Source organism: Hypanus sabinus, chromosome 32 (genome assembly GCF_030144855.1).
Source record: "Hypanus sabinus isolate sHypSab1 chromosome 32, sHypSab1.hap1, whole genome shotgun sequence".
In the NCBI taxonomy this organism is placed as follows: Eukaryota; Metazoa; Chordata; class Chondrichthyes; order Myliobatiformes; family Dasyatidae; genus Hypanus; species Hypanus sabinus.
Window position 1 is genome coordinate 774,166 of NC_082737.1, and position 133,335 is coordinate 907,500.

The 133,335-nt window shown below is 54.3% G+C and overlaps 4 protein-coding genes across 7 annotated transcripts in view; 3 read left to right on the plus strand and 1 right to left on the minus strand.

Moving 5' to 3' along the window:
- Positions 1–18,660, plus strand: part of p3h3 (prolyl 3-hydroxylase 3) — a 52,555-nt gene extending 33,895 nt beyond the window's left edge. For 2 of the 3 annotated variants that reach the window (XM_059955504.1, XM_059955502.1), the window contains 7 exons: positions 1–36; positions 289–363; positions 8,082–8,232; positions 12,083–12,185; positions 16,195–16,270; positions 16,942–17,082; positions 17,684–18,660. The exon at positions 1–36 is cut by the window's left edge and continues 92 nt beyond it. In XM_059955504.1, coding sequence (XP_059811487.1) covers positions 1–36; positions 289–363; positions 8,082–8,232; positions 12,083–12,185; positions 16,195–16,270; positions 16,942–17,082; positions 17,684–17,845 — 744 coding nt within the window. In that variant the 3' untranslated portion in view covers positions 17,846–18,660. Of the gene's footprint in view, positions 37–288; positions 364–8,081; positions 8,233–11,746; positions 12,045–12,082; positions 12,186–16,194; positions 16,271–16,941; positions 17,083–17,683 lie in introns of those variants that run through there. The other variant, XM_059955505.1, reaches the window with a different exon arrangement.
- Positions 18,661–36,606: 17,946 nt separating this feature from the next.
- Positions 36,607–55,693, plus strand: LOC132384383 (guanine nucleotide-binding protein G(I)/G(S)/G(T) subunit beta-3-like). The gene is made up of 9 exons (XM_059955486.1): positions 36,607–36,953; positions 38,048–38,086; positions 38,416–38,522; positions 39,046–39,109; positions 43,305–43,467; positions 46,971–47,037; positions 47,929–48,130; positions 52,368–52,584; positions 55,567–55,693. The coding sequence occupies exons 1-9, from the start codon at positions 36,897–36,899 to the stop codon at positions 55,671–55,673; spliced, it is 1,023 nt and encodes a 340-aa protein (XP_059811469.1). The 5' UTR covers positions 36,607–36,896; the 3' UTR covers positions 55,674–55,693.
- A 4,769-nt stretch (positions 55,694–60,462) lies between these two features.
- cdca3 (cell division cycle associated 3) lies at positions 60,463–78,249 on the minus strand. The gene is made up of 6 exons (XM_059955487.1): positions 78,139–78,249; positions 77,113–77,246; positions 66,990–67,134; positions 64,153–64,389; positions 61,618–61,748; positions 60,463–60,867 (listed from the first exon to the last, which is right to left on the minus strand). The coding sequence occupies exons 2-6, from the start codon at positions 77,230–77,232 to the stop codon at positions 60,727–60,729; spliced, it is 774 nt and encodes a 257-aa protein (XP_059811470.1). The 5' UTR covers positions 77,233–77,246; positions 78,139–78,249; the 3' UTR covers positions 60,463–60,726.
- A 5,707-nt stretch (positions 78,250–83,956) lies between these two features.
- Positions 83,957–119,113, plus strand: usp5 (ubiquitin specific peptidase 5 (isopeptidase T)). Of its 2 annotated transcripts, none has more exons than XM_059955506.1 (19): positions 83,957–84,115; positions 89,518–89,643; positions 91,477–91,543; positions 97,176–97,309; positions 99,553–99,698; positions 100,224–100,408; positions 100,980–101,074; positions 101,395–101,588; positions 102,202–102,273; positions 102,379–102,595; positions 107,293–107,446; positions 108,178–108,352; positions 108,587–108,675; positions 109,375–109,569; positions 114,759–114,902; positions 115,531–115,676; positions 116,159–116,312; positions 117,245–117,329; positions 118,893–119,113. In XM_059955506.1, exons 1-19 carry the CDS (start codon positions 84,008–84,010, stop codon positions 118,984–118,986), a joined length of 2,580 nt encoding a protein of 859 aa, XP_059811489.1. In that variant the 5' UTR covers positions 83,957–84,007; the 3' UTR covers positions 118,987–119,113. The 2 variants fall into 2 exon arrangements, with proteins under 2 accessions (XP_059811489.1, XP_059811490.1); XM_059955507.1 differs by having other exon boundaries at positions 109,375–109,500; positions 118,893–119,111.
- Positions 119,114–133,335: the final 14,222 nt, after the last annotated feature.

Sequence of the window (133,335 nt, forward strand, 5' to 3'; positions counted from 1 at the left end):
CACGCGGACTGCGTCCGCCTCCGGCGGCTGGCCAACGTAAGTCCCAGACCGGGAGGGGGGGGGGAGGGAGGAGAGAGGGGGATTGAAGGAGCGATTGGAGGAGGGATGGGGATGGTTGGGGAAGGAGGGGGGTGAACAGGTGGGAGGAGAGGGAGAGCAGAGGGGTAAGGGAGGGATGAGAGGAGGCAGAACAGGGGGAGGTATCAGCGACGAGGGGAGGGGTGGAGGGTTGAAGGGAGGGAGGCAACTCTGACGAGCTAACCCCGCTCCTCCCTCCTGTCCCCACAGACTGCGGAGGAACTGACCCAGACGCAGGGAGACAAGCCTCAGAGGCGAGGGCTGGCGGTCCTGGAGGCGATGAAGGTGAAGGGGGAGGAAAGGCACGGTGAGGGGGATCGGGCCAGGGCGTCCAGCCCGCCCGGTAACAGGGGGATCGGGCCAGGGCGTCCAGCCCGCCCGGTAACAGGGGGATCGGGCCAGGGCGTCCAGCCCGCCCGGTAACAGGGGGATCGGGCCAGGGCGTCCAGCCCACCCGGCAAGAGGGGGATCGGGCCAGGGCGCCCAGCCCGCCCGGCAAGAGGGGGATCGGGCCAGGGCGCCCAGCCCGCCCGGCAAGAGGGGGATCGGGCCAGGGCGTCCAGCCCGCCCGGCAAGAGGGGGATCGGGCCAGGGCGCCCAGCCCGCCCGGCAAGAGGGGGATCGGGCCAGGGCGCCCAGCCCGCCCGGCAAGAGGGGGATCGGGCCAGGGCGCCCAGCCCGCCCGGCAAGAGGGGGATCGGGCCAGGGCGCCCAGCCCGCCCGGCAAGAGGGGGATCGGGCCAGGGCGTCCAGCCCGCCCGGCAAGAGGAGGATCGGGCCAGGGCGCCCAGCCCGCCCGGCAAGAGGGGGATCGGGCCAGGGCGTCCAGCCCGCCCGGCAAGAGGGGGATCGGGCCAGGGCGTCCAGCCCGCCCGGCAAGAGGGGGATCGGGCCAGGGCGTCCAGCCCGCCCGGCAAGAGGGGGATCGGGCCAGGGCGTCCAGCCCGCCCGGCAAGAGGGGGATCGGGCCAGGGCGTCCAGCCCGCCCGGCAAGAGGGGGATCGGGCCAGGGCGTCCAGCCCGCCCGGCAAGAGGGGGATCGGGCCAGGGCGTCCAGCTCGCCCGGCAAGAGGGGGATCGGGCCAGGGCGCCCAGCCCGCCCGGCAAGAGGGGGATCTGGCCAGGGCGTCCAGCCCGCCCGGCAAGAGGGGGATCTGGCCAGGGCGTCCAGCCCGCCCGGCAAGAGGGGGATCTGGCCAGGGCGCCCAGCTCGCCCGGCAAGAGGGGGATCGGGCCAGGGCGCCCAGCCCGCCCGGCAAGAGGGGGATCGGGCCAGGGCGTCCAGCCGGCCCGGCAAGAGGGGGATTGGGCCAGGGCGTCCAGCCCGCCCGGCAAGAGGGGGATCGGGCCAGGGCGTCCAGCCCGCCCGGTAACAGGGGGATCGGGCCAGGGCGTCCAGCCCGCCCGGTAACAGGGGGATCGGGCCAGGGCGTCCCACTCGCCCGGCAAGAGGGGGATCGGGCCAGGGCGTCCAGCCCGCCCGGTAACAGGGGGATCGGGCCAGGGCGCCCAGCCCGCCCGGCAAGAAGGGGATCGGGCCAGGGCGTCCCACTCGCCCGGTAAGAGGGGGATCGGGCCAGGGCGTCCAGCCCGCCCGGCAAGAGGGGGATCGGGCCAGGGCGCCCAGCCCGCCCGGTAACAGGGGGATCGGGCCAGGGCGTCCAGCCCGCCCGGTAACAGGGGGATCGGGCCAGGGCGTCCAGCCTGCCCGGTAACAGGGGGATCGGGCCAGGGCGTCCCACTCGCCCGGCAAGAGGGGGATCGGGCCAGGGCGTCCAGCTCGCCCGGCAAGAGGGGGATCGGGCCAGGGCGTCCAGCCCGCCTGGCAAGAGGGGGATCGGGCCAGGGTGTCCAGCCCGCCTGGCAAGAGGGGGATCGGGCCAGGGCGTCCCACTCGCCCGGTAAGAGGGGGATCGGGCAGGGCGTCCAGCTCGCCCGGCAAGATGGGGATCGGGCCAGGGCGTCCAGCTCGCCCGGCAAGAGGGTGGGGACACACACAGCAGTACAGCTCAGCAAACAGGCCCTTTGCCCACAACGCTGTACTTTTCTTTGTCAATTGTTTTATTGTATCTTTCCAAGACGGATACGTAATGGTCATAATAGCACAAAGGGAGTGGGATGACACTGTTGGCAATTAACACATGTAAGTAGAAACACCAATATAATTGACCTCCCAAACTCCTAATATGGACGTGATACAAAGAAATAAAAAGTTGGAAAAAAACCCCAAACTGAGAAATCAAAAACAAAGTAAACTAAACTAAGCAGAACTAAAAACTAAACTAAGCAAAGCTGGGCTATTCCGTTATATCGGATAAAATCATTAATGTCGTCAACTCCACTCCTCTACTCAAATTAAAAAATGATATAAAGAATTTGGAAAAGGTCAAATTACACTCTATGAAAGTATTGGATAAAAGGCCTCCAAGTTTCTTTAAATTTAACTGAGATCAAAGGTACCACTTCTAATTTTTTCTAAGTTTAAACAGGACACAGTTTGGGAAAACCATTGAGATGTGGTTGGAGGATTAATCTCTTTCCAGTTCAATAAAATTTCTATTTGTGCTAAACACACGTTGATTCAATTTAAGGTGGTACATATGTCTAAAGGTAAATTAGCTTGTTTTCACTCTCTTATAAGTCCGATCTGTGATAGACGTCATTCTGGGGCAGCCTCTCTAACTCATATGTTTTGGTCTTGTCCTCTTTTGGGAAAATGTTGGAAAAATATTTTTGATACATTCTCTACAGTTTTACACGTTGATTTACAACCTCACCCTATCACTGCAATTTTTGGCTTAGCAATGATTGATCTGCCCTCTTCCGCTCGGCGGATGATTGCATTTGCTACTTTAACGGCTGGAAGATCTATTTTGTTGAGTTGGAAAGGGATGAATCCTCCACAATGTTATACTGAGACAGTTAAGCTAGCAATTAAACACCCGACTGAACTAATCCCCTCTGCGTCCACAATATCCCTATCCCTCCACTCTCTGTACATTCAAGCACCTGTCTTGGTCTGTTACGTATCCCGTAACTGGGTCACTTACCAGCAAAGATAGAGAGGTCCGTTGAAGTCTGTTGATACTATTTTTAACAGTATTTATTGATAAAAATACACAAAATAATATCAATGCAAATATACAGATAATATACGTCGTCAATACTAAATCTAAAAGTGCGGGTATAATAATAATCAATAAGAAATAGCTCTATCGTTGTCTAGGGGATAATGTATTGTCCGATGGAAATATAAAAGTCACTTTAGTTCATGCAGGCTGCAGCCTTTTGGGGACCGCTGGGTTTGCAATGGTTGGAGAGAGAGAGAGATTTGGAGAAAAACTTGCTGGCTTTCCTTTTATGATTTAGTCCCGTTGGTGCGGCCGTTCACTTGTGGCCTCTCCTTTAGCTAAAGCTGTTCTTCCGTGGTGAGGCCGCCAATCCCAGGCGGGGGAAGGACGCACACGAGCCCCCACCGGCTTCGCTATTAAACGTTGTCACGGGATTTCTAGTGTTTCTCTATTGTGCCTAAAGGGGTTGTTGCCCAGACCCTCTTTTATCCTCTCTCACGGGGTCTCAGATGTCAATCAGGTTGGGGTGATGCAATCCCTCAACCAGTCCACTCTGGTCATCCCCTGAGGGGTTTCAATGAATAGTACAGTACTCAATACACAATTCCGTCTCCAAGATACAATAGCCGTTATCAGTGGTTTTGTTTCGCTGAGGCCAGGACACATTCCAAACCTTGTGGATTCTCTCTCATGTCCTGGGTCCCAGACCGGAATTAAATCTTGCGATTCTCAAAAAGGAGGGGGCGACTTTGTACCCTTCGGCCCCTCAGAGTTGCGGCACATTCGTAACAGGACTCCGTGATCGTATCTGCTTCCACTGGGTTCCAGGCACCTACCCCTCTCTCTCTGGAGAAACTTGCCCCTGTCCACCTGCCCCCGCTCATCTAAGTGTGTGCCCTCTGGTTTTAGGCAGTTTGACCCTGGTTAAAAAGAAAAGGCTGCCTCTTGTAATCTTGTCAACCTCTATCTGATCTCCCCTCAGCCTCCGATGCTCCAGAGAAAACAACCCAAGTTTATCCTGCCTCTCGTGATAGCACATGCCCTCTAAACCAGACAGTATCCTGGTAAACCTCTTCTGCACTCTCTCCGAAGCCTCAACATCCTTCCGATAGTGGGGTGACCAGAATGTCTGCAATGCCCCAGATGTGGCCTCACCAGGGTTATACAAAGTTGCAACACAACCTCTTGACTTTTGACCTCAATGCCTCGACTAACAACATCAGCATCCATAAGCCTTCTTAACCACCTTATTGAACTCATTCTGGTATGTGACATTTCAACCCTGGGAAGGAGATACTCTCTGTCCACTCTATCTCTGCCTCTCAGATGTTATAAACCTCTATCTGATCTTCCCTCAGCCTCCGATGCTCCAGAGAAATTTACCCAAGTTTATCCTGCCTCTCGTGATAGCACATGCCCTCTAAACCAGACAGTATCCTGGTAAACCTCTTCTGCACCCTCTCCAAATACCCCACGTCCTTCCAGTAATGGGGCAAACTGAACTGAAGGAAGGGTAAGATGAAGGGACACATACCAATCCTCACAGAGGGATCAGAAGTGAAGAGAGTGAGCAGCTTTAAGTTCCTGGGTGTCAAAATCTCTGAGTCAAAAACCTGGTCCCAATATATAGATGTAGTTATAAAGAAGGTAAGACAGAGGCTATACTTCATTAGGAGTTTGAAAGCATGTCAACAAATATGCTCAAAAGCTTCTATAGATGTACCACAGAGAGCATGATCAATCTCCAGGGTGCCCCTGTACATTCTCCCCGTGAGCTCAGGGTGCTACGGTCCCTTCCAGAGATGTGCAGGTCAGTCAGCGACCTGGTGTAGCTGCCTCGTTACCCGGCAGAGTCTCTAACGATATTTCCCGTTCCTGGATGTCAGGATCTCCGGGGACCCAACCTGGTCCCAACACATCGATGCAGCTACAAAGACCATAATACACAGGAGCAGACGTAGGCCATTCAGCCCATCGAGACTGAGGGGTGATCATAACGATAGACAGTTTAAAAGATATGTCTGTATATCGGGGTGGAGATGCGTCTCTACCGAAGGAGGTGTAAGGTGCTCCTTCCCTCCGCTAGCCTGCAGACCACCCTCGGGCAAAGTGTAGCATCTGCTTCGTCCCCGATCAGGGTGACGGGAAACCATGGGAGCAGGTGACGGATGTTTGTACGAGCAGCCGGTGCAGATCACGAGTCTTGGCGCCAGGCAGACAATCCCTGAGGAGTATTGATAATGGCTGGGGTCACCTATCTTGTAAAGACACTGCACAGAAAGATGATGACAAACCAGTCCTGTAGAAAGGTTTGCCAAAAGCCATCATGCCCACGTCGTAATGGCATGGTGCAGAATGCTGACGTCACGGGACGTGGCACATAGTGATGATGTCACAGGCCCCCAGCGATGGTGACAGGATACCGTATATGGTAGGGTGTGTAAGCTAGTCAATGGCGTCACGGGGGTGATTGCACTCGCTCTGTTTCCCAGAGTCGGGGAGACGAGAGCCAGAGGGCACGGGTTTAGGGTGAGGGGAGCGATTTAACAGGACCTCAGGGACAACTCTCCCACCCAATACACAGTCCTGCGCAAAAGTCTCGGGCACACACACAGACACCAGGCAAGGGCATTTGATTGCAAACAATCGCTTTACTAATCATCACAAAATGTCTCTCTGCTGCTTCCCGCTCCCTCCCCTCTCCCTTCCCTTTGTCCCAATCATGGTTCCCGTCTCCCTGCCCCCTTCCCACCCTAAGTCCACAATAGAGACCCATGTCAGAAATGGGTTTGCCATCACTCATATATGTCACGATTTGTTGGGTTTTTTTGGCAGCAGTACGGTGCAGTACATAGAATTACGACAGTATGGTGCAAAGGTCTCGGGCGCCCTGCTATACGTCAGACTGTTGCACAGTTCTGTATGGAAAGAGCTGTCAGAGGAAGTGGCTGAGTCAGGTGCAATGACAGGCAGCTACACAAATGGCAAAGGTTTCAAGGAATATGGGCCAGGCACGGATGGGGACGTGGGTTGGCATGGACAGGTTGGGCCGAAGGGCCTGCGTCTGTGCCGTACAACATGGCAGAACACAGAGGGAGGTTCGGGAGGGGTCGGCGGGGGATCTGAACTCTGGCCACACGCCCCTCACTTCCTGTCCTGTGCCCGCAGCTGTCCCGGGAGGGGATCTGAACTCTGGCCACACGCCCCTCACTTCCTGTCCTGTGCCCGTAGCTGTCCCGGGAGGGGATCTGAACTCTGGCCACACGCCCCTCACTTCCTGTCCTGTGCCCGTAGCTGTCCCGGGAGGGGATCTGAACTCTGGCCACACGCCCCTCACTTCCTGTCCTGTGCCCGCAGCTGTCCCGGGAGGGGATCTGAACTCTGGCCACACGCCCCTGACTTCCTGTCCTGTGCCCGCAGCTGTCCCGGGAGGGGATCTGAACTCTGGCCACACGCCCCTCACTTCCTGTCCTGTGCCCGCAGCTGTCCCGGGAGGGGATCTGAACTCTGGCCACACGCCCCTGACTTCCTGTCCTGTGCCCGCAGCTGTCCCGGGAGGGGATCTGAACTCTGGCCACACGCCCCTCACTTCCTGTCCTGTGCCCGCAGCTGTCCCGGGAGGGGATCTGAACTCTGGCCACACGCCCCTCACTTCCTGTCCTGTGCCCACAGCTGTCCCGGGAGGGGATCTGAACTCTGGCCACACGCCCCTCACTTCCTGTCCTGTGCCCGCAGCTGTCCCGGGAGGGGATCTGAACTCTGGCCACACGCCCCTCACTTCCTGTCCTGTGCCCGCAGCTGTCCCGGGAGAGGATCTGAACTCTGGCCACACGCCCCTGACTTCCTGTCCTGTGCCCGCAGCTGTCCCGGGAGGGGATCTGAACTCTGGCCACACGCCCCTGACTTCCTGTCCTGTGCCCGCAGCTGTCCCGGGAGAGGATCTGAACTCTGGCCACATGCCCCTGACTTCCTGTCCTGTGCCCGCAGCTGTCCCGGGAGGGGATCTGAACTCTGGCCACACGCCCCTCACTTCCTGTCCTGTGCCCACAGCTGTCCCGGGAGGGGATCTGAACTCTGGCCACACGCCCCTCACTTCCTGTCCTGTGCCCGCAGCTGTCCCGGGAGAGGATCTGAACTCTGGCCACACGCTCCTCACTTCCTGTCCTGTGCCCGCAGCTGTCCCGGGTGAGGATCTGAACTCTGGCCACACGCTCCTCACTTCCTGTCCTGTGCCCGCAGCTGTCCCGGGAGGGGATCTGAACTCTGGCCACACGCCCCTCACTTCCTGTCCTATGCCCACAGCTGTCCCGGGAGGGGATCTGAACTCTGGCCACACGCCCCTCACTTCCTGTCCTGTGCCCACAGCTGTCCCGGGAGAGGATCTGAACTCTGGCCACACGCCCCTCACTTCCTGTCCTGTGCCCGCAGCTGTCCCGGGAGAGGATCTGAACTCTGGCCACACGCCCCTCACTTCCTGTCCTGTGCCCACAGCTGTCCCGGGAGGGGATCTGAACTCTGGCCACACGCCCCTCACTTCCTGTCCTGTGCCCGCAGCTGTCCCGGGAGGGGATCTGAACTCTGGCCACACGCCCCTCACTTCCTGTCCTGTGCCCGCAGCTGTCCCGGGAGGGGATCTGAACTCTGGCCACACGCCCCTCACTTCCTGTCCTGTGCCCGCAGCTGTCCCGGGAGGGGATCTGAACTCTGGCCACACGCCCCTCACTTCCTGTCCTGTGCCCGCAGCTGTCCCGGGAGAGGATCTGAACTCTGGCCACACGCCCCTCACTTCCTGTCCTGTGCCCGCAGCTGTCCCGGGAGGGGATCTGAACTCTGGCCACACGCCCCTCACTTCCTGTCCTGTGCCCACAGCTGTCCCGGGAGGGGATCTGAACTCTGGCCACACGCCCCTCACTTCCTGTCCTGTGCCCGCAGCTGTCCCGGGAGGGGAAGGTGGACCAGGAGGAGGCTCGTCTCTACATGCAGGTGACAGAGAGAGTCAGCTTGATCCTTGACCACTACTTCCAGCCCAGTGGCGCCCTGTACCTCTCCTTTACCCACCTGGCCTGCCACTCGTCCTCCCAAGGTGAGTGAGACGTCTGGGGTTGTTGGATATGGTGTATCGAGATACAGTGACAATCTTGTATATCGTTCACACAGATCACATCATTACACAGTGTATTGAGGTGGAACAAGGTCAAACAATAACAGAATTGGAATTGGTTTATTATTGTTGACGTGTACCGAGATACAGTGACAATCTTGTATAACGTTCACACAGATCACATCATTACACAGTGTATTGAGGTGGAACAAGGTCAAACAATAACAGAATTGGAATTGGTTTATTGTTGTTGACGTGCACCGAGATAGGACGGTGCATCAGTGAGGGTCGAGGCAGACGTTCCTGAGGAAGCAGGGGTGCTGGAGCAGGACTGCGCTGGATCCACTGCACCCTGGCACGGTTGATGGGGGCAGGAGCCTGCTCCATGCCCTCCTTTTGGAAGCCAGTGGTCAGCTCCTTTGATCGCCCGACACTGGCGAGAAGGCTGTTGTCATGGCAACCTATTGCGGCCCGTGATGGTATGGTGCCGCCTGTAACCCTGTGGGCATATCGAGAGCCGATTCTGGCCAGGAAGCCGCTGAGCTGAGCGCACAGGAGAGTTGGGGGCCGGGGGCATGGTCTCGCGGGGCATTGGCGTTCAGAATAACCCTGCTGCTGCGTGACTGTGCTCTGTTAGTGGCCCAAGGATGCAGTTGCCCGGGGAGGTGTCTTCCCACTTCCAGGGTCAGGAGTTTGCACTCGAGGTCTCCTTGGGAATTACAGCATCAAAGACAGAGCTGTAGTCAATGGTCTGACGGAGTCTTCACAGCCCAGGGAGTTGGCATCCCCCAAAGGCCTACTTCGGTTGCAGGCGACTTGCAGAGGTTGTCTGGGGGATGCAAGGAACATTTAACCCGAGCAACTCTGGGGGGGCTCAGCAGGCCAGGCAGCATCGACGGGAAAGAGTGAAAGGTTGACGTTTCCGGCCCTGACCCTTCATCAGGGCACAGAAACGGACCTTTGCTATCAAAGTCTACGTGCAGACTGCAATGGGTCCTCCTGCAGGCGGCCACGGAACAAAGAACGACCTCGGCACCCATTTGTCAGGGAAGTCAGCTTGCCAAGGAACTTCAATTAAAGTTGGTCACGAGTAAATTGGACATGGATCTCGAGGTGGCCGGAGAGGATCTGTATTCGTCACTAATGGTGCGGTCCTCCAGGGAGCGATAGTCACAGCCCTCTTTATACACGCACACAGATAGTCAATTACATCAGTCAAGAGTTTAAGAGACGTCAATCCTGTGCGACTTATCAATTCCCACAAAAATGCCAGTGACGGCCTCTCCTGCCCACAACACACAGACAGTTCGTCAGAACATCCTTTAAACCAAGATAGATGATTGCAAGAGGGCTGAGAACCCAGGCTGAATGGTGAGTCTTTATTCACGGCACAAAGAAGGTCCGTGAAACCCTTCGACCCAGTAAGTCATTGAAGGACTGAAGTATGATTTGCTTCATATGTTTTTGGCACCAGACAGATGAAGGAAAACCTTACACACTGTTTAATTGTCAGACACTTGGCAGCCCACAGGGCCCTCCCTGTGATTTACCGTCTGCATCTTGTTTACACTGCTGTGTTGTGCAGTGAGATCAGCACGAGGCACATTGCCAGTGAAAGGAAGGTGATGTTTCAACCCTATATTCAGAATTTTCTGCCACAATTAAGTCATGTTACTTTATGGTGTAAAGGAGTAGGTTAAAGGGCAGTAGCACAGTCTTGTGTTTACAGCAGGAGAGGTAGAGGGCTGTACCATGATTCTTTGTTGATTCAGGCATTAAGCAATATAGTCACACAATTCTCTTGTCTCGCAAAGGAATTTACCCCACAGAGTCGGGCAAAATCCTCCAGGCCATTCGCGGAAACGTCATAATCCCAGACGCACGGAGTAAAGGAACAAGCTGGGAAAACAGCACAAAGCGAGTGAACATGGAATGTCAGAGGTCAAACCGTTAACCGGTCACTTTCGTTCGATGCAGGCCGCGGGGGTCACTCTTCGCCGAAGCGCCCCAGTCCACATCGATTGCCCCCGTCAAAGCGCACGAATCAGCAAAAACAGAACGAGAGTAGCCAGAATCCAGGAGCGGAAGCAACGTGAACCTCAAAGTCCCCCAGACTCACCGACCAACCCTGGCAGCCTGGTTCCCAAGGCTCCCCAGCACCCTCCTCGGACAGCAGCTGGCAAGAGTGCGAGGAGGAGCGGGCAAAAGCACCCGACTGCCCACCGCTCCTGTCTGCCGTCGATTTCAACCATGTCCAATGCCTCCGTTGGAGAGGGGCAACGGAGCCGATCGCGGGCTAGAAGCCAAACACTTCAAACCTCGCTAGCTCCCTCGGAGACAGCGAAGTGGTCGATCGGGCCAGAAGCACACCACTGGGATGTAAGCCACAGGTTCCGATCGCACGCAGCCCAGTGGCCGGCATAGCAGAGGAACTGGTTTTGTGAACTGTCTGCGGGACGTCGCTGCTGGCCTGTGCTGGCGCCCTCTGGTGGCCAGTGAAAGCCACGGCGCGCATCGGAGTTCCTGATGTCGGACCCACAGAGCGGCGGGGGGGGGGGGGGGGGGGGGTGGTCCTCCGAAAGCAGGCGGGGACTTTGATCTCAACGAAGCAAATGTCTCGGCCAGGGGTCCCACAGTTTCTTCTATGATGGCAGAATATAGTATCAATAGTAAGACTCTCGGCAGTGTGTTCTCTTTCTCTCTATCTACCTGTTCCCCTCTCTTTACCTATCTCACACCCTATCTGTATGTCTCTCTGCCTCTACCATTCTCTATTTCTCACTACATCTCTATTTCCCTCTCTCTCCTCCTCCCTTGAAACCCTCTCCACCCCCCCCCACCCCCCGAACACCAGTCTGATTCCAGATTCAGGTTTATTTATCTCGGGACGTACAGTGAACTGCGTTGTTTGTGTTAATGAACCATGCACCCGAGGGTGTGCTTGGGGGGGGGGGGGTGCAGCCCGTGAGTGTCAAGCCACAATCGTGCACCGACAGAGCCTGCCTGCCCTGCCCGTCTAACCCATGATCCAACTCACAGAAAGAATTCCCCCCCCCACCCTGCAAAGCCCCTTACCCTCAAACCTTTCTGCAGTCTGATATCTGTGCAATCATTTACCCTGTCCCTGTCCGGGCCTCCCTCTCTCACCTTCGCAGAATCTTACAGCTGTCGACTCGTGTCAGTCCCCAAAACTGGTTCCACTGTGACCGATTCTTCCCCTTTGCTTCTTCGGAACGGTCTGCATTCCCGACCAACCCCAACTCGTCTGGCAGATCACGTCGCTTGCTTTGGGGTAGGCCAAGGAGGACTCCCGACATGACTCCTGACAAAATTTAACTCTTTCCTTGCTGCCCTTCCTGTTCCCCTGTCTGAATATTCGATGGTGACACTGACGCTCCTCCAGAGTGTCCCTTGAGGCCAGCTGCCTGACCCCCCCCCCGCCGCACCCCACCACCGAGGTCTGATGACACTGAACGTCTTTCCTCCTGACCCTCAGGTAGCCAGACAGACGTCCCGCCTCTGTCCCGCACCCCACCACCGAGGTCTGATGACACTGAACGTCTTTCCTCCTGACCCTCAGGTAGCCAGACAGACGTCCCGCCTCTGTCCCGCACCCCACCACCGAGGTCTGATGACACTGAACGTCTTTCCTCCTGACCCTCAGGTAGCCAGACAGACGTCCCGCCTCTGTCCCGCACCCCACCACCGAGGTCTGATGCCACTGAACGTCTTTCCTCCTGACCCTCAGGTAGCCAGACAGACGTCCCGCCTCTGTCCCGCACCCCACCACCGAGGTCTGATGCCACTGAACGTCTTTCCTCCTGACCCTCAGGTAGCCAGACAGACGTCCCGCCTCTGTCCCGGGATTGCCTGGAGGATCCCGAGAGCAGCGGCTGCAGCAAGCAGGGCTCGGCGGAGGGAGCTCGCAACTTCAGGTAGAGCACGTTCTGTGGTGACAATCTTGTCTTGTACATCGTTCACACAGATCACATCATTACACAGTGTATTGAGGCAGAACAAGGTCAAACAATAACAGAATTGGAATTGGTTTATTATTGTTGACGTGTACCGAGATACAGTGACAATCTTGTCTTGTATATCGTTCACACAGATCACATCATTACACAGTGTATTGAGGCAGAACAAGGTCAAACAATAACAGAATTGGAATTGGTTTATTATTGTGGACGTGTACCGAGATACAGTGACAATCTTGTCCTGTATATCGTTCACACAGATCACATCATTACACAGTGTATTGAGGCAGAACAAGGTCAAACAATAACAGAATTGGAATTGGTTTCTTATTGTTGACGTGTACCGAGATACAGTGACAATCTTGTATATCGTTCACACAGATCACATCATTACACAGTGTATTGAGGCAGAACAAGGTCAAACAATAACAGAATTGGATTTGGTTTATTATTGTTGACGTGTACTGAGATACAGTGACAATCTTGTATATCGTTCACACAGATCACATCATTACACAGTGTATTGAGGCAGAACAAGGTCAAACAATAACAGAATTGGAATTGGTTTATTATTGTTGACGTGTACCGAGATACAGTGACAATCTTGTATATCGTTCACACAGATCACATCATTACACAGTGTATTGAGGTGGAACAAGGTCAAACAGTAACAGAATTGGAATTGGTTTCTTATTGTTGACGTGTACCGAGATACAGTGACAATCTTGTCTTGTATATCGTTCACACAGATCACATCATTACACAGTGTATTGAGGTGGAACAAGGTCAAACAATAACAGAATTGGAATTGGTTTCTTATTGTTGACGTGTACTGAGATACAGTGACAATCTTGTATATCGTTCACGCAGATCACATCATTACACAGTGTATTGAGGCAGAACAAGGTCAAACAATAACAGAATTGGAATTGGTTTATTATTGTTGACGTGTACCGAGATACAGTGACAATCTTGTCTTGTATATCGTTCACACAGATCACATCATTACACAGTGTATTGAGGTGAACAAGGTCAAACAACAACAGAATGCAGAATAGAGTGTCACAGCCACAGAGAAAGTGCAGAGCAGGCAGACAAGGAGGTGGAAGATCGTAACGAGGTAGATTGTGAGGTCAGGAGTCCATCTTGTTCCACAAGGGTTGTTCAGTGGTCTTATAACACTGGGGGAAGAGGCTGTGCTTTCAGGCTGTTGTATCTTCTGTCCGATTAGAGGGGAAATCGAAGATTGCCAGGGTTGGGATCTTTGGTTCCGCTGCTTGCTTTACCGAGGCAGCAGGAAGAGTCGATGGAGGGGAAGCTGGTTTTTCCGCGACGAGCCGAGCTGTGCCCGCAGCTCGCTGTGTTTTCTCGTGGTCAGGGGAGGAGAAGCTGTGCCAAGCCGCAGCAGGTCTGCGCAAGATGCTTTCTACGGTGCACCCATCTAAAAGGACAATCGGAGAGGGTCTGCAGCCCCTCGAGGAGGCAGAGCCTCCTTGCCCCAGGCTGGACCAGTACGAAGCTCTCGACCGCTGCACCACTGATGCAGACAGGACGCTGTGAGCTGCCCTCCCCTTCCCCCAAATCGAGCTCGGGCTGAGCTGACCCACATCCACATGCCCTACTCTCAGAAACAGGCCCTTCAGCCCATTGATACTACCCACTCCGGTCGAGCTGCACGAGGACCACAGTCCTCCCTACCCCTCCTGTCCAGTCGCACGGAAATCGAGCTGGCAGCACGTCCCGCACGCTTGAGACCCTCCAAGGGAAGAAGTTTTCCCTCGCCTTCCCCTTAACCAGTTTCCCCCCCCCCCCCCTCACCCTTAACCTCTGGTCGTAGGCCCACCCAAGCTCAGTGGGGAGAAAGCTGCTTGTGTTTACCCCGTCTGGTAGGAGGCAGCCGCCGGTCCAGGAGGATCGTGGGTTCACGCCTCTGGTGGACTGTGTCCTCTCCGGGGCACAACCCTGGGTGGGAAGGTTTGAAGAACCGGCTGTTGCCCCTGCAGTGGGCTCCCCCTCTCCACGTCACTGATGCATTCCACATCGATACAGCCTGGCACCAGTGTTGCCACAGAGGTTGCCAGAGTGAAGTTGTAAACGACATCAAACTGCTATAGGGACCCCGGCTCCGGATTTCTTCCACAGGGTTTACTCCCGAAGCCGTTCCCATAGATGGGCGAGCATGGCCGCAAGGCAGCAGAGATCGAAAATCAGAGTTTTCCTCCTCCTAGACGGGCTGCCGTCCAAGGCTGACAAGCCCCACCAGCCCGGAGTGACTGGTTTTGGGGCACCTGCGGTCTGTCAGTAAAAACAGTTCCGCCGGGCCTAGTAGCGCAGCCACACGTGACGGCCGGGAGTTGCACTTGGTTGTCAGAGGCTGCTAGAGACACTCGCTATTTGGAGAACTTGATAGTTAGTGGGAGCTTGTCCCCTCTACCAATCCCCAGGCTATGACAACCTTGGGAACCTACCCGATCTGTGTCCCTTTTAATTTTGTGTACCTCTGCCAAATTTCCACCTCGATCTTCTACATTCCAAGGAATAGGCGGGGTGGGTCAAAAGGGTGTTTGGCAGGCTGGCCTTCATCAGTCAGCCCAGTTGAGTGCAGGAACTGGCACCTCACTTTGCATTTGGGGAAAGGCAGAGAGGGGTGTGGGACATCCCCGGGGAATGTCAGGGCCCTGGGGAGCCTGTTTCCCTGCAGAACAGCCAAGACGGTGGGCCTTGGGTGATGAATTTCACAGCATCCCCCCAGGACTGGGTGGGCGTCCTCTGGGACCTCTGCTTTCCTCCCACGTTCCGAGGACGCACGGGCTAGAGTTAGCGAGCCGCGGCCCAGCTACACCAGCGATGTTCGCTGGCTGTGAAGCCAATTTCCGTCTCCGCAGGAGCTGGTTTGTCGTGTTGCCCCTGTAGGGGGCGCCGGCGAGGCGCGGAGCGCAGTACTAATCTGCATCTTTGCAAGTGTTGGTTTGTCATGTTGCCCCTGTAGGGGGCGCCGGCGAGGCGCGGAGCGCAGTACTAATCTGCATCTTTGCAAGTGTTGGTTTGTCATGTTGCCCCTGTAGGGGGCGCCGGCGAGGCGCGGAGCGCAGTACTAATCTGCATCTTTGCAAGTGTTGGTTTGTCATGTTGCCCCTGTAGGGGGCGCCGGCGAGGCGCGGAGCGCAGTACTAATCTGCATCTTTGCAAGTGTTGGTTTGTCATGTTGCCCCTGTAGGGGGCGCCGGCGAGGCGCGGAGCGCAGTACTAATCTGCATCTTTGCAAGTGTTGGTTTGTCATGTTGCCCCTGTAGGGGGCGCCGGCGAGGAGCGGAGCGCAGTTCCGAGAAAGGGCAGGAGGAGGGTCACCAGGAGGGGCAGGAGGAGGGCAGATGGTTGAGCTGAGAGGAAGATTTTGGAGGGTGCGGAAAGGAATCAGTCTCTGGTGCGGAGAGAGGCCAACAGCCGGAAGGCGCTGTCATAGGGGATGGTGGAATTACCGAAACCCCACCCCTCCACCCCGTTTCAGGGGCTGGGAATCTGCTTCCCTCTGCTGTTCTTCAAAGTGTGCCCGCCAGGCTCAGGGTTGTGTGTGGTGACGTGTACATATTCTGATGGTAAATTTTACTTTGAACTTCCCTGTCAACATCCCGACAGTTTTAACCAACACGCCTACACCAACCCCTACCCTCATCGTTCCCCGGACCCTCGCCGATCCCCCTCCCCTCACCGAACGCCCTCTCCTTCGCCAACCTCCCCCTGACCAATTACCACATCCATCAACTCCCCCTCATCAAACCCCCTCCTCATTATCATCCCCCTCCCTCTCATCAAATTCCCTGTCCCTCAGTCACCTCAGCAAGTCAATCCCCTTTGACCCCTGGCCCGCTCTCCCCGCCGATACCCCTTCACCCCTCTCAATCTTGCCATCCAACGCCCAGCATCTCCGCCCTCCCTGCTCCGTTTGATACTCTCCCTCCTCCCACAGCGTGCACCTCTACCTCAATGAGGAGTTCGAAGGAGGGGAGTTCATCTTGACAGAGCCCAAGACGCGGAGTATCATGGTGAGTGTGCTGGGACGGTGTGGAGGGAGTGTGTGATGGGATGATGTGGAGGGAGATTCACTCTGTGTCTGACCCCGGGAGTGTGTGATGGGACGGTGTGGAGGGAGATTCACTCTGTGTCTGACCCTGGGAGTGTGTGATGGGATGGTGTGGAGGGAGATTCACTCTGTGTCTGACCCTGGGAGTGTGTGGTGGGACGGTGTGGAGGGAGATTCACTCTGTGTCTGACCCCGGGAGTGTGTGGTGGGACGGTGTGGAGTGAGATTCACTCTGTGTCTGACCCTGGGAGTGTGTGATGTGACGGTGTGGAGGGAGATTCACTCTGTGTCTGACCCTGGGAGTGTGTGATGGGACGGTGTGGAGGGAGATTCACTCTGTGTCTGACCCCAGGAGTGTGTGATGGGACGGTGTGGAGGGAGATTCATTCTGTGTCTGACCACGGGAGTGTGTGATGGGACGGTGTGGAGGGAGATTCACTCTGTGTCTGACCCCGGGAGTGTGTGATGGGACGGTGTGGAGGGAGCTTCACTCTGTGTCTGACCCCGGGAGTGTGTGATGGGATGGTGTGGAGGGAGATTCACTGTGTGTCTGACCCCGGGAGTGTGTGGTGGGACGGTGTTCCAGTCTGTGTGCGCTGGGGAACAGTCTCTCAGTTTCGTCTGCCTCCTTAGGCCGAGGTATCCCCAAGGTGTGGGCGTCTGTTGACCTTCCGGTGGGGAGACGGGACATCCCACCGGGTGTCTCAAGTCAGGGGGGGTCAGCGCTGTGTCCTCTCGCTCTGGTTCAGCTCTGTCCGGAAGCATCGCATCAAGGTGAGGGATTGTTTGGCTTCGCAAACCCCTTCTGCCCCCCCCATCTGTTGGTCTTGGTTGTTTGCCCCTGCACTGTCTGCCCCTCTAACTATCCAGCCTGCCCCTGCTTTCCTCCATCAATGTCTCGCCACCCTGCCCAACCCTCCTTCCTCCATCTGCCCTGCACTTTGATTTGCCCTATTCCCCATCACCTTCCCCCTCTATCCCTAACTCCCTGTCCACCGCTGATCCCTCTCACTCTCTCTCTCACTCTCTCTCTCTCTCTCACTCTCACTCTCACTCTCTCTCTCTCTCTCATTCTCTCATTCTCTCATTCTCTCATTCTCTCACTCTCTCACTCTCTCACTCTCTCACTCTCTCACTCTCTCACTCTCTCACTCTCTCACTCTCTCTCTCTCACACTCTCTCTCTCACTCTCTCACTCTCTCTCTCTCTCTCTCACTCTCTCTCTCTCTCTCTCTCTCTCACTCTCTCCCTCACTCACTCACTCTCACTCCCTCTCTGTCGCTGTCTCTCTCTGTCACACTCTCTCTCTCTCTCTCTCTCTCTCTGTCACTCTCACTCTGTCACTCTCTCTCTGTCTCTCTCTCTCTCATTTCAGAAGCTCGAACGGGCTCAGGCTGAGATCCTCCCCGTTAAGGCCGCCAGTGTCCAGCGATCAGACAGCCCAGAGACGGGGTCTTTGAGGAACGAGACCCAGCGGCGTGGGCGGACCGCAAGGGAGTCGAGCAGGAGGCCTGTATCTCGGAGGGACGAGCTTTGAGGGGGGTGGGTGATGGTGATGGTTGAGGGGTCTGCAGGGGTTGGTGGTGGTGAGGGTGTTTGTGTGTTCTGTGTGGGACAGGGGCACCCCAGGCCTCTTGGAAAGGAGGAACGGAGGCAGGGGGCAGGGACAGAGGGCATAGGCACAGAGGGGTGCAAACCTTTCACACTCCACCCCTGCCACAGGTGGGGTGAAGGGGAGGGAGGGATTGGGGAAGGAGGGGGAGGGGAGTGAATTGGGGAGAGGGGGCAGAGAAAGAGAGGGGCAGAGGATGGGGAGAGCAGGGGGGTTCTGAGGGATTGAGGAGAAGGGAGAAGAGGAATGGGGAGAGAGGGAAGAGCAGAGAGAGAGTGGAAAGGGGAGAGATGGGAAGGGGTGAGAGTGGTTGGGTCGAGAGATGGGGCAGATATAGTAGGAGGGAGAGAAGGGGAAGAGGGGGCAGGACAAAGGGAGGAGATGGTGAGGAGTGAGAAGGGGAGAGAGGAGGAGGGGTAAGAGGGGAAGTGAGGGAAGGGGGCAGATGGGGAAAGCAGAGGGGAAACAAGAGGGAGTGGGTGAAATCAGAGAGAGAGTGGGAATGTTGTCTGCCCCGGAGACCCTGAGAAAAACAATCCACGCCTACACAGACCCGTCTCCCCCATCGCCCACACCCCGGCACCAGTCGGCTGGACTGACAGGGATGGGGAGGGGATGGGAGACACACAGCAAGGAGAGGACAGACCCTCCCCCAACCCGGGGACCAGGGCATCTCTGTGATATACTGAATGGAGGGTGAACTGCTCCCCGGATTATTAAACACCAGGTTACCAAAGTGACTCTGTGTCTCTCTCTGATGCACAATTGATACCCCCACCAACCCGTCTCCCTCTGTCACCTCCTGTTCCACACCCCCTCCACCTACATACCCTCCCTCTGCCTCCCTCCATTCCCCTTCCACTCCCCCACACACTCTCCCTTGCCTGTCACCGATGTACGTCTCTCTGTGTCCGTGGGCACGCTGCCCGCCACACCACCGCCCCTCGTGCTGTGCAGTGTCTCACCCTCTCCATCTGCCATCACTCTGCTCTGGATTTGCGTCCATTAGGGAATTAGTCACGTAACCCGGCTCAGCGGGATTATCCACGGCCTGGGCCATTAACGGAATTACCACAGCCGGGCTGGGTGGTGGAGGTTCAGGGAGCCAGAGACGGGGGTCCAGTGGAGGGAGGGTGGAGGAGCAGAGAGAGAGAGAGAGAGAGAGAGAGAGAGAAAGCAAGAAGGTGGTGGAGTGGGGGTTGCAGAGAGAGAGGAAATAACGCAGAGATGGATGGGGGGAGGAGGAAATGAAAAGCGGTAAACCAGAGAGAGGAGAAAAGGAGAGAAAGGACAAGGAATGAGAAGGGATATCCCACCCACCTCCTCTTCTCTCTCCCTCCCATCCCACTTCTCCCATTCTGTTCCCATACCCACCCCTCTTCCCAATCTCTTTTTCCCTACCTTTCTCTCTCTCTCTCGCTCCCTCCCTCCTTCCTGTTTCTTTTTCGTTTAGAGGAACAAATTTGTCGGGAGATCACAGACACTTGCAAGAAACATGAGGTTGTGATAGCTGGTGCTTTTAACTTTCCACATATTGACTGGGAACCGTAAAACGACTGGATGGGGTCGAGTTTGTCAAATGTGCTCAGGAAAGTTTCCTTCATCAGTACATAGAAGTCCCAATAAATGAGTGTGCGATATTTGATCTGCTCTCCGGGAATGAGACGGGGGAGGTGACCGAAGTTTGTGTGGGGGAACACTTTGCATCAGCTGATCACAATTCCATTAGTTTCAAAGCAACTATGCAAAAAGCTGGGTCTGGTCCGCGGAATGGGATTCTGGGTTGGAGAAAGGCCAGTTTTGCTGGCCTCGGAAAGGATCTGGCGAGTGTGGACCGGGACAGGCTGTTTCCTGGCAAAGGTGTGCTTGGTAAGTGGGAGGCCTTCAAAGGGGAAATTTTGAGAGCGCCAAACTTGTCAGAGTGAAATGTGCAGGTGGGACCCTTGGTTTGCAAGAGGTATTGAGACCCTGGTTAGGAAGAAAAGGAGGTAGGAATGAATGAGGTGCTTGTGGAGTATGGGGAATGCATGAGAACCCTTGAGTAAGAAATCAGGAGGGCTAAAAGAAGGCAGGAGTTTGCCCTGGTGGACAAGGTGCAGGAGAATCCTAAACGATTCTACAGATAGGTTCAGAGCAAAAGGATTGCCAGGGGCAAAACTGGTCCCCTGGAAGATCGGAGTGGTAATCTGTGTGTGGAGCCAAAAGAGGTGGGGAGATCTTACATGTCCTGTTTCCGTCTGTTTTTGCTCAGGAGACGGATACCCAGTCTTTGGAAGTGGGGCAAAACAGCATCATGGACCCTGTACAGACTACAGAGGAGGAGGGGTTTGCTGCCTGGAGGGCAAATTAGGGTGGATAAATCCCCGGGGCCTGACGGGGTGTTCCCTCGGACTCTGTGGGAGGCTGGAGCCCGAGCAGAGCTATGCAAATCACCCTTAGCAACAGGAGAGGTATGAGAGGACTGGAGTTGAGCTAATATTGCTCCGTTATTTAAGAAAGGCTCTAAACATAGGCCAGTGAGCCTGACAACAGCTGTGGGAAGGTTATTGGGAGGTATTCTGAGGGACTGGATATCTGAGTATTTGGACAGACAGTGACTGATAGTCAGCATGGCTTCGTGCTTGGTAGGTCACGTCTACCCAACTTCATGGAGTTTTTTCAGGAGGTTACTAGGAAAGTTGATGAAGGCAAGGCAGTGGATGTTACCCACATGAACTTTAGCATTTGGCAATGTCCCGTATGGGAGGTTTGTCGAGAAGGTCCAGTCGCTCTGCATTCAAGATGATGTAGCAAATTGGATGAGCCATTGAGTTTGTGGGAGAGCCAGAGAGTGGCAGTGGCTGGTCGCCTGTGACGAGCGAGTGGAGTGCCGGGGATCGGTGCTGAGTGTTTGTCATCTTTATCAACCATCTAGATGATAATGCGGTTAACTGGATCAGCAAATTTATGGATGACTCCACGATTGGGGGTGCAGTGGGCAGTGAGGAAGGCTATCGTGGCTTGCAGAGGAATCTGATCCAGTCGGGAAAAGGGGCTGAAAGATGGCCGATGGGATTTGATGCGGACAAGTGTGAGGTGTAGGACTGACCAGGGTAGGCACGCACTGAACGGTCGGGCTCTGAGGAGTGCCGTAGACCAAAGGGATCGGGGAATGCAGGTCCATAATTTGTTGAAAGTGGCATCCCAGGTAGATGGGGTCGTAAAGAAAGCTTTTGGCACATTGGCCTTCGTAAATCAAAGAAGTGAGCACAGGAGATGGGATGTTGTATTGAGGTTGTATAAGATGACGGTGAGGCCCAGTTTGTATTGTGTGCAGATTTGGTCACCCACCTACAGGAAAGATGTAGACAAGGTTGAAAGAGTGCAGAGAAAATTTACAAAATGTTGCCGGGTCTGGAGGACCCGAGTTAGAAAGAAAGATTGAATGAGTTAGGACGTTTTTCCTTAGAAATGTCGAAGATTGAGAGGAGATTTGATATAGGAATGCACAATTAGGAGGGGTATCAATATGGTAAATGCAAGCCGGCTTTTCCTGCTGAGGTTGGGCGGGATGACAGCCAGAGGTCATGGGTTAAGGGTGAAAGGCAAAAAGTTTAAGGGGAACATGAGGGGAAACGTCTTCGCTCAGAGGGTGGTGAGAGTGTGGAGCGAGCTGCCAGCACAAGTGGTGGCACGCGAGCTCAATTTTGATGTTTAAAAAAGATTGGATGGTAAGTTTTAGCATGGACCAGATGGACTGAAGGGCCTATCCTGTGTATACATCCTTGTGACGTCTTGTCCCCCTCTCCCTCTCTCTCAGTCCCTTCTCCCTCCCCACCACCCTCACACTTCTACATGGATTCCAGTGAGGTGTTTGACAAAGTCCCTCATGGGAGTCAAATCCAGATCATTTAGATGCATGGGGTCGTCAAATTGGCTGTTCGGATTCAGAAATGGCTTGTGCATCGAAGATAGCGGTTGAAGGGACGCGTACAATCTGGGGGTCTGTAATTAGTGATGCTCTGCAGGGACCTGTGCTGGGATGTATATGAAAAAGCATGGATGAAAATGTAAATGGGTGTGTCCATACGTTTGTGGATGATACCAAGATTGGTGAAATTGTGGATAGTGTGGAAGACGTGCAGAGAATACAATGTGATATAGATCAGTTGCAGATATGGGCAGATGGAGCTTAACCCAGGTAAATGTGAGGTGTTGTACCTTGACAGGGAAAATGCAAGGAGACAGTTCGTTGTTAAGGGCAACATCATTAGCAGTGTTGCTGAGCCGAGAGATCTTTGGACTCAAGTTCACAGCTCCTTGAAAGTGGCTACACAGTTCAATAAGGTGGTTAAGAAGGCTTATGGAATGCTTACTCTTATTAGTCGAGGCATTGAGTTCCAAAGTCAAGAGGTTATGTTGCAACTTCATAAAACTCTGGTTGGGCCACATCTGGACTGTTGCAAACCGTTCTGGTCACATCACTACAGGACAGATGTTGAGGCTTTGGAGAGGGGACAGAAGAGGTTTGCCAGGATGCTCCCCGGTTCAGAGGGCATGCGCTGTATGTGATCTCTCTCTCACCCTGTGCGCACACATCCTCTCTGTCACCCTGTTCCCCCTCTCTCCCCCTCTCCTCTCCCCCCCTCTCTCCCCCCCTCTCCCCCCTCTCTCCCCCCTCTCTCCCCCCTCTCTCCCCCCTCTCTCCCCCCTCTCTCCCCCCCCCTCCCCCCCCCTCCCCCCTCTCTCCCCCCTCTCTCCCCCCCTCTCTCCCCCCCTCTCTTCCCCCCCTCTCATCTGCCTGCCCACTCCTTCATCGTTTCCAGAGACACAGATTATCCCAATGCTCTGGATTAGCCGGGATCAGTGGTTAAATGGGGATAACCCAAGGATTAGTCTTGTGATGGATGCAGAGAAGCCAGAATCAAGTGTCTCTGTCATCCCTTCCAGCACCTGCACCCCTCCCTGTTCAGTGTTTTCCCTGTCCCTCCCTTTCACCCTTCCCCGTTTCAGTGACCCACCCCGCTTCCGATCCACCCACCCCTCCAGATCTCTGACACCCTTCCTGTTTCTGTGACCCTCCTTCCCCCTTCCAGTTACACTCCTCTCTGTGTCTTTGACCCCTTCCTTCCCGAATGCCTCATCTCAAAGACCACTCCCTCCTCCAGCACTTACACCCTTCCTCATCTCTGTGACTCCTCACTCCCCTCTGTGTCATACAGCTCTCAATTATGCGCGCGCGCACACACACTCTCTCTCACACATGCGCGCGCACACACACTCTCTCACACATGCACGCGCACACACACTCTCTCACACATGCGCGCGCACACACTCTCACACATGCGCGCGCACACACACTCTCTCACACATGCGCGCGCACACACACTCTCTCACACATGCGCGCGCACACACACTCTCTCACACATGCGCGCGCACACACACACTCTCAAACATGCGCGCGCACACACACACTCTCTCACACATGCGCGCGCACACACACTTTCTCACACATGCGCGTGCACACACACCCTATCGCATACACCCTCTCACAGATACACACCCTGTCACACACAGACATACACAGACTGACACACATTCTCACACACTCTCCCTTACTCCCACGTACGTACACAGGTACACAAACACACAGTTACAGACATGCACACACACTCATACACAGTTACAGATGCAGATACACATATTCACACACACTTACCTACACAGTTACACTTGCTCACAGGTACAGACCCACACAGACACACAGTTACACACATTCACACAGTGACACTTACCTACACAGTGACACTTGCTCACCCACACACACACAGTTACACAGACACACAGTTACACACATTCACACACACTTACCTACACAGTGACACTTGCTCACCCACACACATACAGTTACACAGACATATAACTGATGCCCCGCACCACCCTCCCTCCCCACCGGAGCGCCGTGGCCGCCTTCACTCCCGCGCAGACGGGTGTCTCGAGCCCTGCCCCCGTGGAGGGACGATTAGGGTGGGTGACGAGTGCAGCACCTGCCCAGTGACGCTGTGATCCTGTGAGGGGATTAGAGGCCAGGGGAGCCGGGGGTAATCCCCACTGTCTGACAGACGGAGCAGTTCGCTGACGGGCCCCAGCCCGGAGCAGAGCCTGTACACTGCCCACCCGTCCGCTGGGCACAGGGATCCTCTGAGGCAGGAGACTCGGCTTGGATACACACAGGTCAGAGGCAGGGGTGGGGGGAGATGTTCCGTCCCAGCGTGCTCTACTGTCCCGTTCACCACCCTGAACCCACTCCCCTCCACCCCTCCCTCCTCACACTTCCACTCTTCTTCCCCTCCCTCCATTTTCCTCTTCCCTTTTCCCCTCTCCTTATCCCTCTCTCCACTGTCTCTCTCATATTGTCTCCCCTCTAACACTGAATCCTCCCCTCCTCCCTCCCTCTGTAGCCCCAACTTCTCCCCACCCTCCCCCTCTTCCCTCTCTTAATCCCCCCTCCCCATCACCTCCTTCCCTACCCCTTCCCAAATCACCAGTCAATAAGACATCAGAGCAGAATTAGGCCATCTGGCCCATTGAGTCTTTTCCAGCATTCAATCACGGTCGATCCCCTCTCCCCTCTCCTTTGCCCCACTCCCCGGAACCTTTGATGCCGTGTCCAATCGAGAACCTATGGAGCTCTGCCTTACAAACACCCAACGACCTGCTTCCACAGCTCCTCTCCCCACTACTGCCCAGTCCTCTCTTCCTCTTTCCCTTCCTGCTCCGGCCCCTCCACCTCCTTCCCACCTCCCACCTCCCACTGCCCCTCATCCCTCTCTTACACATTCTCTCCTCCATCCATTGCCCTCCTCCCCTTGCCTTTCCTCCTTTCTTCTCTCATCTACCACTGACCGTTTCTCCCCCTTCCCTCCTGCATTCCTAAATATAACCTCACTTCAACCCACCCCTCTCCTGCCACCCCACCTCCCTCTTTCTCTGAGTCAACACTCTCCCTACCCCCTCTCTGTAAAGCTTTCTTCCCCCCTCTGAGCACAAGTGAGGGGTGTGTGTGTGTGTTACACTGACGGGTGTGCCTGTGTGACACTGAGGAGCTCTGTGCGTGTGCACTGAGGCGCGTGCACGTTACACTGGGTCATGCGCATTACAGTCGAGGGGTTGGGGGGTGGTGTGCCACAGTGAGAGGCATGTGTGTTACCCTGAGGGGCGGGCGTGCATGTTACAATGAGGGATGTGTGTAACACTGAGGCGTGCGCGTTACTGTGATGCGCGTGCGCGTCTGTGCGCGTTATCGGGAGAGGCGCGTGCGTGCGTGCGTGTGATGGCAGTGTCGCTCAGCTCCTGACCGTCTGGCTGCTCACTGCCTTCATTCTTGCCTGCTGTTTGCGTCGGCTGCCTGACCGCAGGTTTGACAGTGAAATCACCGGCGCAGACACCTGCCCCAGCTGCTGGGGTGAGGAGGCTCTGCTCTGCTCGCTGGCTGCCGCCGGCCAGGGCGCTGAACACGTTGCAGTGTGGACAGAATCAGAAACGGGTTTTTTAACCGCTGACATCTGCTGCGAAATTTGGTTTGTGGCAGCAGTACAGCGCGAAACAGAACACAGCGCAGTGCAGGCCACTCGTCCCGCCAAGTGGAACCGACTCTAATATCAATTGAGCTACTCCCTCCTACATACCTCTCCATTTTCCATCACCCATGCGCCTGTCTAAGTGTTTCTTAAATGTCCCCAATGTCTCTGCCTCTACCCCCTCTCCCCGGGTAGGGTGTTGCATGCATCCCATCATTCTTTCTGAAAAGAAATTACCTCTGATGTCTGCCCCTATAATACATGCCTCCAATCACCTTAAAATTAGGATCCCTCATAGCAGCCATTTTTGCCCTGGGAAAAAGTCTCTGGCTGTTCACTCAATCTTTGCCACTTGCAATCTTGTACACCTCCATCACGTCACCTCTCATCCTGCTTCACTCCAAAGGGAAAAGTCCTCACTCACTCAGCCTCGCCTGACAAGACCTGCTCTCTAATCCAGACATAGTCCTGGTAAATCTATTCTGCATTCTCTCTAAAGCTTCCACATCCTCCCTACAACGAGGTGACTTGAGTCCCTGTATCCCCCCCCCCCCCAGGCTGAACATCGCAAGGGAGAGGGGGAGACATTGAGGAGAATGGAGGGGGGAGAGGGGAATGACTGGGGTGGAGGGAAGTGGGAAAGTGGAGAGGAGGGAGGGTGATGGGCAGAGAAAGGGGAGTGAGGAGGAGGGAGGACTCCACCACTCTCCACGTAAAGAACTTTACCGACAGAACCCCGAATGTATCTGTCTATACCACCACCCTTTGCAGGGTGTTCCACACACCCACCAGTCTCCACGTAAAGAACTTTACCTCTGACATCCACGTACCTATGAGTGTGTTACACACCCCGAATGTATCTGTCTATACCACCACCCTTTGCAGGGTGTTCCACACACCCACCACTCTCCACGTAAAGAACTTTACCTCTGTCATCCACCCTCTACTTTCCCCCAGTCACTTTAAAATTACACCCCTGCTATTAGTCACTTCTTTCCTGGGAAAAAGTTTGGCTGTCTGCTCGATCTATGCCTTGTACCATCTTGTACACCTCCATCACGTCACCTCTCATCGTTCTTCACTCCAAAGAGAAAAGTCCTCACTCACTCAACCTCTCCCCACAAGACCTGCTCTCTAATCCAGACATCGTCCTGGTGAATCTGTTCTGCACTCTCTCTGAAGCTTCCACATCCTACAAACGTTCATCTTGTTGTCAAAGTATGCATGTACACCACAACTCTGATCGTCCCCTTCTGCAGGTAGTCACGGAATAGAAAAAAAGGACATTAAACCCCTGCTTGCACGTAAAGGAAGGAGAAACAAAACTCACAAACCCTGCACAAAAGCAGACATGATGGCCCACACGGAAAAAGGCAGCCCCCTCCCTCGCAACAAAGCAGCGACAATAATACCCCTGTAGCTTCCTTTCCTGGGGCGGCACGGTAGGGTGGCGGTGAGCACGCTTTACAGTGCCAGCGACGCGGGTTCAATTCCCGCCGCTGCCCGTGAGGAGTTTGCACGTTCTCCTCCGGCTGCCGAGAACAATCACGGTCACGGAAGGAGCACACGCTCGCGTCTCGTCATACGACACGGCACACGACAAGCGGGCAAGTTAACTGTTGCTTTTTGGAAGTCGTGTCAAGTCGAGGCAGCGGTGAGAGCGCCGTGAAGACCATTTTGAGATATTTGCGACGCGATGCGAACATTTCCGCGATATCCTGTCTGTGACAAAGTCACAGGTACTGCCTGCTGCTGACATTCGTGATGGAAGGGAATGCTAAGTTTCAGTTCGAGCTTGGTGAAAATAAAGATGTAAATTCTTCTCCCATGCGAGTTCACGAGTTCCATGTAATTTCACAACCCACCGACACTGAGTTGGGGTTTCCCTTTTAGAGGCTGGTCTGACGTGATGATGCAATGAGGCAAAGCTCTTTTTACCGCGCTTTGTGTTGCCGTGTTTGTTGTAACGACCGAAGAGTTGTTCACGGGCTTTCTTAAACATAAAACGCCTCACGCCTCACGCCGTTTTATTTGCTAAAACCTACGAAGGGACCACCCCGCCCTCCGTTTACGAAACCCTGCTCCAAACCTTTCCTGTCCACGTACCTGTCCACTTGTCTTTCAAATAATCTTCATTCAAAAAATATTTACAAGAATGAACTATTCATTCAGGAACTCGTAGTCCATCATTTCAGTACAAAATAACGGATTACACCTGAACCCGGGGGTGGGGTGGGAGGAGGAACGATATCTTTGCGGGCGAGAGCTGCTGGGGAGGGTTTAAACTAATTTGGCAGAGGGATGGAATTGGAGTGTTGGGGCTGAGGACGGGGCAGCGGGTGTACAAGTCGATGGAAATGAAGTGAGTTTTATTATCAGAGTCACCACAAACAACCGTGAGATTCATTTTCCTGTGGGCATTCACAGCAAACCTATAGAATAGTAAACAGATTCAATGCAAGAATGCAGCGAGTTCTGCAAATGCGAATATGAATAAATAAGGAAATAGCAACATAAATAGTGCGTAAAGTGAGACCATTGGTCGTGGGACTGGGGGACATCGGCTCATTGCGCCGAGCGGTGGCTGTGGCCTGCTGCGATCACAGCGTGAAATTCGGTTCCGAGCGCTGTCCGGCTGCTTTTATTCAGACCATAAGATGCAGGAGCAGAAGTAGGCCGTTCGGCCCATCGAGTCCGCTCCGCCATTCGATCATGGGCTGATCTAATTCTTCCAGTCTTCCCCACTCCCCTGCCTTCGCCCCATGTCCTTTGATGCGCTGGCTAATCGAGAACCTATCTATCTCTGCCTTAAATGCACCCAATGAGTTGGCCTCCACAGCCGCTCGGGGCAACAAATTCCACAGACTTACCACCCTCTGACTGAAGTTCTAAAAGGACGTCCTTCAATCCTGAAGTCGTGCCCTTTTGTCCTAGAATCCCCTACCTTGAGAAATAACCTTGCCATATCTAATCTGTTTGGGCTTTTTAACAGTTTCTATGAGACCCCCCCCCCCCCATTCTCCTGAACGCCAGGGAATGCAGCCCAAGAACTGCCAGATGTTCCTCATACCATAAACCTTTCATTCTGGAATCATTCTTGTGAATCTTCTCTGAACCCTCTCCAATGTCAGTATATCCTTTCAGAAATAAGGAGCCGAAAACTGCACACAATACTCAAGTGTGATCTCATGAGCCCTTATAGAGCCCCAGTATCGCATCCCTGCTCTTATATTCTATAACTCTAGAAAGGAAAGCCAACATTGCATTCGCCTTCTTCACCACCGACTCAACCCGAACGTTAACCTTTAGGGTACCCTGCACAACGACTCCCAAGTCTATTTGCACCTCTGCATTTTGAATTCTTTCCCAATCTAGCTAATAGTCTGCCCGTATTATTTCTTCCCCCAAAGTGCATGACCATACACTTTCCAACATTGTATTTTATCTTCCACCTCTTTGCCCATTCCCCTAAACTATCTCTCTGTTTCCTCAACACTAGCCGCTCCTCCACCTATCTTTGTATCATCAGCAAATTTAGCCGCATATCCATTAATCCCATTGTCCAAATCATTGACATACATCGTAAAAAGCAGCGGTCCCGACACCGACCCCTGTGGAACTCCACTGGTAACCGACAGCCAGCCCGAATATGATCCCTTTATTCCCACTCTCTGTTTTCTGCCAATCAGCCAATTCTCCACATGCTCGTAACTCCCTTATAATTCCATTGACTCTTATCTTGCTAAGCAGGCTCATGTGTGGCACCATGTCAAAGGCCTTCTAAAAATCCAAGTACACCACGTCTACTGTATCTCCTTTGACTACTCTGCTTGCAATATCCTCGAAAATTGCAGTAGGTTAGTCAGGCAGGAATTTCTTTCAGGAAACCATGCTGGCTTTGACCTGTCTTGTCATGTGCCTCCAGGTACTCCGTAATCTCATCCTCAACAATCGATTCCAACAACTTCCCCACCACTAATGTCAGGCTTACAGGTCTATAGTTCCCTTTCTGCTGACTTCCACCCTTAGAAACAGCTGAGATTGAATGGGTCCCTTTGTTTCGTGGCTGCCAGTAAGGAAACGAATCTCGAGGTTGCATATTTTGATAATCAGTGCACTTTAACTTTGACATCTCAACAGATGAGTGCAGCTATCCCCTTTTGTTCAAGAGCCTGATGGTTGAGGGGTAGTAACTGTTCTTGAACCTGGTGTTGTGAGCCCTGAGGCTCTTGCACCTTCTTCCTGATGGCAGCAGTGAGAAGAGAGCACGGCCTGGGTGGTGAGGATCTCTGATGGTGGATTCTGATTTCCTGTGACGGCGATGCAGCATGTAGTGAGACTGCGAGGATGGACGGGCAGATGACGGGGCAAAATCGCAGTCACAGTGAGCAGAAGTGTCACATGGGGGGTAAAATCGAAAAGGATAATGAGTGCAGGCCGTGAAGGTGTTATATCTGAGTGCATGTTGCATATGGAATCAGGTCTTGTGGCACAGTTAGAGATTGGTAGATGAGCTGTGGGCATCGCTGAGGCGTGGCTCAAGGAACGTCATAGTTGGGAGATTAACATCCAAGGATACCCATTGTATCGAGAAGACAGGCAGGAAGGCAGCGGGGGTGGCGTGGATGGGTTGCTGAAGAGAATGCACTCAAATCATTAGAAAGAGGGGGCATAGGATCAGAAGATGTAGTTAGGAAAGTGCGAGGGTAAAAAGACCCCGATGGGAGTCATGAGCAGCCCTCCGAACAGCAGCTAGGATGTGGGATAGAACGTAGTGAGAGATAGAAAAGGCATGTGTAAAAGAGGGCAAAGCTGTGATAGCCATGGGGGCATCTCAGAGTGCCGGTGGGATTCGGACATTAAGGTTGGTGTTGAACCCCAAGAGGGGGAATTTGTGGAACGCCTTTGAGTGTTGTGTGTTGTATACCTCCATCAAATCTCCCCTCCATCTTCTATATCATTTTCCACTCTCACCTCTCTTTTACTTGATATTATAGAAATATACATAGAACACAGAAATCTACAGCACATTAGAGGCCCTTCGGCCCACAATGCTGTGCCAACCATGTAACCTACTGTAGAGACTGCCTGGAACTTCCCTACTGCACAGCCCTCTAAGCTCCGTGTACCTATCTTAAAAGACCTTATTGTATCCACCTCCACCTCCATTGCTGGCAGCCCATTCCATGCACCAACCACTCTCTGTGTGAAAAACTTACCCCTGACATCTCCTCTGTACCTACTCCCTGGCACCTTAAACCTGTGTCCTCTCGTGCTAGACATTTCAGCCCTGGGAAAAGGCCCCTGACTAGCCACACGATCAATGCCTCTCATTATCTTGTACACCTCTATCAGGTCACCTCACGTCCTCCGTCGCTCCAAGGAGAAAAGGCCGAGTTCACTCAACCTGTTCTCATAAGGTACCCCTCTGAAAGCCGTACACCTGCCCTGTCCCAATAACCTTTGGCACCCTTACTGATCATTAACCTATCACCCAAGTCTTTAAGTATACCCAGTGACGTGGCCTCCACAACCGTCTGGGGCAATGAATTCCACAGATGCACCACTATCTGGCTGAAGAAATTCCTCCTCGTCCCTATTCCGAAGAGATGAGAAGGAACTTCCCTTCTATTCTGAGACTTTGGCATCTGGTTCTAGACCCCCCCCCCACCTCCCCCAACGTAGGAAGCATCTTCTCCACGTCCGCCATGTCTCGGCCTTTCATTATTTGTTACTCGTCAATGAGATCCCACCGCAGTCCCCGCCCCATTTTTCTAAACTCCAGCACGTACAGACCCTGAACCATCAAACGCTCATCAGGCCTTAACCCTTTCATTCCTGGGATCGTTCTCGTGACCCTCCTCCAGTGCCAGCACATCCCTTCCGAGATAAGGGGCCCAAAACTGCACTGCAATGCTCCAAGTGCGATCTAACAAATGTGTGATAGAGCCTCAAGTACATCTAGTCACTGAATTACAGGAAGGATATTAATAAGGTTTACAAGGATGTTGCCGGGACTCGAGAAACTGAGTTACAGAGAAAGGTTGAATAGGTTAGGACTTTATTCCCTGGATTGTAGGAGAATGAGGGGGTGATTTGATAGAGGAGTATAAAATTATGACGGGAATAGATAGAATGAATGCAAGCAGGCTTTTTCCACTGAGGCTAGGGCAGGAAAAAAACAGAGGACATGGATTAAGGGTGAAGGGGGAAAAGTTTAAAGGGAACATTAGGGGGGGCTTCTTCACGCAGAGAGTGGTGGGAGTGTGGAATGAGCTGCCAGATGAAGTGGTAAACACGGGTTCACTTTTGACATTTGAGAAAAACTTGGACAGGTACATGGATGAGACGGGTTTGGAGGGATATGGCCCAGGTGCAGGTCAGTGGGACTAGGCAGAATAATGGTTCAGCACAGCCAAGAAGGGCCAAAAGGCCTGTTTCTGTGCTGTAATGTTCTATGGTTCTATGATAGTACTAGGGGCATCAATTTAAGGGCGAGTGGGGGTAAGTTCAAAGGAGATGTACAGGGCAAGTTCTTTTACACAGAGAATGCATGGTGGGGTGGTGGTGGAGGCAGACGTGATAGTGGTTTTCCTCTAACCAGAGGGTGGGGAATCTGTGGAATTGATTACAAGGTACTTATTTGCAAAGTTTGTAGGCAGTATGAAGATAGATGGAGGTACAGGTAGTTTTGAGGAAGTAGAAAGGCTACACAAGGACTTAGACAGATGAAGAGAATGGGCAAAGAAATGGCAGGTGGAATACAGTGTCGGAAAGTGAATGGTCGTGCATTCTGGTCGAAGAAAAGAGTGGGTGGACTGATTTCTTAATTAGGAGAACATTCAAAAAAAAAACTGAGGCACCTAGGGACTTGGGAGTGCCTGTGCAGGATTCCCTAAAGGTTAACTTGCAGGCTGAGTCTGTAATGAGGAAGTCAAATGCAATGGTAGCATTCATTTCAAGAGGAGTAGAATATGGATGGATAGACACTTCATTGATCCCAAAGGAAATTACTGTGTTACAGTAGCATCACAAATATTGAAGAGAAGTTAGAAAGAATAAAAAAAATACCTCAAACAGTTTAACAGGAGGGGTCCTCACTTCCCCGGCAATAGGTTGACTCATTATGGACCCTAATGGCCGAGGGTAAGACTGACCTCATATTGTGCTGTTTGGAGCAGCACAGTTGTCTCGGTCTATTACTAAAAGTTCTCCTCTGTTCAGCCGAGGTGGCATGCAGAGGGTGAGAAACATTGTCCAGGTTGCATTTTCTGAAGGGTTCTTTGTTCTACCACAGCCTCCAGTGTGTCCAGTTTGACTCCTATAACAGAGCCAGACTCTCTAATCAGTTTATTGATCCTGTTGGCATCACCCGTGTTGGTGCCATTGCCCCAGCACACCACCGCATGGAAGATTGTACTGGTGACACCAGACTGGTAGAACACGTGAAGGAGAGGCCTGCATCCTCCAAAGGACCTCAGTCTCCTCAGGAGGTAGAGGTGACTCTGACCCTTGTACCCAGCCTCGGTGTTGTTTTCCACTCAAATCTGTCATCTAGGTGCACCCCAAAATACTGTTAGGTCCTCCCCACATCCATGTCCTCACCATCCATAGTAACAGGGAGCAGAGCAGGTTTACTCTTCCTAAAGTCCCATCACCATCTCCTTTGTCTTACTGATGTTGAGCTGCAGATGATTCAGCCTGCACCATTTGACAAAGTCCTCCACCAGGACAGACAAACATACTTTATTGATCCCGAGGGAAATTGGGTTTCATTACAGCCGCACCAAGAATAGTGAAGAAATACAGCAATATAAAAACATAAATAATTAAATAATAACAAATTAATCGTGCCAAGTGGAAATAAGTTCAGGACCAGCCTATTGCTCAGGGTGTCTGACACTCCAAGGGAGAGTTGTAAAGTTTGATGGCCACAGGCAGGAATGACTTCCTGTGATGCTCAGTGTTACATCTCAGTGGAATGAGTCTCTGGCTGAATGTACTCCTGTGCCGAACCAGTACATTATGGAGTGGATGGGAGTCATATCCAAGATGGCATGCAACTTGGACTGCATCCTCTTTCAGACACCACCGTCAGAGAGTCAGAGGGCCCTGTATTCATCCTCCTGTCCTCCCTTTATACACCCACCCATTGCTGAGTCATCAGAGAATTTCTGCAGATGACATGATTCAGTGTTGTATCTAAAGTCTGAGCTGTGCAGGGCAAACAGGAAGGGAGCCAATACAGTCCCATGTGGGGCCTCAGTGCTGCCTGTAGGCATGTCTGACACACAGCTCTGAAGCCACACAAGCTGTGGTCTGCCAGTTGGGTAGTCCGTGACCCAGGATACAATGGAGGTCCGGATCTGCACTGAACGGAGCTTTTGCCCAGCAACGAGGGCTGCTTGGGACTGAAGGCACTCGAGAAATCAAACACCATGATCCTCACAGTACTGTCCTGCGTATCCATTCGGGAGCAGGCTCTGTTCAGCAGGTCAATGAATACAAAAGCAGGATGTAATGCTGAGGCTTTCTAAAGCACTGGTGAGGCCTCACTTTGATTTTGGGCTCCTTACTTTAGAAAGGAAGTGCTGAAACTGGAGAGGGTTCAAAGGAGGTTCAAGAAAATGATTCCAGGATTGAATGGCTCGTTTGATGTCTCTGGGACTGTATTCCCTCGAGTTCAGGAGAATGAATGGTGACCTCATTGAAACCTATTGAATGGTGAAAGGCCTTGATGGGAGAGTCTACAACCAGAGGGGACAGCCTCAGAATAGAGGGGCCTCCTTTTAGAACAGATATGGGGAGGAATTTCTTCAGCCAGAGAGTGATGAATCTGTGGAATTCTTTGTCACAGCGGCTGTGGAAGCCAAATCTTTATGTATATTTAAGGCAGAGTTTGACAGATTCTTGATTGGTCAGGGCATGAAGGGACATGGGGAGAAGGCGGGAGATTGGGGGCTGAGAGGGAAAATGGGTCAGCCATGATGAAATGGTGGAGCAGGCTCGATGGGCCAAATGGCCTAATTCTGCTCTGAGGGCTTATGGTATTAAACGGATGCGGAGGCCAAGTCATTAAGGTGGAGGTCGATAGCTTATTGATGAGTCTATAATCAAAGGTTTACAGGGAGGATAGGTTTGAGAGGGGAGATAAATCAGCCATGTTGGAATGACAGAGCATTCCCGATGGGTCGAATGGCCCGGCTCTGCTGCTATTTGTCATGGTTCTGGTTTTAGTTATTTTACTTGGAGCTACATCGCGGTGACCGGCCATTCCGACCCAACGGGCCCGATTACACCCATGTGACCAATTAACCTTTGGACTGTGGGGGTAGACCGGAGCACCCGGAGGAGACCGCACGGTGGCGGGGAGAGCTCCTCATGGGCGGCAGCGGGAATTGAACCCGGCGTAATGGGGTTACACCATCTGCCACGGCGAGCCGGCATCCGCGGCGAGTGGCCCCCGGCCGGGTGCACACGAGGCGCCGAGAGGGACGGCAACATGGACGCGCGGGAGTGGTTTAATGACTAGTGTCATGAGTCTGGCAAAACCCCGTGGGGGCTGGCGGGCCCACTCGCCGCTCCCTCATTTGCCTGGGAACTGATTTGACTGTCAGGCAAAGTGCCGTCACTGCCAGAGCAGCTGCCTCACCCTCTGCCCTCTTCGACCTTGCCGGGAGACGGCCGGCCGTGCAGGACAGGTAAGGTCCTCTCGCACCCTAACCTCCGTCCGTTTTATTCGGCCCTCTTGTCCCCCCCCCCTCATCCCCTCCCCTGCCGTCTCCACTACCCGTAAGAGTGGGGGGTGAGAGCTGGGACTGGGACGGCGTGCTCCGACGGCAACAAACCCTGCTCTTCGGGACGCTCCTCCTCAAGGGAAGGGGGTGGTGTTGGAATGGATCTCCAGGTGGTTTTCAGGGTCTCCTCCTTCCTCTCGAACCCCCTCTCCCTCGCCTTTCATATCCCTCGCCCTCCACTCTAACCTCTCGCTCTTCCCTCTCGCTCTCCACCCACTCTGTAATTCCTCTCTCTGCCCCTCTCTCCCACTTTCTCCGTTTCTCTCTCCCACACTCTCCACCTTCTTTCTCTCTCCCATTTGATCTCGGTCTCTCTCCTCTTTCCTCCCTCCCTTGCTCTCCCCCTTTCTTTTCCATTCACTCTCCCCACTCTCTCTCCCCCTCGACCCCTCTCTCCCCTCGCCCCCGGTACACCGGCCTTCATCAGTCAGGGTCACTGAGTGTGGGCGTCGGGACCTGTCCTGAGGCCACACGCGGGGCGCCAGGTTCTGCCGATAAGCTGGAAGATGCACGGGAAGTTACCCGGACCGGAGAGACGATGCCACGGGGAGAGCTGGAGCCGGTTGGGGCTTCACTCCCCTGGAACGGAGGAGTCCCGGACGGGGTGAATGCCACTCAGACGGACACGTGGGTCGGGAAGGTTCAGAGGAACGTGGACTCAACGCGGGCAAGTGAAGGGTATCAAGAGCAGTGCTACAACAAGGTGCGAAACCGGACCACTGGCAGGTCCGGTGTGGACTTCTGTGCTCGGGGTCGAGGGACGTTTGGTTTTCACGTTTCTTTCTCCATTGTTATATTTTGCATTGTGCCGCCGCCGCAAAGACAACAAACTTCACAGCGTCTGCGGCTGATATGAAACCGGATTCTGATTCTGACATTGACACACACCCTCTCACACTTGCAGGCACACACACACGTTCACATTATACACAAACACAGCCACAAAGTCATACAAAACCCACAGTTACATGTTTCTGATGCACTCACACATACAGACACACGTAGGTACACAGACAGACAAAGAGAGAGAGAGACACACACATAAACATGAAGGGTCTCGGCCTGAAACGTCGACTGTTTACTCTTTTCCACAGATGCTGCCTGACCTGCTGAGTTCCTCCAGCATTTTGTTTCTGTTGCTTTGGATTTCCAGCATCTGTAAAGTCTCTTGTATGTCTCTCTCTCTCTCTCTCTCTCTCTCTCTCTCTCTCTCTCTCTCTCTCTCTCTCTCTCTCTCTCTCTCTCTCTCTCTCTCTCTCTCTCTCTCTCTCTCTCTCTCTCTCTCTCTCTCTCTTTTTTCTCTCACACACTCACAGACTAAAGTACATAGTACACACGCAGACACACATGGACACCCACTTGCACATACACACAGACAGCCACACACACTCAAACTCAAACACACTCCTATTCACACACATTTACAGACACACACAGAATTACCCACAGTGACTCTCTCGCACTCACACACACACGGAAAAACAGGCACTCACTCACTTTCACACTCACTCACTCACTCATTCACATATTCACTGCCTTTCACACGCACGCAGTGCTCCCCTCACTGCTGCCTCTTGTCCCACAGGCCACGGGTCAAGCATTGGAGGAGAAGGACGAACGATGGGGGAAATGGAGGAGCTGAAGCAGGAGATGGAGTCGCTCAAGCAGCAGATCATGGTGAGGGAGCCCTCGGCCGCACCCCAGCCCCAACCCTCCAATGCTCGCAGCCGAGCCCCATCCCCACCACGTACAGCCCAGAAATCACCCTGACCTCACCTCCAGGAGGCAGGGCTGGAGTCCGCCGTCACATGCCACTCCCAAAACACCAGTCCCCAACCGCCACCCCCTGCTCCTGGCTTGTGGCTAGGGCGGGTGGAACTGATCCCGCTAAGCTGTGTGGGTGCGTGGCTGCGCAGTAACTGAAATGCTCCCGTGCACGTAGCCCAGCTGGAATCTTCCTTTACACAATGTTAATATAATCTTCAAATTAATCTGATATAAATATGAAATCTATGTTGATGTAATAATGAAATACCCTCTAATTAATTTTGTGTTAATGAGTACAATCCATAAATTTTCTCAATAATAGCCATACTACAGCCTTTACTTTGAAACATTTCAGAGCTTCAGTGTATTTCCATTGCCAGTGTTCCAAGTTACAACACTGTTACAAATTGCAACAGTAAACACAGAATGGAAGCCGGCTGCTCACATGGCCGGCTCACTGAACGCCGAAGCCATCTAGTCGAAACACCTTACTTCTGCCATGGTGGCAGCCAGTTGTTTTCACTGTGTGACCGTGTTCACTCGTGTTGTGAGTTGTGGTTTTTCTTTATTTGATGCACATACTGCGAAAAAAAAATCACAATTCAAGTCCCGCTCAGGGCAATGGTTGCTCCGTGCTGCTGTAAAAAAAAATAAAATTAGAGGGAGCCTTGGTGGGTGGTGTGAGACTCTAGTTTCTTTCCCAGCACGGTGGGGGTAAAACTAACCACTCCCACCACCCACGATCAAGGGACAGAAGCAAGATTGTCACTGGGATTCCCCACCAGGACAGTCCCAGTCTCGGCCTCTCACTCCCCCAAGACGACCAGTCTCGTGTTCCGTTCCCCCAAAACCCCACCATCCATGGGAAGGGTCGCAGACTCCGCTCCCTCAGACAGTCCCTCCCTCCACACCCTCCTCCCTTTCCCGTCACCGGTGAGCACAATGGAAGGCAGGAGAAGATGGAATCCTTGACCACCCCCCAACCCCCTCTCTTTCTCTGGCAGGAGCGGAGAAAGGCGGTGTGTGACAGCAGCCTGGCACAGGTAAGGGAGAGCGAGGTGGGGGGCAGTTGGGGGAGGGCTGAGGAGTGCTCGGGGGAGGTGCAGGGGCGGGGCATAGGAGGCGGAGAATCGAGGAGGGGGAACTGCTGTGGAGTCAGCGGGTAAGGGGTGGAGGATGGGGAGGGTGAAAAGTCGCAGAGGCTGTTGACAGGAGGTTGTGTGGAGGAATGTCGGTGGTCGAGGTGGAGGCTCATGGAAGTGTGTGGGGGTAAGGGATTGAGGGGTCAGGAGGCAGGGGTGAGGATGGTGTTTGGGAGGGAGAGGGAAGGGTGATTGAGAGAAGGCAGGACACTCACTCCGGTCCCCTCCAGGTTGCCGCAGGGGTGGAGCCAGTGAACCGGATCCAGATGAGGATCAGACGCACACTGCGAGGTCACCTGGCCAAGATCTACGCCATGCACTGGGGCACCGACTCCCGGTATGAAGCGGGGGTGGGGGGGGGGGGAGAGACGGTCTGTTACAGGAGTGTGGCGAGGCACATCACTATGGAAATTGTGTGCAGGTGGTGTCAGCGAGTGTGTGTGTGTGTGTGTCTCAGGGTCTCTGTGAGAGAGTGTGCGTAAGAGCGTGTGTGTGTGCGTGTGTCTGTGTGTCGATGTGTGTGTGTCAGGGCCTCTGTCTGTGAGTAAGTGAGTGTGCATGCGTGTCTCTGATATCTATACGTGCATGTCTGTCTGTGAGGGTGTATGTGTTTGTGTCTCTGTGAGTAGGTCTGTGGATGTGAGTCTGTGTGTTTTTGTGTCTGTCCATGTGTATCTGTTTGTCAGAGAGGCTGACAGCTGTGGTGTGCGTGTGGTTCTGTCTGCAGGTGTGTGTATTTGCATCTGTGTGGCGTGCGCGCCTGCCTGGTGTGTGTCTGCGTGTGAGAGAGTACACAAAGTTCTGAAGCCCTCTGCATCCCAGTAGACCCGTGTCCAACCGTCTCTGCCATTGTCCGACAGGCTGCTGGTCAGTGCCTCCCAGGACGGGAAACTCATCGTCTGGGACAGTTACACAACCAACAAGGTAACGCTGGGAAACTGTCTGTGTGTGTGAGTTCGATCTGTCCAGCAATCAAGGTCAGAGTGTGTGTGAGAGTGTGACCCCCCCCCCCACAGTGAGGGTCAGTGTGTGTGAGAGTGTGACCCCCCCACAGTCAGGGTCAGTGTGTGTGAGAGTGTGACCCCCCCCCCCACAGTGAGGGTCAGTGTGAGTGAGAGTGTGACCCCCCCACAGTGAGGGTCAGTGTGTGTGAGAGTGTGACCCCCCCCACAGTGAGGGTCAGTGTGTGTGAGAGTGACCCCCCCACAGTGAGGGTCAGTGTGTGTGAGAGAGTGACCCCCCCACAGTCAGGGTCAGTGTGTGTGAGTGTGTGACCCCCCCACAGTCAGGGACAGTGTGAGTGAGAGTGTGACCCCCCCCCCCCCACAGTGAGGGTCAGTGTGTGTGAGAGTGTGACCCCCCCACAGTCAGGGACAGTGTGAGTGAGAGTGTGACCCCCCCCCACAGTGAGGGTCAGTGTGTGTGAGAGTGTGACCCCCCCACAGTGAGGGTCAGTGTGTGTGAGAGTGTGACCTCCCCACAGTGAGGGTCAGTGTGTGTGAGTGTGACCCCCCCAAAGTCAGGGTCAGTGTGTGTGAGAGTGTGACCCCCCCACAGTGAGGGTCAGTGTGTGTGAGAGTGTGACCCCCCCCCCCACAGTGAGGGTCAGTGTGTGTGAGAGTGTGACCCCCCCCCACAGTTAGGGTCAGTGTGAGTGAGAGTGTGACCCCCCCCACAGTGAGGGGTCAGTGTGTGTGAGAGTGTGACCCCCCACAGTGAAGGTCAGTGTGTGTGAGAGTGTGACCCCCCCACAGTCAGGGTCAGTGTGAGTGAGAGTGTGACCCCCCCACAGTGAGGGTCAGTGTGTGTGAGAGTGTGACCCCCCCACAGTGAGGGTAAGTGTGTGTGAGAGTGTGACCCCCCCCTCAGTGAGGGTCAGCGTGTGTGAGAGTGTGACCCCCCCCACAGTGAGGGTCAGTGTGTGTGAGAGTGTGACCCCCCCGCAGTCAGGGTCAGTGTGAGTGAGAGTGTGACCCCCCCACAGTGAGGGTCAGTGTGTGTGAGAGTGTGACCCCCCCACAGTGAGGGTCAGTGTGTGTGAGAGTGTGACCCCCCACAGTGAGGGTCAGTGTGTGTGAGAGTGTGACCCCCCCACAGTGAGGGTCAGTGTGTGTGAGAGTGTGACCCTCCACAGTGAGGCTCAGTGTGTGTGAGTGTGACCCCCCACAGTGAGGGTCAGTGTGAGTGAGAGTGTGACCCCTCCACAGTGAGGCTCAGTGTGTGAGAGTGTGACCCCCCACAGTGAGGGTCAGTGTGTGAGAGTGTGACCCCCCCACAGTCAGGGACAGTGTGAGTGAGAGTGTGACCCCCCCCCCCACAGTGAGGGTCAGTGTGTGTGAGAGTGTGACCCCCCCCCCACAGTGAGGGTCAGTGTGTGTGAGAGTGTGACCCCCACAGTGAGGGTCAGTGTGTGTGAGTGTGACCCCCCCCCACAGTGAGGGTCAGTGTGTGTGAGAGTGTGACACCCCAGTGAGGGTCAGTGTGTGTGAGAGTGTGACCCCCCCCCACAGTCAGGGTCAGTGTGAGTGAGAGTGTGACCCCCCCACAGTGAGGGTCAGTGTGTGTGAGAGTGTGACCCCCCACAGTGAGGGTCAGTGTGTGTGAGAGTGTGACCCCCACAGTGAGGGTCAGTGTGTGTGAGAGTGTGACACCCCAGTGAGGGTCAGTGTGTGTGAGAGTGTGACCCCCCCAAAGTGAGGGTCAGTGTGTGTGACAGTGTGACCCCCCCCAGAGTCAGGGTCAGTGTGTGTGAGAGTGTGACCCCCCCACAGTGAGGCTCAGTGTGTGTGAGAGTGTGACCCCCCACAGTGAGGGTCAGTGTGAGTGAGAGTGTGACCCCCCCAAAGTGAGGGTCAGTGTGTGTGACAGTGTGACCCCCCCAAAGTGAGGGTCAGTGTGTGTGAGTGTGTGACCCCCCCACAGTGAGGGTCAGTGTGTGTGAGTGTGTGACCCCCCACAGTGAGGGTCAGTGTGTGTGACAGTGTGACCCCCCCAAAGTGAGGGTCAGTGTGTGTGAGTGTGTGACCCCCCCACAGTGAGGGTCAGTGTGTGTGAGAGTGTGACCCCCCACAGTGAGGGTCAGTGTGTGTGACAGTGTGACCCCCCCAAAGTGAGGGTCAGTGTGTGTGAGTGTGTGACCCCCCCACAGTGAGGGTCAGTGTGTGTGAGAATGTGACCCCCCACAGTGAGGGTCAGTGTGTGTGAGAGTGTTACCCCCCACAGTGAGGGTCAGTGTGTGTGAGAGAGTGACCCCCCCCCCCACAGTGAGGGTCAGTGTGTGTGAGAGTGTGACCCCCCCACAGTGAGGGTCAGTGTGTGTGAGAGAGTGACCCCCCCCCCACAGTGAGGGTCAGTGTGTGTGAGAGTGTGACCCCCCCACAGTGAGGGTCAGATTGAGTGAGAGTGTGAACCCCCCACAGTCAGGGTCAGTGTGAGTGAGAGTGTGACCCCCCCCACAGTGAGGGTCAGTGTGTGTGACAGTGTGACCCTCCCACAGTGAGGGTCAGTGTGTGTGAGAGTGTGACCCCCCCCCCACAGTGAGGGTCAGTGTGTGTGAGAGTGTGACCCCCCCCAGTGAGGGTCAGTGTGAGTGAGAGTGACCCCCCCACAGTGAGGGTCAGTGTGTGTGAGTGTGACCCCCCCAGTGAGGGTCAGTGTGTGTGAGAGTGTGACCCCCCCACAGTGAGGGTAAGTGTGTGTGAGAGTGTGACCCCCCCAGTGAGGGTCAGTGTGTGTGAGAGTGTGACCCCCACAGTGAGGGTCAGTGTGTGTGAGTGTGACCCCCCCCACAGTGAGGGTCAGTGTGTGTGAGATTGTGACCCCCCCAGTGATGGTCAGTGTGTGTGAGAGTGTGACCCCCACAGTGAGGGTCAGTGTGTGTGAGAGTGTGACCCCCCCACAGTCAGGGTCAGTGTGTGAGAGTGTGACCCCCCACAGTGAGGGTCAGTGTGTGTGAGAGTGTGACCCCCCCACAGTGAGGGTCAGTGTGAGTGAGAGTGTGACCCCCCCACAGTGAGGTCAGTGTGTGTGAGAGTGTGACCCCCCCACAGTGAGGGTCAGTGTGTGAGAGTGTGACCACCCCCAGTGAGGGTCAGTGTGTGTGAGAGTGTGACCCCCCCACAGTGAGGGTCAGTGTGAGTGAGTGTGACCCCCCCCAGTGAGGGTCAGTGTGTGTGAGAGTGTGACCCCCACAGTGAGGGTCAGTGTGTGTGAGAGTGTGACCCCCCACAGTGAGGGTCAGTGTGTGTGAGTGTGACCCCCCCCACAGTGAGGGTCAGTGTGTGTGAGATTGTGACCCCCCCAGTGATGGTCAGTGTGTGTGAGAGTGTGACCCCCACAGTGAGGGTCAGTGTGTGTGAGAGTGTGACCTCCCCACAGTGAGGGTCAGTGTGTGTGAGTGTGTGACCCCCTCCCACAGTGAGGGTCAGTGTGTGTGACAGTGTGACCCCCCCAAAGTGAGGGTCAGTGTGTGTGAGTGTGTGACCCCCCACAGTGAGGGTCAGTGTGTGTGAGAGTGTTACCCCCCCACAGTGAGGGTCAGTGTGTGTGAGAGTGTGAACCCCCCCACAGTGAGGGTCAGTGTGTGTGAGTGTGTGAAACCCCCCACAGTGAGGGTCAGTGTGTGTGAGAGTGTGACCCCCCCCACAGAGGGTCAGTGTGTGTGAGAGTGTGACCCCCCCACAGTGAGGGTCAGTGTGTGTGAGAGAGTGACCCCCCCCACAGTGAGGGTCAGTGTGTGTGAGAGTGTGACCCCCCCACAGTGAGGGTCAGTGTGTGTGAGAGAGTGACCCTCCCCCACAGTGAGGGTCAGTGTGTGTGAGAGTGTGACCCCCCCACAGTGAGGGTCAGATTGAGTGAGAGTGTGAACCCCCCACAGTCAGGGTCAGTGTGAGTGAGAGTGTGACCCCCCCCCCCACAGTGAGGGTCAGTGTGTGTGAGATTGTGACCCCCCACAGTCAGAGTCAGTGTGTGTGAGTGTGACCTCCCCACAGTGAGGCTCAGTGTGTGTGAGAGTGTGACCCCCCCCCCCCCACAGTGAGGATCAGTGTGTGAGAGTGTGACCCCCTCCCACAGTGACCAGACATCCACCCTGTTATGCTGCCCCTCCCCCCAACCACAGGTCCACGCTATCCCGCTGCGATCGTCTTGGGTGATGACGTGCAGCTACGCCCCCTCGGGGAACTGCGTGGCCTGCGGTGGACTCGACAATGTCTGCTCCATCTACAACTTGAAGACCAAGGATGGCAACATCAAGGTCAATCGCGAGCTGGCGGGGCACAACGGTGAGTGTGGGGCCACGGGGTGGGGGCGTGGGGGAGGGGGCACAACGGTGAGCATGAGGGGCCAACATCTGAGAGCACGAGGGTGCATGCCAGGGTTGGAAAGGGGTTACTTAACTCTTTTTAATTTTGCTCTGTCACTGTTGTTATTATTGTCCAGGATACCCGAACTTCCTTTTTCACCTTTGACCTTACCTCCTTCTCCTCCCCTGCACCCTTTTATTCTGGCATCCTCCCCCTTTCACTTTCCCATCCTGAAGAAGGTTCTCTGCCCAAAGCGTCGACTCTTTATTCATTTCCGTGCACGCTGCCCGACCTGCTGAGTTCCTCCGGCATTTTGTGTCTCTTGCTTGCGGGTGTGCTTCCTCGGGGCCAAAATGTGGGGGGGGGGTACTTGTGGGCTGCCCCCCACCCACGTCGGCTTGCGTCAGTTGTAAACGCAGACGGCGCAGTCCCATCGGGGCAGAATAAGGCTGTATGGCTCATAGAGTCTGTGCCACCATTCAATCACGGGTGATCCTTTCTTTTCTCCTCCTCAACCCCAGTTTCCGGCCTCCTCCCCGTAAACTTTGATGCCATGTCCAATCAAGAACCTATCAATCTCTGCTTTAAATACGTCCAATGACCTGGCCTCCACAGCTGCCCATGGTAGCAAATTCCACAAATTCACCAAAAGAAACTTCTCCGCATCTCTGTTTTAACTGGACACCCCTCTTGTCCTAGACTCCTCCACCATGGGAACCATCCTTTCCACATTTCACTGCACGTTTCGATGTCTGGAGACTAACAGATTGTTCTGAATCCGAAAGAGGGGGTAGGAGGAGGGAGCAGAGCGGAGCGCGGAGGGGTGGTGGGAGAGTGAGACAGAAAGAGGGAGTGTCGAGACCAAGGGTCGGTTTCAAAACAGAAGAAATAAAGAAAAAGTTCCCCCCACCACTTAGTATGTTGGCTGTATTTTCTTGGGCATGAAGTGTTTCCTGGATTGTTTACCTTTTGTGTCTAATAGTTGTCTTTGCACGGGCTCTCGTTTTCCACCTTGTTTTGCAGGGATCGTGGGGGCTGTTAAACTCTCTTTGTATTCATCACTTTTATTGGATTCGGGCTGATTCAGAATCAGCGTATCACCAGCATGTTTGTTATGAGATCTGTTAACTTTCCGGCAGGAGTACAAAGAAATACAGGATAAATAGATATAAAGGAAAAGTATAAGTTAAAGGAAAAATATAAGTAGACAGAAGTCTATTAAATGATTAAGTTAAAATAAGCAATGCAAAAAAAAAACAGAAATTAAAAAGTAGTGAGGTAGTGTTCACAGGTTCAATGTCCATTTAGGAATCATGTCATTTAGGGGAAGCAGCTGTTCCTGAGGCTTCTGTACCTCCTTCCCAACAGTAACAATGAGAAGAGGACACGTCCTGGGTGGTGAGGATCCACAAATACGGACACCGCCTTCTTAAGGCACTGCTCCATGAAGATGTCTTGTGCACTACAGAGGCTGGTACCCATGATGGTGCTGACTAATTTTACCAGTTTCTGCAACATACTTCGATCTTGTTCAGTAGTTCCCTCCCCCCCCCCCACATCAGACATTGAATCAGCCAGTCAGAATGCCCTCCGCGGTATATCTGTAGAAGTTTTCGAGTGTTTTAGTTGACAGACCATCTCTCCTTGAATTAGCACGGTCTTGCACTACAGGTCTTATCATTGGGGGTTAATTATTCAGCTGGACACCTGGGTTGTCTGGGGACTCCTCTTTTTCCCTTATGAGGGAGAGAGCCTGTGGTATGTTGAATTAGTGGGTGAACGAGTTGCATTTGGGGTACTGATGTTTTGCTGCATGCTTGAGTGCTCAGTTGGGGGCGCTGATGCTTTTTCTGCTGCTGGGAGGGAGGGGGTATTGTTGCTTTGCTGCTGCCGGTGCATGGGAGAGGGAGCTGGGGGGGACTGGGGTTCTAACGTTTTAACTGCTGTTCATTCTTGGGGCACTCCTCTGTTCTCGTGGATGTCTATGAAGAAGCATTTCAGGATGTATATTGTATACATTTCTCTGATATTAAATGCACCTTTAAAACCTGCTGATTGTATTTTGGGGGGGGGGGGCAGCTTGCCAACCGCTCTCTGCTCAGTCATTCTGGGTCTTTGGCGAAATTCTGGCTGAGATCTTCTGTGCATCCTGAATGATTTCATTCTTATTTCTCTTCCAATATTTTTATTAATATTATATAAATTGCATGAGTACAAATACAAAATCCGTAAGGATACAATATGAATTACATTACATTTAAATCACAGTATCCCATATTCAAAATCAATCATGTAGGAAAAAAGATTGAATTATGAAATAAAATAGAATAATTGTATTGTATTAAAAAAATCTACCCCCACTACCAAAACGAGCTGGTTGGTGAAAAAAAGAGAAAAAATACCTTACCATATAATATTATAATAATAATGGCTGAGATCCATGCTTTAGTTGCAGTCCACAGATCATGGAAGTAACTGAGAAAGGGTCCCCGTAACATTAGAAAATCATGTTTAGAATCAGAAATTGAACAACGAATCTTCTCTAACTCAAGGCACAACATCATTGTGGGAACATGAGTGGGCGGGGCAGCCTCCTTCCACTTGCGCGAGATCACCCTCCTGGCCGTAAGAGGCATAAAGACCAATACCCGCAAATTAGATGGCTTCAGGTTTGTAATGCTATCCTCAGCAATACCAAACATGGCAGTCAAGGGATTGGGCTTAAAACTCACATTGAAGAGTGCAGAAAAAGATTGAAACTCATCTTTCCAAAATCTTTGCAAGGCTCGGACAAGTTCAAAACATATGAATCAGTGTGGATCATATGAATCATATGATCGATACATCCATCACATTAGGGGGAAAGATCTGCGTAGAAACGAGAGAGCTTGTCTTTAGACATATGAACTCCATGTACCGCTTTGAATTGTAATAAAGAATGACGAGCACATAATGATGAAGAATTAATCAATTTTAAAATAATCTTCCAGCTTTCTTCAGATATGAAAATCTGTGAGTCCTTTTCCCAGTCTCCTTTAATTTTATCTAAAGAGGCCTGTGATTTCATTTCTTCAGGATTCTGAACCGTTTGCCTGAGCCCATTGGTTTCTGCCGGTTCATTTATGGTCGATGAACCTTTAGTTCGGTTTGAATTGCCGAAGCCTTTGGGATTCCAGGCCTTGAGCTGGAATCAAGGACTTGACAGAGAGAACAGGAGGGGGAAGGGAAGTCAAAGGGTGGGGAGAGCGTGGGGTAGGGAGAGGGGCAAAGTGCGACAGGAAGGATGGGTGAGAGAGGGGGCAGAGAGAGTGGGGAAGGAATAGATGGGGGGAAAGAGAGAGAGAGAGAGAGGAAGATGAACAGGCAGAGAAGGTGTGGAGTGTGACGTGGGGGGGGGGGGGGCGAGCGAGGTGTGGTGAGATTTCATAACCTTTTGACCCGGTTGTCACAGAGTATCATGACCTTCTGATCCTCGTTGCCAGGTTACCTCTCCTGTTGCCGCTTCCTCAATGACAACGAGATAATCACCAGCTCCGGGGACACCACCTGGTGAGTAAAAACCCCTCTGATTGGTTCTGTCAGATTCCACCCCCCGCCCCAGGCTCTGACCGCTTATCTTCCCATCCCAACCTCTTCACCCAGAAGGCAACTTTCCCTTCCCCATGACTCTCCCCCCTCTGCCCTCTCCCACGTCCCTGACCTTTACTCCCCTCTGACCTTACCCTGACCTGACCTCCTGACCCACACCTCTCTACAACTCCCTCTGACCTCACGACCTCCAAACTCCTCTCCCCTACATCTCCCGTTCTGTCCTCCCCACACTCTGACCTTTCCCCTCTACCTGACCTCCCGTTTCCCTGACTTCTCCACTCTGACCTCTCCCCTTTCCCCTTCTCTGACCTGCCTACCTTTGTCCTGACCTCTCCCCAATGATCTCTCCCCCCTCTGATTCCTGTTCTCTCCCCAACCTCTCTGCTGCTTTCTCAACTCCCCTTCACTGACCTCTGCATTGTACTTGATCTCACCATCTGCTCTGATCACTCCCCCTCTCTGATTGCTGTCTACCCCCTTCTGAAATGCCCTTCCAGTTCTGACCCCTCTCTTACCTTTCCCCTTCTCTGGCCTCTCCCCTCTCCTCGACCTCTCCACCCTCTCTGACTCCCCCCATCTGACCTCCCCCCTCTCCGATTCCTCCCCCAACCTCTTCACTCCGTCTGATCTCTGACTTCTTCCCCTTCTCCCTTCTGAATTTTCTCTCTGACCACTGCCTCTCCCTGACCTCTCTTCGCCTTCTCTGAATTCTGCTCCTGACCTTTCTCCGCTCTCTGATCTCTCCCCTCTGACCCCTGCGCCCACTCATGCTGAGATTTCGCTCTCTGCCCTCCCCCCTCCCTCTGACCACTCGGCCCTCCCCCTGACCTGCCTCCTGCCTCCCTGCAGCATCCTGTGGGACATCGAGACGGGCAAGGAGAAGACGACATTCCTGGGCCACAGCGGGGACGTGATGAGCCTGGCTGTCTCTCCCGATTTCTCCCTCTTCATCTCCGGCGCCTGCGATGCAACCTCCAAGCTGTGGGACATCCGTCAGGCTCAGTGTCGACAGACCTTCCTGGGACATGAGTCCGACATCAATGCCATCTGTGTGAGTGGTGGGGGAGGGAGAGGGAGTGGGACTGGGGGTGTGGGGGTGTCCCGAATGGGGACAGATCGTCCCAAGCTGTGGGACTTCTGTCAGGCTGAGATCCGGCAGACCTCCCTAGGACACGAGTGACATCAGTGTGTGAGTGGTGGGGGAGGGGGAGGGAGTGGGACTGGGGGTGTGGGGGTGTCTACAGACCTCCCTAGGACACGAGTGACATCAGTGTGTGAGTGATGGGGGAGGGGAGAGGGAGTGGGACTGGGGGTGTGGGGGTGTCTACAGACCTCCCTAGGACACGAGTGACATCAGTGTGTGAGTGATGGGGGAGGGGAGAGGGAGTGGGACTGGGGGTGTGGGGGTGTCTACAGACCTCCCTAGGACACGAGTGACATCAGTGTGTGAGTGGTGGGGGAGGGGAGAGGGAGTGGGACTGGGGGTGTGGGGGTGTCCCGAATGGGGACAGATCGTCCCAAGCTGTGGGACTTCTGTCAGGCTGAGATCCGGCAGACCTCCCTAGGACACGAGTGACATCAGTGTGTGAGTGGTGGGGGAGGGGAGAGGGAGTGGGACTGGGGGTGTGGGGGTGTCCCGGATGGGGACAGATCGTCCCAAGCTGTGGGACATCCGGCAGACCTCCCTAGGACACGAGTGACATCAGTGTGTGAGTGGTGGGGGAGGGGAGAGGGAGTGGGACTGGGGGTGTGGGGGAGTCCCAAATGGGGATAGAGATCGTCCCAAGCTGTGGGACATCCGGCAGACCTCCCTAGGACACGAGTGACATCAGTGTGTGAGTGATGGGGGAGGGGAGAGGGAGTGGGACTGGGGGTGTGGGGGTGTCCCAAATGGGGATAGAGATCGTCCCAAGCTGTGGGACATCCGGCAGACCTCCCTAGGACACGAGTGACATCAGTGTGTGAGTGGTGGGGGAGGGGAGAGGGAGTGGGACTGGGGGTGTGGGGGAGTCCCAAATGGGGACAGATCGTCCCAAGCTGTGGGACTTCTGTCAGGCTGAGATCCGGCAGACCTCCCTAGGACACGAGTGACATCAGTGTGTGAGTGGTGGGGGAGGGGAGAGGGAGTGGGACTGGGGGTGTGGGGGTGTCCCGGATGGGGACAGAGATCGTCCCAAGCTGTGGGACATCCGTCAGGCTGAGATCCGGCAGACCTCCCTAGGACACGAGTGACATCAGTGTGTGAGTGATGGGGGAGGGGAGAGGGAGTGGGACTGGGGGTGTGGGGGTGTCTACAGACCTCCCTAGGACACGAGTGACATCAGTGTGTGAGTGATGGGGGAGGGGAGAGGGAGTGGGACTGGGGGTGTGGGGGTGTCTACAGACCTCCCTAGGACACGAGTGACATCAGTGTGTGAGTGGTGGGGGAGGGGAGAGGGAGTGGGACTGGGGGTGTGGGGGTGTCTACAGACCTCCCTAGGACACGAGTGACATCAGTGTGTGAGTGGTGGGGGAGGGGAGAGGGAGTGGGACTGGGGGTGTGGGGGTGTCTACAGACCTCCCTAGGACACGAGTGACATCAGTGTGTGAGTGATGGGGGAGGGGAGAGGGAGTGGGACTGGGGGTGTGGGGGTGTCCCGGATGGGGACAGATCGTCCCAAGCTGTGGGACTTCTGTCAGGCTGAGATCCGGCAGACCTCCCTAGGACACGAGTGACATCAGTGTGTGAGTGGTGGGGGAGGGGAGAGGGAGTGGGACTGGGGGTGTGGGGGAGTCCCAAATGGGGATAGAGATCGTCACAAGCTGTGGGACATCCGGCAGATCTCCCTAGAACACGAGTGACATCAGTGTGTGAGTGATGGGGGAGGGGAGAGGGAGTGGGACTGGGGGTGTGGGGGTGTCCCGGATGGGGACAGAGATCGTCCCAAGCTGTGGGACATCCGTCAGGCTGAGATCCGGCAGACCTCCCTAGGACACGAGTGACATCAGTGTGTGAGTGGTGGGGGAGGGGAGAGGGAGTGGGACTGGGGGTGTGGGGGTGTCTACAGACCTCCCTAGGACACGAGTGACATCAGTGTGTGAGTGGTGGGGGAGGGGAGAGGGAGTGGGACTGGGGGTGTGGGGGTGTCCCGGATGGGGATAGAGATCGTCCCAAGCTGTGGGACATCCGGCAGACCTCCCTAGGACACGAGTGACATCAGTGTGTGAGTGATGGGGGAGGGGAGAGGGAGTGGGACTGGGGGTGTGGGGGTGTCCCGGATGGGGACAGAGATCGTCCCAAGCTGTGGGACATCCGTCAGGCTGAGATCCGGCAGACCTCCCTAGGACACGAGTGACATCAGTGTGTGAGTGGTGGGGGAGGGGAGAGGGAGTGGGACTGGGGGTGTGGGGGTGTCTACAGACCTCCCTAGGACACGAGTGACATCAGTGTGTGAGTGGTGGGGGAGGGGAGAGGGAGTGGGACTGGGGGTGTGGGGGAGTCCCAAATGGGGATAGAGATCGTCCCAAGCTGTGGGACATCCGGCAGACCTCCCTAGGACACGAGTGACATCAGTGTGTGAGTGATGGGGGAGGGGAGAGGGAGTGGGACTGGGGGTGTGGGGGTGTCCCGGATGGGGACAGAGATCGTCCCAAGCTGTGGGACATCCGTCAGGCTGAGATCCGGCAGACCTCCCTAGGACACGAGTGACATCAGTGTGTGAGTGGTGGGGGAGGGGGAGGGAGTGGGACTGGGGGTGTGGGGGTGTCGACAGACCTCCCTAGGACACGAGTGACATCAGTGTGTGAGTGGTGGGGGAGGGGAGAGGGAGTGGGACTGGGGGTGTGGGGGTGTCCCGGATGGGGACAGAGATCGTCCCAAGCTGTGGGACATCCGTCAGGCTGAGATCCGGCAGACCTCCCTAGGACACGAGTGACATCAGTGTGTGAGTGGTGGGGTGAGGAGGGTGTGTTCAGGGAGGCTTGGCTGGTGTTTCCTAAACCGGGAGATATAGACCCCTCACTTATCCGGAGACAAACCGTTTCAAACTGGGATAGATACATCGCCCTAAACAGGGACTGAGAACGTCCCAAACTGGGACAGAAAGGCCATTCTAAACTACTATAGACTGTCCCCTACTGGGACAGATTGATTGGGTCAAATTGGGAGAGGGAGGCTGTCCCAAACTAGGATAGACTGCCCCATACTGGGACTGTGCTGGGGTAGACTGTGCTGGGACAGACGGACTGGCCTGGGATAGAGGAACTGTGCTGGGACAGACGGACTGTGCTGGGACAGACGGACTGGCCTGGGGTAGAGGAACTGTGCTGGGACAGACGGACTGTGCTGGGACAGACGGACTGTACTGTGGTAGAGGAACTGTGCTGGGACAGACGGACTGTGCTGGGACAGACGGACTGGCCTGGGGTAGACGGACTGTGCTGGGATAGACGGACTGGCCTGGGGTAGAGGAACTGTGCTGGGACAGACGGACTGGCCTGGGGTAGACGGACTGTCCTGGGACAGACAGACTGGCCTCTGGTAGACGGACTGGCCTGGGGTAGAGGAACTGTGCTGGGGTAGACTGTGCTGGGACAGACGGACTGGCCTGGGATAGAGGAACTGTGCTGGGGTAGACGGACTGGCCTGGGGTAGACGGACTGTGCTGGGACAGACGGACTGGCCTGGGGTAGACGGACTGTGCTGGGACAGACGGACTGGCCTCGGGTAGACGGACTGAGCTGGGACAGACGGACTGGCCTGGGATAGAGGAACTGTGCTGGGGTAGACGGACTGGCCTGGGGTAGAGGAACTGTGCTGGGGTAGACGGACTGGCCTGGGGTAGACGGACTGGCCTGTGGTAGAGGAACTGTGCTGGGGTAGACGGACTGGCCTGGGGTAGACGGACTGTGCTGGGACAGACGGACTGGCCTGGGGTAGACGGACTGGCCTGGGACAGACGGACTGGCCTCGGGTAGACAGACTGTGCTGGGGTAGACGGACTGTGCTGGGATAGACGGACTGGCCTCGGGTAGACGGACTGTCCTGGGACAGACGGACTGGCCTGGGGTAGACTGTGCTGGGAGAGACAGAGCTCTCCATCGTGAGATAGCCCATCCTGCGATGGACAGAAAATCCCTCCCTGGGGACCGGCCACGCTGAGGTTGATGGGCCGTCGCAGACGACAGCTTACTAAAGACTCGTGTCCTGCGAATGAGTGCTGCGTGTGGGAGTGGGAGTGACTGGGCAGGAGGGGAAGTGGAGTAACCGGCCATGTTCCTCTTACCTCTCCCACCCCCACCCCCCACAGTTCTTCCCCAGCGGTCAGGCCATCTGCACAGGCTCGGACGACGCCAGCTGCCGCCTCTTCGACCTGCGCGCAGACCAGGAGCTGGCCGTCTACGCCAGCGAGGCTATCCTCTGCGGCATCACGTCGCTGGCCTTCTCCTGCAGCGGGCGCCTCCTGCTGGCCGGCTACGACGACTTCAACTGCAACGTCTGGGACACGCTGAAGGCGGAGCGCTGTGGTCAGTGAGCCTTGCCTTGCACAGTGACGGGGGGGGGGGGGGGGGGCAGTCGGATGAAACTTTTCTCCTGGGTCACGTTGGCCACGGTGCAGCACGGGGGGCGGGGGAGGCAAACTGTGCCCCAGAGACAGAAACGTACGTGCTGGAAAGTCAGCGCCGACGGAGAGGGGAATTTCACCCAAGCAATTTCAGTCCGCTGCGTGCACACTTCCTCGCATCTGAGGAGCCGGCCTACAGCGGGGCAGGGGCAGGGGCAGGGGTCGGGGCAGGGGCTCGCTCCCAGGGAAGGCACACGGGCTGGACTTCCACAAACCCGAGACAAACCGAGATAGGCAAATCGTCCCAAACTAGGAGAGAGAGCGTCCCGCAGCTGGATGCATAGATCATTCCAGACTGGGAGAGAGAGAGAGAGAGAGAGACCATCCCAAAATCGGATTGCGAACGTCCCAACCTGGGATAGGTTGACTATTCCAATGTTTTATTTTCCGACAAGTTGACGAGAGAGATGCATGAGGGTAGGGCAGTGGACGTTGTCTAGCATGGATTTCAGTAAGGGGGTTGACAATGTCCCTCCTGCGAGGCGAATCCAGAAGATTTGGGTGCAAGGGATCCGCGGCAAATTGGCCATTTGGATCCAGAACTGGCTTGAGCATCGAGGACAGAGGGTGGTGGTTGAAGGGACATTCGAGCCGGGGGTCTGTAACTAGCAGAGTCCCGCAGGGACCTGTACTGTTTGTGATGTTTATGAGTGACCTGAATGAGAATGTAGATGGATGGGTTAGTAAGTTTGTGGATGATACCAAGATTGGTGAAATTGTGGATAGTGTGGAAGACGTGCAGAGAATACAGTGTGATATAGATCAGTTGCAGATATGGGCTGAGAAATGGCAGATGGAGCTTTACCCAGGTAAATGTGAGGTGTTGTACCTTGACAGGGAAAATGCAAGGAGACAGTTCATTGTTAAGGGCGACATTATTAACAGTGTTGCTGAGCAGAGAGTTCTTTGGACTCAAGTTCACAGCTCCTTGAAAGTGGCTACACAGTTCAATAAGTTGGTGAAGAAGGCTTATGGAATGCTTGCTCTTATTAGTCGAGGCATTGAGCTCCAAAGTCAAGAGGTTACGTTGCAACTTTATAAAACTCTGGTTGGGCCACATCTGGACTGTTGCAAACCGTTCTGGTCACATCACTACAGGACAGATGTTGAGGCTTTGGAGAGGGTACAGAAGAGGTTTGCCAGGATGCTCCCCAGTTCAGAGGGCATGTGCTGTCATGAAAGGGTGGGTTAACTTGGTTTGTCGTCTCTGGAGTGGAGGAGGCTGAGGGGACATCTGATAGATGTTTATAATATTATGAGAGGCACAGATAGAGTGGACAGAGGGTATCTGTTTCCCAGGGTTGAAGTGCCTAACACCAGAGGGCAGGCATTGAAGGTGAGGGGAGGTAGGTTCAAGAGGGATGTGAGGGGTAAGTTTATTTTCATCAGAGAGTGGTGGATGCCTGAATGTGCTGCCTGGTGTGGTGGCAGGTGCAAATACATTCGAGGCTTTTAAGAGATGTTTAGGTGCCTACCTGAACGTGTGGAAGATGGAGGGATAGGGACATTGTGTAGGTCAGAAGGATTAGCTTTTGGGTGCATTTCATTTGAGTTTTAGCTGGTTTGCCACAACATAACGGGCCTGTTCCTGTGCTGTTCTGTTCTGTGTCGTATGTTCAAAACTGGAAGAGATAACCCACCTCAAATTGGGTTTGAGAAAATCCCATACTGTCTGAAAATGGGATTGGAATATCAGGGAGGGAGGCAAAAGAGGTGGGGGCGTGGCATTGTTGATCAGAGAAAGTGTAATGGCTGCAAAAAAGGTGGACGTTATGGAGGAATTGTCTACGGAGTCTCTGTGGCTGGAAGTTCGAAACAGGAAGGGGTCAATAACTCCACTGGGTGCTTTTTATAGATCACCCAGTAGTAACAATGACAAGGTAATGAGAGGCACTGATCGTGCGGATAGTCAGAGGTTTTTTTCCCAGGGCTGAAATGACTAACATAGGTATGGGCACAGGTTTAAGGTGCTGGGGGGTAGGTACAGACGAGATGTCAGGGGTGAGTTTTTTTACACAGAGAGTGGTGAGTACATGGAATGGGCTGCAGGCGACGGTGGTGGAGGCGGATGCGATAGGGTGTTTTAAGAGACTCTTAGATAGGTACGTGGAGCTTAGAAAAATAGAGGGCTATGCGCTAGGGAGAGTCTAGGAGGTAGTCTCTACTGTAGGTTACATGGTCGGCATTATATTGTAAGGCGCTGTAAATTCCCATGTTCGATGTCAATACCGTCTGCAACAGAAACCGACAAAGGCAATGTGATTGTGTACGATCGTGAAATATAGTTCACAAGCCAGCGAGGGAGAGGGTGACAACCCGTTGCGCGCAGAGTAAATTCCCTCGTGCGTTAGTAGCAAGAGGTTAGTGTGCACACTTTTCGGGGGAAGATTCGCGGAGGTTTGATGAGCGGCTGGGCGAGACGTTCAGCGCCGGAGAGTGTCCGGGGGAGGGTCCCGGAATGATCCCAGGGTTCAGCAGAGAGCGCCTGATGCCTGGGGGCCGGAGCTCGATGTTCAGAGGGGGATCTGAACGAGGCCTCCCGCCCGCAGGGGAGTCCGGTGCCGCCTCGGAATTCGGAAACTGAGATGAGGAGGGATTTCCTCAGCCAGAGGGTGGTGAATCTGTGCAAGGCCCGGTCACTGGGCCAGGCGGAGCCGCGTCCTCCGATGCCTTCGGCCATGATTGCTCACCTCCTTCGGTACGGACGCATCTCCACCCGCCACCCGGGGTTTGATGAATAGGGGGATTGCGGGTGACGGGGAGAAGGCTGCAGGAAAAGAAACATCGGGTACGAATGGCAAGCAGACTAGATGGGCTGAGTGGCCAGTTCTCCTCCTATGTCTAATTGTCTCTCTCTCTCTCCCCTCCCCTCCCTCTGCCACAGGTGTCCTGTCCGGACACGATAACCGCATCAGCTGCCTGGGGGTGCCGGACAACGGGATGGCGGTGGCGACTGGATCCTGGGACAGCTTCCTGAAGATATGGAACTGACCGGGGGCCGGGCGCCCGGACCCTCCCCGCATTCGCTGAGTCGAGTGGGCTTAAGGTGGGGAGGGAGGGAGGGAGGGAGGGGGTTCCTCTGTAGTTACGCATTAAGACGCGCCAGTAAACCTCTAGGCTAGTGCGCTACATGCAGTCCCGTTTTCTCGCCCCGTTTCCAGTCTGTGGTAGTGTACCCTGGGGAATGGCGACGTTCCCCGGCGCACGGCTCTCTGAGAGTCGGGAAATGACTTTCCAGCCTCATAATACCCCGCGCCTGGGGTATCGGGGTCAGACAACCTCCTCTGCCCCCTCCCTCTCCGAATCCTCCGCAGCTTTCCCGGCATGGGATGACCCCGATACCCGGGGTGCTGGCCGGATTGGAGAGGACGGAGGAGAGAGGTTCGGACAAACCTGGGTCGGTTTCTCTGGAGTGGCGGAGGTGGCCCGGTTAGGAGGTCCACGGAGTTGTGGAGGGGTTTGGAGGCCTGTGGGCCCAGAGGACCAGGAGAGGTACATTGGCTGGGGCCAGGGCTTTTGCTGGAGTCACCTTGGTCGGGCCAGCCGGTGGCGTAGTGGCATCGGCAGTGGACTCCGGGGCAGATGGTCCCGGGTTCAAAACCCGCCAGGCGGAAGAAAGGCCAGTTCGCCAGGTTCAGGGCTAAGTGTGCTGACACCCTGGTACGGGAACACCAATGACTCTGAGTGGAAAATCCTACAAAAGGTTGGGTCCCGTACTAAAACCCTCCCAACCATCTACAGGAAACGTGTCATAGGAAAGCAGCGTCCGGCATCAGAGACCCTCACCACCCAGGCCACTGCTGCCATCAGGAAGAAGGTACAAAAGGGGACTCTCATTCTATTGAGGTGCTCCCACAAACGGCGGTCTCACCCTGAGGACTCTTTATCTTGTCATTCCACGCTCTCACTGTTTATTTATATTTGCATAGTCTGCTGTGCTATTTGCTCGTTCATTGATCCTGTTTACAGTCGCTGTTCTGCGTGGCCCCGCAGTAAATTGAATCTCAGGGCTTGGCTGTGGTGATATGTCGGTGATCTGATAATAAAATTGACTTTGAATTTTGAACCTGGGATTTGGTAAGTTGCTGGCAGGTTTCTACTGCAAAATCAAATTTCACAACACACTCGAGACTTCTAAAGACCGACTCGGATTCTGGTATCATGGGACGGCGGCGTCTATATCCCTCTCTGACCGACTGGTTAGGGACAGGGTATCGGAGGCAGGTAAAACCAGAGGCCAGGGATAATGGTTCAGGGGAGGGGTAGGGGGTGTTTGCAATTTTCAGTAGCTTGGCCCGCGAACCGGCTCTGCCACGGCCACGGGGCTCGGCGGCAAAGAGGCCACCGTACGTCTAGGGTCAGCCGGACAGGAACACTGCGGAGTTCCCATGAAGGAAACCTCGATTTGGGGGAATGCTGCCCACACACAATTCAGCCGCCAAGACACAACAGTTCATACACGGCGATAGATCATCCGGGGAAGTATTGTTACAAATTTCACCTTGATGGAACAGGTGAGAAATGAGAGGGCCCACCACAGTTAAACCGGTCCCAATTGCGCGCGGAAAGTTGCGGATCATTCTGGAGTCGTCTTTTCACTGGCGTGCTGTGCCCTCGGTCTGTGCGAAAGCACACAGCACATCCCGATCTTCGCTTGACAAACGGGCTCCCTCTCGAGTATTGGCCCTTCCTCCTTGGAGACATTCATCCGCACAAAGCCCTTTCACAGATAGAGGTCCCTCTGCTCCGAGGCACTCCCCACCACCGCACACTGACCCAAAATACTCCACCGCGTTCCCACTGGGTGGGCCATTGTTGTACACAGCAAGATCCCACCCTTGTACACTGAGACCCCTCCGTTCAGAGACACCACGTCCTACCCTTGTACACTGAAACCCCTCCGTTCAGAGACACCACGTCCCACCCTTGTACACTGAAACCCCTCCGTTCAGAGACACCACGTCCTACCCTTGTACACTGAAACCCCTCCGTTCAGAGACACCACGTCCTACCCTTGTACACTGAAACCCCTCCGTTCAGAGACACCACGTCCTACCCTTGTACACTGAAACCCCTCCGTTCAGAGACACCACGTCCTACCCTTGTACACTGAGGTCCCCCTGATCCTAAAGACACTCCCCACCGTTCACTGTGTCCCACGCTTGTACACTGAAACCCCTCCGTTCAGAGACACCACGTCCCGCCCTTGTACACTGAAACCCCTCCGTTCAGAGACACCACGTCCTGCCCTTGTACACTGAAACCCCTCCGTTCAGAGACACCACGTCCTACCCTTGTACACTGAAACCCCTCCGTTCAGAGACACCACGTCCTGCCCTTGTACACTGAAACCCCTCCGTTCAGAGACACCACGTCCTACCCTTGTACACTGAGGTCCCCCTGATCCTAAAGACACTCCCCACCGTTCACTGTATCCCACGCTTGTACACTGAAACCCCTCCGTTCAGAGACACCACATCCTACCCTTGTACACTGAAACCCCTCCGTTCAGAGACACCACGTCCTACCCTTGTACACTGAAACCCCTCCGTTCAGAGACACCACGTCCCACCCTTGTACACTGAAACCCCTCCGTTCAGAGACACCACGTCCTACCCTTGTACACTGAAACCCCTCCGTTCAGAGACACCACGTCCTACCCTTGTACACTGAAACCCCTCCGTTCAGAGACACCACGTCCTACCCTTGTACACTGAAACCCCTCCGTTCAGAGACACCACGTCCTACCCTTGTACACTGAAACCCCTCCGTTCAGAGACACCACGTCCCGCCCTTGTACACTGAAACCCCTCCGTTCAGAGACACCACGTCCTACCCTTGTACACTGAAACCCCTCCGTTCAGAGACACCACGTCCTACCCTTGTACACTGAAACCCCTCCGTTCAGAGACACCACGTCCTACCCTTGTACACTGAAACCCCTCCGTTCAGAGACACCACGTCCTACCCTTGTACACTGAAACCCCTCCGTTCAGAGACACCACGTCCTACCCTTGTACACTGAAACCCCTCCGTTCAGAGACACCACGTCCTACCCTTGTACACTGAGGTCCCCCTGATCCTGAAGACACTCCCCACCATTCACTGCGTCCCACGCTTGTACACTGAAACCCCTCAGTTCCAAGACACCCCACCATTCCCATTGTGTGCGCTACCCTTGTACAGAGGTCCCCTTGTTCCTGAAGACACACTCTGCCATTCACACGGTGTCCTCCCCTTGTACACGAATGACCCTCTGTTCCAAGGCACTCCCCACCATTCCCACTGTGTCCTGCCCTCATTCACCGAGGCCCCTCTGTTCCTGAAGACACCCCCACCATTGGACACAATTGACATCAGTGGATCTGGGGTTGAGAGGGTGAACAGCTTTAAGTTCCTTGGCATTAACATCACCAAGGATCCTACATGGTCTGTACATACCGGCTGATGATCCAAAGATTGGAGGTGTCGTGGACAGTGAGGAAGGTTTTCAAAGCTTGCAGAGGGATTTAGACCAGCTGGAGGAAGGGGCTGAAAAATGGCAGATGGAGTTGAATACAGACAAGTGTGAGGTATTGCACTTTGGAAGGACAAACCAAGGTAGAACATACAAGGTAGATGGTAGGACACTGAGGAGTGCAGTAGAACAGAGGGATCTGGGAATACAGATGCAAAATTTCCTAAAAGTGGCTTCACACGTAGATAGGGTAGTAAAGAGAGCTTTTGGTACGTTGGCCTTTATAAATCAAAGTATTGAATATAAGAGGTGGAATGTTATGGTGAGGTTGTATAAGACATTGGTGAGACCGAATTTGGAGTATTGTGTGCAGTTTTGGTCACCTAATTACAGGAAGGATATTAATAAGGTTGAAAGAGGGCAGAGAAGGTTTACAAGGATGTTGCCGGGACTTGAGAAACTGAGTTACAGAGAAAGGTTGAATAGGTTAGGACTTTATTCCCTGGAGTGTAGAAGAACGAGGGGTGATTTGATAGAGGTGTATAAAATTATGATGGGTATAGATAGAGTGAATGCAAGTAGGCTTTTTCCACTGAGACTAGGGGAGAAAAAAACCAGAGGACATGGGTTAAGGGTGAAGGGGGTAAAGTTTAAAGGGAACATTGGGGTGGGTTTCTTCACGCAGAGAGTGGTGGGAGTGTGGAATGAGCTGCCAGATGAAGTGGTAAATGTGGGCTCATTTTTAACATTTAAGAAAAACTTGGTCAGGCACATGGATGAGAGGGGTTTGGAGGGATATGGCCCAGGTGCAGGTCACAGCCAAGAAGGGCCAAAAGGCCTGTTTCTGTGCTGTAATGTTCTGTGGTCCCAACCACAAACTGTTCCAGCTGCTACCATCCGGGAAACGGTACCGCAGCATAAAAGCCAGGACCAACAGGCTCCGGGACAGCTTCTTCCACCAGACTGATTAACTCATGCTGACTTGAGTTTACTCTATATTACATTGACTGTTCTATTTATTATAAAAATTACTATGATCGCACATGGCACATTCAGACAGAGACGCAACGTAAAGATTTTTACTTCATGTATGTGAAGGATGTAAGAGATGAAGTCAATTCAATTCCCTCTGATCCACGACACCCCCCCCCCCCATTCCCGCTGTGTTCGTGTCCCCCTGCCCCGTGTACACTGTGACCCCCCTCTTCACCAGTCAGTCAGTGCATGTCGTACCCTTGCACAGGGGTCTGCCTGTACCCCACTGCTCAGTGCAGAGGTGCCAGTTACACAGGCCGTTTCAGAGACACACAAGCAAAATTCGGTTTAAAAAAACCACACACAATATTTATTATTAACGATTAAGAGGATAAAAACAAATGAAGGACTGGGCCACGCCAGCAGAAGAGGAAGGCAGTGTACAGAATGCCCTCGCGCGCCGGGGACGAGGGGGCAGTGCAACAGCAAAGAGCTCGACCCGGGGCAGAGGTCGCAAGGAGGCAGAGGGTGAAAGAGTTAGTGTTGTCCTCGGGGCAGGGAGCAGACCCAGGGAGGGGGCTCAGCAGCAGCAACGCTGGGGCCCCCACCCGGTCAGGGGGGGCAGGGCCTCCGCTCGCCTGACACCCACGGGGAGCTGTGGTTCTCCTTGTCGGCCGGGGAATGTCCGAGCTTCAGGGGGCTCCAGGGCATCAGCTCACCTGGGCTGCCTGAGGGGCGCAGAGTTGCCTTCACCTGGGTGGGGGGGGGGGGGGGGAAGAGACAGGGAGAGCAATGAGACCCTTCGGTAATGGGGGACAGCAAGTCGGAGCTGATTCAATACCCTCCCCCGGGGCTGATACACCCACCCACCCACCCCTCCCTTACCCAGAGGAAAGCGAGATGGGGGTGAGGAAACCAGGGCTGAGACGGGGAATCAGGAGAGGGGACCCAGGGCTGATTCTCATTTCCCCACATCACTCCCCTTCCCCCTCCCTCCCCAACCCAGAGACAGGGGATCAGGAGAGATCCCCTCCTGAGGCCAGGGGAGAAAAAACCCAGAGGACATGGGTTAAGGGTGAAGGGGGTAAAGTTTAAAGGGAATATTAGGGTGGGTTTCTTCACACAGATAGTGGTGGGAGTGTGGAATGAGCTGCCAGATGAAGTGGTAAATGTGGGCTCCTTTTTAACATTTAAGAAAAACTTGGACAAGTTTTTCTTGTCCAAGAAAAACAAGAATTAAATGAGAAATGAGAATCAACCATTCTCATTTTCCCCTCCCTTACCTAGGGGTTAGCGGGACCCTCCCCCACCGTGCCAATTCACCTGTCTCCAATGATCGATCAGCACTGAGTACCGGAACCCGTCTCCTGACCGGTGTGCACCTGGGGGGGGATTCACCCTCCCCTCCCCCCTTACCCCGGGCTCAGTCAGTGGGACGGCACAGAACCTTCCTTGATACCCCCCCACCCCCTCCGCTGATCGGGCAGCCTCGCGTCCCGGTACCTGTCTCCTGGCCAGCGAGCACGTTGGGGAGTTGTCGTCCTTGAGGAGCTGCAGGGGGCAGCGGCCCTTGACCGACACCAGCTGTGGTCTGCCCGGCTGGCTCTTCCTCGCCCGGCTCGAGGGCCGCTGAGCTGTGGAGAGACGGGACGCAGGCTGGGTGACAGACTTCAAATAAAAGAGACCATACTGTGGCGGAGGGGGAGAGCGCGAAACAGGCCCCTGCCCTGGATCCCGACACCCTGTCTTTTCAGTCGACATGGGCTGACGTTTAAATTGAACGAGGGACGGGACAGTGAGAGGCTCCGGCGCGCTGGAGAGAGAGGGGAGGCTGGCTGCTCCATTTTGCTCCAAATCAAACGCTAACAACCACCCCTATCGACACCTGTTTGAAGTGAGCAACACCCCCCCTCCCCTCAATGCCTGTCTGCAAGGCTGGCCGAGTAGGTTGGACCCTGCCTCGTTGGCATCACAGTCAGGAAGGTGGTGAAGGCAGCGTTTTCACCCCCAGGACGTGCCCTCTTCTCGTGGTTACTGTAGGGAAGGAGGTACAGGATCCTGAGGGCACTCACTCAGCGATTCAGGAACAGCTTCCTCCCCTCTGAATGGACATTGAACCCATGAACACCAATGCTTTTTTAAACTTATGTTTTTTTGCACTACTTTAAGATCCAGACATATACTGACTGTAATTCACTTTTTAAATTTTATACTATTGTGTACTGCATTGAACTGCTGCTGCTAAATTAACAAATTTCACCTCACACGCCGGTGATAATAAACCCGATTCCAATCCCGGCCTTCCCCAGTCAGAACAGTGAGCTGAGAAATCGGGATGCGAGGCCGAGATCCCGCAAGAGACTCGGGACCGGGCAGATTTGGAGTACTGCCTGCAGTCTTGCCGCAGGAGGGAGTGCAGACGAGACTTACAGGGGCAATGCCAACAGACGAGACGTACAGGGGCAATGCCAACAGACGAGATGCTGAGGCCTCACTTGGACTACCGTGAGCCCCTCATCCGAGGAAGGACGTGCCGACATTGGAGGACGTTCAAAGGAGGCTGACGAAAATGATTCTGGGATCAGAAGGCTTATCATACGAGGTGTCAATTACAAAATCTGCAGATGCTGGAAATCCAAAGCAATACACACTGAAAACGCTGGAGGAGCTCAGCGGGCCAGGCAGCACCTGGAAAAGAATGAGCAGTCGACGTTTCGGGACCTGACCCTCCTTCAGGGCCTGTGCTTGCTGGAAGTCAGAAATAATGAGGGGTGACCTATCGAACGTTGAAAGGCCGAGATAGAGCGGAAGGAGAGGATTTTTCCCCGATGGTGGAGGGGCGAGACCAGGACCGGAGGGCACAGCCTCAGAATAGAGGGACGCCCATTCACAACAGCGACGAGGAGGAATTTCTTTAGGTTGTGGGCGGTGAATCTGTGAATTTTGCTGCCACGGGTGGCGGTGGAGGCCAGGTGTATTTAACGAGAAGGTTGATAGATTCTGGAGTGGTCGGGGCGCGAAGGTGGGAGAGTGGGGTTGAGAAGGAAATGGACCAGCCGCGATCAAACGGGGCAGCCCTGACTGAGTGCATGACTGGGAGCTGGTTGGGACTGCCTTCATCACTGTCGGAGACAGAGAGGTGATCTTATCGAGGCGTCCCAAAATCATGAGGGGCACAGAGAGCGTTAGTGCACAGTTTCTCTCACGGGGTAGGGGATCCACGAATTAGAGGTCATGGGTTTAAGTGGTGGGGGGGGGGGGGGGAGAAGAGAAGATTTGGAGATATTGAAAGCAATGATTTAATGTTAAAAAAGAGAAAAGTCACAAAGGGGATTCGACAAGGAGCTGCCGGAGGAGGAGGTATGCATGTTCACAGCACTTGAAGGACACTCAGACAGAGTCAGGGTCAGTATCGCCAGCACAGGTTGAGAAATTTCTTTACGGCAGCCTAACACACAACAGACATAAAAACTGAATTGTAGTGTGTGTGTGTATACTCGTGCCCTGGGTGGTGGTGTGGGGAGGAGGGTGCTGTCTGGCCGGCCCAGTCACTCCGGCTCTTTGTGTGTGTTGCCCTGGGTGTCCAGCGTCTGGAGATTGTCTCGTCTTAGTGAGACAGTGTTCATGGGTTCAGTGATCGGTTAGCGGAGGGGAAGAAGCTGTTCCTGAATCGCCGAGTGTGAGCCTTCAGGCTTCTGTACCTCCTACCTGATGGTAACAGTGAATAAAGGGCATGATCTGGGTGGTGGTTGACGAGAGGGAGGGTGGGCAGGGGGTGGAAACAAAAAGGGGATCCATCACGTGAGGTGGGGAGAGATTTACAGAGGGCCAAAGGGGCAAACTTTCCGCACAGAGGGAGTTCCGTGCGGTCCGGGCGAGTGGTTGAGGCAGGTGTGTAAACATCCAACAGGTACGCGCACAGGAAAGGATGAGAGGGATACTAGCCGAACGCGGGACTGAGGGCTGTGTTGTCTCTGTGCCGTGTGGGCCCTCTTGCACTCCCAGCCATGGCCCCCAACCCCCCCGACACCCACTCACCTTCTCTGTGCACTGCTTTCTTGGTGGGCCTCTGCTCCCCGGTGTCGATCGGGTCTCCTTGGTCTGGCTGGGCAGGGGGATCTGCGTCCCCTGCACCCGTCCCCTCCTCCTCGCCCTCGCAGTCCAGCAGCTGGTCAGTGGCCTCAACCCCCACGGGGCTTCCATCGTCCCCCTGGGTCCCCCGCTCCGGGCTGATGAACATGTCGGTCAGCTGCTTAGCCAGGGAGCCGAGCCCTTCTGGAAGGCAGACGGGAGAGTTGGGTCAGAGAGCGGCAAGTCCGCCAGGGACTGGCCAGGACGAGGGGCTTTGGGTGCAGGGTGGAGTCTGCTCTCCCCGGAGCGGGGCAGGGGCCCGGAACCGAGGTCCCTGAGGTACGCAGTCCCCTGGAAGTGGGCTTAGAGCTGGACCTGGGCTGGGGTGGGGGGAGGGGGTTGGTGTGGAGGAAACATTTCAGCACCATAGAACATTACAGCACAGAAACAGGCCCTTCGGCCCTTCTTGGCTGTGCCGAACCATTTTTCTGCCTGGTCCCACTGACCTGCACCTGGGCCATATCCCTCCAAACCCCTCGCATCCATATACCAGTCCAAGTTTTTCTTAAATGTTAAAAGTGAGCCCCCATTTACCACTTCATCTGGCAGCTCATTCCACACTCCCACCACTCTCTGTGAGAAGAAGCCCCCCCCACCAATGTACCCTTTAAACTTTTCCCCCTTCACCCTTAACCCATGACCTCTGGTTTTTTCCTCCCCTGGCCTCAGTGGAAAAAGCCTACTTGCATTCACTCTATCTATACCCATCATAATTTTATATACCTCTTTCGAATCTCCACTCATTCTTCTACGCTCCAGGGAATAAAGTCCTAACCTATTGAACCTTCGTTAAAGTTAAACAAGTAAAAAAAGAGTTAATAATGAACAGCAACCCAGCTCCTTCGGCGGATTGGGCACTGTTTAGGGACGCTACAGTTTCAGCGTAACGAGGCATTGGGGAAAAATCGCATTCATCACTGTAAATTGAGTGCAGAGCCCAAGTCGAGGGAGTTTGAGGCCTAGTGCTGGACGATTCAGCTCCTGGGAGGTGCCAGTCACCAAGTCTGAAGGTAGGGGCCTACTGGCCACGGCCACCGGGGAGGCCTAGTCTTGTTGCTGTTGCTTTGGGCTTGTCACGCTCTGCTGGGCATCGTGGGTACACCACGTTGGTGTCAGAACTTTGGGGGGGTGTGTGGGATTGGTAGCAACAACCGCCCACACCCTCAGGACGCATTTCACTGTGCGCTTTGGCGTAACGCAAGAGAAAAAAATCTTGGCTCAGCCCGCGACCCCGGAAGACTGCGGAAAAGCTGCACTCAACTCCGTCGCTGGGGTCAGAGACACCAGAATCCGGTTTCAGGTGGCTGGTGTACTTTGTGAAGCAGCACAGAGAAATACAAAATAAAAAACTGCCAGTTACAGGGGCTGCTTCGGGCTGTCATAGCTGGGGGTGGTAACGGAGACAAGCTCCCTCCACCTATTAAACGCTCTCAATGACAACCAAGTCTTGTTCCCGGCCGTTACGTGTGGCTCAGCTACGAAGCCCAGTGGGACCGTCTCTACTGACAGGGGAAGGGGCAAAGGCGGGTGACTGGCACCTCAAAACCAGTCGCTTCGGGCAGACGGGGCTCGCCTGCCGTGGCTGGCAGCTCATCTGGGAGAAAATCTCCGACCTCAAACTTCCGCTGCCTTGCGACTATAACCAGTCCCGGGGAAGGCTTCGTGAGTAAACCCCGAGGGAAAAAATCAGGAGTTGGAGTCCCTGAGGCAGTCCTACGTTGAGTTCGACGCTGACTGGCAACTCCTGCAATGCTGCTGGTTGCCAACTGAAATCAGTCTCTGCCGTTCATTTGGGTTCATCAGCTGCGCGGCGAGGGGGAGCCTGCTACATGGGCAACAGCTTTCTCTCCATATCGTACTGCCCAGGCTTGTCTATCTAGACAGCTCGGATGCAATCTCCATGGTCAACCCTGACCGACGGAGGACTCACTCACACTACACACATAAATTAAAGTACACATTTTAAAGTTAAAACAAAAGCAGGGTGAAAGGAGGGGGGAGGTAGTGTCCATGGGTTCAATGCCCATTCACAAATTGGATGGCAGAGGGGAAGAAGCTGTTTCCAGCTTCCTGATGGTAGCGATGGGAAGAGGGCGTGCCCCGGGCAATGTCCCGTGTCCTTCCCGCACTGCGTACACAGAGCAGGCCAGTTGGACGATGATGCTCTGCTAAACTGGTTAATCTATCCCAAGATTCCTTGCAAGCAGACCTGCTCAACAGTCCCACCAGCACCCAACGGGCTCTTCAGACCAAACTAACTGAAAAGGCCAGAGTTGCATAGACATCTTTCAGCCCACAGTGTTGTGCCCACCATGTAACCTACTTGACAAACTCCCTAGAATTTTCCTAGCACATAGCCCTCTACTTCTGTAAGCACCATGTCCCTTTCCAAGAGTCCCATGACCACCTCCACCTCCACCAGCAGCCCACTCCACACATTCACCACTCTGAAAAACTTACCCCTGATGTTTCCCCCACCCCCGTACCTGAAAGCTATGCCCCTTCAGGGCAGCACGGCTGAAAGGGCCAGTTCTGTGCTGGATCTCCACAAATCAATGTCCCACCCCTTTAAATAAATAAATCTCCTCACACTTGCCGGGATGGGGTAAACAGCTTGTGGGGAGAGGGAAGACGAGACTGGATCACAAGTGGGCGGCCACAGACGCCCCCCCCGTGTCAGGGGTGAGGGGGATACCGGTAAACCCAACCACCACACCAGCACCTCCCCCCTCAGCGGTACTCACCGGCCACGCTGGTCTTGAGGGGGGTGCGGCTCACCCCGGGAGTGGGCGAACGTGGGTCCGGTGAGCCCGACGGCTCTCCTGTCTGCTCCTCCTCCTGCACGCATGGCTCTAGCCGAGATTCGGGGGTACTGGGGCTTCCCAGGACCTGGGACGGGAGGAAACAGCCAGTTACGCGCGGGCGGCGAGGTAGCCCGGAGAGAGCCTGGGGCGGACAGGCCAGCTCCTGGGTTGGGAAACAGGCCTTCCATGCTGACCAGCGACCCCCATCCACGCTAGCCCCGTTTGCCTCTGTTTGGCCCGCTCTCCTCCGAACCGGGCGAGAGCGTGTCTGCCTCAACCACATCCTCCGACAGAGGAACGGGGCAGAATCGTCTCAGTCACACCCACCAGGGGTACTTCCTGAGACTGGGACCCACGGCCAGAGGCAAGAGGGTGTGGGGTGGGCGGGGGGCGAAGGAGGCAGCGAAGGGGATCCAAGGGGGAAAGGGTGTCGGCAGCCTCAGCTTGTCCAGCTGGCCCGGGATCGTCTCTCTGAGGGGCTGCAGGGTGGATGAACGGCACTGAGAACTGAATTGACTTTATTTCTTACATCCTTCACATACAAGAGTAAAAATCTTTACGTTATGTCCCTGTCTAAATGTGCAATGTATAGGAATTTGTAATAGATCACATGTACACCAGGACAGTCAATATAACATAGAAATACAGTTGTATCAGTGTGAATTAATCAGTCTGATGGCCTGGTGGAAGAAGCTGTCCCGGAGCCTGTTGGTCCTGGCTTTTATGCTGCGGTACCGTTTCCCGGATGGTAGTAGTTGGAACAGTTTGTGGTCGGGGTGACTCGGATCCCCAATGATCCTTCGGGCCCTTTTTACACACCTGTCACTGTGAGAAGTTCACATCTACAGATGTCCGCACCACTCTCTGCAGGTTCCTGCGATTGAGGGAGGCGAGGGTGAGGCTGTGGGGTCTGAGGGGAGGTGGAGATAGACAGGGAGACCAAGGGGCGGGGGGGGAGGGAGGTAGAGAGTAATCTAGGGTAGACGGAGTTATGGAGTACGGTTTCCCGGATGGTGGCAGCTGGAACAGTTTGTGGTTGGGATGACTCGGGTCCCCAATGATCCTTCGGGCCCCTTTTACACACCTGTCACTGTAAATGTCCTGAATAGTGGGAAGTTCACATCTACAGATGCGCTGGGCTGTCCGCACCACTGTCAGGAAGCCGATCATGGCAAGAGATGAACAGAGTCAGTGGAAGTGGTGCAAAATGGCATCGACTTCATGGACCCTGTACAGATTACGGGGGGGGGGGGGGGGTTTGCCACCCTGAGGCAAATCAAGCTGGATAAATCCCCAGGGCCCGACTAGGTGTTCCATCGGACCCAGCAGATATTTAAATCATCCTTAGCAACAGGAGAGGTACCAGAGGATTGGAGGATGCCCAATGTTGTACCACTGTTTAAAAAGTCTGCAAAAAACCCCAGGAAATTCTAGGCCAGTGAGCCTGACACCAGTAGTGGGAAGGTTATTGGAAGGTATTCTGAGGGACTGGATCTGTAAGTATTTGGATGGACAGGGACTGGTTAAGGATAGTCAGCACGGCTTTGTGCTTGATAGGTCATGTCTAACCAATAGAAACTGTTACAACTGTGCCCCAACTCTGAGGGTACAAAGTAGCCCCCTCCCTTTTGAGAATCGCAAGATCGCTATTAATTCGGGTCTGGGACCCAGGAAATGAGAGAGACACAGAATCCTCAAGGTTTGGAATGTGTCCTGGGCCTCCGAAAGACAAAGCAACGGATAATGGCCATTGTCTCTTGGAGATGGAATTGTGTATTGAATACCATACGATTCATTGAAGCCCTCAGGGGATGACCAGAGTGGACTGGTTGAAGGATTGCATCATCCCAACCTGACTGACATCGGAGACCCCGTGAGGAAGTATAAAAGAGGGTCTGGGGAACAACCCCTCAGACGCACCAGGAGAAACGCTAGAAATCCGGTGACAGCGTTTAATAGCGACAGCTGGTGGGGCCCGCGTGCGTCCTTTCCCGTTGCCTGGGATTGGCAGGATCGCCACGGAAGAACGGCTTAGTTAAAAGGAAAAGGACACCAACGACATTTCGAAGGATCGACATCATAAAACAGGAAACTCTGGCAAGTTCCAAAATCTCTCTCTCTTGACTCCAACCAAATGCTGCAGCCTGAATGAACTGAGTGACTTTTATATTTCCATCGGACAATACATCACCCCTAGACAACGATAGAGCTATTTCTTATTGATTATTATTATACCCACACTTTTAGATTTAGTATTGACGACATATATTATCTGTATGTTTGCAATGATATTATTTTTGTGTATTTTTATCAATACTGTTAAAAATAGTACCATCAGACTTCAACGGACCTTTCTATCTTTGCTGGTAAGTGACCCAGTTACGGGGTTCATAACAAAACACAGAAAACCTACAGCACAATACAGGCCCTTTGGCCCACAAAGATGTGCTGAACATGTCCCTACCTTAGAAATGACCAGGGTAACCCATTAGGGTTACCCATCTACCCTATTTTTCTAAGCTCTATGTACCTATCTAAAAGTTTCTTATAAGATCCTATTGTATCCACCTCCACCACCTTTGCCAGCAGCCCATTACACGCACTTACCACTCTCTGAATAAAAAAAAACTTACCCCCGACATCTCCTCTGTACCTACTTCCAAGCACCGTAAAATTATGGTCTCGCGTGGCAGCCATTTCAGTCCTGGGAAAAAGCCTCCAACTATCCACACTGTCAATGTAGACAGTCATTTCATCATCTTGTACATCTCTATCAGGTCACCTCTCATCCTCCATCGCTCCAAGGAGAGAAGGCCGAGTTCACTCAACCTATTCTCATAAGGCATGCTTCCCAATCCAGGCAACGTCCTTGTAAATCTCCTCTGCACCCTTTCTATGGTTTCCACATCCCTCCTGTCATGAGGAGACCAGAACTGAGCACAGTACTCCAAATGGGTTCTGACCAGGGTCCTATATAGCTGCAACATTACCTCTCGGCTCTTAAACTCAATCCCACGATTGATGAAGGCCAATACACTGTACGCCTTCTTAACCAGAGTCAACCTGTGCAGCTGCTTTGAGCGTCCTATGGACTCAAACCCCAAGATCCCTCTGATCCTCCACACTGCCGAGCCTTATTATATTAATACTATATTCTGCATCATACTTGAAAACCTTCGAGATTTTCGAGGAAGGTACCAGGAAAGCGGATGAAGGTAAGATAGTCCATGCTATCTGCATGGACTTCAGGAAAGTACTTGACAAGGTCCCACACAGGAGGCTGGTCAATAAAGGTTCAGTCGCTCAGCATCCAAGGTGAGGTAGTAAATTGGATGTGACGTTGGCTTTGTGGGAGAGCCAGACAGTGGTAATAGAAGGATGCCTCTCTGACTGGAGCCCTGTGACGAGTGGAGTGCCGCAGGGTTCGGTGTTGGGTCCGTTGTTGTTGGCCTTCTATATTGACGATCTGGATGATAACGTGATATACGGGATAGGCAAATTTGCAGATAACATCAAAACTGGGGGTGTAGTGGGCAGTGAGGAAGGCTATCATGGCTTGCAGAGGGATCTGGACCAGCTGGAAAAATGGGATGAAAAACGTCAGTTGGAATTTCATGCAGGCAAGTACAAGGCTTTGCACTTGGAAGGACCAGCTAGGTCTCACAGTGAGCAGTAGGGCATTGAAAGTGGCATCCCAGGTAGATGGGGTCGTAAAGAAAGCTTTTGGCACATTGGCCTTCGTAAATCAAAGAAGTGAGCACAGGAGATGGGATGTTGTATTGAGGTTGTATAAGATGACGGTGAGGCCCAGTTTGGAGTATTGTGTGCAGATTTGGTCACCCACCTACAGGAAAGATGTAGACAAGGTTGAAAGAGTGCAGAGAAAATTTACAAGGACGTTGCCGGGTCTGGAGGACCCGAGTTAGAAAGAAAGATTGAACAGGTTAGGACATTATTCCTTGGGATGCAGAAAAATGATGGGAGATTTGATAGAGGAGAACAAAATTATTTAGGGGTACAAATAGGGTAAATGCAAGCAGGCTTTTTCCACTGAGGTTGGGTGTGAGCAGAACTAGAGGTCATGGGTTACGGGTGAAAGGTAAAAGTTTACGGGGAGCAGGAGGGGAAACTTCTTCACCCAGAGGGACCCGTGAGTGTGGAATGAGCTGCCGGCACAAACTCGATTTCAACGCAAGAGGAGTTTGCATAGGGACGTGGAGGGAAGGGGTAGGGAGGGCTGTGGTCCCAGTGCAGGATGGGAGTAGGCAGTTTAAATGGTTTGGCATGGGTTGCACTTCTCTATGAGAAGGGAAACGTGGTTTAATTGGGGTTGGCCTAGTCAGCAGAACAGACAATTCTCTGCCTCAGAGATTGAGAGTCCCCCATCCTGGGCACCAGGCAGGCAGCACAGACTTTGGGACTCTCAATCTTTGAGGCAGGGAGTTTGGAGTGGGAGGGGGGTTCCAGTTGCCAGACTCCACACGTGAATACCAGTGGCACAGGAAGAACAAGGAGAGGTTCTGCCAAGGGAACTCGAGCAGCTTGGAACCAAACAAGGTGATAATCTCTGTATCGTGGCCCGGACCGGACGCAGATTGGCCCAGAGAACCAAACGCGTGGCTCGGAGATTGGTGTGGGAGAAGCTGGTCCAAACCTGTGGGGAAGGAGGGGGCTGTTCTGATGGGTCGAGCTCCATTTGAACCACGCTGGGACCAGGGTCTTGGTGAATCACATTCCTGGGACCTTGAACAGGGCTTCAAATGAAATAGAACCAGGGTAGGTTCAACAGTTTGGAAGAGAGAGGATAAAGTGAAAAAAAATAAGGAGAGGTTACAGAATTTTCCAGGGCAAACAACAGATCAAAAAGTTGAGAAACAGTGAGGAACGGAAGAGACTGAGGCAATATTTCACGCGGGGACAGAAGTGAAAAGAAGTGTGGCAAATACTGAACGAATTCACTCGCTCCACTTAATATCGGAGGAATGCGTGCAATGTACGTCCTGAATTCACAGACATCCACGAGAACAGAAGGGTGCCCCAAGGAACGGGTGGCAGTAAAAAAAAACACTACTCCCCCCTCCCACGCACAAGCAGCAGCAAAGAAATGACACTCCCTCCCTTACTTCAGCAAAAAAAATCAGCACCCTCCACCCACCAGGCAAGCAGTAGCAAAGCCGCCAATAAAGACCACGATCTGCGGTACGACAGAAACTAACCGGTCCCCTGACAAGTCGACATGTCACACGTTCCCTTCCCCATTCCCCCCCCCCCCCACACAATAAAGACCACGATCTGCGGTACGACAGAAACTAACCGGTCCCCTGACAAGTCGACATGTCACACGCTCCCTTCCCCATTCCCCCCCCCCCCACACAATAAAGACCACGATCTGCGGTACGACAGAAACTAACCGGTCCCCTGACAAGTCGACATGTCACACGCTCCCTTCCCCATTCCCCCCCCCACACAATAAAGAGAGAGGTGTCCCCTTTCACAGCCAGAGGCGAGACACTACAAGACAGCTTGCAATTGGGAAGTCAAACGCACGCAGCGTACAAAACAAGGCAGGTGATCTTGCAGGGCAGCTTAGAGACTGGCCCGTGTGATGCTGTGTGCACCACTGACTCGAGGTGGAAAGATCACAACCGGGAGCTGACCGCCCACGGAAAGGGCAGGCAGAGCGGGCAAAGTGGCTCCCTCTGTTGGTTAAAAAATTCAATCAAATCCTTGAAGGGACATCAGATCAGTAGATGCAGAATACTTGTGCACAAAGTTGAGGAACTGCAAGGGCAAGGAGACCCTAACGGGAGTCAAGTACAGGCCTCAGAACAGTAGCTGGGATGTGGACTGCAGGATTGCAACAGGAGATAGGAAGGGCATGTAAAAAGGACAATGTAATGATAACCATGGGGGTTTCAATTTGCAGGTAGATTGGGAAATTCATGTTGGTGCTGGATCCCAAAAGAAGGAATTTGTAGAATGCATACGAGATGGCTTTTTAAAGCAGCTCGTGGTTGAACCCACCAGGGAAAAGACGTCTCGATTTGGTGTTGTGTAATGATGCAGAGATCATGATATGACAGAATATGATATGATATTCTCCCTGTAGTATGAGAGGGAGAGGGTAAAATCAGATGTATCAGTATTACAGTGGAGTAAAGGGAACTACAGAGGCATGGGAGAGGAGCTGACCAAAGTTGATTGGAAGCGGACATTAGCAGGGATGATGGCAGAGCAGCAATGGCTGGAGTTTCTGGGAGTAATTCAGAGGATCCAAGATCAGCTCATCCAAAAGAAGTGCATGGTAGTGTAATGGTTAGCACAATCCTTTACAGTACCAGCGATCCAGGTTCGATTCCCGCCGCAACCTGTACCGATTTTGTACGCCCTCCCTGTGACTGCGCGGGATTCCTCCAGGTGCTCCAGTTTCCTCCCACAGTACTCCCAAAGGCGTACAGGTTGCTAGGTTAATTGGGCATTGTAAACTGTCTTGTGATCTGGCTAGGATTAAATCGGGGGATCACTGGGTGGCGTGACTCAAAGGGCTGGCATGGTCTGTTCTGCACTGAATTTAATAAATAAATACAGACATAAAAGCAGCTTTCTAAAGGATGAGACAACAGGCAAATCAAAGACAGCACAAAATCAAAAGAGTGGGAGGCTAGGGGATTAGGAAACTCTTAAAAACTAAGTAATTTAAAAAAAAGCAATAGTGAGAGAAAAGATGAAATATGAAAGTAAGCAAGCCAGTAATATAAAAGAGGAAACCAAAGCCTTCTTAACAGCAAGGCCACAGCCTGTCCGTGTGGGCAGCAATGTTTCTAGCCCCATTACGCCGAGCTCTGCCGCTTCCCGAGGAGGTTTTGCAGGCGACACGACAGTGGTGGGCCTCATCAACAATGGTGATGGCACAGAGCATTGAGGGGAAGTGGGGGACTGGTGTGAGAACAACACAAGCACGAACGTGGAGAACTTCCCCCTCTTCGAACACATGGCTCCTCTGGGGAATCACATCCCGGGTGACTTCACTTCCCTGAACAAGGTGGCACAGGAATGCCTCCACTTCCTAAAAAAAGATCAAGGCTACCCCCCAACCCTAACTGCGTTTTACAGGAACACCATGGAGATCATCCTGACAAGTTGAATCTCAGTCTGGTACGGGAACGGTTGAGCATCGGGCCCAAGGTCCCTCCAGAGGGCTGTGAGTTCGGCCGAGAGAATCCCAGGGGTCACCACTCCTCCTATCGGGGACATTTATCGGGAGCACTGCACATGCCAGGCACGTAGTGTTGTCCAGGATCCCACCCACCCATTCGAAGCATCACTGGCTCATGTGTTCCGTACCCAGCTATTACTATTAACAATGTTCTTCAGTTTATTTATGTGTGATTCATCTATAGATCTCATCCTTACCCTCACGAGTTAGCACGTGCACTACTGTGCTTTACACACAGGCTCAGAGAAACATTGTCTCGTTTCTATAGACATTTTATACCTTATACAGTCAGCCCTCCCTGTCCACGGATTCAACTAACCGCAGATCGAAAATATTCGGAAAAGAATTCCAGAAAGTTCCAAAAAGCAAAACTTGAATTCGCCGCGTGCCGAGCACTACACTGAATCCACGCGAACGAAACGATGTGTGGGCATACCCTGCTGTAGCCTCCCGCCATTTCACAGACCCTCAGCCTCTCTCCAGCGCTCGTTGTTCGTCTCGCGTCTCACTCATTCACTACTCGTGTTGTGAGTGAGAGGAAGGCGTTTAAGGCTAGAAAGGGATGGCTGGCCAGCTGTATAAAGCGCGACAGCCTCAAGAACTGAAAGATCACGGGAGAATCAGCATCGGCTGATGCTGCGGCAGCATCAGCGTTCCCGGAAGAGACATGTACAGACTATTTTTTCTTGTCATTATTCCCTGAACAATACAGTATAAAAATATTTACATTGTATTAGGTATTATAAGTAATCTAGAGATGATTTAAAGTATATGGGAGGATGTGCGTAGGTTATATGCAAATACTATGCCTTTTTATACAAGGGGCTTGAGCATCCATGGACTTTGGTATCGGCGGGGTGTCCGGGAACCAATCCCTCGCAGATACCGAGGGACGACTGTATAATTAAACGACATAAATCTTTTTTCAGGTGTGAAGAATTGCAAGAGTGGACATGAGAGGTTTGGAAAACAATGCTGGAGAGGTAGCAATGGTGGTCAAAGAAATGCCTGACAAGGAGAATAACTAGTTGGTGTCTGTCTTCACTGTGGAAGAACCCAACCATCAGTCTGCCAGAAATTCGAGTGTCAGTGAGTGCTGTTACTAAGGAGAAGATGCTTGGGTAGCTGAAAGGTCTGAGAGTCAATAAGTCAGATGAACCAGGGTTCTGAAAGAGGTGGCTGGCTTTTGGTAAAATAGGGGCCACCGAAAGGTGTGATCATTCACTGTTTCTTTTTTCCTAAGTAAGTGTAATTTTTATGATTGCAAGATCTTGCTGGTCATTGAGAATTTAAAGTCTACCCCCCTCCCCCCCCCAGCGAGCTGCTCAGCGGTGGAGAACTGGAAGGAGCTGGGCGGTGTGCAGTCCAACTGCGGGTCGCCGTCTCCGTCTCCTCTCTTGTGATTGCCAGACCCTGTCGGACCAGTGTCACAGGCGGCAGGGAGGCCAAGTCACTGGTTGTCAAGGTTTGTGGGGAGAAGAGGGAGGAGCTTAGTTAAGAAGGCGCTAAACGGCGACTCCTTTGCTTGCATCTTCAGAAGCAGCTCTATTTCCATCTTCAATATCTCTATTTTTCCCTTTCAGGGTTGTCTTGAAGACCCTGACCTGGAGTTACACCCTGACTTTGGTTCTTTGCCAGAATGGGACCCGCTCTTGGGGTTTCACGATTGGCCGTTATTCGACACATCAAGGAGCTTAGCCTGCCTTTGCAGGCCGAGGATCTTGGGGCTTTGGAGACGGGTGGATCGAAGATCGAAGGTTGGCAAACTGTGTGCCGTCGGGAGGAGTCAGAATAGTTACAAGAGACACAAGATCTTTGGGCACAGAGCTCAGAAAAGGATGGTGCAACAGACTTTTAACATCACAAACCAGCGAGTTGTTTGTTATGTCTCCCCTCTCTGTGGAACGGAGACAACTCTTTCTTCCTTATAGGGGAAAGAGAGAGCCTGTGGTGTGCCAGATACCGGGTGAACAAGCAGTCTTTGAGGCTCTGCAGGTCTGTGTCTTAGCTGTTGCTTTGCTCACGCTTGAGTGCTCAGTGGTGGGGTGCTTCTTACGAGCCGGAGGGGAGCTGGGGGGGGACACTTACATTTATCTGCCATTCACTCTTTGGGGGCACTCCTCTGTTTTCGTGCGTGTTTGCAAAGAAAAAGCATTTCAGGATGTATATTGTATCCATTTCTCTGACATTAAATATACCTTTGAAAGGGAGGAGAATAGGGTTGCAAAGGATTATAAACCAGCCATGACTGAATGACAGAACAGACTTGATGGGCCAAATGGCCTAATTCTGTTCATGTCTAATACAAGCCACCCTCTGGGTGGAAAACATGCTCCTCAGGTTCCTATTAGATAGCTCTCCACTTGCAGTAAACCTGTTCTTGGCTTCCCCAAACAGACTGTGCCCCTCATGGCTTTATACAGCTCGGGAAGACCACTGTGAAGCCTCCTCTGCTCCAAGGAGCAGAGTCTCCAGCCTCTCTCCACCACACATTCCCTCCAGTCCTCAAAACATGAGAAAATCTGCAGACGCTGGAAATCCAGAGAAACTCACACAAAATGCAGTAGGAACTCAGCAGGCCAGGCAGCATCAATGGAAACAAAAAGAGTAAACAGTTAACATTTCAGGATGGGACCAATCCTGATGACAGATTTTAGCCTGAAATAGGGAATCTTTTGCACAGATGCTGCCTGGCCTGCTGAGCTCCTCCAGCATTTTGCATGTGTCTCTACCATGAGATCTTGCTGGGGCCTTGGAGAAGCTTCTCACTGCCCAGGACAACCACCGGCCGTGGGCATTGCTGTCCTAGAATGGTTGGCTTCTTGGTGCCGATGGGAGGTTGCTTACCTCGATGGGGGTGCGCAGGATGCCGGCAGTGGGGGAGCGTGGGTCCAGGACATCACCCAGGTGCCTGTTGTAGACGACCTTCACCGGAGTCTCTGTGCAGCTGCTGCTCGACGTCCCCATTGGCCAGCCACAACCTGCACGAGGAGGAAACCAGACCCTGGGTGAGGCAGGGCAGATGGGGTCAGAACACCGGGGGGGGGGGGGGGGTGGAGACCCCATCCCCTTTGACTGTCCCACTCCCTACAAAACCCATCCAGTCCAACCCTTCCCTAAGCTCCTTAGATTCCTCTTTACCTATCAGACCACCCTACTCTTTTCCTAGTTTCCTCAATCCTCTTCCCTCCTCCACCTCATTCTAAGCACTGTCTTCAACATCAACCACCTTAACAACTCCCTACCCAACCCACCCAATATTACCCTACACCACTCTCTCCCACCTCATGTCACTATTCTCTCAAACCTTCTCCCCTACCCTAACCTTCTACCCCACAAGTCTCCACCCTCAGCTGTCACCCCTCACCTCCACACTAACTGCCCCCTTCAAGCCCATTCACGCACCAAACCTCCACCTAACCACCCCAAGCCATGGCCTACTTGCCTTGACCTGCCCTTACACCCCATCCTACAACTACTTCGCCCTCACCCATTCCCACCCCAACCTAAGCCTGGCCAAACTGGAGCTCGCCTACCCACAGACAGTCAGCTACCCCTCTCTCTCCCCTCCCCCCCCCCACCCACTCTCGAACACCAACCCCGACATGATCACAAACTGTGGACTGGACACCAGCTTGTAGCCGACCCCCTCCGGCGCCTAAACCCTCACCCACCATAACCCATGCTCGGACCCTTAGCCAATGAGCCGCCTGCACCCCCTCTTGAATGTCCGGATGTGGCAGTTGGAAAGGACACCGTCCCCGTTCCGTCCCTCAACTCCACTACGCCGCTTCCCGCCGCCGTCCCGGATGCCACGACGGCTGCGGAGGTAAAGCAAGTGCAATGCCGGGGTAGGCCAGCAGCAACAGTTACCTTATTGTTAGTTTCTTCTAGCAGTCAGTCCTCCCGGCCTCCGGACGCTCCCGTTCAAATCTGCCGCTTCGCTCGCCCGTCACCCAATCACCGTGAACGCGCTCCTTCCCGTCAACCAATCACCGTCAGCCAGTCGCAGCCTCTTCTCGTTTCCCGTTGCCCAATCACAAACGGCTCCCTCTTCCATCTCCCAATCACATGCATCCCCACCCCGATTGGCCCGCCTCTATTTCGGATGGGCGTCGCCAGGGTACAAATTACGTCACAGTCCCGCCCCCCCCGCTCTCCAATGGACAGCGGCCGGAGCCAATCAGATCCGGATTCTGAGCCAATCGCGGAGCGAGACCCCGCCTCCTGATGGAGGGCAGGACCAATCACGTCGGAGCAATTGTCACGAACGCGAGGAAGTCCGCTGATGCTGGAAACAGAAGGCAAAACACGGACAAAATGCTGGCGGGGAGCTCACTCACTCGCTCAGCAGGTCAGGCCGAGACTCTACCTCAGGACAGGATTGCCAGCCTTGCCTGCACTCCATATCCCGACTCTCGCAGTGTCACTCGTCACAGACTTGGGTTACCTGCGATTGGCATGCCAATGTGATCGTGTCGGCACATCGGAACATTACGGTAGAACCAGGACCGTCTGCTGTCATTTCCAGAACGCAAGTGCAATGTGGGAACGAAGTAATTGTTACTCCAGATCCGACGCAGCACCAAATCAGGATTATTATCACCGGCGTGTGTCCTGAAAATTGTTAACTTAGCAGCAGTTCAGTGCAATACATAATATACAACAAAAAGAAAAAAATAAAATAATAATTAATTAAATTAATTACGGTACACGAATATTGAATAGATTAAAAATCGTGCAAAAACAGAAATAATATATATTAAAAGTGCGAGGTAGTGTCCAAGGGTTCAATGTTTATTTAGGAATCGGACGGCCCAGGGGAAGAAGCTGATCCTGAATCGCTGAGTGTGTGCCTTCAGGCTTCTGTACCTCCTACCTGGTGCTGGGGGTCCTTAATAATGGACGCTGCATTTCTGAGACACCGTTTCCTAAAGATGTCTTGGGTACTTTGTAGGCTAGTGCCCAAGAACTACAACCTTAAGCGGCTTATTATGGTCCTGTGCTGTACCCACCACCCCCCCCCCCCCACCCATACCAGACTGTGATGAAGTCTGTCAGAATGCTCTCTCCCAATCCCCATCCCCCCCAACACCTCACATTATACAAATGCCTGGTGCTTTGACCTGTGTCTGTGATGTGAAAACCCCTCAGTTCTCAGTCTGTTTGCATCTGGTGGCAAACAGGAGAACAGAGCAGGGCCTTCCAGAAGCAGAGAATAGTGAAGACAGATGGGATACCAAGTTCATTGTCCTGGACAACACCATCCCTGGGTGTAAACGGACTGGGCAACAGCTTTATCCAGCAACTGTGCAACAGGATACAAGTTCCTGGGTGTAAACAGCCTGGACAACAGCTTTCCCCTGCAACAGGATACAAGTTCCCAGCTGCCAACAGCTCGGGTTATGGACGATCTAAAGTGTGACCCAGTCTTCGGGGAATAAAGCCTGTGCACGATTACACTTCCAACGGATAGTTTGTGGCGAGGGAAGCCCATCGCTGGGTGTGGGCCATGAGGATACTGTCCGTGAAACTACGAAGGAGCAGAATTGCACCCTCTCTGCTCGTGAGGTCTGCGACACTTCACCTGTGAGTCAGCTGGTGTGGTATACTGTGTCCGGTGCTCCCGGTGTGGCCTTTTATATATTGGTGAGACCCAACGCAGACTGGGAGACGGTTTTGCTGAACACCTACACTCAGTCCGCCAGAGAAAGCAGGATCTCCCAGTGGCCACACATTTTAATTCCACGTCCCGTTCCCATTCCGATATGTCTATCCATGGCCTCCTCTACTGTCACGATGAATCCACACTCAGGTTGGAGGAACAACACATATTCCGTCTGTGTAGCCTCCAACCTGACGGCATGAACATTGACTTCTCTAACTTCCGTTAATGCCCCTCCTCCCCTTCTTACCCCATCCCTGACATATTTATTCGTTTGCCCATTCTCCATCTCCCTCTGGTGCTCCCCCCTCCCCCTTACTTTCTCCCAAGGCCTCGCGTCCCATGATACTTTCCCTTCTCCAGCTCTGTATCACTTTTGCCAATCACCTTTCCAGCTCTTAGCTTCATCCCACCCCCTCCGGTCTTCTCCTATCATTTCGCATTTTCCTCTCTCCCCACTACTTTCAAATCTCTTACTATCTTTCCTTTCAGTTAGTCCTGATGAAGGGTCTCAGCCTGAAACGTCCACAGCGCTTCTCTCTATAGATGCAGCCTGGCCTGCTGTGTTCCATCAGCATTTTGTGTGTTTTGTTTGAATTTCCAGCATCTGCAGATTTCCTTGTGTTTGCCCTTTCAATATTCGATAGGTTTCAACCACATCTCCCCTCACTCTTCCAGACTCCAGCAAGTACAGGCCCAGACCCATCAAATGCTCCTTATGCAGTAATTCCTTTTGTTCCCGGGACTGTCTTGTGTGACTCCTCCAGACCCTCAAATAAAGGAGCTGGTTGTGGACTACAGGAGGAATGGAGACAGGCTCGCCCCTGTTGACATCAATGGATCTGGGGTTGACAGGGTGAACAGCCTCAAGTTCCTCGGCATAAACATCACTGAGGATCTCACATGGTCTGTACATACCAGCTGTGTGGTGATAAAGGCACAACAGTGTATCTTTCACCTCAGACGGTTGAGGAAGTTTGGTATGGGCCCCCAAATCCTAAGAACTTTCTACAGGGGCACAATTGAGAGCATCCTGACTGGCTGCATCACTGTCTGGTATGGGAACTGTACTTCCCTCAATCACAGGACTCTGCAGAGAGTGGTGTGGACAGCCCAGCGCATCTGTAGATGTGAACTTCCCACTATTCAGGATATTTACAGAGACAGGTGTGTCAAAAGGGCCCGAAGGATCATTGGGGACCTGAGACACCCCAACCACAAACTGTTCCAACTACTACCATACAGGAAACGGTACCACAGCATAAAAGCCAGGACCAACAGGCTCCGGAACAGCTTCTTCCACCAGGCCATCAGACTGATTAATTCACACTGATACAACTGTATTTCTGTGTTATATTGACAGTCCTGTTGTAACACACTTTTTATTATAAATTACTACAAATTGCACATTTAGACAGGGATGTAACGTAAAGATTACTCCTCATGTCTGTGAAGGATGTAAGCAATAAAGTCAATTCAGTTCAATCCTTTCCCAGATAAGGCAGTCAAAACTGCTCGCAATACTGTGGTGGGAAAGACGAGAGATGAATGTTTCTCAAGCTGTGAGCAGGTCATTGAAGTTTCACCTCTGCCACTTCCTTCAGGCACCATTTAGGACAGATCCGTCCCATCACTCAAGCTGCTTGCTGGCTTCTCGTTCATGGAGAGGTCTTTCAACACTGTAGCCGAACGGGAATGACTCGGATGCTTGCAGTTTGTGCTCAGAGGCTTTTGGGACAGACACCAAGATCGGATAAACACACAGGAGATTCTGCAGGTGTCGAGTCATCTAGATCCCCGGGACACTGGAGGGGTGTGAACATAGACAACCCGTACAGCAGGGCACCCGTTTCCCTGCGTGCCCGCGCGTGTTCAGAATAAGCTGCAACGGTTTCCTATGAGAGTGCCAGGTGCGGAGGAATGACAGACTCCCGTGTTAAGGATGGAAACGAGAGTTCTATACATAGGAGTTTCAAAAATAAAACATCTGCCGTTCGACCAAGCGACACTCCGAGGCGAACCGTTCTCAAAACAAGGACCCCTCAATAAGCCCTAATCAGGAGTCTGCCTTGAACCATCGCGGAACGCGGAAATCCCCTGCAGGTCGAAATAAGCCCACTGCATAGCAGGACTAAACAGACAGCAGAAGGGCCTCACGACTCTTGTTACGGCCATTAACAAACACAGGTACTCCGGAGCCCAAAGTTCTGTGGCTCCCAGCCCAGGCCCCGTGAAGCTCGCCTTCTACCTTGTGGAGGTTTATTGTGTGAGTAAGGAATTTCCACACTATATTTTTCCCCAGTCGCTGAGTCTGCGTGGCTCAGTAATTAGTCAGTCAAGATCAGGGTCAAAGTGCAGTTACAAAGAAGGCACGACACCAGTTTGTATTTTATTAGAGGTTTGAGCAGGTATTGCGTGTCACCGAAAATTGGCAAATTTCTTCGGGTCTACCGTGGCGAGCATTCAGACCGTCTGGTATTGAGAGTGGGAAGCACCAGAGAAACATTGTGTGATGATCAATAAGCCAATCTCTCTCACCTGCCCCCCATCTTTTAACTGTACTCTTCATCTTTCCTCTCTCTCTCCAGTCATGCTGAAGGGCCTCGGCGCGAAATGTCGACTGTACTTTTTTTCCCACAGATCCTGCCTGGCCCGCTGAGTTCCTCCAGGTAGGTAGGGGTGTCTCCCTCTCCCTCTCCCTCTCTCTCCCCCCTCTCTCTCTCTCTCCCCCCTCTCTCTCTCTCTCCCCCCTCTCTCTCTCCCTCTCCCCCCTCTCTCTCCCCCCTCTCTCTCTCTCTCTCTCCCTCTCTCTCTCCCCCCTCTCTCTCTCTCTCCCCCCCTCTCTCTCTCTCTCTCTCCCCCCTCTCTCTCCCCCCTCTCTCTCCCCCCTCTCTCTCTCTCTCTCTCCCTCTCTCTCTCCCCCCTCTCTCTCTCTCTCCCACCCTCTCTCTCTCTCTCTCTCCCTCTCTCTCTCCCCCCTCTCTCTCTCTCTCCCCCCTCTCTCTCTCTCTCTCTCCCCCCTCTCTCTCCCTGTCCCCCCTCTCTCTCTCTCCCCTCTCTCTCTCTCCCTCTCTCTCTCCCCCCTCTCTCTCTCTCTCCCCCCCTCTCTCTCTCCCTCTCCCCCTCTCTCTCTCTCTCTCTCTCCCCCTCTCTCTCTCTCTCTCTCCCTCCTTCTCTCTCTTTTCCAGCTTCTGCAGATTTTCTCTCGTTTGCAATAAACCAGTTGTTTGGAATCAAATGACTTTAGCGCATTCAAATCCCAATCCACGTGGAATTACAATCCTCCGATCTTTCTTTCTTTTTTCAGGCAGCGGCACCAGAATCGTGCCGTTTTTTAAAACATATTTTTAGCTTTCCAGATAGTTCGTCCGAAGGTGAAACTTACTCAGTACCCCATTGGTCCAGGAGCTATCAGTCAAAGTAGTACTGAGAAACGTTGCACATTTATCGGCTGGCTGGCTTGTCCCACCATCAGCCTACCGATGAGGAGGCACGCAGTTATGCTGATTGACTGCCATCCTATATTATTGGCTGAGGGGAAGGTGTAGGGCGGGATTTCTAAACCTACCGCTTGGTTATTGGCTTGAGTCCACATCGCTCCGACAGACAGATGGGCAGTCAATCAGTGCCAAGACGGTTCTCTTGACCGGCAAGGTTTTGAGCCAATGATGAGGGGAAACAGGCGGGAACATATGGCGATTGGCTGGGGAGCCGACGCCTCTGTGGCTCAGTCCACCCGCCGCCCTTTTGATATTGACTGACGATACCACCAACCAATTATTCCGTCTCTTGTCTCTTAGCCACTGATTGATGGTAGTAGCGACCAATAATGCCACCTCCCGCCCCTTTGCCAATGACTGACAACAGACCCTGCCAGTCATCCTTCCGTCCCGCCCTTTTCCAAAGACCAAGGGAGGGCACTGGCCAGTTATCCCTTTGACCGGCAGGTGGCTTAGCCAGTGCGAATACCGGGCAATGGGCGGGTCCAGGCTGTAATTGGCCGCGCTGCCTGTGTCGATGTGCCGTCTCCGCCCCTTCTTCCTGTTCTTCTCCTCCTCCTCCGCCCGCTCATTCGTCATGGCGGAGTTCGGAGAGTTGCTGCTGTCGGTTCTGGCCGGTATCCGCGTGCCGCGCCCTGGCGATCGCGTCCACAAGGACGAGTGCGCCTTCTCCTTCGACGGCCCGGTGGGTTCATCCTGTGCGCCGGTTGTGTGTATGTGGGGATGTGTGAAGTGAGGGCTCAGCGGGGCGGCGGCGGGCCCAGTGAGACGGCGTCGGGTACTACGACTCCCAGACGGCTTCACGGCCCCGTTGGGCCGCCAAGCTGCCTGAGCTTGTCTATGCTGGCTGTTGGGAGTTGTAGTTTCTATTTCGGCAGGCTGGTCACTCGAGGCCATGTTGGGTTGTGTGAGCGTGCCGCCTGGCCTGCCGGGAGTTGTAGTTCCTAGTGGAGAGTGGGCACCGGCGATGGATGACAGTTGGGACTACATTACCCGGCGGGCTCCGGCCGGCTGGCGTAGACGCTGCGGGTCTCTGCAGAGAGAGAGAGAGAGAGATGGTTGGGGGGGAAACTGTGAACGCCACAGTCTGGGATCCGTACATAGTTATCGGGGGCTGGCGTTTGGGGGTGGTGGGTGGGAGTAATGGGGAGCATCTTCCCTAACTCTGGGATAAGTGCATAGTCATTGTGTGGCCTGGAGTGTTGGGGGGAGGGCGTCTCTGGTTCTGGGACGAGTGCATAGTCACTGCGGGGCCTGTGGTGGGTGAGACGGGGTTCAGTGTTGCACTGTCCCTGGTTCTGGGATCATAACGCAGTCACTATCTTCAGGACTCGGTTCCCCTCCAGTCTTGACGATATCCCTGTGAGTCTTGGCTACCACACACAAAATGCTGGGAGGATGTTCAGCAGGTCGGCGAGCCTCCGTGGAGGAGGGAAATGAGCGGCTGTCTGCCCTCCTGAGTTGCTCTGGCATGTTGTGCCTACGTGGCTGAAGATTTCTTGTTCTTGTGAATCTTCCCTGCGCCTTTCCAGCCAAATTGCCCCCTCACTAAGGTGACCAGAACACTGCACACGGTTTCCAGGTGTGGTCTCAGCATATATCCTACAGCGCAGTGCTTTTACGGGGCCTTCAGCCTGCGTTATTTTATATATAGAAACAGTAACTACATGGCTAGGCAAAGTCCACATTTCTCCATTCAGTACACCTAATCCTGGCAACATGTTCCAGGCACCCACCATGCTATGTGAATCAAAACAAAAGCATTTTAAACATTTCCTCCATCTCATGTAAAATGCATACTTTTCTGTATTAGACATTTTTGCCTGGGTAGGGGGTAAAGATAACAGCTGTGTACCCTATCGTGTAAGTCAATGTTAGTAGATTCGATTGATAAGATTTTGAGAACTTGTAACCCCCCATCTGCAGAGCTTCAGGGGAAACAAGCCAAGTTTGTCTGAAGTGAACTGGCAGCACGTGCCTTCTAAACTGGGGAACATTGTGGTGAAGCTCTTCTGCAACCCACACCCTTACTGTAATGGGGAGGAGGGACGGAGTGGTAACACAGAACATCTAGCACAGGAACAGCTCACTGTTGAGCCGCACCGATTAAGTGGGTGATCAAATGGCCAGTCAATCTTTTCTGCCTACGCCATGCCCATGTGCTTCCTTTTCCCTCGCATTCACCGGCCCGTTTTTATTATCATCATTGTGACTCTCCGTGGCAGCACAGACGGAAAGTGTGCGAGTGGCTGGCCTGACTGCAACCCGAGGCCACTCGCCTCGAGGTCTGGTGCTGATGCCACTGTGTCACCAGCCGGCCGTGTGCCTGTTTAAACGTTTCTTAAGAGTCCCTAATTTATCTGTCTCTGCCACCACCCTAGGCAGTACCCACTGCTCTTTGTGTGTGTGTGTACAATATTAAAGAAGTGACCCTTTCAACCTGAACCTACCCCCTCTCACCTTCAATGCCTGCACTCTGGTATATGACATTTCAACCCTGGGAAAGAGATGCTCTCTGTCCACTCTATCTCTGCCTCTCAGATGTTATAAACCTCCATCTGATCTCCCCTCAGCCTCCGATGCTTGGGCTCATCCGACCAGTACAGCACAGAAACAGGCCCTTCGGCCCACAGTCTTCTGAGCCAGCTAAAAAACAAATCAAACACTCATCCCTCCTGCTGACACAATGGCCCCATCCCTCCATCTTCCTCACCTCCAAGCACCTCATAAAAGCCTCAAATGTATTTGCACCTTCCACCATACCAGGCAGCACATTCAGGGATCTGAGGACATTCCTCTATGGAAAATAACTTGCCCCTCACATCCCTCTTGAACCTACCTCCTCTCACCTTCAGTCCCTGCGCTCTGGTATATGACATTTCAACCCTGGGAAGGAGATACTCTCTGTCCACTCTATCTCTGCCTCTCAGATGTTTTAAACCTCCATCTGATCTCCCCTCAGCCTCCGACGCTCCAGAGAAAACAACCCAAGTTTATCCTGCCTCTCGTGATAGCACATGCACTCTAAACCAGACAGCATCCTGGTAAACCTCTTCTGCACTCTCTCCAAAGCCTCAACATCCTTCTGATGGTGAGGTGACCAGAATGGTTTGCAATACTCTAGTTGTGGCCGATCCAGAGTTCTAACTAGATTTGCCCCTGCAGCATAACTTCCAGACTCTGGCATGCTCTGCGTCAACGAGGAACGGCAAGCAAGCATGCCATGGGGCTTCTTTAACACCCTGTCAACACGGGGGGGGGGGGGAGAGGGGCATTTTCAGGGAGTGATGTCTATGTCAATGCTGATGGGCAGCTGTAAGCCCCTCGGGATTTTATACGTTTCTAAGACACCGGTGCTCCAAGGAATAAAGGTGTACAACTCCGCCCCTCAAGTCCCACAAACATCTTTCCTGCGCCCCTCCGAGTTCAGAGTCATCTTTCCTCTGGCAGGGTGACCAGATTCTGAATGTAAAGCTCGGCCCCACCAGAAGCGCAATGTCATATCCTGGTTTCTGAACCCTTTGCCTGGAGCTCCCTGCCTTTTTTTATTATGCCTTGGACCGAGAGGGTCAGTGGAGCCCCTAAACTGGTGAAGACGAGCAGGTCGAAAGTCTGCCTTAGGGTTACTGTTCTCCAGGTTTATTGAGCATGCCGGCCAGGAAACAGATCTCAGGCTTGTATGTGGAGACGTATACGTCGCCGACATTATGTGCCGGGTCGGCAACGTGGGCGATCAGTCTCCACGACCGTCCTTGGCACCAGTGGTGGCATGACCAGGACTTGTGATCTGCACTGGTTGCTGGTACGAGCATCCGTCACCTGCTCCCACGGTTTCCCGTCACCCTGATCGGTGATGGTGACCCTACACCTGGCCCGAGGGTGGTCTGCAGGCTAGCGGAGGGAAGGAGCACCTTACACCTCCTTTGGTAGAGACGCATCTCCACCCCGACACCCAAACATATACAGATATATCTTTTAAACCGTCTATCGATTTGATCACCCCTCAATCTCCTGGGTTCCAATGAGAGAAGTCCCAAGAGGTTGGCAAGGGTGATTCCAGGAATGAGGGTGATCACACGAGGAACGGTTGATGGCTCCGGGTCTGTTGGAATTCAAAAGGATGGGGGGGGGGGGGGGATGTCATTGAAACCTTTTGAATGTTGAAAGGCCCAGACAGAGCAGATGTGGAAAGGTGGGAGAGTCTAGGACAAGAGGGCACAGCTTCCGGATGGAGGGGCGCCCTTTCAAAACAGAGATGCAGAGAAATTTCTTTAGCTGAATTTGTGGAATTTGTCGCCACAGGCAGCTGTGGGGGCTGGGTCGTTGGGTGTATTTAAGGCAGCGATGGATAGGTTCTTGACTGGACACGGCATATCAAAGGTTACAGGGAGAAGGTAGGGAACTGAGGGGAGAAAAACGAGGACCAGCCATAATTGAATGGTGGGGCAGATTCGATGGGTCAGATGGCCTAATTCTGCTGCTGTGTCTTCCAGTCTAACCCAGTTAACTTCTCCCCGTCGACTCCTGGCTGCTTTAGAAGACTGTGGGATCTCCAGCGAGTTTTCACGGTAGTTAACGAGACACTTTCACCCTAGGTTCAGCCCCGACGTTAAACTACACGGAGTAGCTGAGGGGCAACTTTCGGAGAACCGTGCTGCTGTACCCCTGGGCCCCTCCGTTCTGTAATGCTGCCCAGCGCCCGTTCAGTCACTGAGGATAGTTTAACTGGCTTCAATTTTCCGAAGTGCCACGCCTCCCCTTACTTGAATTAATCTGACAGAGGTGTGCGAGGGTCGATAGAGTGGGCGGCCAGTGCCAGTTTCGCAGCATGGCAGCGCCCAGTGCGAGAGGGCGTGCTGTTAAACTGATTGCAGGGAGGGCGGGGGTGAGGTTTTTTTTGCACAGAGCTCTGGGTGCCTGGGGCAGGCTGTCGGGGATGGAGGCAGTTAAAAGGCAACTGGACGGAAGTGGCGTATGGTAGTGCAGGGAACGCTCACAAAATGCTGGAGGAACTCAGCAGGCCGGGCAGCAACCATGGAAATAGACAGTCAATGTTTGGGTCCGAGACCCTTCGTCAGGACACATGAGCCCGACTCTTCACACTTTTCCACAGATACTGCCTGGTGTGCCGAGTTCCTCCAGCATTTTGATTTCCAGCATCTGGAGATTTTTCTCTTGTTTCTGTCTCCTATCTGACACCCACCCCACCTTCTCCAGCCCTGTATCTCTTTCACCAATCGACTGCTCACCCCTACCTCCTCTCCGGGTTTTACTGATCACCGACTACCTTGTACTTCTCCCTCTCCTACCGCCTCGCCCCCCCCCCCCCCTTACTCTTGACTTCTAGTCTCTTTTCCAGTCCTGATGACAGATCTTGGCCCGACTGCTTTCCCTTTTCTATAGATGCTGCCTGGCCTGCTGAGTTCCTTCAGCTGCGTGCGTGCGTTGGTTTGAATTACCAGCCTCTGCATATTTTCCCTCGTTTGTGACGATGGTGTTGTGGCCAGCGCAACACTTTACAGTGCAAGAGGCCCGGGTTCAATTCCTGCCCCTGCCTGTGAGGGGTTGGTACATTCTCTCCCCCCGTGACCGCATGGGTTTCCTCCGGGTGCTCCGGTTTCCTCCCACAGTCCAAAGACGTGCCGGTTGGTTGGTTAACTGGGCGATGTAGATTGTCCCGTGATTAGGCTGGGGTTAAATTTGGGGAGGAGGGGGAAAATTGTTGGGAGGCCTATTCTGCGCTGGCTTTGCTGAAATGGAGGGCTGTGTGTTGGGGGGAAGGTTGGCTCAATCTTCGAGTAGTTTAAGAGGTTGGCACAGCATCGAGGGCCGAAGAGCCTGAGCTGGGCTGATGCTCTCTGTTCTGTGACGTTGCTTGGCTCACTTACCCCGCTGATCGCAGTAACCAGCCTGGTCCAGGGTTAGCTGTACTCCCCGGTCTGCCCGCTCCCCATTGCTCTGGGATGGGGAGGATTGACGTTGGACTGGACGTGGAGGGGCTCCGAGGAGTCGAGGAGGGTGGGGGAGGGGGGTGTAGAGTTGATGTCCCCTTGTTCCCTGACTAATGCCCGGTTCTCCCTGGCTCAGGAGTCGGAGGGCGGCCTGTACATCTGCATGAACACCTTCCTGGGCTTCGGCAAATCCTTCGTGGAGAGGCACTACCGCAAGACGGGGCAGCGAGCCTTCCTGCACCTCAAGCGTACACGGGTACCGGTGAGTGACCGCTCCCTCCGTCGACCCCGCCTGTAAACCCTGTCCGCCCACCAGAGTTTGGCCGTCCGGCCCGTTGGGCCTGCTCCCCCGTCCTGTCATGGCTGATTTATTACCCCCTCTCGACCCCGTTAACTTTGACGGCCCCACTAATCAAGAACCTGCCAACCTCTACTTTCAAGGTGCCCGGCAACTTGGCCTCCACTCCCGTTCCGTGGCAACGAATTGCACAGATTCATCGCCCTCGGCAAGTTCCTCCTCACCTCTGTCCTAAAGGGACGCCCCTCCGTTCCAAGACTCATCCGGACTCCCGCACCCTCTCCGCGGGCCTCTCCCCAGAATGACCCCGGGGAGGAAAGGGTTAACCCGTGAGCAGCGTTCGATGGCTCAGTTTGGAAGAGTGCAGTGAGATCTCACAGAATCCCGTCAAAGTGCTGGCGCAGAGCCCTCACACGCTGCTCGCAGGTTAACCCTTTCATCCCCGGGATCGTTCTGGGGAGCCTGCTCTGGGTCCCCTTCAATCCCTTTCTTGTCCAAGGTTGCCGAGAATACTGTGCACCGTCTGTCCAGTGCCTTGTCCGGCCTCCGCTTTACACCTCTGATTTAATATTTCAGTCCCTTTTAAATGCTAACCTTGCCCCTGCCTTGCTACCATCATAATCTGACTTATGTACTTTCAAACCTCCTCAGCTTCTCCTAATTTTTTGCTCCCTTACGTGCCCTGATCTCTTTGACTTCCCTGGTCAGCCAGGGATAGAGATACCATCTGTGTTGACGTCCCTCGTCATGTGATCAACCTCTTTCTGGTCTCCCCTCCTGTTCCGCTGCTCCAGAGAAAACCGCCCAGATTTATGGTCTTACGGTTTTATATAAGAAAAACTGAAACATATAGAAATTAGACACGAGCTTGCCCCAACACGCCCCTGAGCTTCCCTTCCCTTGCCGGAAGTGCATGCCCTCTGGTGTGGGATGTCTTCCCGGCTGGCTACCCCAATCTGCGTGCGTGTCTCTCGCAACCTCATGCGATCGCTCCTCAGCCTCCGCCGCTCCGGAGAAAACAAACCCAGGCTCGCCCGACCGGCGACACACCCACAATGTTGAGCTGGACCAGCTGACAAATAAGCCAAAAACACCCAAACGCTAATCCCTCCTACCATGTCCCCAATCCCTCCATCCTCCACACATCCATTGTCTATCTGAACATCTTTTAAAAGCCTCTCGTGTATTTGACTTTACCACCACACCAGGCAGCACATTCCAGTCATCCATCACTCTCTGAGTAAAAAACTTACCCCTCACATCCCCTTTGAACCTAACTCCTCTCACCTTCAATGCCTGCACTCTGGTAAATGACATTTCAACCCTGGGAAAGAGATACTCTCTGTCCACTCTATCTCTGCCTCTCAGATGTTATAAACCTCCATCTGATCTCCCCTCAGCCTCCGACACTCCGGAGAAAACAACCCAAGTTTGTCCGGCCCGTCCTGTCAGCACGTGCCCCCTAAGCCAGGGACCTCTTGGTAACCCTTTCCGGAGTATCCGTCCCATGAGGTGGGGGTGACCAGAGTTGATTGCAGTACACCGAGCGTAGCCGAGTCGGGGCTTCGAGAAGCTGCAGTGGGACCTCTCAGTCTCCCCCCAGCCAGTGCCGGCAGGCTTGCCGAACGCTGTCCTTCCGCTTTCAGCAGGCCCGTACCTCCTGCCGCCCCCTCGTGCTCATTCTCCCGAAGCGTGGCGCCTCGCGAACCACCCGCCCTCGGCCTTTCCCCCTCCGCCCGCACCGGCAGCTAGGCCGATCGACCTCGTGTGTGACCCCGTCACTCTGCTTGGCCGCAGAAGCTGGACGACGGGAGCAGTGGAGCCGGAGACCCTCCCAAGAAGAAACCCACCCGCCTGGCCATCGGTGAGGAACCCGGCTCGCGGGGGGGTCGGGGCAAGGGAACACGCACACGGTGCTGGAGGAACTCAGCAGGCCAGGCAGCATCTGTGTGTGGGGGGGGGGGGTCAACGTTGCAGGGCAAAGCCCTTCGGCAGGACTGGAGAAGCAAAGCCGAGAAGTAGATCTGAAAGGTGGGGTGGGGGGGAGAGGGAAAAACACAGGCGAAACCTGGAGGGGAGGGATGAAGTAAAAAGCTGGGAAATTGACTGATGGGAGAGACCAGGGAAGAAAGCGAAGGGGGAGGAGCGCCAGAGGGAGACGATGGGCGGCTAAGGTGAGGGAGGGAAGAGGGGGTGGGGAATGGTGAAGGGGGAGGGGGTGGTGTTGGGAAGCATTACCGGAAGTTTGAGAAATCGATGTTCGTGCCGTCAGGTCGGAGGCTACCCAGACAGGGTATGAGGTGTTGCTCCTCCAATCTTAAGTGTGGCCTCCTCGTGACAGTGGTGGAGGCCATGGATAGACGTATCGGAATGGGAATGGGAAGTGGAAATGAAATAAGTGGCCACTGGGAGATCCCACTAGTTCTGGCAGAGGGAATGTAGATGCTCGAGGAAACAGTCTCCCAGTCTGCGTTGGGTCTCTGCTATACAGGAGGCTACAACGGGAGCACCGGATACAGTAGGTGGCCCCAACAGACTCACAGGTGAAGTGTCAGCTCACCTGGAAGGACTGTTTGGGGCCCTGAATGGTGGTGAGGGAGGAGGTATAGGCACAGTTGTGACTCTTGTTCCGCTTCCAAGGGTAAGTACCAGGCGGAGATCAGTGGGGAGGGACGAGCGGACAGGGAGTTGTGTCGGGAGCGATCCCCGTGGAAAGTGGGGGGAAATTGCAGGGAAGATGTGTTTGGTGGTGGGATCCCGCAGGAGGTGGTGGCAGAAGCTTTGGAGAATTACGAGCGGAGGCTGGCGGGGTGGTAGGTGAGGACGAGAGGAAGCCCATCCCGGGTAGGGTGGCGGGAAGAGAGGGGAAGGGTGTTTCCAGGACAAAGGAGAGGGTGGTGAGAGGCTGTGGTGGGTGGAGGTGGGAGAGAATGGGGACGGGGCGGGGGGGAGAGGAGGTCACGGGCTTGACGAAGGGAGTCTGTGGGTTGAGGGAGGGGTGAGATACAGAGAGGGAGGGCAGAGCCATATATCATTGTAAGAGGCCCCTTCAGCCCACTTAGCCATGCTGACTCAGGTGCCCAGCCAGACTAGTCCCCCCTGCCCGTGTTTGACCCTCTTGCCTCTGGGACACGAGGAGGGTGACTCGGTTGCCCCCTCATGAGGTACACCTGCATGCCAAATATCTACTCGGCCCATCGTGTGGCAGCAACTCTTTGCGACAAAGCTTTGTGGGCAAGGTCAGGAGGCTCAGACCACACAGGGGAGATCCGCTGGGAGTGACTTTGTCCGTGGAATGATGGTTGGTGTTTTGAGCATGTCCGAAACTGCTCATCTCTTTTCCACACACAACCGTCTCTGGAGTGGGCGTCCCCGAGCTGCGGTCCGCCGACCCTTCTGTCGGTCCATCGCGTAGAAAAGGCTGGGAACCCTGCTCTAGAGTTTACAGAGTGTGGCTTGAGAGACGAAAACACGGCCGGAGAGCGGCAGTTCTGTGGGCGAGGGCGCCTCGTCAACGAGGGGAGTCAGAGGAGAGTGGCCCAGACTGGTTCAAGCTGATGGGAAGGCGACAGGAACCCAGATAACCGCGTGCTACAGCAGTGCAGAAGGGCGTCTCTAGAAGCGGACGGGGTAGAGCGGGAGAAGACCCTGAACGCACACTCAGTGGCCGCTTCTTTGGGTGCAGGACGTCCCTGGTAAAGTGGGGACTGAGTGCACGTGAGCTGTAGGTCCTTGCTCCCTACTGCGTGACTCTTCCCTCTCCACACACTTAATTCAGAGGTCCGTTAAATGTTGCTAACGTCGGGGGGGAGATGCGTCCCTGCCAAAGGAGGCGTAAGGCACTCCTTCCCTCCGCCAGCTAGCAGGTCACCCTTGGGCCTTTCGGGGTCATGGGGGCAGGTGGTGGATTTTTGTTCCAGCAGCTGGTGCATATCACAAGTTTAGACGGCACTGACAATCCCTGAAGAGTATCGATAATAGAAACATAGAAAACCTACAGGATAATACAGGCCTTCGGCTCACAAAGCTGTGCCAAACACGTCCCCACCTTAGAACCATAGCCTTCTATATTTCTATACTCCATGTATCCATCCAGGATACATCCATCCATCATGTATCGTATCTGCCTCCACCACAGTTGCCTGCAGCCCATTCCACACACTCACCACTCTCTGAGTAAAAAAAACTTACCCCTGACATCTCCTTTGTACCTACTCCCCAGCACCTTAAAATTATGCTCCCTCTTGCTAGCCATTTCAGCCCAGGGAAAAGGCCTCTGACTATCCACACGATGAATGCCTCTCTTCGTTTTATACACCTCTGTCAGGTCACCTCTCATCGTCCGTCGCTCCAAGGAGAAAAGGCCGAGTTCACTCAACCTATTCATAAGGCATGCTCCCCAATCCAGGGAACATCTCTTGTAAATCTCTCTGCACCCTTTCTATTGCTTCCACATCCTTCCTGTAGTGTGGTGACCAGAACTGAGCACAGTTTTCCAAGTGGGGTCTGACCAGGGTCCTATAGAGCTGCAACATTACCTCTCGGCTCTTAAACTCAATCCCACGATTGATGAAGGCCAATGCACCGTACGCCTCCTTAACCACAGAGTCAACCTGCACAGCTGCTTTGAGCATCGTATGGACTCGGACCCCAAGATCCCTCTGATCCTCCACACTGCCAAGAGTCTTACCATTAATTGACCTACAAAAATGAACCACTTCACACTTATCTGGGTTGAACCCCATCTGCCACTTCTCAGCCCAGTTTTGCATCCTATCAATGTCCGGCTGTAGCCTCTGACAGCCCTTCACACTATCCACAACACCTCCACCCTTTGTGTCATCAGCAATCTTACTAACCCATCCCTCCACTTCCTCGTCCAGGTCATTTATATAAAAAAGATAATGGCTAGGGGTAAAGGCGCTGGCCAGAAGGCGGCAGTGGCAAAGTGCTTCTGTTGAAGAGTTTGCTGGGAACGGTCATGGTCGTGGATCGAGATGACGGGTGGAAGACCACGGCTGCCCACTTCATAGGGGAATGTACCTGCCTTCCTGAACCACTTCCTCTGGCAGATCATCACACATACACGCCGACCTCTGGGTGGGGAGAAGTAGCCCCTCGGTCCCCTTTTAGATTATTCCCACCCATCTGAGGCCCAGGGAAAAGGGTGTGTGCATTCATACTTGGGGTCAGGGTTATTCTCACCGACGTAGAGTTCCGCCACACATCTACAGCAAGGATGCCTCAGACTTTGCCCAGTATTGTCTTTGTCCACGTGGACTGGAGAGCGAGCTTGTAAATGTGGCAGCAGCAAAGGACGTTGGGAGTGGCGAGGGTGGAGTGCCGCGGGAGGGGTGTGCGACAGGTGGCAGAGAAGGAGGGCTGGTGCGGGTGCAGACACACCCACCCCTGAGACACCAGGCAAGGTCACTCGATTCCAAACGATTGGTTTATTGATCATTGCAGAATGTCTCTGTGGCGCTTCCCTCTCCTTTTCCCCTTTTCCCAACCTTGATTCCCCCTCTCCCTGCCTCCCTGTCATTGCTCCAGACAACAAGAATGAAATGCTACCCCCTTCTGCACAAGAACAGATATTTGCAATGCGTGCAGTACGGTTTAATTACTATAATAATTAGTAACGCTCAATGTGTGGCGTGTGGCCAAGTGGTTAAGGCGTTGGACTAGCAATCTGAAGTTCGTGAGTTCGAGCCCCAGCCGAGGCAGCGTGTTGTGTCCTTGAGCGAGGCACTTAACCACACATTGCTCCAGTCCACCCAGCTGAAAATGGGTTAACGTCGCGATAGACTGGGGTCCTGTCCGTGGGAGGGGGGGCGGGTAGTCTCGTACTCTCAGTCACTTCACACTGCGGAAACTGGCATAACCACCGGCCTGATGTAACACTCAAAAGGCCGCTTCGTGTCGCGTTATTTGGCTGCACACCAGCTCTCGGGAAGAGGCTGTTTTTTGTCGTACTGCCTTGGCTGTGATGTTCCTGAATCTCCCACCAGACAACAGGAGGTTGATCAGGCAGTGACCGGGATGAAGGCATCGAGAGTTGTAGATTGTCTCCAGGTAGTCCTGGGAGTCGGAATTGTGAAATTTGTTGTTTAGACCACAAGACCTCGGAGCAGAATTTGACCCATCAAGTCTGCTCCGCCATTTCATCTCGGCTGACCCATTTCCCTCCCTCTCAACCCCAATCTCCTGCCTTCTCCCCGTCTCCCTTCATGCCCTGACCAAACAGGAATCTATCAAACTCTGCCTTAAATATACATTAAGATTTGGCCTCCACAGCTGCCTGTGGCAAGGAATTCCACAGATTCACCACTCTCTGGCTAAAGAAATTCCAAAACATCTCCATTCTAACAGGACGCCCCTCTGTTCTGAGGCTCTCGTCTGATCCTAGAAGAAACATCCTCTGCACATCCACTCGGCCATTCGCTAGGTTTCAATGAGGTCACCATTCATTCTTCTGAATTCCAGCGCGTACAGTCCCAGAGCCATCAGACACTCTTTGTATGACAACCCGTTCAATCCTGGAATCATTTTCATGAACCGCCTTTGAACCCTCTCCAGTTTTAGTATGTCCTGTCTAGGATAAAGGGCCCAAACCTGCTCACCGTACTTCAATGAATACCAGTCACCCCAAGTTGCAGGGCAGAAAAAAGGTGGACACTCACACTTTCCCCCAGGGCAGGGGAGCGCGAAACTCGAAGGCACAGTTTTAAAGTGAGAGAGGAGGAAGGAGCCTGAGGGGCAAGTTTGTCACACACAGGTTGGTCAGTGTACGGAACGAGCTGCCAGACTGTGAGACATTGGAGCAGAATTAGGCCTGTTTCTGTGCTGTACTTTTACATGACTCTATACACACACGGACTTGGCCTCCACCGCAGTCTGTGGCAGAGCATTCCACGGATTCACTACTCTCTGGCTAAAAAATAAATTCCTTCCTACCTCTGTTCTGAATGGTCACGCCTCAATTTTGGGTTCTAGACACACCCAACGTAGGAAACATCCCTTTCACACCCTATCCAGTCCTTTCAACATTCGGTATGTTTCAATGAGATCTCCCCGCATTTGTCTAAATTCCAGTGAGTACAGACCGGAAGCTGCCAAACACGCCTCATATATTAACCCCTTCACTCCCAGAGTCATCCCCGTGAACCTCCTCTGGAGTCTGCCCAATGTCAACCCATCCTTGCGGAGAGATGGGGCCCAAAACTGTTGACAGCGGTTGAGGCAGGAACTAACAGTGTTGTCAGCTATGTGGGCGGTAAAGGTTTATAGGCTGAGGGGCCAAACACAGGCAAGTGCGACAAGCTTTGACGTGTGTCATGGCCGGCAGGGAAAAGAGGGGCATTTTTCCGTGAAGGGAAGGGTTGGAGTTGCGGGGGAGAGCAGGGAGTGAGTTGTGGTGCTGGGTGGGGGGTGGGTTGGGGTGTGACTGGGTGAAGAGGGCCCCGTCTCAAATCCTGTCCCTGCCTCCTGCCGCCCAGGTGTGGAAGGAGGGTTCGAGGTCGACTCGCAGCCCTTTGAGTACGAGGAGGAGGTGAAGGTCGTGATCCTGCCGGAGAACGTGGTCATTCCCCGCGATGCACTGACGCTGATGCCAGCAGCGGTGCGGGACCGGGTAGGTGCACCAGCCCTCTCCCTCGCGCGTGGCATCATCTGTCACCCCCCCGGCAGCGAACCCAGGGTAGGCGCCGAGTGCTTTTCGGGACAGGTCACGCACACACCTGCTTCTCGGTCCTGCACCACCTATCCCGAACCGGGGTGGCTTATTACGGCAGCTGCACTCTCTGTGGCGGCCGGAAGCTTTGGGAGAGTGTGGACGCGGGTCATCCCGTCCTCAGAGTTGGGTTTATCCTCACCGACCTACACCGTTAAACTTATTCAGTGCGTCACTTCCAGATCGCCATGTCGTGAGGAAGAAGCTGGTCGCTAGACGCTGAGTGTGGTTCTTGAGGCTCCTGTACCTCCTCCCTGACGGTAGTAGCAAGAAGAGGGCACGTCCCGGCTGCTGAGGGTCCACGCTGCCCCTGACGGTTGTGCCCGTGATGGAGCCTGTGGCCCTTTGCAGACTCCGCCCACCCTGTGCGTATGTTTCCAGTCATGGACTCATGTCCGTCGCCAATGCATTTCCCCGCCCGCTGCTCCCGTCTGGGCACGGTTGGACCTGAGGCTATTTGGATCTCTGTCCTCCACGTGATTATCTCCACAGCTTTTAACGATGCCAGGCTCAAACTCTTGTTTTTTAAAGACCGTAAGATATAGGAGCAGAATTAGGCCATCGAGTCTGCTCCGCCGTTTCATCATAGCTGATCCAGTTTTCCTGTCAGTCCCTGTCTCCCTCCATGCCCTGACCAATCAAGAATCTATCAATATATCAACTTGACATCCACAACCATCTGTGACAATGAATTCCACAGATTCATCACTCTCTGGCTGAAGAAATTCCTCCCCATATCTGTTCTAAAAGGAGGCCCCTCTATTCTGAGGCTGTCCCCTCTGGTTGTAGACTCTCCCATCAAGGCCTTTCACCATTCGATAGGTTTCAATGAGGTCACCATTCATTCTCCTGAACTCGAGTGAATACAGTCCCAGAGACATCAAACGCTCTTCACATGATGAGCCATTCAATCCTGGAATCATTCTAGTGAACCTCCTCTGAACATCTTTGATTTTACCGAGTCAGCGGGAAGTGTAGACGGAGTCGATGGAAGGAAGGTGGGTTTCCACAATGTGCTGAGCTGTGTCCATAACTCCTTGTGGTCACGGGTGGAGCAGTTGTTGTGCTGTCAGCTGCGAGGCAGACAATTGCAATTCCTACGCAGAGTTTCTGCAGATGCTGGAATTCCAGTGTGTGTGTGTCTGTGTCTCTCTCAGCCTTCTCTCTCTCTTGGCCTCACTCTCACTTCTTTTGCTCCTTTCATTCTCGCTTCCTTCACTCTCTCTTTCTGTCTCTGTCTCTCTATCTCTTTGTCTCTGTCTGTCCCTCTGTGTCTCTCTCTGCCTGTATCTCTCTGTCTCTCTCTGTTTCTGTCTCTTTCAGACACACAAACTCAGACAACCAACCCACCTCCCCACCGCCCCCAGAGGAGCTCAGCTGGTCAGGCAGCAGCTACAGAAAGGAGGATTGTGTTGATGTTTTGGGCCGAGACATCAGCCAGAAAAAAAGGCTGACTCTTTATTCCTCTCCATAGACGCCTGACCTGCTGAGCTTCTCCAGCACTGTGTGTGTGTGTGTGTGTGTGTGTGTGTGTGTGCGCGCGCACGCGCGCGTTTGTGTGTGTGTGTGCGCGCGCACAACTCCAGGTAGAATGCTTCTGTGGGTCGATGAGGACAAGGCAAATTTAGACAGCCTGCTGAGGAAGGAGAGGCATCATTTGCCTTGGCCAAAGCTGTAAACTGAGCTCCAGGTGAACTGCAACGTAACCTCCCACAACCCCTGTGCCAGGTGCCCTGACTGATGATGGCCAGTGCGCCAGAGCCACCTTCGACTCCTTGCCTACCTTGGAGCCCGGTTTCCGCTCTGCCCTTTCTCTATAACACTCAGCTGCCTTCCCCTGGGAGTGAGATACAGACACACACACACACACACACACACACACACACACACACACACACACACACACACACACACACACACACACACACACACACACACAGAGACACACACACACACAGACACACACACACACACACAGACACACACACACACACACACACACACAGAGACACACACACAGAGACACACACACAGAGACACACACACAGAGACACACACACACACACACACACACACACTGTCCCCGGCGTGGGCGTCACGTGACCCTGCCGTTGGTAACGCTTTCGCCCCCTCCCTTCCTGCAGGTGTCGGCCTCCATCGAGGCACTCCTGGCCGCGGACTCAGCCTCGCGGAAGCAGGAGATCGAGGCGTGGGATGGGGAGGTGCGGCAGGTGTCAAAGCACGCTCAGGGGCTGAAGCAGCTGGAGAACAGCCCCCGCATCCCCCCCTGGTGAGTTTGCAGGGTGCGAGGTGGGTGATATGGGAGAGGGGGGAGACAATCCCCACACCCCCCACCTGGCGTGAGTCAGTGGAATGGGAGGGGTACCTCTGCATCCTGCCTGGTGTCCGTGGGGTGGGGGGGAGCACGGGTAGCTTTGCCTCTCGTCTCAGTTTAAGGTACTGATGGATCTCTCCCACCTACTCCCACCCCCTGTACTATATCCCTCTCCCTCTACTCTCCTCTCCCTTCCCCTCCCACTCCCCTCCTCTCTCTCCCCTTCCTCCCCCTACTCTCCTCTCTCCCTCTACCCTCCCCCTCTCTCCCCGGCCCTCCCCTCTTCCCCGTCACTCTCGGCTCTTCCGGCTCCCTGACTCTCTACCCCTCTCTCCCTCTTTGCCCTCCTTTCTCTGCTCCTTCATACTCTTCCTCTCCCCACTCCCACCTGTCCTCCCTCCTTTCCTCCTCTCCTCTCCACTCCTCCTCCCCTCCCCCATCCTCCCTCCTGCCTGCCCTCTCCTCCACCTCCCTCCCCAGCGGCTGGCGGTGTGCTCAGTGCGAGCTGAGGGAGAACCTGTGGCTGAACCTGACGGACGGGTCCATCCTGTGTGGCCGCCGCTACTTCGACGGGAGCGGGGGCAACAACCACGCCCTGGAGCACTACAGCCGCACCAAGTACCCCCTGGCTGTCAAGCTGGGCACCATCACTCCTGACAGCGCAGGTCCGTCTGGGCGCGGAGGGAGGGAAGAGGGGTAGGGGAGGGAGTGAGTGATGGAGGGTGGGTGGGAGGGGATAGGGAGGGTAAGGATTCGGGGAGAAAGGATTAATAGGGAACTGGGGGTAGGATGGGGGGATAGGGGCGAGGAAAGGCAAAAGTGGAGGGGAAGGAGATAGAGGGTGTGGGAGGGAGGGCAGGAGGAGGGATTGAGGAGTGGAAAGAGGGGGGGTTTGGGGCGTGAAGAGAGGGCGGAGTGGAGAATGAGAAGGGGAGAGTGGGAGGGGAATGGAGGGAGAAGGAGGGTGTTGGATGGAGGGGCAGATGGAGAGCTGAAGGGAGGGTGGGAGATGACGAGGAAGGATACAGGAAGATGGGAAGGGGAGAGATGGGGGCACAGGGATTCTATTCTCGTTCCCTCCACTCTGCATTTTCTCTGTAGAGGTCTGTGTGTATGTGTCGCTCTCCATCTCCCTCACTTTATCTGTTTTTCTCTCTGAATCTCTGCCCCCTCCCTCTTTCCCATTCTCCCACCCACCCACCTGGACTCCGTTTAATCCTCGCCTCTGCCCAGCAGACGTGTACTCGTATGAGGAGGACGAAATGGTGCTGGACCCTCACCTTGCCGAACACCTTGCCCACTTTGGCATCGACATGATGAAAATGGAGAAGGTGGGTGCAGGGCTGGGGATGGTGGTGGTGCTGGGGTTTCCACCTTGGCAACAGAGGAACAAACATGTCGGAGGGACACTGGGCAAGCACTTTGGTGAGGCTAATGCAGGTCACTGTGTTAATCTGCCTCTGTTCTCAAATTGTAATGTCCTTCTCTGCCTGCTCCCTCTCTTACTCCCCTTCCCCTCCTCCCCCACCCTTCCTCCCCCTCCTCCGTCCAATGCTGCCTCCTCATTCTTTATCCTCTCGTTGCCTCTCCCACTACTCCTCATCACTCCCCATCGCACTGCCTCCCCTCCCTGCCCCCCCGCCCTCTGCAGACGGACAAGACGATGACGGAGTTGGAGATCGACATGAACCAGCGGCTGGGCGAGTGGGAGACCATCCAGGAGTCGGGGGTGGCCCTGAAGCCGCTGTTCGGGCCCGAGTACACGGGCCTGCAGAACCTGGGCAACAGCTGCTACCTCAACGCTGTCATGCAGGTGGTCTTTAGCCTGCCCGACTACCAGAACAAGTGAGAGGGCTGCCGGGAGGCTGGGGGCCGGTGGAGGGGGTCTACCAGATTAACTGAGCAGACCCAACCAGCGGAGGGGGAAGGTCGGGAGGATGGTAGGTTTGAGGAGGAGGGAGCTGGACAGGATGGAGAGGAGGATGTTGGTGGGGCAGGAAAGAGGAAGTTAAGTACGAAGGGATGGGGAGGGAGGGATGAAGACGGGTGTAAGTGATGGAGGGAAAGGCAGAAGAAAAGCATGAGATGGGAGGGGAGGGAGGAGGAGGAATAAAGAGGGAAGGGTGAGGAGGAGTGGGGAAGAGGAAAGGTGAGGAGAAGGATGAGGAGGGAAGGGAGGTGGTGAGGAGGAGGGAGGTGATTGTGGACGGGAAGAGTGAGGGAGGAGGAGAGAGTGGATTAGGGAAGGGAAAGGGGAGGTAATATGGATGAGGAAGGGTTAGGAAGAGGGGAGGGAAGGTGAGGAGGGAGGGGATTATGGAAGGGAAGGGTGAGGGTATTATGGATGTGAAGGTGAGGAGGAGGGAGAGGAAGGGGGAAGGAACCTGAAAGGGGATGGGGGGGGAGAGAAGAGTGTGTGTTTGGAGAATGACCCCACTCTCCCATCACTCACTGCCAGGTACGTGGGAAACCTGCAGAAGATTTTCAGTGACTCTCCTGCTGACCCCACACAGGACTTCAATACCCAGGTGTAAGTAGGCACTCCTTCCCCAGCCCCGCATGCAGACCTTCCCCCCCCCCCGGCCCGGCCTGCCAACAGTCCCGGTGACGTCTCTCCCCTTTCCTCCACGGGCAGGGCCAAGCTGGGCTGGGGCCTGATGTCGGGGGAACACTCACAAGCCCCACCGGAAGGTGAAGACGGGGAGACGGAGGCGGACCAGGTGCAGCCAGGCCCCGAGGGTATCGCGCCCCGCATGTTCAAATCACTAGTGGGCAAGGGTCACCCGGAGTTCTCCACCAGCCGGCAACAGGACGCCCAGGAGTTCTTCCTGCACTTCGTCAACATGGTGGAGGTAAGGCGTCTCCACTGTCCCTCTCCTACTCCGAGTCTGTGTCCGTTCCCTGAGGCGTCTCCATTCTGTCCCTCTCCTACTCCGAGTCTGTCCGTTCCCTGAGGCGTCTCCACTCCGTCCCTCTCCTACTCCGAGTCTGTCCGTTCCCTGAGGCGTCTCCACTCCGTCCCTCTCCTACTCCGAGTCTGTGTCCGTTCCCTGAGGCGTCTCCACTCTGTCCCTCTCCTACTCCGAGTCTGTCCGTTCCCTGAGGCATCTCCACTCCGTCCCTCTCCTACTCCGAGTCTGTCCGTTCCCTGAGGCGTCTCCACTCCGTCCCTCTCCTACTCCGAGTCTGTGTCCGTTCCCAGAGGCGTCTCCACTCTGTCCCTCTCCTACTCCGAGTCTGTGTCCGTTCCCTGAGGCGTCTCCACTCTGTCCCTCTCCTACTCCGTGTCCGTTCCCTGAGGCGTCTCCACTCCCTCCCTCTCCTACTCCGTCTGTCCGTTCCCTGAGGCGTCTCCACTCCGTCCCTCTCCTACTCCGAGTCTGTGTCCGTTCCCTGAGGCGTCTCCACTCCGTCCCTCTGTGTCCGTTCCCTGAGGCGTCTCCACTCCGTCCCTCTCCTACTCCGAGTCTGTGTCCGTTCCCTGAGGCGTCTCCACTCCGTCCCTCTCCTACTCCGAGTCTGTCCGTTCCCTGAGGCGTCTCCACTCTGTCCCTCTCCTACTCCGAGTCTGTCCGTTCCCTGAGGCGTCTCCACTCCGTCCCTCTCCTACTCCGAGTCTGTGTCCGTTCCCTGAGGCGTCTCCACTGTCCCTCTCCTACTCCGAGTCTGTGTCCGTTCCCTGAGGCATCTCCACTCCGTCCCTCTCCTACTCCGAGTCTGTGTCCGTTCCCTGAGGCGTCTCCACTCCCTCCCTCTCCTACTCGGAGTCTGTGTCCGTTCCCTGAGGCGTCTCCACTCCGTCCCTCTCCTACTCCGAGTCTGTCCGTTCCCTGAGGCATCTCCACTCCGTCCCTCTCCTACTCCGAGTCTGTGTCCGTTCCCTGAGGCATCTCCACTCCGTCCCTCTCCTACTCCGTGTCTGTGTCCGTTCCCTGAGGCGTCTCCACTCCGTCCCTCTCCTACTCCGAGTCTGTGTCCGTTCCCTGAGGCGTCTCCACTCTGTCTCTCTCTGATCCGAGTCTGTCCATTCCCCAATGTGTCTCCATCCCGTCCCTCTCCGATCCGAGTCTGTCCGTTCCCTGAGGCGTCTCCACTCTGTCCCTCTCCTACTCCGAGTCTGTGTCCGTTCCCTGTGGCGTCTCCACCCTGTCCCTCTCCTACTCCGAGTCCGTGTCCGTTCCCTCAGGCGTCTCCACTCTGTCCTTCTCCTACTCCGAGTCTGTGTCCGTTCCCTGAGGCGTCTCCACTCCGTCCCTCTCCTACTCCGTGTCTGTGTCCGTTCCCTGAGGCGGCTCCACTCCGTCCCTCTCTGATCCGAGGCTGTGTCCGTTCCCTGAGGCGTCTCCACTCCGTCCCTCTCCTACTCCGAGTCTGTCCGTTCCCTGAGGCGTCTCCACTCTGTCCCTCTCCGATCCGAGTCTGTGTCCGTTCCCTGAGGCGTCTCCACTCCGTCCCTCTCCTACTCCGAGTCTGTGTCCGTTCCCTGAGGCGTCTCCACTCCGTCCCTCTCCTACTCCGAGTCTGTGTCCGTTCCCTGAGGCGTCTCCACTCTGTCCCTCTCCTACTCCGAGTCTGTCCGTTCCCTGAGGCGTCTCCACTCCCTCCCTCTCCTACTCCGAGTCTGTGTCCGTTCCCTGAGGCGTCTCCACTCCCTCCCTCTCCTACTCCGAGTCTGTGTCCGTTCCCTGAGGCGTCTCCACTGTCCCTCTCCTACTCCGAGTCTGTGTCCGTTCCCTGAGGCGTCTCCACTCTGTCCCTCTCCTACTCCGAGTCTGTGTCCGTTCCCTGAGGCGTCTCCACTCCGTCCCTCTCCTACTCCGAGTCCGTGTCCGTTCCCAGAGGCGTCTCCACTCCGTCCCTCTCCTACTCCGAGTCTGTGTCCGTTCCCTGAGGCGTCTCCACTCCGTCCCTCTCCTACTCCGTGTCTGTGTCCGTTCCCTGAGGCGTCTCCACTCCGTCCCTCTCCTACTCCGAGTCTGTCCGTTCCCTGAGGCGTCTCCACTCTGTCCCTCTCCTACTCCGAGTCTGTCCGTTCCCTGAGGCGTCTCCACTCCGTCCCTCTCCTACTCCGAGTCTGTGTCCGTTCCCTGAGGCGTCTCCACTCCGTCCCTCTCCTACTCCGAGTCTGTGTCCGTTCCCTGAGGCGTCTCCACTCCGTCCCTCTCCTACTCCGAGTCCGTGTCCGTTCCCAGAGGCGTCTCCACTCCCTCCCTCTCCTACTCCGAGTCTGTGTCCGTTCCCTGAGGCGTCTCCACTCCGTCCCTCTCCTACTCCGAGTCTGTGTCCGTTCCCAGAGGCGTCTCCACTCCCTCCCTCTCCTACTCCGAGTCTGTCCGTTCCCTGAGGCGTCTCCACTCCGTCCCTCTCCTACTCCGAGTCTGTGTCCATTCCCTGAGGCGTCTCCACTCCGTCCCTCTCTGATCAGAGTCTGTCCATTCCCCAATGTGTCTCCATCCCGTCCCTCTCCGATCCGAGTCTGTCCGTTCCCTGAGGCGTCTCCACTCCGTCCCTCTCCTACTCCGAGTCTGTGTCCGTTCCCTGAGGCGTCTCCACTCCGTCCCTCTCCTACTCCGAGTCTGTGTCCGTTACCTGAGGCGTCTCCACTCCGTCCCTCTCCTACTCCGAGTCTGTGTCCGTTCCCTGAGGCGTCTCCACTCTGTCCCTCTCCTACTCCGAGTCTGTGTCCGTTCCCTGAGGCGTCTCCACTCCGTCCCTCTCCTACTCCGAGTCCGTGTCCGTTCCCAGAGGCGTCTCCACTCCCTCCCTCTCCTACTCCGAGTCTGTGTCCGTTCCCTGAGGCGTCTCCACTCCGTCCCTCTCCTACTCCGAGTCTGTGTCCGTTCCCAGAGGCGTCTCCACTCCCTCCCTCTCCTACTCCGAGTCTGTCCGTTCCCTGAGGCGTCTCCACTCCGTCCCTCTCCTACTCCGAGTCTGTGTCCATTCCCTGAGGCGTCTCCACTCCGTCCCTCTCTGATCAGAGTCTGTCCATTCCCCAATGTGTCTCCATCCCGTCCCTCTCCGATCCGAGTCTGTCCGTTCCCTGAGGCGTCTCCACTCCGTCCCTCTCCGATCCGAGTCTGTGTCCGTTCACTGAGGCGTCTCCACTCCCTCCCTCTCCTACTCCGAGTCTGTGTCCGTTCCCTGAGGCGTCTCCACTCCGTCCCTCTCCTACTCCGAGTCTGTGTCCGTTCCCTGAGGCGTCTCCACTCTGTCCCTCTCCTACTCCGAGTCTGTGTCCGTTCCCTGAGGCGTCTCCACTCCGTCCCTCTCCTACTCCGAGTCCGTGTCCGTTCCCAGAGGCGTCTCCACTCCCTGCCTCTCCTACTCCGAGTCTGTGTCCGTTCCCTGAGGCGTCTCCACTCCGTCCCTCTCCTACTCCGAGTCTGTGTCCGTTCCCAGAGGCGTCTCCACTCCCTCCCTCTCCTACTCCGAGTCTGTCCGTTCCCTGAGGCGTCTCCACTCCCTCCCTCTCCTACTCCGAGTCTGTGTCCGTTCCCTGAGGCGTCTCCACTCCGTCCCTCTCCTACTCCGAGTCTGTGTCCGTTCCCAGAGGCGTCTCCACTCCCTCCCTCTCCTACTCCGAGTCTGTCCGTTCCCTGAGGCGTCTCCACTCCGTCCCTCTCCTACTCCGAGTCTGTGTCCATTCCCTGAGGCGTCTCCACTCCGTCCCTCTCTGATCAGAGTCTGTCCATTCCCCAATGTGTCTCCATCCCGTCCCTCTCCGATCCGAGTCTGTCCGTTCCCTGAGGCGTCTCCACTCCGTCCCTCTCCGATCCGAGTCTGTGTCCGTTCACTGAGGCGTCTCCACTCCCTCCCTCTCCTACTCCGAGTCTGTGTCCGTTCCCTGAGGCGTCTCCACCCTGTCCCTCTCCGGTCCGAGTCTGTCCATTCCCCAATGTGTCTCCATCCCGTCCCTCTCTCCGACCTTGAGTCTGTGACCGTTCCCCCGAGGCATCTGCGCCGAATCCCTCTCAGAGCCATGACAGCCTCCCTCGCTGTCCACTGCACCCCCAAACTTGGTATCATCTGCAAATTTGGTGATCCAGTATGACACATTATCATCCAGATCATTGATATAGATGACAAACAGCAGTGGACAGCACCAATCTCTATGGCACTCCACTCGCCACAGGCCTCCAGTCGGAGAGGTAACCATCTACTACCGCTCTCTGGCTTCTCCCACAGAGCCAACGGCTAATCCATTGTCTATTCTGATCCGAGGCAGCACTCAAAACAAAACTTTTCCAACTCCTCTCGATACATGTGGCCATGATAATCTAATCCTGGAGAGAATTCCTTCCTCTCCAGCCCTTTCCCACCCACCTGGCTCCACCTGTCACCTTCCAGCTAGTCCTCCTTCCCCTACCCCCCACCTTTCTATTCTGGCGCCTTCTCTTCCGTTCCCGTCCTGAAGTAGGGTCTCACCCCAAAACCTGTCCTGTCCTGTCTGGCATCTCGTGTGCATTGCCCTGTTCGAGCTGTGTAACTCCGCTCGTCCCTCCTCCCGGTTACTCCGGTGCGCCTCCTCTTTAACCTCTCCCGTTTCCAGAGGAACTGCAGGAGTTCCGAGAACCCGAACGTGGCCTTCCGCTTCCTGGTCGAGGAGCGCATCAACTGCCTGACGTCCGGGAAGGTCAAGTACACCCAGCGGGTTGACTACATCATGCAGCTGCCCGTCCCGCTGGAGGCCGCCGTCAACAAAGGTCAGTCCGCGCTGACGGCCCCTCCCCCCCCCTTCTCGCGGAGCTGGAGTCTGGTGGGGCAGGAAGAGCGGGACTGGAGCGAGCTACCCGAAGGCCGGCATCGTGCCCTCTTTAATCCTGTCATTGCGACCCGGTGCCACCGGAAGAGCGCTGCTTGTATTGCAGACGGTCCCGTTGAGAGGGTTGGTGCAGACCCGCCTCACTCCTGAGGGACTGGGAGCACCCTGCGCACTCTGTCTTCATCGTCACCTCCTGCTGGAGGGTCCCATGAAGGAGTATAGCAGATGGGGGACGTGTGTGCTTCATCCCTGTCACTCCAGCTCTGTGGCAACACTCCATGCTGCCCGGAAGAGTGCCACTGGTCATCTGGAGGGTCTCCTTACGAGGCACCAGGGTGGCGGGGGAGAGTGGGGGAAGGGTTTGCCCCACGCGGTGTTCTCCCTTCTCGCCCTGTCCCCCTTATTGCTGAGTGGTGTCACTCCATGCTGCCTGGCAGAGTGCCACTGGTATTCTGGACAGTCAACGTCTTAAGGGGCAGTGGGAGAGTAGGGGAATGGATTGAGGCATGGGATCATCTCGCACACTCTGTCCCCATCCTTACCACTCTGTGGCAGCGCTCTCTGATGCCTGGAAGAGTGCTGGAAAGTCCCGTTTAAAAAGATGGGGGGTGGGAGGGGGTAGTGGTGCTTGCCCCTCTTTCTCTCTCCTGACCCCGATCTGTCCTGTGGCAGAGGAGCTGGCAGAGTTTGAGAGGCGGAAGCAGGAGGCGGAGGCGGAGAAGCGGGCAGGCCCGGAGGTGGTGCGAGCGAAGATCCCGTTCGAGGCTTGCCTCAACACCTACGCTGAGCCGGAGCACGTCGACGACTTCTGGAGTACCGCCCTGCTGGCCAAATCCGTGGCTGTCAAGTAGGTGACTCGCAGGGTGGGGAAAGGCTGAGCGATTGGTGGGGTAAGAAGGGAGGAGGGTTGTGGGAAGGAGAAGTTTAGGGTGGGGGTGGACGAGGCAGGTCGATGGAGTAGTGGGTGGAAGAGCAGTGGGGGTTGGTTTGTGGCGATGTTGAGGGGGAGGTGAGGGGGGATTCGTGGCAGAGAGCGGAGGCTCGGGCAGACAGTGACCCCATCCCGTCTGCTTTCCCACAGGAGGACCCGCTTTGCCTCGTTTCCCGACTACCTGGTGATCCAGATCCGGAAATTCACCTTCGGAGTTGACTGGGTGCCCAAGAAGCTGGGTGAGGTGTTCCATATCGCTGGCCTTTCCCTCCTCCCCTTTCCCACTTCCCCTCCTCCCCTTTCCCACTTCCCCTCCTCCCCTTTCCCACTTCCCCTCCTCCCCTTTCCCACTTGCCCTCCTCCCCTTTCCCACTTGCCCTCCTCCCCTTTCCCACTTGCCCTCCTCCCCTTTCCCACTTGCCCTCCTCCCCTTTCCCACTTGCCCTCCTCCCCTTTCCCACTTGCCCTCCTCCCCTTTCCCACTTGCCCTCCTCCCCTTTCCCACTTGCCCTCCTCCCCTTTCCCACTTGCCCTCCTCCCCTTTCCCACTTGCCCTCCTCCCCTTTCCCACTTGCCCTCCTCCCCTTTCCCACTTCCCCCTCCCCTTTCCCACTTCCCCCATCCCCCCTCCTCCCCATCCCTCCCTCCACCCTCCCCATCCCTCCACCCTCCCCATCGCCCCTCTCCCCTCTGCCCCTCCTCCCCTCTCCTTCTTCCTTGATCCCTTATCCACTCCCCTCCCTCTTCCCTCCCATGTTCCCTTGCCCCCCCCTGCACCTCACTCTTCGCTCCTGCTTTCAGTTGTTCCTCCCCTCTCTCCTCTGCCCCAACTCCTCCTCTTCTCCGTCCCCCTCCCAACTTCCTCAACCCCTCTCTCTGCTCCTTCCCTCCCCTATGCTGCCCACCCCCACCCTCTCACCGCCTCTCTGTCCCTACAGACGTATCGATCGAGATGCCCGAGGAGCTGGACCTCAGCCACCTGCGGGGCAGTGGGCTGCAGCCGGGCGAGGAGGAGCTGCCGGACATTGCGCCCCCCCCGCTGGTCACCCCCGACGAGCCCAAAGGTAGCTTTGGCTTCTATGGCAACGACGATGACGACTCCTTCTCCTCTGCCCGCTTCTCCTCTCCGACATGTTAGTGCACTCTTCTCTTTTCTACACACTCCCTCTCTCCCTCCCCTCTCCCCGTATCTGTGTATTCTGTCTGCCTTCATCGCTCCCTCTCTGTCCCTCTCTCTCTCCCCTGCCCTCCCTCTCTCCACATGCTCTGGTTGTTCAGTACAGGCGTGTGTGTTTTTGGAGTGAAGGAGGCTGGACAATGATGCCCTCCCTCTCCACCCCCGTGATCTGACTCTACACCACAGTGGAAGAGATGGGCGGGTAGACCACAAGGTGCAAGGGCCCCGACAGGACAGACAGGGAAGTTACTGGGGCACCCTTTAGTACTCTGAAGCAGTGGGACAGAAGCTGTCTTCAAGGCTGGTACTTCCTCCGACAGGGTTTCCAACCCTGTGTGTGAGGTCCAAGTGTGGCCGCCTCAAACGACTAGCCCAACTGCACTGGAGTGCCCCAAATCCTGTACTCGCTCCCCTGACTGACCGGAGAATGCTAAACGGCTTCCTCGCCTACCTGTCACGCTGGGCCACGTTCTTGTTCTCGGTCTCTCTCTGTGCTGTTACATTAGGCTGGTCGGCTCCGCCGTTCCATTTCGGAGGACGTATCCTCCCCCTCAACCCCATTCTGCTGCCTTCCCCTCCCGCAGTTACCAATCGGGAGCCTATCAACCTTGCTTTAAATGTACCCAGTGACTTGGCCTCCACAACCGTCTGCGGCGCTGAATTCCACAGATTCAACACCCTCTGGCTCGAGAGATTCCTCCTTGTCTCTGCTCCAAACGGACGTCCTTATATTCTGAGCCACTGCCCTTTGGTCCTGGACTCCCCCACTGTAGGAAACGTCCTCTCCAGGTCCAGGTCCACTGTATCTCGACCTTTCAATGTTCGATAGGTTACTGTGTAATAGAGCAGTAAATGGGTTTCTGTTGAGGGATTTCAATGTTCGATAGGTGACTGTGTCCTGGCACGTAAATCGGCCAGACAGCGGGTTGATCCTCACTCCTGAACCTGGGTGGTGACCCTGTCCTTTCCATACACTCTCAGGCCCCACCGCCGTGACTCTGCCTCCTGCTCTAGCAGCCAAACGTTGGGCTGCTGCCCCCCCCCCCCACCCCATTCTCAGGCCTGTACGCGCCACGCCGCGACCATCCTGCACCCTGGAGGCTCGGGTTAACCCTGCCGCATAACTTGCCAGGCAGTTCAGAAGGGTGATTGATTGGAGTGATCCCCTGCGATCTCCAATAACCTCCTTCGCCGGCAACATCTCCCGAGTTTTGTCCCATCCACAAGCTTACTGATGGCGTTTTAAAGCAAATCATAAATGACGAAGAACAAGGGTCCCCACACGGTGCAGCTTCCAATCTGAGAGCCCACCTTCGCCCAGCACCCTCTGGTTCCTAGCTCTGCAGCAGGTTCGAATGGGTGAGACAGGGATTCCGTAAGACCTAGTCTACACGGGACCTTACTGAAGGCCTTGCTAAAGCTCAAATGTGCAACCTCTGCCCTCCTCTACCCCTTTGTTCAGCTCTTCCAGCACCAGCTCCCAATCTCAGAGCCTCCGGATCAGACTTTGTCTGCCCAAGTGCTGGTGCAGTCCTGGGCTAAACCCTAAGGCATGTATATATCTCGGGTGCCTCAGACTTCTGCACAGTGCCATATTTGATCAACGTGGAGCGGACAGCGAGTTTGTAAACCTGGTGGGAGCAGAGGACGTTGGGACAGCGAGGGTGGAGGGTGTGTCGGACAGTTGGCAGAGGAGGAGTGCCTGGGGTGGGTGGGGGTTGGTGCGGCTGCAGATTCACCCAGCCCTCAGACACCAGGCGAGGTCGTTTGACTCCCAGCGGTTGGCTTACTGATCATCACAGAACGTCTCTGTCGCTTCCAGCTCCCTCCCCCTTCTCCCAACCATGATTCCCCTCTCCCTGCCCCCTTCCTGCTCTCAGTCCACAGTAGAGTCAGGTTCATCATCACTCACGTACGACATAAAATTTGTTTGCAGCAGCAGCACAGTTCAATGCATAAAATTCCTGGGCATTGTGGCTATATGTACGCACCAAAGACATTTGCATGGCTCTATAGATCTGGTCCCTCAGAATTAGCCGAGACTGAGCAGCCTGTAGTTCCCCTGGCTTGTGCCTTCTGCCCTTCTCGAACAACGGGAGCCACCTGGGCGCCTTCAGGAGCTGAAACACTGAAGCACGTGCCTCCGCGCATGTCCCTGTCTCACGGAGCTGAGGGTATCACAGGTCAGGTCCTGCGGGATTATCCGGCCGCGTGCACTTCTGAGTGCTGCCAGCGACAACTTCCCTGGTGGCCCGAATGTTCTGCAGAGTACCTCCACTCGTTCCCCTTTACCTCTCGAGCTGCCGTGATTTTCTCCCCCGTGAATGTGGGGGAAGTGTCCCGATCGAAGCTCCCACCCATCTCCTGTGCCTCAAGGCCTGGGTGGCCCTGTTGTCCCCTGTCTGGTGGTGCAGTGGCGTCTGCACCGGGCTTCAAGGTGAATGGCCCGGGGCTCGAATCCGGCTGGCTCCCGGCACGCTTTCTGGCCTCGCCTACTGCCAAAGGAACGGCCTGATGCACCACAAGAGGAACAACACCAGCTATGGAGCCTCGAGATTTCCCTTGCTGCATCCCCCTACCCCCGTCCACTCTTAATCCTGTTGTACTCGTCCCGGGCTTCACCCTCCCAAGGCCTGAAACCCAGTCTGTGCTGCCCTGTCCTTGACCCGGCTGCCGAGAGCACACTTGGAATATTTGGAGCAGTTTTAGATAGCTCCCCAGGAGAGAGGTGCTTGCCCTGGACAGGCTCCAGAGGAGCTTCAAGGTCCCAGGGAAGAAAGGCTTAACATTTGACATCTCCGGACCTGTGCTCGATGTTCAGAGGGATGGGATTGGTGGGGTGGTGGTGGAGTGGATCTCAGAAACAGAAAACCTACAGCACATTGCAGGCCCTTGGGCCCACAAGGCTGAGCCGAACATGTCCCCACCTTAGAAATTACTAGGCTTACCTATAGCCCTCTACTAAGCTCCATTTACCTATGGAAAAGTCTCTTAAAAGACCCTGTCGTATCCACCTCCACCACCGTTGCCGGCAGCCCATTCCACACACTCACCACTCTCTGAGTAAAAAAACTTACCCGACATCTCCTCTGTACCTACCCCCCAGCACCTTAAACCTGTGTCCACTTGTGGCAACCATTTCAGCCCTGGGAAAAAACCTCTGACTAGCCACATGATCAATGCCTCTCATCATCTTTTACATCTCTATCAGGTCACCTCTCATCCTCCTTCGCTCCAAGGAGAAAAGGCCAGTTTCACTCAACCTATTCTCATAAGGCGTGCTCCCCAATCCAGGCAACGTCCTTGTAAATCTCCTCTGCACCCTTTCTATGGCTTCCACATCTTTCCAGTACTAAGGAAACCAGAACTGAGCACAGTATTCCAAGTGGGGTCTGACTAGGGTCCTATATAGCTGCAACGTTGCCTCTTGGCTGCTAAGTTTAGTTCCAAGTTTGATGAAGGCCAATACACCGTATGCCTTCTTAACCACAGAGTCAACCTGCGCAGCAGCTTTGAGCATCGTATGGACTCGGACCCCAAGGTCCCTCTGATCCTCCACACTGCCAAGAGTCTTACCATTAATATTATATTCTGCCATCATATTTGACCTACCAAAATGAACCACCTCACACTTATCTGGGTTGAACCCCATCTGCCATTTCTCAGCCCAGTTTTGCATCCTATCAATGTCCGGCTGTAACCTCTGACAGCCCTCTACACTATCCACAACACCCCCAACCTTTGTGTCATTAGCAAATTTACTAACCCATCCCTCCACTTCCTCGTCCAGGTCATTTATAAAAATCTCATTGAAAAGTCCTGAGTAGATTGAACCTGGAGAGGGTGTTTTCAGGAGTCAGGGGACATCTCTTTGGAACAGAGATGGGGAGAATTTGCTTCAGCCAAGGGTGGTGAATCGGTGGAACTCGGCCCCACTGATGGCCGTGCAGGCCAAGTCATTGAACGTGTTCCAGGCAGGGTCGATAATTGGGAAGAGGGTTAAGTCACGGGGAGAAGGTGGGAGAATGGGATTGGGGAAGAAGTATTTATTGAGGTATGAGTGTGGAATGGGCCCTTGGAGCCACGCCATCCAGCAGTGCAGTGATTTAATCCTGGCGTTAGTCAGTTCCAGTGACCAGGCCTGTGGGTGTTGGGCTGGTGGGGGCAAACCAGAGTAGAGGAGAAGTATTTATTGAGGTATGAGTGTGGAATGGGCCCTTGGAGCCACGCCGTCCAGCAGTGCAGTGATTTAATCCTGGCGTTAGTCAGTTCCAGTGACCAGGCCTGTGGGTGTTGGGCTGGTGGGGGCAAACCAGAGTAGCCAGGCGGTCACAGGGAAAACGTGCAAACACCTTGCAGGCAGCGACGGGGATTGAGCCCGTGCCACTGAAGCGTTGTGCTAGCCGTGGAGTGGACCAGATGGGCTGAATGGCCTCGTTCTGCTCCTCCCACCCGTTGACTCAACAGCCCTCATAGGCGAGGGCTCCCCCCAGCTGCCGGTTCACCCCTTCTCTACCAGGCTGCGCCCGGGTTCCTGATAACCTCGCTGGGAAAGGGGAATGGGGACTGTTGCCACTCGTGCCTTTTCTCTTCAGGCAGGCCTGTGCTGGGTCGGGCAAAATGATCCCCCCTCGGGTGGAGGCGGCTGGCCTCTGGACCTGCCCTTTCGGCTTCTCTCACACGGTCTGTCAGGCCATTTGAGAGTCTGATGACAGCGGGGGTAGGAGCTGTCCTTCAGCCCGGTCAGATGTGCTCTCTGGCTTCTGTATCTCCAGCCCGATGGGAGGGAGGGGAAGAGAGACCATTGGTGGGGTGGGTAGGGTCTCTGATTTTACTGACTGCCTTACCTAGGCAGCGGCAAGTCCAGTTGAGAGCCCGAAGGAGCGGAGGCTGGTTCCTGTGTTGTGCTGACTTGATCACTGGCAAGCATGGACGGGGAGGTTGAAGGGCGTGAGATTGGGGTGGGCAAGGAGTGGCAGGCGACAGGGGAGGAGGGGTTAGGAGTGGGGTGCTGATCCCTGGGGTGAACAGAGCAGGCCGTCGAAAAGTTACAGATGTCGAGAGTTAACGGAGGTCTTCTTTCTTCTCCTCCTCCCCTTCCCCGACTACTTGCTCCTCCCCTCTCCGCCTCCTTGGTTCCCCCAGCCCCGGTGCTGGATGAGTCGGTCGTGGTCCAGCTGGCGGAGATGGGATTTCCGATGGAGGCGTGCCGGAAGGCGGTCTTCTACACGGGCAACAGCGGTGTCGAGACCGCCATGAACTGGGTCATGGCTCACCTGGACGAGCCAGGTGGGTGGGCGACGACGCCCGGGAGGGGTTAGCAGCTCACAGCTCTCATTGCTGTGGGTGGGAGGGGTGGGGAGGAGCACTCAGCTCTGCCTCTTTCCCTGTCAGACCCCCTTCTCTCTCCCTCATCCATGTCAGACTCCTATCCTCCCTTCTGGAGCTGGACTCCCGCCTCTCACCGTCCGTGTCTGGACTCCTGTTTCTCCATGAGATCCCAGATGATGTCCTTACCTTTCCCCTTGTACGAAGCTGTCACTGGCCACCTGCCCCCACAGCATCGCCAACTGTCCCCGTTTCCCACTCCAGCACCATCCCCATCTCCCACCCCCACTGACTCCATCTTTCACACGCACCCCCCACCATCCCAGACTCCCACTCCACCGTCCCCATCTCCCACCCCCCATTGTCCCGTTTCCCCCCCCACCATCCCCATCTCCTCCCCCTCCACATCTCTCATCCCCATTGTCACTGTCCCGGTCTCGCCCCACCACCAGCAGTCACTGACCCTCTCCGGTACCGTAATCGACAGTCTTCCATCAATGCGCGTGACTCTTGGTCCCTGATCCCCTTGGCCTGTCCCCACCCCGTCTCTGTGTCCGACTCCCTGACCCTCTGCCTGTGCTCCCCCCAGATTTCGCCCAGCCTCTGGTCTTGCCGGCATGCGGCATCCCTGGATCGGGGGCGGCTGGCCCCGAGCCCCCTCCGGAGGAGAGCGTGGCCACCATCTCCTCCATGGGCTTCTCCCGGGAACAGGCGCTGCGGGCCCTGAGAGCTACGGTGAGTCTGCGAGGGACGTGACCGAGGGCAGTCCGAGGGAGGTTCTCAATCATCCCCAAATATCCAGCTCTGTTCTTCACTCCCAGTGAATGTCCTCATCAATACACTCCTTCCTCCTCCATTTGCTCAACCCAGTCTCCCCCTGACCACACACCCACCGACTGCTTTTCCCTCCATCAGCTCAATCCCAATCTCCTCCACTTCATCCTCTCTCCGCAGTCCCTTCACTCCTTTCTCGTCAGCCTCTTCCTCGAACATTCCCCTCGCTCCTGTCTCTCCCTCTCTCCCCCTCCCCCACTCTACCCCTCCTCCCTCTTCCTCTCCCTCCCCTTGCTCCCTCTTCCCTGCCTGGCTCCCCAGGTTCCCTCTCGCTCCCCCTCCCGCAGCTCCCTCTGCCCCGTTCTCTCTCCATCCTGCCTGCCCTGTTACCCGTCGAGTCCGTCCCTCGTGCTCACCTCTCTCCCTGTTGCCCTCTCCGTCAGAACAACAGCGTGGAGCGGGCTGTCGACTGGATTTTCAGCCACATCGATGACCTGGACGCCGAGGCGGTCATGGACGTATCTGAGGGCCGGTCAGCGGCTGAATCCGTGTCCGAGTGCATGCCAGCTGGACCCAAGGTCCGCGACGGGCAAGGCAGTAAGTCCTGAGGGTGCAAGCCCTACCCTACCCTACCGCACACCACTTCCCAACACTGTACACACACACAAACATCTCCCAGCACTGTTCCCCTGTCTACTGGTGTCTGGTGGTGGTCGAAGACGACCATGACTTCTGTCAGGTGGAGGGTTTCTGACTGTGGGTCCGGAGGTGACTGGTGAGTCCAATCTGGGCCCTGAAAGCTCGCCCACATGTGGGACACATGAGGGTAGGTGCTGCAGTGGAAGTGGAGGTAGCTCGAGCCTTGCGCACAGCGTGTTTCCTCCGAGCCTCTGCAGTGCAGCTGGTTTCTGCTGCATTAGCTCCTTTAGTGGTCCTGCTCCACCAGGTTGGGCGGTCCAGAGCAAGCGATTCCCCGATACTGGGATTGATGTTGAGGTCTTTTGAGGGGCACTTTAAGGCAGTCTTTGAAACGTTTCTTCTGCCCTCCAACTGAGCGCTTGCCCTGGCTCAGCTCTTTATACAGCAGCTGTTTTAGTAGTTGACTGTCCGACATCCTGACGACATGGCCAGCCCATCTGGCTTGGGCTTTCTGTAGGAGGGTGTAGACGCTGTGGGTGCTAGCCCGCTCCAGGACCTCTGTGTCTGGAACTTTCTCCTGCCATCGTACATGGAGAAGTCTTCGGAGGCAGCTCAAGTGGAAGAGGTTGAGCTGTTTAGCGTGTCTGTTGTAGACAGTCCAGGTGTGGCTGGCATAGAGGAGGGTGATAAGAACCACTGCTCGGTAGATACACACAGATACACACACACACACACGCACACGCACACGCACACGCACACGCACACGCACACGCACACACACACGCACACACACACCTCCCCGCACTATTGCCCTGTCTACTGGTGTACACACACCCCAGCGCCTACTTCCTGCGGACCGTGACCGTGCCGGTGTATGCTTTCTTTCGCAGAGTACCAGCTCTTCGCCTTCATTAGCCACATGGGCACTTCAACAATGTGCGGTCATTACGTCTGTCACATCAAGAAGGAAGGGAGGTGAGTCCGGGCTCCTGTCCCCACACCGGTCCTCCGCTCCTTGACCTTCTCACCAGCTCTCTTTCTCTCCCCTCTGTCCGTCTCTCACTAGTCCCCCCGTATACTTTTTGCCTTTCTCTCCCCTCTGTCCGTCTCTCACTAGCCCCCCGTATACTTTTTGCCTTTCTCTCCCCTCTGTCCGTCTCTCACTAGCCCCCCGTATACTTTTTGCCTTTCTCTCCCCTCTGTCCGTCTCTCACTAGTCCCCCCGTATACTTTTTGCCTTTCTCTCCCCTCTGTCCGTCTCTCACTAGTCCCCCCGTATACTTTTTGCCTTTCTCTCCCCTCTGTCCGTCTCTCACTAGTCCCCCCGTATACTTTTTGCCTTTCTCTCCCCTCTGTCCGTCTCTCACTAGTCCCCCCGTATACTTTTTGCCTTTCTCTCCCCCTGTCCGTCTCTCACTAGTCCCCCCGTATACTTTTTGCCTTTCTCTCCCCTCTGTCCGTCTCTCACTAGTCCCCCCGTATACTTTTTGCCTTTCTCTCCCCTCTGTCCGTCTCTCACTAGTCCCCCCGTATACTTTTTGCCTTTCTCTCCCCTCTGTCCGTCTCTCACTAGTCCCCCCGTATACTTTTTGCCTTTCTCTCCCCTCTGTCCGTCTCTCACTAGTCCCCCCGTATACTTTTTGCCTTTCTCTCCCCTCTGTCCGTCTCTCACTAGTCCCCCCGTATACTTTTTGCCTTTCTCTCCCCTCTGTCCGTCTCTCACTAGTCCCCCCGTATACTTTTTGCCTTTCTCTCCCCTCTGTCCGTCTCTCACTAGTCCCCCCGTATACTTTTTGCCTTTCTCTCCCCTCTGTCCGTCTCTCACTAGTCCCCCCGTATACTTTTTGCCTTTCTCTCCCCTCTGTCCGTCTCTCACTAGTCCCCCCGTATACTTTTTGCCTTTCTCTCCCCTCTGTCCGTCTCTCACTAGTCCCCCGTATACTTTTTGCCTTTCTCTCCCCTCTGTCCGTCTCTCACTAGTCCCCCCGTATACTTTTTGCCTTTCTCTCCCCTCTGTCCGTCTCTCACTAGTCCCCCCGTATACTTTTTGCCTTTCTCTCCCCTCTGTCCGTCTCTCACTAGTCCCCCCGTATACTTTTTGTCTTTCTCGCTCCCTCAACCCTCATTCTTTCTCCTCCTCCCTCTCTCCCCATCACGGTGGCCGTATCAACTTCCATTCCCCTTCACTCTGCTCCCTCTTTACCCTCCTCATCTCCCTCTCTGCCCATGACTTTGCTTCTTCTTTACCCTCTTGTCCCTTTCTCTCCATCTCACTGCTCCCTCTTTACCTTCTCTCTCTCCCCAGCTTGCTCCGCCATTCAATAAGATCATGGTTGATCTGACCATGGACTCATCTCCACCTACCTGCCTTTTCCCCACAACCCTTAATTCCCCTACCATGCAAAAATCTATCCAACTTTGTCTTAAATATATTCACTGATGGAGACCACACCTTTTTCCATCTCTCCCTCTCCCCGGTGACTTGGTTCCATCTTTGCCCACTTTCCCTCACTCCTGCGCTCTCTTTCTGCCCCGCAGGTGGGTGATCTACAATGACCAGAAAGTCTGTGCCTCAGAGAAGCCTCCCCGAGATCTGGGCTACATCTATTTCTACCAAAGAGTGGCCAGTTGAGGACCCGCCAGCCGCCTATTTATTGTACAGACCGAGCCGAGTGACTGGCACTGCCAGGCACATGGGACTTGTGTTGGGGGCTTCAGGGAGAGGGGAGGGGAGGAGTGTGCACCGTTGAGCATTGGAAATAAATTGATGAATCAGGGTCTGTCTCGGTACGGTGCGGTCTTTCTGGGTGTCCGGAATAAACAGCGGCGGCGAGTTGGACCACGCCACAGGGGCAGTTGGAGGTGGTGGTCCCTGGACAGAGATAACAGTGATCTTAGCTCCACTGCGGAAGTGGATCGGAGCTACTGACCCCACAGTGGAGGTGGATCGGGTTTAATGATCCCAGGGCAGAGGGCAATGTTGGTCTGGTCCCCATGGCGGAGCTGTTTGGAACTGCGGGTCCCAAGTGGAGTTTACCCTGGACATGGCCCCACTGCGGAGTTGGATTGGGACAAATGGTCCCAAGGCAGAGTTAACGTTGTCCTGGTCCCCATGGCGGAGCTGTTTGGAACTGCGGGTCCCAGGTGGAGTTTACCCTGGACGGCCCCACTGCGGAGGTGGATTGGGACAAATGGTCCCAAGGCAGAATTAACATTATCCTGGTCCCCACAGTAGAGCTGGATCGGAACTACTGGCCCCATGGAGATTTCACTGGGTGTATCTCCACTGCGCAGGTGGGTTGGTACAATTGGGTGGGGAGGTAGATCCCACTGGTCCGCAGGGGAAGTGGGGTTAGACCAGAACCTTCCCCACTGTGGAGGTGAGCAGGCCTACTGATCCCAGGGTCCCCTCTGTCTGGGTGGATTGAACTGCTGGTCTCCGGTTGCAGTCTACACCAGACTGATCATAGGATTACACTGCGCTGCCAAGTGGATGGGTCTACTGGTGGAGTCCACACTGGGCACGTCCCCATCACAGGGATGGATCCGCACTTCTGGTCCCACGGTGGAGGTGATTGGGACTACTGATCCCTGGGCAGTGTTAAAGGTGTTCCAGCCCTCATTACAGAGGTGGTTCAGACCTACTGGTTCCAGGGTGAAATTGGCAAAAGGTATGTCCCCACTGGAGAGGTGGGAAGAAATTATTGGCACCCTGGTGGAGATTAGAATAGACAGTTGCTCCGCGGTGGAGGAGGATGGAGAATAGATGCAGTTGCCCCAAAGTTGAGGTGGATGGTGATTACTGATCCCAAAGTGATTAGCGCACAGTTGCCCCACGGTGGAGTTGGATGGGGATTACTGGTCCGACGGTGGAGATCAGACCAGGCAGTTGCCCCACAGTGGAGGTGGATAACGATTACTGGTACTAAGGTGTTTAGACTGCACAGTTGCTCCACGGTGGAGGTGGATGGGGATTACTGGTTCCAAGGTGGAGATTAGACTGCACAGTTGCCGCAAGGTGGAGGTGGATGAGCATTACTGGTCCCAAGGTGGAGATTAGACTGAACAGTTGCCCCACGTTGGAGGTGAATGGGGATTACTGGTCCCAAGGTGGAGATTAGACTGCACAGTTGCTCCACGGTGGAGGTGAATGTGCATTACTGCTCCCAAGGTGGAGATTAGACTGCACAGTTGCTCCACGGTGGAGGTGGGTGAGCATTACTGTTCCCAAGGTGGAGATTAGACTGCACAGTTGCCCCACGTTGGAGGTGAATGGGGATTACTGGTCCCAAGGTGGAGATTAGACTGCACAGTTGCTCCACGTTGGAGGTGAATGGGGATTACTGGTCCCAAGGTGGAGATTAGACCGCACAGTTGCTCCACGGTGGAGGTGGATGAGCATTACTGTTCCCAAGGTGGAGATTAGACTGCACAGTTGCTCCACGGTGGAGGTGAATGGGGATTACTGGTCCCAAGGTGGAGATTAGACTGCACAGTTTCCCCACGGTGGAGGTGGGTGAGCATTACTGCTCCCAAGGTGGAGATTAGACTGCACAGTTGCTCCACGGTGGAGGTGGGTGAGCATTACTGGTCCCAAGGTGGATATTAGCTGCAGTTGCCCCAAAGTTGAGGTGGTTGGGGATTACTGGTCCGACGGTGGAGATCAGACCAGGCTGTTGCCCCACAGTGGAGGTGGATGGGGATTACTGGTCCCAAGGTGAAGATCAGACGCAGTTGCCCCACAGTGGAGGTGGATAACGATCACTGGTACTAAGGTGTTTAGACCAGACAGTTGCCCCTTGGTGAATGGGGATTACTGGTCCCAAGGTGGAGATTAGACTGCACAGTTGCTCCACGGTGGAGGTGGATGAGCATTACTGGTCCCAAGCTGGAGATTAGACTGCACAGTTGCTCCACGGTGGAGGTGGGTGAGCATTACTAGTCCCAAGGTGGAGATTAGACTGCACAGTTGCTCCACGGTGGAGGTGGATGGGTATTACTGGTCCCAAGGTGGAGATTAGACTGCACCGTTGCTCCACGTTGGAGTTGAATGGGGATTACTGCTCCCAAGGTGGAGATTAGACTGCACAGTTGCTCCACGGTGGAGGTGGGTGAGCATTACTGGTCCCAAGGTGGAGATTAGACTGCACAGTTGCCCCACGTTGGAGGTGAATGGGGATTACTGGTCCCAAGGTGGAGATTAGACTGCACAGTTGCTCCACGGTGGAGGTGGGTGAGCATTGCTGGTCCCAAGGTGGAGATTAGACTGCACAGTTGCTCCACGGTGGAGGTGGGTGAGCATTGCTGGTCCCAAGGTGGAGATTAGACTGCACAGTTGCTCCACGGTGGAGGTGGGTGAGCATTACTGTTCCCAAGGTGGAGATTAGACTGCACAGTTGCCCCACGTTGGAGGTGAATGGGGATTACTGGTCCCAAGGTGGAGATTAGACTGCACAGTTGCTCCACGGTGGAGGTGGGTGAGCATTGCTGGTCCCAAGGTGGAGATTAGACTGCACAGTTGCTCCACGGTGGAGGTGGGTGAGCATTACTGTTCCCAAGGTGGAGATTAGACTGCACAGTTGCTCCACGGTGGAGGTGGGTGAGCATTACTGGTCCCAAGGTGGAGATTAGACTGCACAGTTGCTCCACGGTGGAGGTGGGTGAGCATTACTGGTCCCAAGGTGGAGATTAGACTGCACAGTTGCTCCACGGTGGAGGTGGATGGGTATTACTGATCCCAAGGTGGAGATTAGACTGCACAGTTGCTCCACGTTGGAGGTGAATGGGGATTACTGGTCCCAAGGTGGAGATTGGACTGCACAGTTGCTCCACGGTGGAGGTGGGTAAGCACTACTGCTCCCAAGGTGGAGATTAGACTGCACAGTTGCTCCACGGTGGAGGTGAGTGAGCATTACTGGTCCCAAGGTGGAGATTAGACTGCACAGTTGCTCCACGGTGGAGGTGGGTGAGCATTACTGTTCCCAAGGTGGAGATTAGACTGCACAGTTGCCCCACGTTGGAGGTGAATGGGGATTACTGGTCCCAAGGTGGAGATTAGACTGCACAGTTGCTCCACGGTGGAGGTGGATGAGCATTACTGTTCCCAAGGTGGAGATTAGACTGCACAGTTGCTCCACGGTGGAGGTGGATGAGCATTACTGCTCCCAAGGTGGAGATTAGACTGCACAGTTGCTCCACGGTGGAGGTGGGTGAGCATTACTGGTCCCAAGGTGGAGATTAGACTGCACAGTTGCTCCACGGTGGAGGTGGATGAGCATTACTGGTCCCAAGGTGGATATTAGCTGCAGTTGCCCCAAAGCTGAGGTGGTTGGGGATTACTGGTCCGACGGTGGAGATCAGACCAGGCTGTTGCCCCACAGTGGAGGTGGATGGGGATTACTGGTCCCAAGGTGAAGATCAGACGCAGTTGCCCCACAGTGGAGGTGGATAACGATCACTGGTACTAAGGTGTTTAGACCAGACAGTTGCCCCTTGGTGAATGGGGATTACTGGTCCCAAGGTGGAGATTAGACTGCACATTTGCTCCACGGTGGAGGTGGATGGGTATTACTGGTCCCAAGGTGGAGATTAGACTGCACCGTTGCTCCACGTTGGAGTTGAATGGGGATTACTGCTCCCAAGGTGGAGATTAGACTGCACAGTTGCTCCACGGTGGAGGTGGGTGAGCATTACTGGTCCCAAGCTGGAGATTAGACTGCACAGTTGCCCCAAGTTGGAGGTGAATGGGGATTACTGGTCCCAAGGTGGAGATTAGACTGCACAGTTGCTCCACGGTGGAGGTGGGTGAGCATTGCTGGTCCCAAGGTGGAGATTAGACTGCACAGTTGCTCCACGGTGGAGGTGGATGGGTATTACTGGTCCCAAGGTGGAGATTAGACTGCACCGTTGCTCCACGTTGGAGTTGAATGGGGATTACTGCTCCCAAGGTGGAGATTAGACTGCACAGTTGCTCCACGGTGGAGGTGGGTGAGCATTACTGGTCCCAAGGTGGAGATTAGACTGCACAGTTGCCCCACGTTGGAGGTGAATGGGGATTACTGGTCCCAAGGTGGAGATTAGACTGCACAGTTGCTCCACGGTGGAGGTGGGTGAGCATTGCTGGTCCCAAGGTGGAGATTAGACTGCACAGTTGCTCCACGGTGGAGGTGGGTGAGCATTGCTGGTCCCAAGGTGGAGATTAGACTGCACAGTTGCTCCACGGTGGAGGTGGATGGGTATTACTGGTCCCAAGGTGGAGATTAGACTGCACCGTTGCTCCACGTTGGAGGTGAATGGGGATTACTGGTCCCAAGGTGGAGATTAGACTGCACAGTTGCTCCACGGTGGAGGTGGGTGAGCATTGCTGGTCCCAAGGTGGAGATTAGACTGCACAGTTGCTCCACGGTGGAGGTGGGTGAGCATTACTGTTCCCAAGGTGGAGATTAGACTGCACAGTTGCTCCACGGTGGAGGTGGGTGAGCATTACTGGTCCCAAGGTGGAGATTAGACTGCACAGTTGCTCCACGGTGGAGGTGGGTGAGCATTACTGGTCCCAAGGTGGAGATTAGACTGCACAGTTGCTCCACGGTGGAGGTGGATGGGTATTACTGATCCCAAGGTGGAGATTAGACTGCACAGTTGCTCCACGTTGGAGGTGAATGGGGATTACTGGTCCCAAGGTGGAGATTGGACTGCACAGTTGCTCCACGGTGGAGGTGGGTAAGCATTACTGCTCCCAAGGTGGAGATTAGACTGCACAGTTGCTCCACGGTGGAGGTGAGTGAGCATTACTGGTCCCAAGGTGGAGATTAGACTGCACAGTTGCTCCACGGTGGAGGTGGGTGAGCATTACTGTTCCCAAGGTGGAGATTAGACTGCACAGTTGCCCCACGTTGGAGGTGAATGGGGATTACTGGTCCCAAGGTGGAGATTAGACTGCACAGTTGCTCCACGGTGGAGGTGGATGAGCATTACTGTTCCCAAGGTGGAGATTAGACTGCACAGTTGCTCCACGGTGGAGGTGGATGAGCATTACTGCTCCCAAGGTGGAGATTAGACTGCACAGTTGCTCCACGGTGGAGGTGGGTGAGCATTACTGGTCCCAAGGTGGAGATTAGACTGCACAGTTGCTCCACGGTGGAGGTGGATGAGCATTACTGGTCCCAAGGTGGATATTAGCTGCAGTTGCCCCAAAGCTGAGGTGGTTGGGGATTACTGGTCCGACGGTGGAGATCAGACCAGGCTGTTGCCCCACAGTGGAGGTGGATGGGGATTACTGGTCCCAAGGTGAAGATCAGACGCAGTTGCCCCACAGTGGAGGTGGATAACGATCACTGGTACTAAGGTGTTTAGACCAGACAGTTGCCCCTTGGTGAATGGGGATTACTGGTCCCAAGGTGGAGATTAGACTGCACATTTGCTCCACGGTGGAGGTGGATGGGTATTACTGGTCCCAAGGTGGAGATTAGACTGCACCGTTGCTCCACGTTGGAGTTGAATGGGGATTACTGCTCCCAAGGTGGAGATTAGACTGCACAGTTGCTCCACGGTGGAGGTGGGTGAGCATTACTGGCCCCAAGGTGGAGATTAGACTGCACAGTTGCCCCAAGTTGGAGGTGAATGGGGATTACTGGTCCCAAGGTGGAGATTAGACTGCACAGTTGCTCCACGGTGGAGGTGGGTGAGCATTGCTGGTCCCAAGGTGGAGATTAGACTGCACAGTTGCTCCACGGTGGAGGTGGGTGAGCATTGCTGGTCCCAAGGTGGAGATTAGACTGCACAGTTGCTCCACGGTGGAGGTGGGTGAGCATTAGTGGTCCCAAGGTGGAGATTAGACTGCACATTTGCTCCACGTTGGAGGTGAATGGGGATTACTGGTCCCAAGGTGGAGATTGGACTGCACAGTTGCTCCACGGTGGAGGTGGGTAAGCATTACTGCTCCCAAGGTGGAGATTAGACTGCACAGTTGCTCCACGGTGGAGGTGGGTGAGCATTACTGTTCCCAAGGTGGAGATTAGACTGCACAGTTGCCCCACGTTGGAGGTGAATGGGGATTACTGGTCCCAAGGTGGAGATTAGACTGCACAGTTGCTCCACGGTGGAGGTGGATGAGCATTACTGTTCCCAAGGTGGAGATTAGACTGCACAGTTGCTCCACGGTGGAGGTGAATGGGGATTACTGGTCCCAAGGTGGAGATTAGACTGCACAGTTTCCCCACGGTGGAGGTGGGTGAGCATTACTGCTCCCAAGGTGGAGATTAGACTGCACAGTTGCTCCACGGTGGAGGTGGGTGAGCATTACTGGTCCCAAGGTGGAGATTAGACTGCACAGTTGCTCCACGGTGGAGGTGGATGAGCATTACTGGTCCCAAGGTGGATATTAGCTGCAGTTGCCCCAAAGCTGAGGTGGTTGGGGATTACTGGTCCGACGGTGGAGATCAGACCAGGCTGTTGCCCCACAGTGGAGGTGGATGGGGATTACTGGTCCCAAGGTGAAGATCAGACGCAGTTGCCCCACAGTGGAGGTGGATAACGATCACTGGTACTAAGGTGTTTAGACCAGACAGTTGCCCCTTGGTGAATGGGGATTACTGGTCCCAAGGTGGAGATTAGACTGCACATTTGCTCCACGGTGGAGGTGGATGGGTATTACTGGTCCCAAGGTGGAGATTAGACTGCACCGTTGCTCCACGTTGGAGTTGAATGGGGATTACTGCTCCCAAGGTGGAGATTAGACTGCACAGTTGCTCCACGGTGGAGGTGGGTGAGCATTACTGGTCCCAAGGTGGAGATTAGACTGCACAGTTGCCCCAAGTTGGAGGTGAATGGGGATTACTGGTCCCAAGGTGGAGATTAGACTGCACAGTTGCTCCACGGTGGAGGTGGGTGAGCATTGCTGGTCCCAAGGTGGAGATTAGACTGCACAGTTGCTCCACGGTGGAGGTGGGTGAGCATTAGTGGTCCCAAGGTGGAGATTAGACTGCACAGTTGCTCCACGGTGGAGGTGGGTGAGCATTACTGTTCCCAAGGTGGAGATTAGACTGTACAGTTGCCCCACGTTGGAGGTGAATGGGGATTACTGGTCCCAAGGTGAAGATTAGACTGCACAGTTGCTCCACGGTGGAGGTGGGTGAACATTGCTGGTCCCAAGGTGGAGATTAGACTGCACAGTTGCTCCACGGTGGACGTGGGTGAGCATTACTGCTCCCAAGGTGGAGATTAGACTGTACAGTTGCTCCACGGTGGAGGTGGGTGAGCATTACTGGTCCCAAGGTGGAGATTAGACTGCACAGTTGCTCCACGGTGGAGGTTGATGAGCATTACTGGTCCCACGGTGGAGATTAGACTGCACAGTTGCCCCTTGGAGTAGTGGATTACTGATCCCAAGTAGAGATTAGACTAGGCAGTTGCCCCACGTTGGAGGTGAATGGGGATTACTGGTCCCAAGGTGGAGATTAGACTGCACAGTTGCTCCACGGTGGAGGTGGGTGAGCATTACTGGTCCCAAGGTGGAGATTAGACTGCACAGTTGCTCCACGGTGGAGGTGGGTTTGCATTACTGGTCCCAAGGTGGAGATTAGACTGCACAGTTGCTCCACGGTGGAGGTGGATAAGCATTACTGGTCCCAAGGTGGAGATTAGACTGCACAGTTTCCCCACGGTGGAGGTGGATGGGGATTACTTGTCCGACGGTGGAGATCAGACCAGGCTGTTGCCCCACAGTGGAGGTGGATGGGGATTACTGGTCCCAAGGTGAAGATCAGACGCAGTTGCCCCACAGTGGAGGTGGATAACGACACTGGTACTAAGGTGTTTAGACCAGACAGTTGCCCCTTGGTGAATGGGGATTACTGGTCCCAAGGTGGAGATTAGACTGCACAGTTGCTCCACGGTGGAGGTGGATGGGGATTACTGCTCCCAAGGTGGAGATTGGACTGCACAGTTGCTCCACGGTGGAGGTGGGTAAGCATTACTGCTCCCAAGGTGGAGATTAGACTGCACAGTTGCTCCACGGTGGAGGTGGGTGAGCATTACTGGTCCCAAGGTGGAGATTAGACTGCACAGTTGCTCCACGGTGGAGGTGGATGGGTATTACTGGTCCCACGGTGGAGATTAGACTGCACAGTTGCTCCACGTTGGTGGTGAATGGGGATTACTGCTCCCAAGGTGGAGATTGGACTGCACAGTTGCTCCACGGTGGAGGTGGGTAAGCATTACTGCTCCCAAGGTGGAGATTAGACTGCACAGTTGCTCCACGGTGGAGGTGGGTGAGCATTACTGGTCCCAAGGTGGAGATTAGACTGCACAGTTGCCCCACGTTGGAGGTGAATGGGGATTACTGGTCCCAAGGTGGAGATTAGACTGCACAGTTGCTCCACGGTGGAGGTGGGTGAGCATTGCTGGTCCCAAGGTGGAGATTAGACTGCACAGTTGCTCCACGGTGGAGGTGGGTGAGCATTACTGGTCCCAAGGTGGAGATTAAATGCAGCTGCTCCACGGTGGATGTGGATTACTGATCCCCAGGTTCAGGTTAGACTAGACAGTTGCCCCATGGTTGTGGTGGATGGGGATTACTGGACCCACGGTGGGGATTAAACCAGGCAGTTGCCCCAATGTGGAGTGGATGGGATTACTGATCCCCAGGTGGAGATGAGACCAGACAGTTGCCCACTGCAGAGATAGATCGGGACTACTGGTCCCAGGGTGGAGATTACACCACACCGGTCCCCATCGTGGAGACAGATCCGGACTACTGATGTCAGGGTGGAGATGACATCTCATTGGTCCCCTCTGCAGCGATAGATTTGGATAAGAGGCTCCAGGGAGGAGATTACGCCACAGCTCTCCCCACTGCAGTGATAGATTGGGACTACTGGTCCCAGGGTGGAGATTACACCACACTGGTCCCCACCGTGGAGATAGTTCGGGATTACTGGCCCCAGGGTGGAATTACACCACACCAGTCCCCACTGCAGAGCTAGATTTGGACTAGAGGCTCCAGGGTGGAGATTACGCCACACTTCTCCCCACTGCAGTGATAGATTGGGACTACTGATGTCAGGGTGGAGATGACATCTCACTGGTCCCCACTGCAGAGCTAGATTTGGACTAGAGGCTCCAGGGTGGAGATTACGCCACACCTCTCCCCACTGCAGTGATAGATTGGGACTGCTGGTCCCAGGGTGGAGATTACATTTTAGGTTCACCTGTGCCATGAATCCACGACACTCGTATAACAGTGGGTGTGATCCGCTCATTTTCCAGTTGCCTACCGTGTGCACTTAGGAAACTGAGCTCCATAGTAGACTGAACTCCTGCCTCAGCAAGGACCTGGACCTATTGTAATTTGCCTATCGCCACAATAGGTCAACAGCAGGTGCAATTTCAGTGGCTCTTCAGATGACTTTAGACTACCTAGACAACACAAACACCTATGTTCATTGACTATGCACAGCATTTAATACAATTATTCCCACCGTCCTGACTGAGAAGTTGCAGAACCTGGGCCTCTGTACCTCCCTCTGCAATTGGATCCTCGACTTCCTGTGCAGATTGGTGATAACATATCCTCCTCGGTGACAATCCATACTGGTGCACCTCAGGGGCGTGTGCTTAGCCCACTGCTCAACTCACTCTACATTCATGATTGTGTGTTGAGGCATAGCTCAAACACCATCTGTAAGTTTGCTGATGATTGTTGGTAGAATCTCGGATGGTGATGAGAGGACGTACAGGAGTGAGATAGGCCAACTAGTGGAATGGTGTCGCAGCAACAACCTGACACTCAACGTCAGTAAGACGAAAGAGCTGATTGTAGACTTCAAGAAGGGTAAGACGATTGAACACATACGAATCACAGAGGCAAGACGGTGGATATACTTCATTAGGACACAAAAATACAACTGCAGATGCTGTGGAGCAAAGAATATGTGCACAATGTTGTGTCCAGCGTTGTGTATGTATACTTCATTAGCTTGAAGAGATATGGCATGTCAACAAGTACACCCAGAAACTTCTATAGATGTACCATGGAGAGCATTCTGACAGGCTGGTATGGAGGGACCAGGACCGAAAGAAGCTGCAGAAGGTTGTAAATCTAGTCGGCTCCATCCTGGGTACTGGTCTACAAAGCGTCCATTATTAAGGACCCCCAGCACCCAGGGCATGCCCTTTTCTCACTGTTACCATCAGGTAGGAAGTACAGGAGCCTGAAGTCACACACTCAGCGATTCAGGAACAGCTTCTTCCCCTCTGCCATTCGATTCCTGAATGGTTATTGAACCCATGAACACTACCTCACTTTATTAAACGAAGTATTTCTGTTTTTGCATGTTTAAAAAAAATCTATTCAATTTTTCAATTACGTACGTAATCTATCTATCTATTTATTTATTATGTTGTTATCTTATTATTTTTGTCCCTGCTAGATTATGTACTGCATTGAACTGCTGCTGCTAAGTTAACAAATTTCACGTCACATGCCGGTGATATGATTCTGATAGACAAAACTGACATTCTGGCGACCCAGCCTAGAGCAAATCGGACTTCCTGACGGGGTGACGAGTCATTTAAAGCACGAGTACAGTCATCAAGAAATAACCACTGTGACCTTTACTGTTCACTCTTTATATAAGTCAATACTAAAGGAGCTAATCAATAGAAATTATTAGCATCGGGAGGAAAAAGGCTACGAAAACTGAGCTACGAGCTCGTGAGATCAAATGGGTATTGATATAAAATGACACTCGCTCCTCAGAGCTCCAGTTCCGTGTAATTTTTACCGGCGGACACAATGAGCTCCCATTTCAACACCCTCCCATTGGACTTCCACATCAACTGCACCTTGAACCAGGTAATGTGGTCCGGTGCCAAGCACAAAACACAGGACAATACCGTAACGTATGGCTCCGGGCCTCCACTCACGGAGTTCAGGCTGACGTTGAAACCTATCGATTGGTGAAAGGCCGAGACAGAGTGGAGGTGCAGAGGATGTTTCCTTTGGTGGGGGAGTCTAAAACCAGAGGGCACAGCCTCGGAATAGAGGGCCAAGGCTCTGTGTTCCTGTTCTCCCAAGACCAAGGCTCTGTGTTCATGTCTCTCTCAAGACAGTGTTCCTGTTCTCTCAGGACCAAGGCTCTGTGTTCCTGTTCTCCCAAGACCAAGGCTCTGTGTTCTTGTCTCTCTCAAGATCAAGGCTCTGTGTTCCTGTTCTCCCAAGACCAAGGCTCTGTGTTCCTGTTCTCTCAAGACCAAGGCTCTGTGTTCCTTTTCTCTCAAGACCCTGTGTTCCTGTTCTCCCAAGACCAAGGCTCTGTGTTCCTGTTCTCCCAAGACCAAGGCTCTGTGTTCCTGTTCTCTCAAGACCAACTCTCTGTGTTCCTGTTCTCCCAAGACCAAGGCTCTGTGTTCCTGTTCTCTCAAGACCAAGGCTCTGTGTTCTTGTCTCTCTCAAGACCAAGGCTCTGTATTCCTTTTCTCTCAAGACCCTGTGTTCCTGTTCTCCCAAGACCAAGGCTCTGTGTTCCTGTTCTCCCAAGACCAAGGCTCTGTGTTCCTGTTCTCCCAAGACCAAGGCTCTGTGTTCTTGTCTCTCTCAAGACCAAGGCTCTGTGTTCTTGTCTCTCTCAAGACCAAGGTTCTGTGTTCCTTTTCTCTCAAGACCCTGTGTTCCTGTTCTCCCAAGACCAAGGCTCTGTGTTCCTGTTCTCTCAAACCAAGGCTCTGTGTTCTTGTCTCTCTCAAGACCAAGGCTCTGTGTTCCTTTTCTCTCAAGACCCTGTGTTCCTGTTCTCCCAAGACCAAGGCTCTGTGTTCCTTTTCTCTCAAGACCAAGGTTCTGTGTTCCTGTTCTCCCAAGACCAAGACTCTGTGTTCTTGTCTCTCTCAAGACCAACTCTCTGTGTTCCTGTTCTCCCAAGACCAAGGCTCTGTGTTCCTGTTCTCTCAAGACCAAGGCTCTGTGTTCCTGTTCTCCCAAGACCAAGGCTCCGTGTTCCTGTTCTCCCAAGACCAAGGCTCTGTGTTCCTGTTCTCTCAAGACCAAGGCTCTGTGTTCTTGTCTCTCTCAAGACCAAGGCTCTGTGTTCCTTTTCTCTCAAGACCCTGTGTTCCTGTTCTCCCAAGACCAAGGCTCTGTGTTCCTGTTCTCCCAAGACCAAGGCTCTGTGTTCTTGTCTCTCCCAAGACCAAGGCTCTGTGTTCCTGTTCTCTCAAGACCAAGGCTCTGTGTTCTTGTCTCTCTCAAGACCAAGGCTCTGTGTTCTTGTCTCTCTCAAGACCAAGGTTCTGTGTTCCTTTTCTCTCAAGACCCTGTGTTCCTGTTCTCCCAAGACCAAGGCTCTGTGTTCCTGTTCTCTCAAACCAAGGCTCTGTGTTCTTGTCTCTCTCAAGACCAAGGCTCTGTGTTCCTTTTCTCTCAAGACCCTGTGTTCCTGTTCTCCCAAGACCAAGGCTCTGTGTTCCTTTTCTCTCAAGACCAAGGTTCTGTGTTCCTGTTCTCCCAAGACCAAGGCTCTGTGTTCCTGTTCTCTCAAGACCAAGGCTCTGTGTTCCTGTTCTCCCAAGACCAAGGCTCCGTGTTCCTGTTCTCCCAAGACCAAGGCTCTGTGTTCCTGTTCTCTCAAGACCAAGGCTCTGTGTTCTTGTCTCTCTCAAGACCAAGGCTCTGTGTTCCTTTTCTCTCAAGACCCTGTGTTCCTGTTCTCCCAAGACCAAGGCTCTGTGTTCCTGTTCTCTCAAGACCAAGGCTCTGTGTTCCTGTTCTCCCAAGACCAAGGCTCTGTGTTCCTGTTCTCCCAAGACCAAGGCTCTGTGTTCTTGTCTCTCTCAAGATCAAGGCTCTGTGTTCCTGTTCCCCCAAGACCAAGGCTCTGTGTTCCTGTTCTCTCAAGACCAAGGCTCTGTGTTCCTGTTCTCTCAAGACCAAGGCTCTGTGTTCCTGTTCTCTCAAGACCCTGTGTTCCTGTTCTCCCAAGACCAAGGCTCTGTGTTCCTGTTCTCCCAAGACCAAGGCTCTGTGTTCCTGTTCTCCCAAGACCAAGGCTCTGTGTTCCTGTTCTCTCAAGACCCTGTGTTCCTGTTCTTCCAAGACCAAGGCTCTGTGTTCCTGTTCTCTCAAGACCAAGGCTCTGTGTTCTTGTCTCTCTCAAGACCAAGGCTCTGTATTCCTTTTCTCTCAAGACCCTGTGTTCCTGTTCTCCCAAGGCTCTGTGTTCCTGTTCTCCCAAGACCAAGGCTCTGTGTTCCTGTTCTCTCAAGACCAAGGCTCTGTGTTCCTTTTCTCTCAAGACCCTGTGTTCCTGTTCTCCCAAGACCAAGGCTCTGTGTTCCTGTTCTCCCAAGACCAAAGCTCTGTGTTCCTGTTCTCTCAAGACCAAGGCTCTGTGTTCTTGTCTCTCTCAAGACCAAGGTTCTGTGTTCCTTTTCTCTCAAGACCCTGCGTTCCTGTTCTCCCAAGACCAAGGCTCTGTGTTCCTGTTCTCTCAAGACCAAGGCTCTGTGTTCTTGTCTCTCTCAAGACCAAGGCTCTGTGTTCCTTTTCTCTCAAGACCCTGTGTTCCTGTTCTCCCAAGACCAAGGCTCTGTGTTCCTGTTCTCTCAAGACCAAGGCTCTGTGTTCCTGTTCTCCCAAGACCAAGGCTCTGTGTTCCTGTTCTCCCAAGACCAAGGCTCTGTGTTCTTGTCTCTCTCAAGACCAACTCTCTGTGTTCCTGTTCTCCCAAGACCAAGGCTCTGTGTTCCTGTTCTCTCAAGACCAAGGCTCTGTGTTCCTGTTCTCTCAAGACCAAGGCTCTGTGTTCTTGTCTCTCTCAAGACAAAGGCTCTGTGTTCCTTTTCTCTCAAGACCCTGTGTTCCTGTTCTCCCAAGGCCAAGGCTCTGTGTTCCTTTTCTCTCAAGGCTCTGTGTTCCTGTTCTCCCAAGACCAAGGCTCTGTGTTCCTGTTCTCTCAAGACCAAGGCTCTGTGTTCCTGTTCTCTCAAG

Excerpts from the sequence above, each read along its gene's own strand:
- LOC132384383 (XM_059955486.1), top strand. The coding sequence starts at position 36,897 with ATGGGGGAAATGGAGGAGCTGAAGCAGGAGATGGAGTCGCTCAAGCAG. Across the intron at positions 38,087-38,415 it reads GTGACAGCAGCCTGGCACAG|GTTGCCGCAGGGGTGGAGCC; the intron begins GTAAGGGAGAGC and ends GGTCCCCTCCAG. Across the intron at positions 43,468-46,970 it reads CGAGCTGGCGGGGCACAACG|GTTACCTCTCCTGTTGCCGC; the intron begins GTGAGTGTGGGG and ends CCTCGTTGCCAG.
- cdca3 (XM_059955487.1), bottom strand. The coding sequence starts at position 77,232 with ATGGGGACGTCGAGCAGCAGCTGCACAGAGACTCCGGTGAAGGTCGTC. Across the intron at positions 61,749-64,152 it reads GAAAGCAGTGCACAGAGAAG|CTCAGCGGCCCTCGAGCCGG; the intron begins GTGAGTGGGTGT and ends GTCTCTCCACAG. Across the intron at positions 60,868-61,617 it reads GCTCGCTGGCCAGGAGACAG|GTGAAGGCAACTCTGCGCCC; the intron begins GTACCGGGACGC and ends CCCCCCACCCAG.
- usp5 (XM_059955506.1), top strand. The coding sequence starts at position 84,008 with ATGGCGGAGTTCGGAGAGTTGCTGCTGTCGGTTCTGGCCGGTATCCGC. Across the intron at positions 99,699-100,223 it reads AGCCCCCGCATCCCCCCCTG|CGGCTGGCGGTGTGCTCAGT; the intron begins GTGAGTTTGCAG and ends CTCCCTCCCCAG. Across the intron at positions 116,313-117,244 it reads GGTCCGCGACGGGCAAGGCA|AGTACCAGCTCTTCGCCTTC; the intron begins GTAAGTCCTGAG and ends TTTCTTTCGCAG.